The sequence below is a fragment of the Paramisgurnus dabryanus genome, chromosome 16 (genome assembly GCF_030506205.2).
Source record: "Paramisgurnus dabryanus chromosome 16, PD_genome_1.1, whole genome shotgun sequence".
Lineage (NCBI taxonomy): Eukaryota > Metazoa > Chordata > Actinopteri > Cypriniformes > Cobitidae > Paramisgurnus > Paramisgurnus dabryanus.
Window position 1 is genome coordinate 12,860,210 of NC_133352.1, and position 144,179 is coordinate 13,004,388.

General features: G+C 37.4%; 9 protein-coding genes across 10 annotated transcripts; 4 read left to right on the forward strand and 5 right to left on the reverse strand.

Moving 5' to 3' along the window:
• The first annotated feature begins 352 nt into the window (after positions 1-352).
• On the forward strand, positions 353-5,025 carry aldob (aldolase b, fructose-bisphosphate). Its single transcript, XM_065266449.1, has 9 exons — positions 353-489; positions 1,117-1,229; positions 3,199-3,410; positions 3,536-3,590; positions 3,689-3,849; positions 3,959-4,042; positions 4,119-4,293; positions 4,366-4,565; positions 4,658-5,025. The coding sequence occupies exons 2-9, from the start codon at positions 1,118-1,120 to the stop codon at positions 4,751-4,753; spliced, it is 1,095 nt and encodes a 364-aa protein (XP_065122521.1). The 5' UTR covers positions 353-489; position 1,117; the 3' UTR covers positions 4,754-5,025.
• A 3,015-nt stretch (positions 5,026-8,040) lies between these two features.
• maea (macrophage erythroblast attacher, E3 ubiquitin ligase) lies at positions 8,041-16,352 on the reverse strand. Its single transcript, XM_065266496.1, has 9 exons — positions 16,200-16,352; positions 13,641-13,823; positions 13,289-13,492; positions 13,095-13,217; positions 12,565-12,641; positions 10,087-10,195; positions 9,836-9,969; positions 9,454-9,649; positions 8,041-9,373 (listed from the first exon to the last, which is right to left on the reverse strand). Exons 1-9 carry the CDS (start codon positions 16,293-16,295, stop codon positions 9,278-9,280), a joined length of 1,218 nt encoding a protein of 405 aa, XP_065122568.1. The 5' UTR covers positions 16,296-16,352; the 3' UTR covers positions 8,041-9,277.
• Positions 16,353-16,774: 422 nt separating this feature from the next.
• ctbp1 (C-terminal binding protein 1) lies at positions 16,775-43,675 on the forward strand. Of its 2 annotated transcripts, none has more exons than XM_065266495.1 (9): positions 16,775-16,925; positions 31,996-32,150; positions 37,612-37,756; positions 37,995-38,201; positions 38,305-38,519; positions 38,601-38,731; positions 38,893-39,020; positions 42,706-42,820; positions 43,305-43,675. In XM_065266495.1, exons 1-9 carry the CDS (start codon positions 16,919-16,921, stop codon positions 43,489-43,491), a joined length of 1,290 nt encoding a protein of 429 aa, XP_065122567.1. In that variant the 5' UTR covers positions 16,775-16,918; the 3' UTR covers positions 43,492-43,675. The 2 variants fall into 2 exon arrangements, with proteins under 2 accessions (XP_065122567.1, XP_065122566.1); XM_065266494.2 differs by lacking the exon at positions 16,775-16,925 and adding an exon at positions 26,643-26,966.
• Positions 43,676-46,871: 3,196 nt separating this feature from the next.
• On the reverse strand, positions 46,872-59,760 carry ppp2r2cb (protein phosphatase 2, regulatory subunit B, gamma b). The gene is made up of 12 exons (XM_065266567.2): positions 59,627-59,760; positions 59,258-59,372; positions 56,443-57,096; positions 56,020-56,118; positions 53,043-53,140; positions 52,768-52,909; positions 52,560-52,672; positions 52,253-52,430; positions 51,945-52,109; positions 51,368-51,537; positions 49,237-49,328; positions 46,872-49,138 (listed from the first exon to the last, which is right to left on the reverse strand). Exons 4-12 carry the CDS (start codon positions 56,075-56,077, stop codon positions 48,811-48,813), a joined length of 1,344 nt encoding a protein of 447 aa, XP_065122639.1. The 5' UTR covers positions 56,078-56,118; positions 56,443-57,096; positions 59,258-59,372; positions 59,627-59,760; the 3' UTR covers positions 46,872-48,810.
• A 3,494-nt stretch (positions 59,761-63,254) lies between these two features.
• On the forward strand, positions 63,255-68,145 carry LOC135748409 (uncharacterized). Its single transcript, XM_065266625.1, has 8 exons — positions 63,255-63,389; positions 65,622-65,720; positions 66,059-66,142; positions 66,224-66,280; positions 66,504-66,584; positions 66,726-66,824; positions 66,904-67,137; positions 67,864-68,145. The coding sequence occupies exons 2-8, from the start codon at positions 65,643-65,645 to the stop codon at positions 67,897-67,899; spliced, it is 669 nt and encodes a 222-aa protein (XP_065122697.1). The 5' UTR covers positions 63,255-63,389; positions 65,622-65,642; the 3' UTR covers positions 67,900-68,145.
• A 980-nt stretch (positions 68,146-69,125) lies between these two features.
• LOC135748346 (uncharacterized) lies at positions 69,126-74,041 on the reverse strand. Its single transcript, XM_065266548.2, has 5 exons — positions 73,908-74,041; positions 73,429-73,590; positions 73,248-73,347; positions 72,976-73,106; positions 69,126-69,892 (listed from the first exon to the last, which is right to left on the reverse strand). The coding sequence occupies exons 1-5, from the start codon at positions 73,959-73,961 to the stop codon at positions 69,599-69,601; spliced, it is 741 nt and encodes a 246-aa protein (XP_065122620.1). The 5' UTR covers positions 73,962-74,041; the 3' UTR covers positions 69,126-69,598.
• A 4,567-nt stretch (positions 74,042-78,608) lies between these two features.
• LOC135748345 (uncharacterized) lies at positions 78,609-81,790 on the reverse strand. The gene is made up of 5 exons (XM_065266547.2): positions 81,638-81,790; positions 80,893-81,054; positions 80,711-80,810; positions 80,401-80,531; positions 78,609-79,993 (listed from the first exon to the last, which is right to left on the reverse strand). Exons 1-5 carry the CDS (start codon positions 81,689-81,691, stop codon positions 79,700-79,702), a joined length of 741 nt encoding a protein of 246 aa, XP_065122619.1. The 5' UTR covers positions 81,692-81,790; the 3' UTR covers positions 78,609-79,699.
• A 661-nt stretch (positions 81,791-82,451) lies between these two features.
• Positions 82,452-86,112, forward strand: smim19 (small integral membrane protein 19). The gene is made up of 3 exons (XM_065266532.1): positions 82,452-82,702; positions 82,829-82,953; positions 84,541-86,112. The coding sequence occupies exons 1-3, from the start codon at positions 82,572-82,574 to the stop codon at positions 84,597-84,599; spliced, it is 315 nt and encodes a 104-aa protein (XP_065122604.1). The 5' UTR covers positions 82,452-82,571; the 3' UTR covers positions 84,600-86,112.
• Positions 86,113-135,807: 49,695 nt separating this feature from the next.
• Positions 135,808-139,611, reverse strand: egr1 (early growth response 1). The gene is made up of 2 exons (XM_065266683.2): positions 138,940-139,611; positions 135,808-138,276 (listed from the first exon to the last, which is right to left on the reverse strand). Exons 1-2 carry the CDS (start codon positions 139,145-139,147, stop codon positions 136,982-136,984), a joined length of 1,503 nt encoding a protein of 500 aa, XP_065122755.1. The 5' UTR covers positions 139,148-139,611; the 3' UTR covers positions 135,808-136,981.
• Between the last annotated feature and the right edge of the window lie 4,568 nt (positions 139,612-144,179).

Here is a 144,179-nt window from a genome sequence, read left to right on the forward strand (position 1 = left end):
CATTACGAACAGTGTACATGTGTTACTGTTTAAATGTGCACACATATGTTTGAGTAGGACAATGCAGAAACTGAAATAACTTGAAAAGCAAGCTTTTTGTCATCTCATACTTCAGGTTTTAGCTCTAGGGTTGGATATTTATGGACTGCATAACACCCTGTTTGTAAGGTTTCATGAAATCACTTTAAAATCGTGCAATGTCAACTTCTTGCACAAATTTTGCTGCACACAGCTTTCACACTGAAACCTTTGGAGCTGAAAACCTAATCGCAAAGTTCATGTAGGCAGATGTTCTCACACACCCATCGCATATCTCAACCAATGGCGTTAGTGGATGCTGAGCACGCCTGTTCCTCATCATTTTTGTCCAGCCTCCGAAGTCAACTGAAATAAATACTGCGTTGTTCACGTCCTCACATCCACGCATTCGCATAACTGACAAGTTCAGCTCTCCTTCATACACAGCGCTGCATACCTTCATACATTCAAGTAAGAATTTCTGTTTGTTTTCAACTTTTTTATTTTATAAATTTGACAAAATATTAATTGATTGTAGCAACATTATTTGGATGTGGTAGACTTAAAGTAGCCTATATAACTTATTTGTAAACGCAAATGTTGCAGTGGTAATAAATTACAATGCAGAAATTGCAAGGACGCGTGTCACGCGCACATGCATGCATACTATCGCGAGCGCGTTTGCTCTTTTTTTAACGTTGCAGTTTATCGTAACACGATGATTTTCAAGTATTTTAGTTGTGTAATTGTTGAATAGTTTATGGAGACAATGTAAGTTGTCCAACATTGAAATGCATACAGCTGTTTATACACGCAGATGATCTTTTCGTTTACAACGAAACCTTGATTTTTAAACAATATCAAAATTGTGCAGAAACATTGCGAAACTTGTTGCACGTAGATGACAGTAAACACTGAACCTGTTGTTTTCAGAGGGAGGAGCCAGACTATCACTGAATCTCGACCAAAGTTCAGCAGTTACGAGCAAATATTTGCCGATAGGAGTAAACAACTCAAAGAGTTAAATAGCAAACGTTCTGTAAATGACAAATGTTGCAATGTTTTCCAAAAATTCACATTATGCTTCTTTCTTCTCAGCATGACCCACCAGTTTCCATCTCTCTCTCCGGAGCAGAAAAAGGAGCTTGCCACAATTGCCCAGCGCATTGTAGCTCCTGGAAAAGGCATCCTGGCTGCAGATGAATCTACAGGTAATGTTTGGCATAGGATGGTGGGATAAGAATATCACCAGGTCAATGAATTTTTACGAAAACAATCAGGGCTCAACCGACAGCATTTTTTATTCTTGTCGTGATTCAGGTTTTCAATTATCCTGCCAAAATGTTCACTGTCCACACCAAAAAAAATTTTTAGATACACAAATTTAAAATAATAATTCAAAAATCAAATATAATTGTATACATATACATTTTATTCATCATTTGTTAAGACAACTGGCAATTTCCTATTTCTTTTCACGTTTGCAGAGAATGGTTTAACAAAACTAAGTTACTGGCTTGTTCTTTTACACATTTTCTAGGTTGATAGAATTGGGAGTGGCGTGTTTATCATTTTGGGGGCCCTAAGCAAAGTCCAAAAACCGGGGCCCCCCATGCCCCAGCATTGCCCAAGGTTTTTCATTTGAATTGCACAACAATAATATTCAATAATATAGATCCCATTCAGAGCGATCTTTAAAACAGACACGGACATGCAGCCGCTTGCCATAGGGCAATACTTCCGGGTTTAAAAAGTTGCGGATAATAGCTGTATTGCGGAAAGACAGAAAATCTCGTCATTGGCAGGGAAGCGTTTTCTCTTGATTGACGAGATATCTCGTCAATGGCGGCGAAAGAGTCAAAATAACACTAAATTGTTACAGTTTGGTATGACAAAAAATTCTTGGTTGTGACAAAAATTTACACGCCCCTCTCAGATATATCTTTTGCTTGCAAATGTCTTATAGGATGTATTTAAAACAATGTAATTATTCCTGCAACTTCAGTGTCTGACATCTTACTAAAAAAAACTAAATGACGAAAAAGAGGAAGCATTAGATTAGGATTCATACTGATCAAACAAACTGAAGCAAACAACATTGTAAGTTGGTCATTGATTGAATTTATGGATGGGAATCACATAAAACTCTCATGTTCATATTCCAAAAACAAAGTTACTGTGAGATACAACAAGCATATAGACTAGACATACACTAAAGATGAGATTTTAATGACAATGATGAGATACAGAATATGATTTATGTATTTTCGACGTGATTTAAACCCCTGTGTGGTGTCTTTATCATGTTTATACCTGTACGAGTGTGGAACAAAAGATGCCTGTCAATGATCAAACCAAACCACCAATCACAGGTGTGAAGCCCGAAGTCTTTAAAGTGAGTTTGACCATCGAGTGAATGTACGAGAGCACAGAGAGAGAGTCGAGCGAGCGCTCAGTCTAGCACTTGTTTGGCTGCATTTGTGCACGCTGAGCAGAGGTGCGCTTTCCCGTAGAGTTTCACTCATGAAGTTGCCTATATGTGCCCTTGGGAGGATGCGCAAATATTATTCTGCGTGCATACTCGCACATCTCTCGCTCGCGCGTGCTTTATCCGTACCTTAGATTTGGGTCTGAATAAACGCAACATACTTTTGCACACCTTGTGGCCAGCAGGGGGCCCCCCAAGCCCGCGGGACCCCACGCAATTGCGTGGTTTGCGTGATGGGTAAACACGCCACTTAGAATTGGGACCCAATTGTGGGACTTAAATTTGGGAAAAGTCAAATTTTCATGTTATGTTCCCTTCGCAATGCTTAAAATGTGTCTTGATTGGTAACAATGCATACAAACGGCCACAGGCAGAACATATGAAGAGTTTCGTTGCAAAACGAGATAACACTTTTTTTTTCAGAAATCTCGTTTTTTTGGATGTGCATTCCAATTAATATCAATTCAACCGCAGTTGGTTTGTTTTGATTTAAACCTTCATAACTTAAAAAAAAATACAGCTAGCACCATAAAACAAAATAATAACATGATAACATAATAATAAACATGTTTTGACAAAAATGTTAAAAACGGAGTTATCTCGTTTTGCAACGAAACTCTTCATATATTTTAGTGACTGAGCCCGAAGCACTGGCAAATGAAGTCATGTGATGTATGTTTTTTATATTCTAGGAACAATGGCAAAGCGTCTTCAGAAGATCAATGTGGAGAACACTGAAGAGAACCGGCGATTTTACCGTGACATCCTCTTCTCTGTAGATCCCTCAATCTCTGAAAGCGTGGGTGGTGTCATCTTTTTCCACGAAACACTTTACCAGAAATCAGACACGGGAGTTCTTTTTCCACAGCTTATCAAGAATAAGGGCATCGTAGTTGGTATTAAGGTGAGACCGCTGTGGACATTTAAACAGTAACCATATGGGTGCATGCTTTCAGTACAATCACTTTCTCTTACAATCACAAAATCCAGTACAGTTAAGTTTTAACAGGTAAAGTTTTGTGTTTCAAGGTGGATAAAGGCACAGCAGGACTGAATGGAACAGATGGAGAGACGACCACACAGGGTAAAACTTTTATTACATTTATCAACATGCAAGTAATTTAGCCGGCCATGTATGCATTTTCACTTCTTCGATCTTCATCCCTAATCGTTTTCGCTCAGGATTGGATGGTCTGTCTGAACGCTGTGCCCAGTACAAAAAGGACGGTTGTGATTTTGCCAAATGGCGTTGTGTGCTTAAGATCTCCGACAGCTGTCCCTCTTCTCTCGCCATCGCTGAGAACGCTAATGTTCTCGCTAGATATGCCAGCATTTGCCAACAGGTATGTCTAGATGCTGTGTTACTGAAAAACTAAAAAGTATCCATTTTAAATATAATATATTAGAGATTCTTTCTTTTAAAAAAATAAATTTTTCTCGTCCCTATTTTAGAATGGCCTGGTGCCTATCGTAGAGCCTGAGATTCTCCCAGATGGAGATCACGATCTGCTACGGTGCCAGTACGTTACTGAGAAGGTACGTTTTCACCAAAACTAAATCTTAAAAGTAGAAAGTCGTCAATTTAACCAATAAAAAACGAATTTCATCCAAGGTCCTGGCAGCTGTATACAAGGCTCTCTCTGACCATCATGTGTATCTGGAGGGTACTTTACTCAAACCAAACATGGTAACTGCCGGACAGTCCTGCACCAAAAGGTACACCCCACAGGAGGTTGCCATGGCAACAGTTACTGCTCTCAGACGCACTGTGCCAGCTGCTGTACCGGGTAAGAAAATCCCCCCTGGAACTTAGGGTCTCTTCCTGTCTTTTTTTCTAACATCGCGCTTTTGCTCTTCAGGCATCTGCTTCCTCTCGGGAGGCCAAAGTGAGGAGGAGGCATCTCTGAATCTGAATGCCATTAACCAGACCCCCCTTCCCAAACCCTGGAAGCTGACATTCTCTTATGGCCGTGCCCTCCAGGCCTCGGCTCTTGCCGCATGGAAGGGACAAGCAGCGAACAAGAAGGCCTCGCAGGACGCCTTTGTCACGCGTGCCAAGGTGACAAATGAACAACTATTAAATGATATTGTTATATGGTGTGTTAGTATATAGTATATGTCTTTACTAAACGTGTTATTGTTTTGTTTTAGATCAATGGTCTGGCATCAAAAGGTGAATACAAACCCTCAGGCCAGTCTGGACAAGCTTCAACACAGTCTCTCTTTACCGCAAGCTATGTCTACTAAACCGAGCAACATATTACAATCCCAACTTATGGTGGACAATTTCCATGCAAAGGTTGCATGCAAGATCCCAAAAATATTGAAGATGACACGAAACTGCCTTAATGTGTACAATTGCGATGCACATGCATTTTTACTTGAAATTTACCAAAGATGTCAATCAATGTGACTCAACTGGAAAAACTAATCGTGGACTGGTATTAGTTTTTATGTATTTGCACAGGCTGTTGGTTGTAATTTTGGAATAAACGTAATAAAATGGCTTCTTTATTTGAGTAGTTGTTTTTTAATTATGTGAAAACTTGGTTTTATCAAACACCTGCATTTGGGTTGTTGCTCCATTTGACAGTATTTACCATATCATGTTCTGTGCATGGCAGTATATGCATCATAATCACCAGCATTTAAATCCATCAAGTAATATTAAGTGAGGGATTTTAAATAATCTAACAGGTAACGTAAACCAATACATCATAGAAGTACTGGGGACCCAATTATAGCACTTAAACATGGAAAAAGTCAAATTTTCTTCATATGTCCCCTTTAAAAATTCTCTTGTAGCGATAGAAAGTCGTTATTTCCTAAGAATTTGCAGGCGATGAAGGGCCTAAGTAAAGCCAATATTGCTTTGATGTCCTAGGTAATAAATAATAACAGTGTACACTCACCTAAAGGATTATTAGGAACACCTGTTCAATTTCTTATTAATGCAATTATCTAATCAACCAATCACATGGCAGTTGCTTCAATGCATTAAGGGGTGTGGTCTTGGTCAAGACAATCTTATGAACTCCAAAATGAATGTCAGAACGGGAAAGAAAGGTGATTTAAGCAATTTTGAGCGTGGCATGGTTGTTGGTGCCAGATGGGCCGTTCTGAGTATTTCACAATCTGCTCAGTTACTGGGATTTTCACGCACAACCATGATTCAAGCTGATAGAAGAGCAACTTTGACTGAAATAACCACTCGTTACAACCAAGGTATGCAGCAAAGCATTTGTGAAGCCACAACACGCACAACCTTGAGGTGGATGGGCTACAACAGCAGAAGACCCCACCGGGTACAACTCATCTCCACTACAAATAGGTAAAAGAGGCTACAATTTGCACGAGCTCACAAAAATTGGACAGTCCAAGACTGGAAAAATGTTGCCTGGTCTGATAAGTTTTGATTTCTGTTGAGACATTCAGATGGTAGAGTCAGAATTTGGCCTAAACAGAATGAGAACATGGATCGATCATGCCTTGTTACCACTGTGCAGGCTGCTGCTGGTGGTGTAATGGTGTGGGGGATGTTTTTTTGGCACACTTTAGGCCCCTAGTGCCAATTGGGCATCGTTTAAATGCCAAGGTCTACCTGAGCATTGTTTCTGACCATGTCCATCCCTTTATGACCACCATGTACCCATCCAATGATGGCTACTTCCAGGAGGATAATGCACCATGTCACAAAGCTCGAATCATTTAAAACTGGTTTCTTGAACATGACAATGAGTTCAATGTACTAAAATGGCCCCCACAGTCACCAGATCTCAACCCAATAGAGCATCTTTGGGATGTGGTGAAATGGGAGCTTCGTGCCCTGGATGTGCATCCCACAAATCTCCATCAACTGCAAGATGCTATCCTATCAATATGGGCCAACATTTTTAAAGAATGCTTTCAGCACCTTGTTGAATCAATGCCACGTAGAATTAAGGCAGTTCTGAAGGCGAAAGGGGGTCAAACACAGTATTAGTATGGTGTTCCTAATAATCTTTTAGGTGAGTGTATTTAACTATTAATAATCACAAAAATAACTGTATGAAGTTTGATTTTAAAAAAAGAAAAAAATCTGAAGCACTCACTTCATGCATTTTATTTTAAGTCTCGTGTTGCGCTGCCCAAAATCAGTAAGGGGAGGAAAATGGATCTTGTAACATTAGTTCCTGTTTGGTGCTTTCAGCTGTGAAAAATTGTAAAAATATAAATATAGTGTTAAAATAGTTGTCGTTGCTGTTTCAGACAGATATATACTAAAATTTGGTAGTTTGACAGCGATTAATTGATCATAAGAGCCACGAATATGAAGGTAAATTAGCGCCTAAAAGATTTGCATGTGCAGAATAAAATTTGTAAGAATGTACGTGGCATTGCAAGTGTGAAAGCATTGGTACATTCTTCAGTGGCGGCCGGTGATTTCTTTTTTCGAGGGCACATGATGCAAAGTTCGCCACAACATCTATGTAGCCCGTCTCATGTGTGGTTCATAATTTCAAAATATGTGTTTGCGCATCGAGTGAACCTGTGTGCATCACGTGTCTTGTCAAAATAAGTGCGTGCTGCAGACGTGTCTTAAGGGTTTATGATTAAAGAGACGCTCGTGTTTGCCAGATACTCTCATAATCTCATGCGAAATCAGAGTTTAGTGTTAAGGGAGTGTCTTGCGTGTATTTTGTGAACGTGAGCGTCTCTTTTATCATAAACGGTTTTGACGCTTGTGCAGCAGGCACTTATTTTAACAAAACATGTGATGGACACATGGTTCACATGACGCAACAAACACATATTTTGTATTTGCGCCCCCTCGGAAGAGCAGTCACGAGCCGCCACTGCATTACGGCATTTGTAACATAAATAACGTCTCACTTCTGTTTCAGTTTTATAACATTGAACAAAATGTTAATATCAGTTAATATTAGAACAACTAAATCAAAATGTTAAAGAAATGTGAACTACAAACTTAAAAACAACAGGAAGTGCTTCTGGACCATTGTTGTTTACATCTTGCAAAATGGTCTGTATTGACTTGCGCTCCATGTTTTGAAGATGTAGTTATCTCGTTAAAGCAACACTATGTAGTTTTTTTTACCTTTAAATAATGTCTCTAAAATTATTTTAGTGATAGAACAACTTTTAACTGGACAAACTGTACTGTTGCTGCAACCTGAGCAGCCTCCTAGCTGCTACAAGCACACTCTGAAAGTGGCAGTGGAGGGTAGGAAACACACCCCTGTCCCTCCCCCTGCCTGCAGAAGAGTGTCTGATACCAGGCACAGTTGCGCTTTTCAACCACATGGGGGAGCTGTAAGTCATTTTTACATGGAAACTACATAGTGTTGCTTTAACCAGACCTTAACGTAAACTAACGTTTATAATAAACTTGAAATTTACCTCAAAACTGCCGTTTTTGCCTCACGCGACTTTTAGGAACACAGTGTTGCCAACATAGAAATTGTGTTTCTTCTCTTTGACTGTTGTAAAAATCTTTTTCTGGGATGTTCATTTTAAGGACATATCTGGGACGCATGTAACAACAAAACAAATCAATGTTTATTGGAAATTGGACACGAACAACCCATCTATCCTACCAAAATACACATGCATGAGCAGTTTCTAAACAAGTCTTTCCACAGTTACAGTTAAACACATATTTGGGGTGTGATATTCAACAGGAAGGTTGTGTTAGTTTGTATGATAAAACAAAAACATTGGAGGGCATTCATAGTCCCCACTTATTTATTGGTTACCTGCAGTTGATCCTGTGAAACCTGAGACTTTTTGGAGTTCAGGAAAATTAAGATTTTTTTATTGGAACACTAAAATGTTCCCGCTTTGAGAATTTCACACAAAAGAACTGTAAAGAAAATGACTTAAATTGAAATCCAAAAACTTTATTTCAATTTTCTCTTCAACCGTCAGTCACAAAACAGCACTAAATGTGTCAAATCCCTAACAACATGGCATTTAAAAACCCCTCCAAATTCAGATGATATTTGTCAAAATTCAATCTTGCATACTTATCTTGTAATTATTTAATGAATGGATGCTGATGCCCATTATATGGCCACATGGTATGGTACTAGAAAGTGTAAGCCGAAGTAAATCTTTACCAACAGTAAGACACTAAAACACTGTCATGTCTTTCTAGTCTGAACATCTACACAGTTGTGAAAGAGTATTGCTATAAATGCTACTAACATGTTACCTCACATACTGTAAGGATGTCTATGAAATACAAATTAAAAGTACATAAATGCATGTAGTCACAGATTTCACAGGTGCAAAAGCAAGGCATCTGAAGAGCGCATTTTTTTCTACAGCTACCCAATCACAATCTAATAATAATGACCTAAATGGGTGCCCTTGTTTAGAAAAACCAACAATGATTCATTATTTTCTATAACACACTACAAGGCAAAAGCTTTGAAATAAAGTGATATTGGAAACAGGTTCGTTTCACGCTAGTGTAAAGAATCCACTTAAATAAATGTCAAAATATCAATGCTTTTAAAAACGACAACAAAATAATATCCCTTTCCACAACAGTCCATTAAGCCCAGGACAACTCCATTGTGATTCTGCACCATCTGTTTAATGATGATCTCTCAGGCCGGTATCGGGTGGGGGCGTACAGTCAATTAAATTTGTTCGAATGGAACAAGGGTTAAAGGATTGAAGCCCTTGGACAAATCATGTCAACTCGAGATTCACCCAGCCTGCATTGGCGACGCAGCTTAACGTTCCAGAACGTACGTGGCGCTCCCATCACATAATATAAACCTTCTCAGCCTGGGAGAAGTTGAAAACCTCTTTGGTCCTGGGGCATATCACCTTGTCATCTTGACGAATGGACAAGAGAGACTGTAGACCAAAGTGAAAGGAATGTTAATGAGACAGGAAATAAATTAAACATAAAAATAGCTTTAAACGTAGCCACTCACATTGTATCCATACACGTAGCCATTAGGCAACATCATAGGTGGGTTGTTCTCGTTCATGACTTCGCCGGAGATTTTGCATACCAGCCGTGAGTTTGCACAGTGGGCCATGGGAAGAGGTTGAGCCAATTTATTCAGCGATTTGCTGCAGACAGGGCAGTCTGGGTTTTTGGAAGTACCATCTTCTTTATAACACTGCCTGATAACCTGATATTAAGGTCAACAACTGTTTTAACTGTTTAGTGTTTCATTTGAAATATAAATTCCCTGACGTCTGCCGTAAACCAGTAGCGCATCAATGTTAAACTCGTTGTGTAACACATAACTCAACGTCCACACAATGTAAAAACCTAAAGGATGATGAATGTTACTGCGGATAGGATACGGGGTTTTGATGGCAGACAGCCCTGCCTGCAAGGTAATGGTAAACACAGAGTTGTTTCCCAGCTGGTGCAATCTGTAGTTGTCATATCTGAACTGCTGGATCAGCATTTTCCAGCGAGCTGGATCCAAAAGATCCTGGGAGAAAAACAAGAATCGTCATGGACCATTGAACATCTACCTGCCTTGACAGCACATATTTAGAAGTAATTAACTTTAAATATTAAAAACAGTTCCTTTGAATAAAAGATTTACCTTATACGGGGAGATGTGTGTATCAGAAGGAAAAGCCAGCATGCCCATCACCTGCCGTACCTCATCCAACTGCCCTCCTTCTGCTTGACTGAAGTGTTTGCGTGCATGTCTATTAGAGTTAAGAGAGACTTTGTTAATATCTGTGACTCGTATACATAAAAATGCAGACGTACTCTTGTAGTAAAATCAGTTTTTTCTGTGTTTCTGAAAAAATGTATGTACACACAACAATGTTAAATAGATCCGCACGTACATGGATCCACAAAGATGACTAAATATGCTGTATTATGTGTGCCGGTCCAGTAGATGGCGATGTAACTTTGTAAAGAAACACTACACGCATGCGCACATACGCATTCTTCTACAGAGCGGTAAAAACAACAATGTTGACAAATGCATAGAGCAGTTTTGTTTAGACGATGAGGTAGATTTTTTACTACAAGTGACCCTGGACTATAAAAGCGCCAAACATTTTGTAAAATTTGTTGGAGAAGAGTTCATTAACTATTGCCATTATTGTTTTGGTTATACTCGCACATGCCTGTAGATCAGTGGTCTTTACTATTTTTTTTTTTATGAGAGTCACACTGATAGGTCAGAGTCATTAGGAGAGCCGCCTTTACCGCAAAGTATAAAAAGTTACATTCAGTCAAAAATAGCATGTCTGCTTATCAAACTGTTGCAATGCAATAAATACAAGGGCAAATCATTCTTTATCATTTACCTGTCAAATGGTTAACTGAGACAAGATGATTTCCCTTAATGACAAAAACAGGATTTTAATGCTACGCATTCTTATAATATGCGTAGGCAGTGCCCCCTGAACCACTAGGGGTCCACCTTTCTCTTAATGAAGCGCTGCACAGAACATTTGGCAAGTGACATTACTGTGCCGCGAGAGCAATTCGAAAGCATAACAAGCTGTCTGATCTCACAGTACTTTGATGTCATATGACAATTGCTCAGTGCAAGCGCTGCATAAGATTGAACACGTTTATCAACGTGTGCTTAAAATAGATATATTTCAGCAGTAGCAACATAAACAAGCGGCTTTCGTGGTCAACACGTAACTTCCGGTAAACTCCGCTAAGAATAAATAACAACAAAGTACTTTAAACTTTGTTTATTTATATAACAACAAAATAAACAACACGTAGATTACCTAGGAAACAAAAACATTTGATATTTTCGACAAGGTATTTGTTCAAGAGTTCAGTTTAGAAACTAGTCGGACCATTAAAAAAAAACTGAAACCGGAAGTAAAGTTCGGAACAGACGCGTATCGCATCACTGCACGTGCACGTGAAACCGTCTATAATGAGTATGGTTTTCTAACTAAGTTAGGGTCCAGAGCAGAAAGGACAGCAAAAGCGCATGCAGCGCAATGAGTAAAACTGCTATAGATTGAATTAACACAATTCGCATGACATCACTGTTATTATAAATTTGTGTTTACATGGTTTCAAAAACTTGCACTTTGAAACTAATCTTCAAAAATCAGCTTTTTCAGGACCTCAAAATTTTTAATGTAAACATTGGTATGTGTAACCGGCCCCTCAAGCCGAAAGTATACTAGGGATGTCCGCATATGCAAAGCTGAGAACAGTTCAACTTTATGCAAATGACGAGCAACTTTCGGGAGTGACAACCAATGAGATTGAAGCAGTGGAGTTAACTTCATCCATCTTTCTTCATTTACTGATAGGACGGTTATGCTGCATACATACGAAACGCAAAACATCGCATTCCTCGCTCTACATTACTCGCAGGTTTAACTTTATGTCATGCAAATTTTTCGCTTGAGTTGAATAATTTCAACTTGCGCAAAGGCACGTTTGAGGCAAATATCACATGTTTTGTGGAAATCACGCCGCCCAATTCGCGTCATTCACAAAGCCCAGCGCGAGTTTACGGCTGTTTGCGTCTATAGACTGTTTTATCGGACGCACGTGCGCTGACACGATACACGGCTGGATCCAAACTTTACTTCCGGTTTCATTTTTTTAATGGTCTGTTTAAATGCCTCGTCGAAAATAATAAATGTTTTGGTTTCCTAGGTAATCTGTGTGTTGTTTTTTGCTTGTTATATAAGTAAACTAAGTTTAAAGAACTTTGTTGTTATTTATTCTTAGCGGAGTTTACCGGAAGTTACATGCGGACCACGACAGCCGCTTGTTTATGTTGTTACTGCTGAAACCGTCTATACATTGACTTTGAATGTAATATAATTGCGCAAAATGTTAAAAACTCATTGGTTTATAATTGCTACTAGGACAACCAGAATTAGGAGGAACACCTCCTAATGACCACATTGAAAGAGACTAGAAATGTTAAAATGGCAGTCGAATAAAGTACTAAAATCATTATCATCATCAACCATAAATTCATTTTGTTTATGTTTATAATTTTTTCCAATAATTTCAAACATACACACATTGATAAACAATAAAAATCCCTAGTCAATAATAAAGTTCATACCTTACTGCATCCATGCGTTTGTTCTGTCGAATGAGTTCAATAAATTCCTGGATCCTTAAACTGAACTCCAAACAGCTCTGGGAACAGTAACACATTTAAACAACCAAATTTGAACAAATCATTTCCTTTCAAAATCATATAATCTTTTGACTACTTGAAAGCATCTTTGCGAATATTACTGTAAACAAAATGAAACAAGACGAGTAATGTGTGACCCTGTCCGTGAAAACCCAACTAAAGTCTTGATTGTAATTCACAGTTTTCTACATAAAATCATCCTATATAATGTAAAGAACATTCTGAGAAAATATAACCTTGATATCTTTAATTTTCACTGACTGCAAGGCCATGTCAAATATTAAAAATAAAGGGAAATCAATTATTGAAATCAACCTTTGATGCTCCAAATTTAACTGAGACTTTAGCCTGGATTTTACAGGCAAGGTCACATATAACTTTTTATATTGACTCCGTAATGTCAAGTCAAAATATGAATAGAGCAGCTAAATTTGTGAAACTAAAAGTCTGACCTTCATTTTCCGCAGACGAGACTTGTTATCATGGCACCAAGCCAGACAGGTTGCCGTTTCCTGTCGTTCGAGTGATTCTTCAACTTCTTTGGCAGTAAGAAACATTTCTATGTTGACCAAATCCTACAACAATAAAAAGGTCATGTGTAAAGCCTTGCACATACACGCACACAAACGGACAGGTGGGGACGCACCTCAATACCACTTTGTTTAGCTAACTTGACTGCAGTGTTGTAATAGCCACAGCGTAGCAGATGTTCCACCATCATGCGGTCCATGCGTTTCTTCTTCCAAACATTGACACTGGCTGGCTGGTCGCTGCTATGTTCCTTCAGATGCTCTATGCGTCGCTTACAAAGCTTAGCGCTCTCATCCTCTGCTTGGATAGACTCTGCTGCCTATCAGATATGAAACCTTATTTATTGATTTAAACAGTGAAAATGTCGTTACAAGAAAACGAATTCAGTAAAGAATGGAATTGCAAGCGCTACCGCAAAATGCATTTTATCCATTCACAACATTACAAAACTGATCTTCCCAGGATACCTTTCTCTTGAGGGCGCTGAGCTTCTCAACCACTCCATCCAAGAGGGAAACTACAGTATCCACCACTGGAAAGCTACTGAGGGTTTTTTCCAGCTCTGCCACCACCATTGTCACATGACTGGTCTCCCGGTCAATGTTCTTTTGGGCAGCTCGGAAGCGCTTGTTTAAGGTTTCATAAGGAACCTAAAGAAGAATAAAAATTTTGCATTTCATTACTATGGGTAGTGCAATTTTAACCAGTCGTAAGGGCTCTATGTAGTTGTGGGTAGGTGCTACGGTGTATAACACTGTGTATAATGATGATGCTAGACGCTTAAGTCAGTTTGTGGAAGTTAATGATGGTTAACATAAAGAATTAATATGTCACGTTTAATTACTATTTTTACTGGCTTTAATGTCTTACAACAGAAACAGGCATATATGTATATATAAATTACGTCACATTTATGCAAATTAGTACGTTAAGAATCGATTCTGAATCGAATCAGGACCCTAAGAATCGATTCATGAGGGTCCAAGCGATTCCCACCCCTATTGTCTCAGATGACAAAATGTTTGTCCTGTGGCAGCTACCGTAGCTTCTCTATCCATTTTGAAAGGGAGGGCTGAGCAGTGGACTGAGATGTTGGTTGCAATTCACAATCTCACCACCAGATGCTGCTAATATCTACACAGTGCACCTTAAAAAAAATACATCCTAAATCTGACTAAACAACAGTTCAAAATAGATAATGTGCACCGAAAGAGAAGCAACACTTTTAAAAATATACATGCATTTGGATTCTGAAGAACAAAGAAAGACATTGAAGGTTCAGTCGACACGAAAGTGAGTAAATGATGACAACATTTTCTTTGTTTGGGGGGTGAACTGTCCCTTTAAATAAGGGAATCTGAGACTGTGTGTGTTATGGGCAAAACTACTATTCATGCTTTATCTTTTTACATTTATGCAGTGCACTTTATGGCTTTACAATGTAATAGCACAATCACTTTTTACCATAAAAATCTCTACTTATAAATTTTATTGTAATGAAACACTTTCAGTTTTACTAGCCTATTACTGCTCATTTTCCTGCATATAGATCATATGTAGCAAATAAAGAGAGATGGTCAGAGAGTCATGATTATTAGACGAGGAGGTGTGGCAGTAAACCAGTGGTCAATGAGAATTCATAGACCTTCAATATTATCTCTCAAGATCAGCTAAGCCATCTGTCACCTTACAGCCACAGTGGATAACTGTGCTAGTTCTTCACATTTTTAATGCATTAATTTAGCAGATGCTTTTATACAAAGCAACTTACAAATAAATTATACCCTTTAGTGAAACATTTGAAACTAACAATATACCTCTTCCAAAAAGAGACAACATTTTCCAAAGTACAGCTATAACATACAGTACTATCAAATAATTCCAAACCGTATAAAATAAGACTATACATTATCAATATGCTGCATGACATCATTAGCATGTAATCCGTGCATGTTAATGATCACCTGGACCCTACCTGCACAAATTTTCTTTATTAATCCTCCCTACAATATCTTAAATGTTTAGCACAGAAATGATCAAGAGAAGATACTGGAAATCATTCCCAAATGCTGCAAGGCAAGCTCACATGCAACATGCCCTTGACACAGCGCTGAAGACCATATATATTATTGACATTCAATGTGCGTGCACATGAACAGGCGTCATTTTCCAAGGTCCGTGAACTGATCACCTTAGAAAGCACTAAACGCTTCATCACATACCTAAATAACGAGTTAACGTAAGGATTTATCCTAATCGACGCTATCAACGGAGCCTTAAAGGCGAAAAACCTGTGACGCAGAGAACAAAGGTGCAATATTCATACCAATAAATAATAACCACCCGTCGAGAAATTATACCTGACAATACCTCCCACTAACCAACACGGCACGATGCAACGTGATCTGTAATGTAACGATTAAATCGCATGCATACCGAGCTCTGATCATCACTGGCATGTGTGGATTCCTATGACACACATAACCAAGCTTTCAAATCAACCTGACACGATAAAACGTTGCTTTAAAATAGATATCATTAAAATAAGAAATGATCTATCTATATAGTCCTATGCGATTTAAGTCACATACGCTTTGCTAATGATCTCTCAATCTACCTTTAACGGCATTACTCGCCGGTTACACTACTGAACGAGGCTGTAAAGGTTTTAATAAAATAAAACTACCGAACTGTAGTGACATCGATCTGAGCGATACTATTAAGACTTATTTCTCTCTTATTATCTCTTTCACAGATATGTCGATATGTACCGTTACATACGATATCGTTACCAATGCATCACTCGTCAGCTGGCGATCACTTCAGTGGGATCTATTTGTGTGCGGGACTTGTTTTGCTAAGTTATCTAGCCGCAGAGCTAACCAGTTAACTGTCTAAATTCTGTCACATACTTTATTTCATCGATGATTTGAGTAAGACATGCTTTACATTATATAAGTCATGTTGCTTTCAAATAATGCGTTAGGTTACACGTTTAAAGTGTGCAGAGAAAAGGCGTGACAGACCTTTAAAGTTGGATATTCTTGCACCTTTAGGGCCATAGAGAGTTGAGCTGCTGTCTCCTGCACCGCCATCTTGCTTTGGGGAACTGTGTGGAGCATTTCTTCGTCGTCTTCTCGTCATTGGCGTTCACTGCGATGAGGAACCAAGTGTGCACATTACTGCCCCCTAACAGAAGGGAGACATGAATCTGTAAGTGTAGTGTACTATTTTTGAGATAACTACTTGTACAGTAATAGGGTCTATCTGTATGTCTATGGATTGACATTCCGAAATTTGGATTGTACTGCAGAGATTATTGGACAACAATGATCTGGATCACTGTGAGATTCATCAAAAAAGTATAAATCCTGTTTAGTTAGTTGTAAAACAAAACCAGTTCTGTGAAGTTACTTACAGATAATATAAAAAATAAAAAAACTGTTTAAATTTAGTTGACTTTTCCTTCTATTTAACCATCCCCCTCAAACGATCACCTCATCCACCCTTTTTTCACCCCACACATTGCGCTCACTTTCTCTTTCCTGCACGAGCATGCGAGTAAACCCTCCCCCAACCCTCCGTGTCCGCTGGAGCAATGAGCCGTGATATGATTGGCTCCCGTCCAGACACAACCTACTGCGATTGGCTCTCTCACCGGTCACACGACTCTGATTGGTGATTTTTGGTACATGGTTTACCGAATACCGGGCACATTGAGGCACTACAAGCTTTAAAGCGGGTGATGCAAGGTTTGTGATTGTTTTACTTTTCTTTTTAACTGGATGTGTGCTTGATAGTAGTGTCCAAAATGTACCGAGACATACATATTTTATATATTCCTAATTTAATATCTGTAAGGCTGCGGTTCGGGCTGTTTTTGGAGGGGGCGGCTTCCTTAGCTAACACTCGCATAAGGCACTGGATTGTCAACAGAGGAGCAGAAATCGATTTAGTTTTGAAACAAATTGACTCAGTTACAGTAAATTTTGAAATCATATTTATATAAGAGCCTGAAGCTTACGTCATGGTTGATTAAATCCCCGCCATATCTTTTGACGATTCAAGTTTGAAGGGATTAAGTGGTGAGGGTGCATCATTTGCAGAAGTACGTTGATGTATTTAACACGAGACTTTACCATATGGACGCTTGTTTGATCTCTGACATTTAAAGATAGGATCGACACATCTATTTAGATCTGGTAACTTACATCATTAAAGATTATCACTAAAACGATACCAACTTGACAAACTTCGTGCCTTATATGAGCTATAGTCAAGAATTTACTTGATACCTAAACTGCAGCGAGTTCATATTGTACATTTTTGTTCCTCTTTTTACCCCCTTGTTTTATTTAAACCTTTTTGTTCTTCTTATGCATTTATAACCTAAGGACTAGGGCTGGGTATTGATTCAGAGGTTCCAGATCGAATCGATTTCGATTCACAAGCTAGCAGATCGATTCGATTTCGATTCTCGGTCCGATTTCCGATTCTCAGATTGATTTTTACACTCTATTCTCGATTCAACTCAATGAATATAGATTTAATAGAAATACTAAGTTTATAAAAACGAACAGTGAACATACGTTTACAAGTAGTAAGAGCCACAAACCTGTATATTAAACTCTTATATTTTTGGGAATTAAAACAGAACCCATGTCTAATTTTCAAATGCATACAATTATGTTAAATACAATACGTTTTTCATCTTGCATCAAAATTGTATGCTAAAAGTCAGAACAGTCGCATTCCTTGATCAAACAGGATCAGGTTATTTCATAAAAAAAATCAATTTGTGGCCTTTGAGAATCGATTTTGAATCGACCATGTTTTAAAAAAAAGATTAATCGAAAAATCTATTTTTTGCCAAGCCCTACTAAGGACACAGTTCATTTAACTCAAATTAACTAGTTAATAGCCATAATAACACAAGTAAAGTGTAACTTACTGGGGCTAACAAGTAAGTATATTTAAGAAATATTAACATGTATACATTTTTATATTAAATATATCATTTATATTATATATAAATACTTAATATATCAGTATATATTTTCTTTAAATTATGCATGCATGTGTGTGTATTTATATAAACATAATTATTATACACAATAAACACACATATGTAATGTAAACAAAAACTTTTATTCTGCAAACGGTTATGTGCAATGAATTGTTATGCAGCACTAAAGTATACACATAAATATATAGAGGCATTTGTTTATATAAATGTTTATACCACGGGCCTGTTGAATGCTTTGCCCGAAAATAATTGTCTTCGGTCCTTTGAATTATTTGAAAATTACCCCCTTGGGTATGCATTATTTTCAAATAATTAAACAGTCTGTTGTCAATTATTCCTTACGCAAATGATATTGTATAACTTTTCATTCATTGTAAAAAATGAAAATTTTTAAAAAGCACAAATAATTAATATTTTTGTCAATTATCAAGGTCATAAAAACTAAAATAATAAAAAATCTAAAATAAAAGAATAGGGAAAAATTAAACTATATATGGTTTTATGAGGCCTGGTGTGGTTTTGCTGTGTGCTGTTTAACTTTTTTTCTGTTATTTATATTGCATTCTTTCTGCCAAAGAAATCATTGAATATTTTCATCTTGTAGATTTGTGTCTGTTCTTGTGAACATGTGTAAAGAAGACTTAGAGACGCTGAATGATCTTGATCAAACAGCAGCAACAATGCAGATATTTCTTATATAGCAGATACAATCTGTTAATGGAGTTTGATCTAATGAAGGACTGTTAAGTGTCTATTTGAAGGATATGTTGTTTCATGCACCCTGCGCTCCCAGTCGCATTTGGAATCGAGTTTAATTGGATGCATTCAGTCACACTGAATTTATTTAGGGAAATGTTATCCATGCACCCTCTTCCCTTCGAGATAGGCGATGTGAGGGAGTTTTTATCCATTCGCCACGCTGCAGTGTGTGTTCGTGTGTGTGTGTGTTCATGTGTGTGTGTGTTGGCAGTGCAGTCTTTCTCAGGGGGCATCTTTCTTCTCTTCACCGCTTTCCTTTTCAATGTTTCCGCTTTCATTGTATTTTACAATGGACTTTTGAGGGTTTTTTAACAGTGCTGATTGCAACATTTCTCATTCATCATAGATTGTGTCCTGTGACAGGTTTTTTCCCAGATGTCCTCTTAACGTGGCCGAGAACTGATCTGACTATAGTGTGTGTTTGGTTTAATGTAGAGATGGTTTTCACCTTGTTATGTCCTTGATTTTCTTCACATGGAGGATACTGGTTAGAAAGTGTGGGTTTTTTATCCATTTTTATGGACATTAATTGTAGGATAATTTGTATGTGAAATCCAGGTTATAGTCTAATAATAATCTAATGGTGAGATTTGGAGTATCAAAGTTTGATTTCCTTCATTGGTTTCACATTGATTTCAATTGATCTCAGTATTAAGATTTCCAGGGTTATTTTTCACTGAATGTTCTTTACATCATGTATGTAGTAAATCATAAAAAAATACTTTATCTTGTGTGGTTTTTTTTCACAGACAGGGTCACAATTGTTAATGTAGTCCTGTCTCCACAAACTTGTTTATTTCAAGTCTCCGATAATTGTTGTTATTTCAGACTTAAGGGTGTGTTATAACCAGTCAGACAGCTTATGTCACCTGAAATGTGATGTGTAATAATAACACTAGTTAAGGTTTATCCAGCAAATAAGTGAAAACAGTTACAGTTAGAACAAATTATACTTAAATCTTCATCGGATCAAAGTATGTTCAGTTTAATGGCATAGATATGATTAGCCGGTTTATACCACATAGTCGAAGCACTTGGATCACGTACGCGACGTATGCTGTGTGCTTCACTTGCCAAAACCAACGTCCCCTGAGGTCTCGAGCAGTTCTAATGAATTCACAAAGAATGAAGCTCTTCTGCTTGAGTACCAATGAGTTGGGCTTCTCCACTGGAGCAAACACCATACAGTATGTCTGTGTTCCCAGGCTGACTTGTTATTCACAACTTGTCGCAGCAGACTAGCCTATAGCAGATGTTTAGTACAGTAAACATCCTACATCTTTAGCCTTGAGAAATAATGTTCATTAACTGATGAACGTCGTGGCTTATTGTTAATAAACGTTTTATTTCTCGTTTAATATAAGCGTGTTTGTCATTGGAGAACTTTACTGGTTTTACGAAGTTGCTGTAGTAGACAGGTAAAGTCTCGTTCTCCATGCTTGTGGATTCAGTAGACAAATACCCCGGATCGCCGCACCTTTTTTTTTTTTTTTTTTTTAAAGATGCCCATCAGCATTTTTTGTGATTTTCACAAAATGCCTTTCAGGAAAATTTTCATCTATAAACAACAAATAGGGCTGGACGATATGGCTAAAATTTCTGTAGCAGGTATACAGCTAAATTTAGGTGGATACGGTATAAATCTGATAAAACTGTATGAATGGTAAATAAGCCTTGGGATAAACTTCAAAGAGTGCCCACAACAAATGTTTGTACCTACAAACTTCTGAACAAATAAATTTGCCAAGTCTATGAAACCTCCTCCTTTAAACAATATAATATAAAAAATAATGGTATAAATAAATACATTAATGTTCATCTTTATTTTGTATTTAGTCTTCATACAAAATTAAATGTAAACTCGCTGTCAGACTTTATTTGCCTCAGCTTTAATATTAATGATGTGCACCTGAACGTCAGTCAGTGATAAATGCTGTAATGCAGGGGTCTCAAACTAATGTAGGGCTGCCTAACAAAGTTTGCAGAATAAAAGTTTTTATGTACATAATACATGTGCGTGTACTGTGTATAATAATTATATATACATACATAAACATACATGTATAATTATAATTACAAATGATATATAAATAGAAACATGTATATACACATGCAAATGTTTCTTAAATATATACATGCATGTGTGTATTTATACCTAATTATTATACACAGTACTTATTAAGTAAACAAATACTTTTATTCTGCAAACGATTAGTCACGACTAATCATTAGGCAGCCCTAATGGATAATTTTATTATTCATTTGCTATTATAGTAATATGTGGGAAAATATGAATAAATAGTCTAAGTGAAAGTGACCCTAAAACTTTAGAGCGTTAGTAGGCTACTTAATGTAAAAAAAAATCATATCAAAGCAATTTGTAATTGCAAAGCAAGCTACAAAATTATTTATTAGACACTAGCATACTACGTTAAATACATATAATACTCATAGCGAGGCGAGTGTCATAGCTGCATGTATACTTTTATCTTTTGCACGTGTCTTATATTTCCCCTTTTTTAATCCTGGAACCTAATTTTTCTCATCCGTAGTTAATTTTGTGTTGCATTACATCTTCCGTTCTCAATCCCTACTGTATATGGTGTCACCCTTGGAAGCTGTGACTTAACCATAGACTGTAAAAAAAGATGGACGACGCGACGTCGCCTCCCACCATTGTAATGAATTGAAGCAAAAAATGTCCGACCACGGTCGCCGCCATGTTACGTAAAAACGTCAGTTTGGAGCCAAGGCATGCGCAGACGGAATCGTCCGTGGAGCCAGAGGCGGAGCCGCGGTATCAAACTTCCGCCCAAACACCCGCGCAACCAATTCAACCACGGCAATCATAACGTCACGCCCCGTTTCTATTGCATCAAATTACATGGTAAAATGAAACTTACCACAATAATGAAGACTTGAACATATACCAGTGTGATAAAAACTACTTGAAAGGACCAAAACCATCTATCGGAAACTTTAATTGGAAGTGTAAATAATTTTTTATTTAGAGCAGAGTCCCATTCGTTTGAATGGAGAGGGCGGGGTTTATGACTTGTACTGCAGCCAGCCACCAGGGGGCGATCAAAGAGCCAAAAGGCTTCACTTTTCAAGGGTTATGAGGCACACCCGGACTTAACGCAAACTAACCCCCCACCTCCTTCTCGTACTCTGAGTGACAGCTCTTCTTTGGGCAAATACATGCATTTGTAGACGTGAAATGCGAACGGCCATGGAACGCTGTAATGTATATCGGAAAAGTGTTTAGAAACCATATCACTGTTATTGAAAAATAAATAAATACCGCAAAATATATTGATATTGAATTATTGTCCAGCTTTAACAACAAATACATTAAATAAAAAAACAGACTAGTGTTGGGCAATATGCCCCATTTTGAGAACGTGTGCATTAAGTCCAGATGCGTGTGAGAAGGAATCTGTGCAGGTTACAAGCTCTCTCACGCAAAGTGAAGCCCTCAAACCCTCTCATTCGAGAAAAAGCACACAATGCGCATGTTAATGTGAAACTATGATGATGATGATGATGATAAAAAAAACATCGGCAACTATCGTCATGAAAGCTTGCTATTGGCGATATGTCTGCCGATCGTCGATACACAATACTATCATTTATTGGCACAACCCTTCAACAGATCCTCTGCCTACAAACAAACAATCAAAACGGGAAAAAATGTTTTTTATAAATTGGGCAAAAGCGCCACCTCATGGATAATAGTGGAATTATAGATTACCATAAAAATTTGTCAGGGATACGTGATTTGGCAGGAAAATGTTTTCTCTGAATTGACGAGATAACTTGTAAATGGCGGGAAAAGAGTTAAAACCATCACTGTTCACAGGGATCTGCATAACGATTTAAAGTGCTATATTGTGCATGCCAGGTCAGTAGTTGACACATGAGCCGTTTCTCAATATGCGTTCTTGTCTGTTCTTGTGGACTTGTGAAACGTCATCAGTCGCGGACCAAGTACTGTTCCAAATCAAAGTTCGCATCAAGCCCAAGTTCACATAAAATCCCTGGATGTGTTCTTGATCCGCCCATTTTATCGAGGATGCATCAGAGGAGACTTGTGTGGACTTATGACAGCGAAGTTTCCCAGAATGCATTTTGCGTCAGGAGTTCGTTCTTCCGAGTCTGAACTTGCAAGTTCGAACTACGAAGGGCACAAGTCTGAGTTTGGCATACTTGGTATTGAGAAACGGCTATGATGTCTAAATATTGTTATCAGTCAGCGTCCGTCTGAATTAATAATATCAATAGGGCTGGGTATTGATTCAGATGTTCCGGATCAATTCGATTTTGATTCATAAGCTATGAGATTGATTCGATTTCGATTCTTGGTTCGATTCTCGGACACCGATTTTTATACTCGATTCTCGATTTAATTCAGTAAATATAGATTTAAAACAAATACTTTATAAAAAACTAGGGGTGGCACGGTTCACAAAACCCTCGGTTCGGTTCGTATCACGGTTCTATGGTCACGGTTCACGGTTCAGTACGGTTCTTGTTGTTATTTTTTCTTTAAATTTTTAACACTCCAGAAATGTATTATCTTATTAATGTATTAATTATCCATAATTTAGGATACATCATTAAAAAAGTTATATCATGTAATCATGCACAAACTGAATTTGACTTTAAGCACATTGGACCATCTCTGAGGAAAGCCAGATGAGATTTTGATAGAGCAAGAGGGAAGACATTGATGATTTCAACATGCTTTTCATTTAATTGGCAAAAAAGAGAATGTGTATTGCCATCTACATAAACTTTATGTGCATTTTTAGCACACAAAGATAACTTGCATTTATTAAAATGCCAACTTCAGTGTAGCTCTTAGATTTATCACTGAGAGGCTGCTTTAAAAATGCAGAGAGTTTATGTGGACGAGAGAGAAACATAACCTTTGCACCTGTAATATTAAAATCTCTTTAAGTCTCTTTTGTCCACTTTTGACCACTTCTGATTACTTTGAGGGGCAATTTCTGAAATAAGATCGCGCAACTTTCACATGCTAGCAAAATGAAACTACGCGGAAATCAGCCGCTTTAATTTTATCAATGAAAGGCTAAAAATAGCGCTGAATATGAAAAGACGTAAAACATTGTGTTCAGTACCTCAGATAAATGGTCGGAGAGTAGGGCTGGGATAAACGATTATTTTTTTTAACGATTAATCTAGCGATTATTTTTTCGATGCATCGATTAATCTAACAATTCATTTTGTCAGTCCGATTCGACTTCGATTCGATTCGATTCTCGATTATCTCCCCATTAATTAACTAACAGCAAGTTATACATGTTGATTTACATATCTGAATGTAAACATTTCAATATATCTTTATTGCTCTTAAAATTTCGAAATAAAAAAAGACTATACAAGTGCAAAATAATGCATTCTTAGACAGAGGTAGCATTCAATAAAGCATTTGCAGTGCATACTGTGCAGTTAAGTAACCGTATAAAAATCTCAAGTTCAAATTACTTTATTTTACATGCATTTATGAGCAAAACCTCTTCAATGTGCCTTTTGATGGTCTGTGTAATTTTTATAACTAGATTTGTTTAATCCACATTGTTTTCGTGCTGTTCTAGTCCATTTAATGACTAAGATAGACTTAAGAGACTTATTATAGACTTAAGAAGCACATATATTATTAAATCTCTTTCTCTTAAGTTTGTTAAGATAGATGAGGACTCATTTACTGCTGGACAGAGAGTGAATGAAAGCGCAGTCTTCTGGCAACAGTGACATATTTCATTGCTTTCTGTTAAATTGCTCAAATGACTGTTTAAAACACACTTGGCATCACATTCATGATTTTATGGTAAAATGACACTTTTTCGCGTTAATCCACGAGCATTTAAACCATAAACAAAGCACTTTCACTTTAATTGAGCGTGAGCAGCGCAGCAGAACCACGCAGAAATGATTGCAGCACTGTTGCTAAAGAGCCGCCCAAGTATTTGCGGCTGGCTCCGACCTCCGTTTATATCCGTTTCGAGCCGCGAGCTCGCGCTGCTCATGCGGCGGGGTGCATGCTTGTTAACATGGGCGCTGAAAAAACCATGCGCCGCGCGGCCGCAGGCTCTGCTCACCTTTGCTGTGTGAAACTGGCGGACTGAAGCCACTCGCGTTGATACTACTGCGCCGCCTTTTTGGGTCTGACGAATCGACGCGCATATTTTGCGTCGACGTATTTTTTGCGTCGACGTCGTCGATTACGTCGACGCGTTGTCCCAGCCCTATCGGAGAGAAGGCGATCTCCTGTGGCTGTTGGAGCATATTCAACCCATAGACTGCAGTTCAATCTGTTGTTTTATTTCCGCTGTCATCATAAGTAACATGAAATAAAAATATGTTTCCACACACCAAACTTATACGACGCTGGCGCATCCTCCAACTGCGGGCAGACTTCCTTTTCTCTCCCACTTGCCATTTCTACACGTAACATAACATAACCCGCAGTACTTATACTCCAAACCAGTCACCTCTTCTTTCGCGCGAAAGGGAAACACGCTATCTGAGGTCACATACAGGGCATGAGACTACATTGTGCATGCCATGAACCGTTGAACCGTGCGGTACACACGCGCTCCGAACCGAGACAAGCGAACCGAACGGTTCGGATTTTTTTCATGGACCGTGCCACCCCTATAAAAAACACAGTGAACATAAGTTTACAATAGGAATTAAGAGCCACCAACCTGTACATTACACTTTTTTATTTTAGGTACACTTGGCTACATTAAAACAGAACCCATCTGTAATTTTCAAATGCATACAATTATGTTAAATACAACACAATTTTGATGCAAGATGAAAAATGTATGCTGAAAAAAGTCAAAACAGTCGGATTCCTTGATCAAACAGGATCAAGTTATTTCATAAAATAAAATAGATACGTGGCCTTTGAGAATCGATTTTTAATCGACCACGTTTAAAAAAAATGATTAATTGAAAAATATTCATTGTTAAAAGTCTTCTTTCTCTTTTCTGCTACTTTTGATTTAACTTGAACTGTTACCTTCTAAACAAGTATTATTTAAGAGCTACTGAAAAAATTTTTTATATGATATTGTCCATTAGTTGACACGTGCCTAATATAAAAAGTGATTTTTTTTGCATATATATATAAATATATATATATATATATATATATATATATATAACTTAAAAATGTAAATTATTAAACATGACATAACTATTAAAAAACATGACACTTTTTTTAATGACTAATTTCATATTTAAATATATTTGGAGACATCCCTGAGCCGAACACATCAGATCTGTAGGATTTAGTAATTGCATTTCCAGGAGCTAAATAACCCAGAAGCATCAATGTCAGAGCCTTTTAATTAACTTTCACTCAGCAAGACTAATCTGAAAGTTTAAAAATGCCATGGTTATTTAAAACCTTATATAAGAATGCTATTTATTTGTTTTTAAACACTTTAAACTAACATTATTATAAATCAATAAATGAAGCTTTAAAGCCAAAAATTCTCTCTTTTTTTGTTTCTTGTTGCGCCCTTTCAGGAAACAAAAGATAAATTTTGCAAGGGCACAGACTCCACCCCATTCCTCCTCAATCTTTCTTGTAGCCACCTCTCGTGCTCTCTCTCTCTCTCTCTCTCTCTCTCTCTCTCTCTCGCTCTCCCACTCCCATAAATGCAGTGACACTTGCATTCTGTGTGTGCATGTGTGTTTGTGAGAGAGTTGAAATGGAAAGTGAGGGAGCGGGGGGAGAGAGGGAGTAAGTGAGAGAGAGAGAGAGAAAAGGAGGGGGAAGTGTGTGTGTATGTGTGTACGAGCGTGTGTTAAAGCTAGCTACTCACAGAAAAGAAGGAATAAGAAAATTCAAGTAGCCGCCATATGCTGAGGATTTTTGTGAATGCCCTGCTGAGGAGACACGCTAGATTTTCCGGCGGATCCTAAAAGATGGGAAGCTCACATTTGCTGAACAAAGGCTTGCCTTTAGGTAAACATTTACCTTTCATTTCTGCACGGGGCCACACGTGAAAGTGTCGTAGGGATATGTGCGCCAATATTCGAGCGTCGGTTCGTCTGTCGTACAGTATTCTGCCTTCCCCTCCCCCTCTTCCTTTCCTCCTCCCCTCTTCCCTGCTCTCTCTTTTTCCTCTTATTATCTTTCATCTGACCCATTCATCCGCGTACAATTGCATGCTTTCTGTTTCCTATACGAAGGAGATATTCGTACGAGAGTGTGAGGCTACAAACATGGGCTTTCTCTTCATTAACTGCATTCATCTTGCCGAGCTCGAAGGATAAAAAGCACACGGTATCCCCTCTGGAAAACTGGAGGGGTTGGCAAGGACATGACTCTTTCTCGTATGGCCCTCCCGCACATTGTGCAGTGGAAATGTGGCTTCCAGTTCCGGCTTTGACTTGCTTCCTAATTTTGTTCGATTGGAAAATGTTGATTGTAGGACAGAACAAAATAAATACTTAACCATAAAAAAAGGTTTAGTGGGAATGTGCTATGGAATTCATTACGGCTACAACTATGCTTCCTTATAGACTTAAAACATAAAATTAAGCGGATATTATAGTTAGGTACTGTTTGATTTCTAATCCTAGAGAAAACCAAATTCAAGTTTGCACCACAGTTAACTTAGTTGAGGTTAAGGTAAGCTAATAAAATACTTTGTTATTTAATAATTTGTTATACTATTTAAGTCACATCTTTGCATGCATACACATTTCAGTGAAATTTGGGCATTTGTCTTCAATAAATTATCCCAAAAAATAACCAATTCAACTCAACGCACCCTGTGAGAGGCAAAAGCATGTTATCAAAATTCAGATTTTGTGCTTTTTACACGAGAAATCAGAGGATGGGATTTGAAATTGGCTTTCATTTTCACTAGAAGACAACAAAGGGGGGATGTCAGCTTGAATTATTGCCCGTGGGCAATCGAGGTCTTTAGACGCTGTGCGCGACTGACCCTGTTGGTGCTTGTTACTATGAACTAGCTAATTCGAACAGATGCAGCTCACCCTCGGGCCAGGGCAATATGAACAGAGCATCGAGGGATTTGTTTTCAAACATTTCATTTTAGATAGCTACAATAGATGCATGCTAAAACATAATGTATATATAATGCATTTATTGCCGGCAGTTTGTCCTAATCTAAAACAAGCAGAAAACGGTGGAAATGTGTGTGGCAAGATAACCAGAGCCCTACATGTTAAAGAGACAACAGATGGTTTCGTATGGCGAGGGATGAGAGAAATCACTGGATTTCGTAACAGGTGAAGAGCAGTTGTTTGCGAACAAATGTGTATTTAGGAGACATGCTAAGAGCAAAAGTGGGTGGGGCTGATAGCGGTGGGTGGGGCTGTGTCTTACTCGCACGATTACACCATGTCTGCACATGCAGGTTATGTTTGATAATATCTGGGAGAGGTCAAATGTGCAGGTGCACATCTTGTGCTTTTGTTATTGTGACATTAACCTGCATCTGAAGGATATTGTCCTAATCCGAGAGGTGTTAAAATTGAAAGGAATTCAAACTTTTGGGGCAGAAACTGTAAAATGTTAGTCTTTGCGTATTTAAGGTTTGTATATGTGCAGTGCTGACACGGATATCTAGAGAGCAGGGTGGCCAATGGCTAATGTAATGCAGATTTATAATAAAAAGTAATTGATAATGTTATTTTATTTTACAATGATATGCCATGTTACATGATATTTATTTACACTTTTTATTAATAAAGTCATGAAATATATGAGACAATGTTTGTGAAAACTCAGCTAAATTAATGTTTAATGATTTGCTGTTTTCTACATAAAGTCATCCTATATGATGTAAAGAGCATTGTGTAAAAATATAACATTGATATATTTAATATTGAATGAGTAAGGTCATGTCAAAGAATAGAAATCAGTGATATGCTTATGAGACTTTAGCCTGGATTTCACAGACAGGGTCATAAGTCAAAATGGGTCAAAATTATCTACTTTTAATGCCAAAAATCATTAGGATATTAAGTAAAGATCATGTTCCATGAAGATATCTTGTACATTTTACTACCATAAAAAAAAAAAAATATATATATATATATATATATATATATATATATATATTTTTTTTTTTTATTTATATATATATATATATATATATATATATATATATATATATATATATATATATATATATATATATATATATATATATATATATATATATTTTTTTTTTATATATATTGTTATATATATATATATAATTATTAGTAATATGTGTTGCCAAGGACTTCATTTGAACAACTTTAAAGGTGATGTTCTCCATATTTTGACTTTTTTGCACTGTTAGATTCCAGATTTGTAAGTAGTTGTATCTCTGCCAAACATCCTTACAACCCATACATCAGTGGAAAGCTTATTTATTCAGCTTTTAGATTTATGTGTCTGTTTAGCAATTTTATGAGTTTTATGACTGGTTTTGTGGTCCAGGGTCACATATAAGCCTTTGATTTACTAAAATGTCATTGACTAGTTTCTTGACAACACTAAGTATCATAACAGCATCCTATCAATCTCGATGTAATGATCTTTTTGTCTACTTTTAAATCATTTTTTTACAATAAAACACCAACCTAACATTTTTTTTCTTTTTGAATGCAATAGCAGCTAAAAAACAAATCAAAACACTTGATTACATAGTAGGCAGTGAAGGAAAATGTGACCGGTGCTGTCAAAATGAGTCGGAGTGACTAAATGTTCAAAAAATAGTTATTTATATTTTAACATTCTCTATTAAAAAAAAAACATCAAAACAATTCATGATTTGTTGTAATCTGACCAAAAATGACAGAGCTACACCTTCTTTACAGAGTCAGGAAAGTCACTTTTGAGAAAAATTTGTTAAAATAACAAAATGGCAAAATAACAGCATCCATTAATAGGATATGTTCAACTTTTTTTCTTTCTTTTATTGTTTGATTGAAATTGAGACAGACAGCTTTAAGATCTACTGTAATGCAAGGATCTAATATAATGTTACAACCCCCCCAACAGTTAACCAAACATTAATTTAAGACATAACAGATTATATCTGCGTGAATTCTTGTCACAATAGATATTTTACATTAAAACTGTAATTCTGTGTAGATGTCTATATATTGGGGTCGGGCGCTCCTGTGTTGTGCATGCTTCAGATGTATCAGTCAGTGCGATGAAGATCATTTTCATGTCTTATTGCTCTTAAAGGATTAGTCAATTTTCTTTAAAAAAAATCCAGATAATTTACTCACCACCATGTCATCCCAATGTTGAAGTCTTTCTTTGTTCAGTTGAGAAAAATTTATATTTTTTGAGGAAAAGATTCCAGGATTTTTCTCATTTAATGCACTTTAATGGACCCCAACACTTAACAGTTTTAATGCAGTTTAAAATAGCAAAGTTTCAAAGGACTCCAATCGATCCCAAACTATTGGCATTTTTGGCAAGAAAAATAAAAAATATGCACTTTTAAACCACAACTTCTCGTCTTCCTCTGGTCCTGTGACGTGCCAGCGTCCATATTGCATATTTTTTATTTTTCTTGCCAAAAATGACAATCGTTTCGCTAGATAAGACCCTTATGCATTGTTTGAGATGGTTTAGAGTCCTTTGAAACTGCAATTAGAAACTGCATTAAAACTAAGTGTTGGGGTCCATTAAAGTCCATTAAAATGAGAAAAATCCTCGAATGTTTTCCTTAAAGGAATATTCCATTTTCTTAAAAGAAAAATCCAGATAATTTACTCACCACCATGTCATCCAAAATGTTGATGTCTTTCTTTGTTCAGTCGAGAAGAAATTATGTTTTTTGAGGAAAACATTGCAGGATTTTTCTCATTTTAATGGACTTTAATAGACACCAACAATTAACACTTAAATCAACACGTAACAGTTTTTTTCAAAGGAGTTTCAAAGGACTATAAACGATCCCAAACGAGGCAGAAGGGTCTTATCTAGCGAAACGATTGTCATTTTTGACAATAAAAATAACAAATATACACTTTTAAAGCACAACTTCTCGTCTAGGTCCGGTCCAGCGCGACCTAACGTAAATGCGTAGTGACGTAGGGAGGTCACGGGTTACATATATAAAACGCACATTTGCGGACCATTGTAAGAAATAAACTGACACAAAGACATTAATTAGTATTAGTTGACATACAACAACGTAGGAACGATCCTCTTTCAAGACACTTGTAAACACTGGGGCGGAGTTTCGCGTTCGTCCTCTGTGACCTCTTGACGTCATGACGTATTGCGTGGGGTCACGCTGACGCATCACGACCAGATTTAAACGAGAAATTGTGCTTTAAAAGTGTATATTTGTTATTTTTCTGGTCAAAAATGACAATGGTTTTGCTAGATAAGACCCTTATGCCTCGTTTGGGATCATTTAGAGTCCTTTGAAACTCCGTTGAAAAAAAACTGTTACGTGTTGATTTAAGTGTTAATTTTTGGTGTCTAATAAAGTCCATTAAAATGAGAAAAATCCTGCAATGTTTTCCTAAAAAAACATAATTTCTCCTCGACTGAACAAAGAAAGACATCAACATTTTGGATGACATGGTGGTGAGTAAATTATCCGGATTTGTTTTTTAAGAAAATTTATACTTTTATACTTTCTTTTTCCTGCACCTCAAAATAAAACTGTGCACATTCCGACTCATTTTGCCTTAAATCTTACGTTTTTATATCATTATTAAAAACTTGGAGTGAACCTGATAATATTTCCCTTCTGAAAATGCATGACTAGTATGCTAATATGAAATGTTTTTATGAATGTGCCTATTTTAAGAATACTCACTCAATGAATAGCATTGGCATTTTTATCCTTGAGCCAAATGTAGTTTGGGCCTTTTTAAAAAATGTTCACTGAATTTATAGCTTTTATCTGTGCACGCAAAATGAAGTTATGTTAACATCCATTTAACACACTTGGACACAAGACCAAAACATGTAATGTGTGATTTATTGTTCTCCGTAGGCATCAGGCCTCCCATAATGAATGGGCCCATGCACCCTCGTCCTCTGGTGGCACTGCTGGATGGACGGGACTGCACTGTGGAGATGCCCATCCTGAAGGACGTGGCCACCGTGGCCTTCTGTGATGCTCAATCTACCCATGAGATTCATGAGAAGGTATCGGTGTTCCTTTCACTTGCTCCTGTGAAATAATTGCTTTTGTTTGTATGGTGAATCAATAAATGTGAATGGCACGATCATGAAATCAAAATGGAATGATTGGTTCTATAACTGATCATCCTAATATAGTCATTTTCTCCACCTTTGATACAAATGTTTATATAAGGGTTATGTGGGAAGGTAAATATTAAATTAACTTATACTATATACTAGCTTACTTTTCATAATCCACACAGAAAAAAAGTCCTGCCATATTTCTTTTTTCATTTCAGAAAGTAATCACATTGTAAATGCCATTTCATGTGTACAGGGTATTTTTATCACGGCTCTATTCAGATGAATATATATTGTAATATAACATGGTTCTGCAGTGTATCAGCCCACTGGCTCAACATGATGGAGCCTCTTTGGCTTTGTTATATGGAAAATAGTCTTCCTTTCCTGGAGGATAAAAAAGTAGATTGCACAATGAAGTAATATTTATGAGACTGTGAGCGTTTTTTGCCAAATAGGAGTTGAATGATTCATTCGATGAATTCACTGGGTAGTGTGATGAAATCTCATAGTCATCCTACCCGCTATACTCATTTCATTCCCAATTCACACTTGCTGGCAGCTATTGATAAAAAAAATTCTTTTGCACTTAAAATAAATGTTAGGAATTAAAGGTTTCAGATTGCGATGTGAGCTTTTTGTCGTTCATTACGAGATATTTCTTAATAGTAACCCTGCCTGTGAAATTAAGGCCTCGAATTTGGATTTTATCCATTGATTTTATTCTTTGACGTGATTTTACTCTGTCAGTATTAAAGAAATCAGGGTTATATTTTTACAAAATGTTTTTTACCTTATGTATGATGATTTGATAAAGAAAACAATCAATCACAAAAATGACTTTAGCTGGGTTTTCACAGGCAGGGTCACAATAACTTGACTTAAAGGGATAGTTCGGCCAAAAACGATATTAAACCCATGATTTACTCACCCCCAAGCTGTCCGAGTTGCATATGTCCATCGTTTTTCAGACAAACACATTTTCGAGTATTTTAGAAAATGTTTTAGATCTTTCAGTTGATTAAATGTAATGTTACGGGGTCCACGACCTTCAAGTCCAAAAAAAGTGCGTCCATCCTTCACAAATTAAATCCAAACGGCTCCAGGATGATAAACAAAGGTCTTCTGAGGGTAATCCATGCAGTGTTGTTGTAGAAATATCCATATTTAAAACTTTATTAACGAAAATAAATACCTTCCGGTAGCGCCGCCATCTTAGACTCCTCTGTATTCAGGAGAGAGTATAAGCGTAGTGTACGCACTTTTCTTAGTGACGTATGACAAATTCGAAGGGCGGGGGCACAGAGCAGCAGCAGAGTAGCCTCCGTAGGCTGCGTAAGCTTTCATCCTGAATGCGGACGCAACTAAGATGGCGGCAATAACCCAATATAATATTTTAACCAATTCTGATACCCAAGCATTATTTTTATTAACCAAAAACTATGATGAGCAATTTTATAAAGCTTTTTTCTTTATCCAAAGCGTTTTTTCAAAAATTGTGCACCCCGCCTTACTTATATCAGATTGCATGACATAGCTTTTTAATCCTTGTGGGTTGTTCCAATTCACAACCCTTTGTGTTGTTAGCGGCCAAAAATGGCCACTAAATTAAACGGCTGTAAAAATGTATCAGATGTATGCGTTTCAATTATTTTTGCATAAAATCACACACACACAATATGCTGTTATAGTCCATATAACTCTATGTACAAGCCAGAATTTAAGCTCTGGTTTTTTTTGCACAGACCTACTAAAGGGTTAGTGGTGCCACATGGTGATCAACACTAAAAATGACAAATTTTACCTCTTTGCAAGAATCAAAAATGCATGATAATAAGCTGTCATGGCTCTGCAATAAAAAAAATTTTTTATAATGGAAGTCAATGGGGCAAAAATGGCCACAAACAATAAATGAGGGAGAAAAAAATAAAATCTGATGCTGCACAAAAAATAAAAATGCATCAAAGCCAATGTTTTTACTAATCTTTGGCATGCCCAAGACTTTGGCATGCCCAAAAAAGGTGAAAAAAAATACAGTCCACAATCACTTTTTATATTGAAAATCAGTGATTTTGTTTTTTTTTCTCAAATCAATGGCATCACTTATGAGCTTGGCAATTAAAGAGTTAAAATCATGAAATTTTTGGAAATATTTGGTAGTTTTGATCAGTACTGAGGTTGATTAATAGATTTATGCAAAAAAATTGGGAAAAAATTAATCGGATACATTTTTACACCACTTTAATTTAGTGGCCATTTTTGGCCGCTAACAACGCATAAGGGTAGTAAATTTGCCCACGGTATATTGTTAAGTTTTTGAAAAATTTCAAAGCATTTTCTTAAAATATGTGTTAATATAAGATTTGTCACCAAAAATCATTCCATTTGCTGAAACACGGAGAAAGTTGTGGCCAAATTAAGACAAAAAAAATAACAAAAATGGCCCCAACAACACACAAGGGTTAAAGTATACACGTTTATACTGTAATAAAAAATGGATGGCCTATTCACAGATAGGAGGTACAGATGACCCATACAAGTGTTTGTTGATCAAGTACAACTGATAAAAGAGCGAGTGTGTCATGAATTAAACTATAAGCAAGCTCGATTAATTGCTGTCAGTATTATTAAGAGTGACCATTTTCTTTTTTATGCTAAACATTCATCTCAATTAAACCCAATTGCTCGATTCATTCATCTGTTACACACAAAAGATCAGCCATCAGGACGACCATAAATCATTCACTCTTGATGTAAATCACTAAATTCCACCTCATATAAATATTTACACCAACCAAATTCATTTATGCTCATTCAGACATTAAATGTGGGCCCAGCCCACCAGTTTTTCTGCTGATTTGCCGATTGTTTTTGGCATGTTCAGTCTGCTTCTGGGTGGGTGCCAGGTTGATTTTGAAAGAGCGCTCCCCAGGCCTGCTCAGACAGATGGCACTGACTTACTGCCCCCATCCACAAACCTACAAAGAGCCTTCTCATTACACTCATTTACAACTGTACCGCTAGTCTGATAGAAAAACAATTGTGTGTGTGTGGAGGGGAAGTGATTAGCGGATGATGAAGTGACATGAAACTGACTACTGAACGCAATGAAAATGATATTTGGCTGGAGAAAAATGCTTCATTTTGTTGCAGCTCATAAACAACAGCGATTCATTTTGATGAGCATCAAACCAAATGTTTTTCATCGTTATGCATAACCATAATGTGGTGATATGGTTCATGTTGTGTATTAGCTATTTATACACTCCAAAATTTGATCTTTTATTAAATTATGTTAATCTATGAATCATTGCAAACCCTTTGCAGTAAAGTTGAGAGCTCTGTTTTAATAAATGGAAATATGTTGTCATCCTAAAATGTGGGTCATATGATGCATTCAAGTCCTCCTGGGTTGTTCGTGTTTATGAGCCGGCAAGTTGTGTTTATGGCATCAGGAATATTTAGCTTACTTAGTGTGCCATCTTTTAATGTCATTAATTACATGAAAATAGACCAAGGTTTGATAAAAGTGCATTGTGTAACTTTCAAAAGAATCTTTTGACAGAAATGCAATATGATATCGGGGAGTGCAGGGCTCAACCTAACGCTTTTTGGTTTTGGCTCAATCTTTTAAAAAATATTTGAGTTTGATTCATTATATTTTTACACAAGCAACACAAACATCTCTGCAACAAATGAACATTTGAAGTGTGTTTCTATTATTTACCATTCTTGGACAATTACACCAAACGTGACAGAAGTGCAAACGTTACAACTTACACCATAGGTGGGGTTCATTGTAACAGGCAGGGGGTTAGTTGTAACACTTGCTAAAAATTAAGTTTGCAGGCAAATATTTCAATACTATTTTGTCTATATACTTGAAGTGGATGTTGTTTATATATCTGCCTATAATAGACAGGTATCCACACTGTATTCATTCATCCAGCCCTTTTCTAACAATACTTCAATTATAAATGGATACAAATGTCTAAATATGTGAGCACAATTATGACAGAATTTTTTTTTTAAATGTGACCCAGTCTGTAATAACCATACTACAGTTTCAAAATCAAATTCTGAGATAATGAGCATCAAAGTTTGATTTAAGCCATTCATTTTATTATGATTTCAATCTTTGACGTGACCTTATTTAATCAATATTAAAGATATGAACAAAAATAAATTTGAGACACGTTTTTTGATAAGACTGGCACATTTATTTTGTTGGCAGCCAGCAATCATTCTTGCGTAGCCTATTTAAAACAATGGTGAGAATTACGCTGATGTCAGCGGTTTTCATATCGTAAGTGCTGAGGGGTTAGTTTCAATTAACCCCGCTGGGTGAAAATATATTCAAGCCCACCAAAAAGGTGCTAAGAGCTGCAGACATATTTTAAAATGATGCTATGTTTTAGTCAATAAGACACAGATTAATATGACATAACATTGGATTTGGTATCTTACACACCCAAGAAACAAAACAAAAAACATATGATGAAAAAATTTACTTGCATGCCACCAAAACATTTGTTCATCAGTAACTCTCTGGATAAACATTATACATTTCCAATTTGCGGGACATCGTCTTTTGGCAGCGTGAAAAATATACCGGAAAACCAAAACGATCAACCTTGTGCAACAATGTAAACAGTTTGTGTTACAACTAACCCCGCATTAGTTTTTGCCCCGCGCACCCATTCATAACTATATTATCAGTGGTGTATGAAAACCTAACAAAATGAACTGAGCCGTTGATTGCAATTCACAGTCTCAATTATATATATATATATATATATATATATATATATATATATATATATATATATATATATATATATATATATATATATATATATATATATATATATATATATATATATATATATATTATATAATTGTTTTAAGTCTTATACATACATTTAATTTGTATGTAGTTGCTAACTATTTCAGTATTAATAACAAACCTAGTCATGTCAGATATTTATTTTACCCATTTAAATAAGATCTGAATGTTTATTCTGTTGAACTGGGATTTATCCATTTTGTCCAATAATCCATCTGTTGTAATGAATTCAATTAATTTAGGTTAATGGCTCAGCAGGTGCAGTGTGAAACTGGCGCGCGTACGATTGAAGATTTGGAGCAATTGGTTACTTCCCTTTGTGCTGCTCATATTAATACTAATGAAATAATTTGCACTGTGAGCATTCACCACAATAAAGCATTGTCATTGAAAGCAAATTATAACTAATGAGAATTGTATCTTGCTTTGCCAACAAATAATTTCAGTTTGAATGTCAGATCATTGTAATATTCATAGCACTGTTTTGCTGTGAGAAGTGAAAACAGATCTTACTGCAGATATGTTTATTCACCGTCCTCTCTCTGTGCTCTCTCTTAGGTTTTAAATGAAGCAGTGGGAGCTCTTATGTACCACACCATCACCTTGATGAGAGAAGATCTGGAAAAGTTCAAAGCACTTCGTATAATTGTCCGCATAGGCAGCGGTTTTGATAACATCGACATAAAGTCAGCTGGAGACTTGGGTAATATTTATGGTTTTGTTTCGCCTATTCATAGTAATAGGTGTGATTGATCTTTTCATATTAAATATCTTTGGTGCTAGTCACATTTTATAACGTTTATTTGCTTCTGGTTTTATTTTTTCAAAGGAATTGTAAGAGAAATATCTGAGCTCAATACTTGCATAATGATTGAGACCCCTCAAACTGTTTTCAAATTTTGTGTTTGAGAAATCTGACTGTAGTCCATCCACATCTGCAGGGATAGCAGTGTGTAACATGCCAGCAGCTTCAGTAGAAGAGACCGCAGACTCCACCATGTGTCACATCCTCAACCTGTACCGACGCACCACCTGGCTGCACCAGGCTCTCCGTGAGGGCACGCGGGTCCAGAGCGTGGAGCAGATTCGGGAGGTCGCATCAGGGGCGGCCCGCATCCGAGGGGAAACGCTAGGGATCATTGGTTTAGGTGTGTATAAAAGTGACAGCTACACGATGACTAGAGAGCGAGAGTATCACAGGTGGTTTGGTGCTTGGTCCCTTCATTCATGAAGTGCCGTGTCTGCTCTCAGGCCGTGTTGGACAGGCGGTGGCCCTGAGGGCCAAAGCGTTCGGCTTTAACGTGATTTTCTACGATCCGTACCTGTCTGACGGGATGGAGCGAGCCTTGGGGCTACAGAGAGTTAACACTTTACAGGACCTGCTCTTCCACAGCGACTGCGTCACCCTCCACTGCAGTCTAAACGAACACAACCACCATCTCATCAATGACTTTACCATCAAACAGGTGTTGCCTTTTTATTCATATCCAGATGCTTTTGACATATGTTGTATATTGGTGTATGTACTAATCTGTTTGTGTGTGTAGATGCGTCAAGGGGCGTTCCTGGTAAACACTGCTCGTGGAGGACTGGTGGATGAGAAAGCTCTCGCCCAGGCTCTGAAAGAGGGAAGAATACGGGGCGCGGCCCTGGACGTCCATGAGGCAGAGCCCTTCAGGTAAATAAAGTCAAATCTTGGACAGGAGGAACATAAAGAGACAGATATTTGTAGTGAGAAAGTTTATGTAGTGACAAAGGTGACAGCCAATGGGAGTAACGCCAGATCATATGGTATGTATAGGCATTTGTGATCAGATTATAACTGCATCCGTGTGTCAGTTTCAGCCAGGGTCCTCTTAAAGACGCCCCCAACCTGATCTGCACTCCACACGCCGCCTGGTACAGTGAACAGGCATCCATAGAGATGAGGGAGGAGGCGGCACGGGAGATTCGCCGAGCTATTACAGGTACACAGACCCATGACTCTACCAATAGCTCCTTTAACCGGGGTTTCTGCTGGGTCACAACTCTCTTCCCAACATTGACGAGTTATCTCGTTAGTTTATAGAAAACGCTTCCCTGCCCAATGACGAGTTTTTACGGCAGTCCATATTTCTGCTCTTATACACCTTATAAAACACTAAAGCATTCACTCAGTTAAAAACAGTAAAAATTATGTGCATGTTTTGACCATCGCTCTGAATCTGATCTCTAACAAAAGTCCTTTAAAAAAATGCAATTATTTTAGCTTTTTGCTGAAAATTTGTTATTTTTGAAGAAACCTCCCCATATATGAGATGTAATAGAGCAGTAGTTCTTAACGTTATTCCTCGAGGCCCACTGCCCTGCACATTTTGTATGTCTCCCTTATTTAACCCACCTGATTCAAATCATCAGCTCATTAGAAGAGATCTCAATGAACTGAACTGAGTCTGCCAGATAAAAGAGACATACAAAACATGCAGGGCAGTGGGCCTCCAGGAATAACGTTAAGAACCACTGTAATAGAGAACAGCTGAAGATAGGCTGAAATTGAATTTTTTTTCAAACATAGGGTCTGTTCTTTCATTTGATATATTGTTTGATTATACATGTAAAGCAACACCAAAGAGTTTTTTTTACCTTAAAATAACGTTTCCAAAAAAGTTTCTGTGGTTCATCCACTCAAAACAGGGTGAATGGCACTTTCACATTCGCTTTGCAGCCCTCTATCAGCCAAAACCGCACTAAAGAAGTTTCCAACCGTCGGGTAGTGGTCCTGTAGTTCGAGTGAAAACTACAAAAACTTGCTTTACAGCAGACCTACAATCCAATCTATGCTGCAGTATTTACGACAGTGGAAATGAACAATTACGCTTCTAACCTGTAGGGGGAGCAAAGAGCAATAACTCTTTAGTGTTGCTTTAAAGAAGAAACATTTCTGGAAGGCATTAACCCTCATAAGCCCCAATTTTCCTGTATACGCTAGAGTTCAGTGGAGGTAAAAATGACCCCAGAAATTAAAAGCGTGATTACAAAAAATGGGTACATTTTTAATGATACAAATAATATATCATAATTTTTTTTGTTTACTTTACCATCTATCTATTAATGCTTTGTTTTGGGAGATATGAAGTACTTTCGTACCTGTTTATTACTCAACTCAACTACACCATTAACTAGCCTGTAAAATATCAAATTTTTATGATTTTTTTTTATTTTTTTTATTTGACCTTTATTTAATCAGGAAAATCTCTCTGAGATTCAAAATCTCTTTCACAGGAGAGTCCTGACCTAGCAAGGACAGCAGTTACAGCCACAAAAAAAAATGTGTACAAACAAATTTAAAAACAATTACAAATCAGAGAGTCTTCTTCAATTGACCTAATAGTAGATTTAAAATAATCCATAGTCACTAAAGTTTGTAGTTTCAGTTGTGTTTGAAGTTGATTCCATTCAAATGGTGCTGCATACATAAATGCCCTTTTCCCCATTTCAGTTCTTACAGATAGAATAGAAAGAGTAAAACAATTTTCAGACTGAAGGGAATATCTCACAGCACTTTTTCTTTGAGTAAGACAACCTAAATACAAAGGCAACAACCCCAGAATAGATTTATAAATAATTAAGTAAAAATGAATTTTCCTTCTGATAGACAAAGATGTAAAAAGTTCACATAAATTATTATCTAAATTTGATTTAAATTGTTTTTAGATATTGTTCTAGATGTTACGTGTTAAATTTGGTCATCTGGTGTTCAGAAAAAAATACAGTTTAGGAAATAAATAATTTCGACCAGCAGATGCCCATAGAGACCCATTCATTTTACTGGATGTGGTCAACTGCTCACATCACTACTTTAGTGCTACATTTTGTGAATTTATGTATATATAAACATTAGAAAAGACATTAAAAAATTTATTTTGACAAATAAAAAGAACAAATGTTTTTGTATTTCCCATTCATTTTCAATTGGGGTCATTTTTACCCCCAAAGGGCCTCTTTTGGTAATTTTTTACACATCTTTAGAACGATCGAATCAAGCCCAGGTTTTTTTATATGAATATTGACATATAGTCTAGAAAGTCACAAAATCTTATTCCACTGAGATGAAGGGAACCATGTTTTTTAACTATAGAAAAGTGGCTTGGGGGTAAGATTGACCCCCAAGGGTTAAATCATCATTAGAAAAGAGTTAAAAGAGCCTTACATTTTAAAATCAAAATTTAAGGCTTAAAAAAGTCTGAATTAAATTAAATTAAATTTAAGGTCTAACTTTTACTATGTCCATGTAACACTACCTCTTATGTTGATTGAAATGCTCCCGCAGCGCGTAAATGTTTTTTTTTTATAATTTCTGGCGCTCTTCCCCCCATATGCGCTAGTTGCGATAGTTGAGACACCATTCACGTAACTATGGTTTTAAACTTACTGCCGCCAGCTAATAGATGACAAATAAGAGTTGCCAGTGCGCGCTCCCTCAAGAGCGGGAGAAAAATTGTATTTTGGAAGGTATGTTTCTAAGAAACTCCTTAAAGGGGACATATTATGAAAATCTGACTTTTTCCATGTTTAAGTGCTATAATTGTGTCCCCAGTGCTTCTATCAACCTAGAAAATTTTAATAAGATCAAACCAATAACTTAGTTTTGGTAAACCATTTTCTGCAAGCATGTGAAAAATAGGTCATTGTAATTTGGCCCTTATTGTGATGTCAGAATAAGGTAATACCGCCCCCTTTATCTGCACTATCCAACCACAGCACAACCATTTAGTATGGAGAGAAAGAGAGAGATAAAATATTTCACAGCACAATTGAGTTTCAATTGCAACAAACCACCATCATTGTGATCAGTGGTTGCACTTCATCCGCTCATTTGCATTTTAAATGACACACCCAAAACGGCACACTTTTGCTCAGACCTATTTTAGACTTAGTTTACATCTTAAAAAAAATCTCATAATATGTCCCCTTTAAATGTCCTAATATAAATAAGACCAAGTCCTGGATTAATCTGAACCCTGTCCAGGGAACCACCCATATATATATTTTGACATTTTTGTTTTATAGAACCATGTGTTTATTTGGTCTTTATTTGAACCTATTATTATTGTCTCATCATTATTGTCATTTTAAATGCTCTTGCCCACCATTTTTATTACAAAAAATCTGATTACTTGATCATCATCATCAATTACCAAATGAATTGTTAGTGAAAACCCTAGATTGGTTGAAACATTTTCAAAATGATGTGATTTCAGTTAAATAATAGGTGGCTATTTTCAATATATATATTTCATCATTTGAGGATTTCTTTAAACTTCATCCTGATGCAACGTGTAAAAATCTCACCTTACTTTCATGAATCCAATCTTGTGTCACGTTTTGTCTTGTGGGGGAAAATGTCTTGTCAAACCCCTAGAAACACATCATGCACACTGGACTATGAAATTAGACTTCATTGTCGTAATATAGGTCTTAAATTTCATCCATAATGGTCTTAAAAAGGTCTTAAATTTGACTTATTGAAACCTGCAGAAACCCTGTTTTAACAGCAGTGGGTGTCTGATGTTGTCCAAACATCACCATTTAATCACAGCCTCCGCAAGCTTTTATATGTTGTGATCAATGACTCTGGGTTTTCCTGTAATGAAGCCGTCTCTCCGCCCCCAGGTCGCATTCCAGACAGCCTAAAAAACTGCGTGAACAAAGAGTTCCTCACACAGACCACGCACTGGGCCGGCATGGACCCTGGTGTGGTTCATTCAGAGCTCAATGGATCCTACAGGTACAATCTGTAAAACATTTAACCCTTCTTATAAAAACAATGGATAATTAAAGGGGCACTCCATTTTTTTTTTGAAAATATGCTCATTTTCCAGCTCCCCTAGAGTGAAACATTTGATTTTTACCATTTTTGAATCCATTCAGCTGATCTCCGGGTCTGGCGGTACACCTTTAGCATAGCTTAGCACAATCCATTGAATCTGATTAGACCATTAGCATCACGCTCAAAAATAACAAAAGAGTTTTGATATTTTTCCTATTTAAAACTTGATTCTTCTGTAGCTACATTGTGTACTTAGACCGACGGAAAATTAAAAGTTGTGATTTTCGAGTTGAAAGAGAGAAAAAACATAAAACTGGCATATTTGAATATATTTAAGTGGGGTAGGATTTGACATGGATGAATTTGGTAATTATTATAACTTGACTTTAAGGAGAAATGTTATGTTGAATGTGTTGTTAACAGCTATACGTTTGTGTTATAGGTACCCTCCAGGTGTAGTGAGCCTCGCATCAGGGGGTCTACCTCCATCCGTGGAGGGCATCATGCCAAGTACTGTGCCCATGACCCACAGCCTTCCCGGCGTAGCCCACCCTCCACACGCCCCATCACCCGGCCAAAGCGGCAAAGCCGAACCAGATAGAGAGCAACATCACAACGAACAGTTATAGCCCCGCTGTTCAAAGGCTTTCCTTACCACTATAGACATCTCCTGGTCCTTCATTACCCCAAAGAAGAGGAGCAGAAAGAGGCTCCCGGCCACCAAAAAAACACAACGACTCTAAAGTAGCCAACACTTTGACTGAAGGTGGCGGACCGAGCCCTTTGAAGTATCTTTTGTGGCAAAAAAAAGAGGATTTAAAACAAAGTAAACTTCTCCCCGAGGCAAAATCCAGCTGTTTTAGATTGTAGTCTGTCCAAGTGCAGTGGGCGATCTTTTATCTGTTATTTTGTCTGCCTAATGGGTTTCATTGTTAGCTATTACATGAATGTAACCTGTTTGTGTACAGTTTTTAGATGGTTTGTAGAAAAGAAAAAAAAACTGAACAAGGCATTGAGAGAGACATCTTACCATCTGACTATACAATGAAGAGTCTATTAGTTTCACTTGTTTGATTTTTTTTAAGCCCCGAAAGAGGCGGGATTTGCACACCCTCTCAGGAAAATTGATTTCCTCCCTTCCTTCCTTCCTTTTAAATTAAACCACACAGCGCATTGTTTTTTTTTTAACCATTTGTCTTTTTGTAGTCAAAAAATACAGTACTTAAACAAACTACACACAGTATGTTTTTTAATTTTAGTTACGGAGCATGTATTACCTTACGTGTTAAAAAAAGAAAACGGAAAAAAAGGTCAGTTTTCAAAGTAAAAAAAAACTTGTCTTGTGCAAAGCTGGCGTAATGCTTGCCTGTTTGTGTGTGACTTGATCGTACCGTGTTTTTCGAGGACGCCGGGATAGTTGCAGCTCTTCATCGCCTACATAGTTTCCTTCCTGGTAAAGTGGTAGGCTAGCAATATACATACTATATATACGATGAGATATTAATATTTTTTGTTAAACAGAATCCAAAAAAGAAATGTTTGTGACTGTATGCATTTGTATGAATTATTTTAAATGAAATAAAAGTTCAAGTTAAACGACACCGAGACATTTCTGTGCGGAAAATGTCAGTAGCATTTCCATGATGTCATGCTGGCAAGAGGGCGCCAGAAACATTGAGGGTTTCATTTTGGTTTGAATTTGGCTCTCAGAGATCATGCACCCTGCCTTTAAAGCCACAATATGTAGATTTTCACAGTAACCAAAAATCTTGTAACACCGGAAGCTATCCCGTGAGTGGGCGTGGTTTCAGAGCCGACACGCCCCCAGTGTATGAGAGCAAAGAATTGTCTCAGTTTTTCCAAGATTTGTATAACTTATTTTTTGTGGTGTCACAATGTGGGGATTATCTTAAATCAGGACTAGGCCTTAGTTTAACAAGGAATATAACACATTTTAACAAACATGCCTTACTAAAAACGTTAGTTAGGGTTAGGGTTAGGCAAAACAAAGGGCAAGTTGTTTTCAGTTTGGACAGCTCCTACATTTATTTTTAGTCTAGGACTAGTCTAATCCATGTCCGGGAAAGTCTCTAAAAGGGCAACAATTACAAGGGAGGAGCCATTATTTGAAACAGGATTTTAAAAATTTCTCTGGATTTATAAATCCTTGGAAACATTTTACAAATGTGACAAACCCTTGGGAAGTTTTGGGATAATGAAAGTACACAATTGCATTAAATTAATCACACCCTGAAAGTGGTTTTTAGATATTTTATTAAAAAAATCTTACATACTTAATTCTGTAATATAAATAACTCAGACCAAATGTACCAACAGGCATCATGCTGAAAATATTTGATACAGGGTCACTGATTTTAGCTCAAAGCTCACCTTGGAGAGCCCAAATTAAATGTATAGTTCATCCAAATAAGGTTATTCCTCACCAATTACGCTTCCTCATGTCATTTCAAATCTGTGCGTTTAACATCAGTCTCAAATCATTTTTGGTTCCTTAAAAAAACCTTCAGAGGTTCTTTACAGTTCTTTTCAGTCTTCTATTCACTACAAAAAAACTTTTTTGAAACAGAAAAGTTCTTCAGATGTTAAAGGTTCTTTACACCCAAAAATGATTCCTCTATGGCAGTGCTTCCCAATCCTGGTCCTCAAGGACCTCCTTCCAAAAAGTTTTAGATGTATAACACAACTGATTTAACTCGGTTAACATTTTGGAAGAGGCTGATTAGTTGAATCTGGTGTTTTAAACAAGGCAACATCTAAAACTTTTTGAAAGGGGGTCCTTGAGGACCAGGATTGGGAACCACTGCTCTGTGGCATCGTGAAGCACATTTAAGTGTGCAGACCATAGGTTCAAACAAAACAATAAAGCAATGTGAGCAACCTCGGTGAACGTGATTTTACCAAGTAGGAGGTGATCCTGGATCAACATCATTGTTGGTCCTGGATCAACATTTTCATTAACCAATCAGATTGCAGGATTAGGATTAGTGTGTATGATAGATTTAGGTTTAGGATTGGGTTAGGGGCTTTTAAGAAATACTCATCAAACTATTATTTCACACTCATTTGAGGGTTTAAAAATGGTTAGGGTTTGAGTTAAGGATAGGTTGGGGTGTCTTTGATTAAAACGTTGATCCAGGATTAACAAAACATGTTGATCCAGGATCACATCTTACTTGGTGACCTATCACGGCGACCTATCGTTAAGTGTGTTGGAGAAAATGATTATTATTTTAAACTTTGTGAAACTGAAACCAAAACAAACGCATAGTAGAGCTAAATTCATACATGGTGACATCGATAACTTGAAATCTCACGAAAATATCATACAAACAAGTCAGTCACAAGATGCACAATTTTAATTTGGTTCAACATGTTGAGTCACATACAGCAATAAAAAAATGAATATGTATTTTAAAGATAAACAAATTCAGTGTTTAGTTTAACATAGAATGAAGTTTATTTAGGTTCGGTGCGAAGAGGTCTCATCCCTCAACTCCCTCCCGTGTCAGTTTTTTTGCAGTGTGCCATCGCCTCACTCTATCCCAGTTAAAGAGAAGGGGGTACACTGGGTCCAGGCTAATATTTCAAGCTCAGAACCTTTCCCTTGGACCACGCCAAATTGACTTTATCTCATTCCCCTATTATAACTTGTGAAAAGGCATATACATCCGGGACAGCTTGAGTAAACTAGGAATTGTCACTCATGGGGGAACTATTACTTTTAATTTGCTGTGTCCAAAATGCTTTGGGTTAGTTTGATATCAGTGAAGCGCTCGAAATGGGCACTGATTGGTCAATAGTCGCACTGGGTTGGTATCCTTTCAAATAGAGTTCATACTAGTACCTCAAAGTATACACTGCAAAAAATGATTTTTTCAAGAAAAATAATTCTTAGTATTTTGGTCTGGTTTTCAGTAAAAACATCTAAAAATTCTTAAATAAAGTTGCTTTTTCTTAATGAGCAAAACGACCCAAGAAAATAAGTCTAGTTTTTAGACCAAAAATATTACATTTAAGGGATTTTGTGCATAAAACAAGCAAAAAAAATCTTCCAATGGGTTAAGCAAAAAAATGTTTTGTTTTGCTTGTTTTATGCACACAATCAGTTAAATTTTAAATTTTTGGTCTCGAAACTAGACTTATTTTCTTGGGTCGTTTTGCTCATCAAGAAAAAGCATCTTAATTTAAGAATTTTTAGATGTTTTTACTGAAAACCAGATAAAAATACTAAGAATTATTTTTCTTGAAAATCATTTTTTGCAGTGTATGTTTATATACAGTATAGGTACCCAGTGACACTATTGTACATCCGCCTTTCCACTGTACACGACAAACAACGGCAGATAAACAGGAAGTCATTCATTCCCTATGGAGAGCCGCAAAGGTGATAACCATATGCAGATGCGTAATTTTCGGATCCGTTTAAACGTTGGATCCTTTTAAAACTTATGCAACACGTTATACGTTGACCGGAAGTAATGTATTTCACTGTATTCTAATCGAAAACTGTGTGGGAGGTGAAATTTATGAATTCTTTTTTGTTTAACTTTATCAATAAAACTTGAATCTTTTAAACACGATTTATTACTTATTAAAACAATTTAAATTATTAATGTAATATTTACACGTTATTCATTTTAATATTGAATCTCCAAAAATATTGCCGGTCTTTGTCATACATGCATAGCTGTTTATTGTTTTATTAATTTGTATTCATTTATTTATTTCACTATAGTGAATATTCGTAGATTGAAAGCTCTAGCGCTGGAATGAGCTTCTCTCTCATGTTGGCACAGATTTACGATTAAATTGAAATTTTATAATGGCTGCCAATAGGGGGCGAACTCTGACAACCGTGTCCGAATGTCGTGTACAGTGAAAAGGCGGCTTTAGGCCGAAAATATAGCACACATTTTATAGACGGTTTCATCGGATCGTCTGCATCCAAACTATACTTCCGGTTTCATTTTTTTTTTATGGTCTGACTAGTTCCTAAAATGATCTCTTGAACAAATGCCTCGTCGAAAATAACAAATGTTTTGGCTTCCTTGATAATATATGTGTTGTTTTTTTTGCTTGTTATATAAGAACTTTGTTGTTATTTATATTTAGCAGAGTTTACCGGAAGTTACGTGCAGACCACGACAGCCGCTTTTTTATGTTGTTACTGCTGAAACCGTCTATAGACAAATTTTGTTGTGTTTTATCGTTATTTTTGAAGAATGACAATTCCTGGTCATTTCTGTATTCATTTTATGGAAAAGAGCACTTCCAACATTCATCAAAATATGTCCTGGAAGAAATTGGGCTCCATTTTGGGCTATATTTTGTTTAATATGCTAGATAGACGTGAACGAAAGCACTGAAATACGAATGTTCCTTGTTTTTGAGGATTGATGACTCAGCATTAAATCTGATCCCTGCACACGCTGTTTTCCTTTCAGCAGCCTCCCATAGCCCGCCATCCGGTTCACTGCTTGTTCTGGATTTCCTATTGTGAGTTTAGCCATTAAACATAAGTAAGTGTCCCTGAGCGATCTGTCAAACCAATGAAAATTCAAGCCTGAGAAGAACGGACACATCAATTCTATACAAGCAATACAGAGCATTATAAAGCATCGTATTCATTCACAATGGTCATCATATAGTTAAACGAGCCCTGATTATGAGCAAACAGCTTTGTAAACATGCATGTGCGATCTGAACCCTACCAGAATGTTCATACTGCATGCCATGCTATAGTGGTACGTTCTCATTCGGGACCATATCATGAAACGGTTAAATATGTTTGTTATAGTTTATGTGATTGTTCTGAGGCTGGCATCGGTGAATCCAGATGGAAAATGTGATGTTAAAGGGCAAAAATGATCATTTTGGCACATTGTGCCAATAGGAAGATGTTACTGTATGGAAGGCCAGTGTGTCTGTCATTCAGGTGGTGCACTTTGTATCTGTTGTGCATTGTGATGTCCGTGGGGCGTCAGTCTGTCCTGAAAAATATAGAGGTTGTTGCTGGCGGCGATGGCGATGATGTTGTCTTTGGGATGCCAGGCGGTGTGAAGGATCTTCTTCCGGAAATCCATACTGTCCACGCTGACGTCCGTCTCTTTCCTCTTCTTGCCCACGCACACCCGACGCGGCTGCAGGACCGCCCTGCGCTTGCACATCTCTCGACTGGCCTCCAGAGTCACGTCACGCCGGCTCGCCCGGTCAAACATTCGGAAGTAGTTGTTGTAAGCCCCTGTCATTATGACGCTGGGAAGGAAGAGAGGGATTGTTGGAAAAACCATTGCACAGCAGCGTAACCCTATGAGTTTAATTCAAATATCAAATTATGAGGACGGTGGGCTCACCTGTCTGTTCCGTTCCAGGCACATTCAAACTTGTCAAAAATGCAGTCGCTTTCATATAAAGAGCACAGTTTAGTTCGTAAGTAGTCGTGGACCTAAAGAAACAAATTCGGAACAGAAAGGGCAATTAGGGGAATTTATACAAGAAAACGTGTCAGATGCATTTTGGATCTGAAAAAAAGGAAGTCATATACTATTCTTGGAATTTGTAGGAATGAGTATATCATTGGAGAATTTTCCTTTGGCTTACTATTCCTTTAAGGTAAATCCTGTTTCATATATAAAACAATAACATAGGAAAATAAAATAAAACTTTTTTATAAAGCCATACACTGTCAGAAAAAGGGTACAAAAGTATTTGTATTTTTGAGGTACCAGTATCTAACTTTGAGATACTGACATGCACTCTTTAGGTACAAAGCCATACTTTTTGAAAAACTACCGCCCCAGTGACAGCTTTTGTACTTTTTACTGATAGTGTATGATAACTGAAATATTAGTAAATTTCAGTGTTGTAGTCGAGTCCAACTCAAGAAAGATCAGAGAACGAGTGTCGAGTCCAAGTTCACATTCAGCTTAATCTGGACTTTACTCAGGCTCGACACTCGATCTCTGGACTTGGTCTTCCCGTACGGTAAAAAAATGTATTTCTCTGGCCAAAAATATGTTTTAAATATGCTAAATACATTTTGTAGAAAGTAATGCTAAATTTAATATACTTTTGAAAATATATTTAGTTTTAACCTTCACATATTAACATATATTTCAAAATGTATTTCAAGGGCAACACACTTCTAATTTTATAACCCAAACGGCAAAAAAATATATTTTTCCTTGCCAAAATATAAAAGTTTTTATAAAATGTATAAAGTATAACTATAAAATTAATAGGTATGTATAAAATAAAATATTTTATATATATATAATAAAGTATATTTTTGTAGTTTAAATATATTTAATTTTAAACTTTTTAAACCTGTTATGTTTACAGGTTTGTAACAAATTGTATAAATGCTTTAAAATATATTTATTTTTAAAATATATTTCAAAATAGCTAGCAAATATATTGGTGCAAAAATACATTTTCAAAATATATTTCAGCACATATATTTTTTGGTCATTTTTTGTGTATATTTTGATTCACCAGTGTATTGCCCGCTGATATGTATCTGCCGATTTTTGATGAATTTGAAACTATCTGCATATCAGCAATAGCATGAGAAAGGCCAATGACGAATGTTTATTTATTAACTGCGTATAAGCAATAGGTTGCATGTCTCTTGCATAATCCAGCATTTAAAAAAAAACATTCAAAATAATTAAATACTTCCCAAAATAAAATCTATACAAATTATAATTGTCAGACATGCGAGGGGGAAAAATAGTTAACCACGTAGTTAATCATGTGAGAGACTCATTCATGTGAGCCATGCGGTCAGAGAAAGAGTATTTCGAGAAAATGTCTGTGGTCTGGGCTTTTATCAAAATCTCAGAAAAAGACCAAAAACTGCCAAAATTATATCTTTCTTTGTGCCTCTCTTATTATGTTGGTCTATTGAATGTTAAATAGATCCAATCTATGTTCAGTAAAAAATATTTGATGCAGAAATAAACTAGATAATAGGCCAACTGTATAGTATTGTATACAGGTGTTAAATATCGGCATCGGCCAACAGTTGTCTGTTGTATATATATATATATATATATATATATATATATATTTGCTTTATGGGTTGCCTCTGACTCAAGTTGGACTCAACTACAACAAAGCTAAATATATGTCAAAAAAATATTTCGTTTTTTTTTGTTTTGGCTCCTGTTCAGTGCATATATTAAAAGATTTTACTATACAGATGAAAGTTCAACCACATGTCAATTTGTCCAGCCAAGCCACACGTCAAGACGTTAGTAAAAGAGAAATATATTCTGTGACCAACCGTCTCCACCCTTTTCTGATGATTGATGTAGATATATTTTCAATGAGCTGGCCAAGGTAAAGCAACAAAGTACTGCAGTAGTCACTCGATCCGTGATATGAGTATTTTTTGGTACAATTTTTTGCTATTAAGGCTTTGCTTAAAAATGTAAACAGATCATTGTGTGAGTGTTGGTTTGTGTGTAGTAGTTGAGAGACCTGGTATGTTTCCACTGGTTTATTTTCCATGTTAAGGTCCCAGACTTTAACAGTGAGGTAATCTCGCGTGAGCAGGTAGCGACCGCTGTGACTAAACTTGACATCAGACACTGAAGAAACAATCTCGGAGAAGAACGATCGCCGTGCTGGATCAACTTCCTCTTCAAACACTAATGCAAATACAAAAACACAGTGTTACATTATAAACAGAGCACATTTCATATAAAGTTAGGAAACCTACTGAAAATAAACAGATAAATCCACCCTGGTTGGCTGGTTTTAGCCGGTCTCCCAGTCCCAACTTGGTTTTAGGTGGTTTAGCTAAAGTGCCCTCTACCAGGCTGGGAGACCAGCTAAAACCAGCTTAAGATGGCTTTAGCTGGTCTTTTCAGTAGGGAAATAATATTTAGTAACCCTCTAATTTATAGGAGGTTAATGGTTAGGAATGAGGATAATGTTGTGTTTGTAAGACAAGAATGTCGTTTTTATGACCAACAAAATGTGTTGATTCAGAAACACACCCTGGTGTTTTGCAAAATTACAGTCATCTTGTGTTGTATGCATATGTGTGGCTTACATTTGGCATGTTGGTCACAGAGGGCACGGGCTCTCATGTCACAGAGCCGTGTGGTTCCTGTGCTGCTGCTGAAGGCCAACAGGTGGCAGTGGTGAGGATGAAACTCTGCCACAGTGATCACCTCACTCAGATCCTCCATGTTTTCTGGCTTCAGATCTACTATATCTGAGATGAACTCGCTGAGGAAATCCAACGTTATGAAACACAGTAAGGTTTCATACAATCACAAAATGATTTACTGTAATTTATTTACACCAGTAAGTGGCGTTTCCATTTTGTTGTCTTTGTCTATGCTGCTCAGAGGATACTGAAGCTGCGGTCAGTGATGCTGAGATGCCACAGGTTGATCCTCAGGTCATCAGCGGACAGGTAAGTCTCACAGTCACTGTTGACGCTGATGGAGTTGATGTGATAAGCGTGTGCATTAGCAAAAACCCGCCGAGGTGATGCCTCAACCAACAGATCCATTGGACGCAGGACAGGGACCTATGTTACCATATATACATGCAAAAACATGCACATGTATAAACACAGTTCTTGAATAATACGTTGAGGTGTGGTAACTATTAATTGTTGTTGTGGAAAATGGCTCCGTAAACAACATGGTGACCAAACCTGTAGAGTGGTGATGGTTGAAAGATCCTTCTGTCTTCCCTCTTCATCTCGGAGATTATAACCTTCTGCTCGCTTGTCTCTCTCACTCACCTTCCACAGCTTTATGGTCTTATCTAACCAAGAAATAAACACAATATCAAATTAAAAGTATTGAGGGATATACTGTAAGGTTTCTGTGCTATGACATCACAATAAACAAGTTGTTTACCATTGGTGGCGAGAAGGAAGTGGGCGGGGTTATGTGGAGGCAGCCAGCGAATCTTATTTATTTTCTCTTCGATCTCCAAACTTTTCAAGTAATCAAACTCAGGTTCATGACTCTGAAATGTACTATAAACATTATATTCGCCCTGAAAGAGAGAGCGACAGCGAAAAGCAGTGATATTACAATTAATCATTTCTAAAATAAAAATAGTATTTATTTTCCATGCCAAAATTATTATTTATGGGAAAATTGTGAAATCTGTAAAGATGATCTGTTACCTGTGGCTCTCTCTGAAAGATGACGACCCTCCCACCCCTATCTCCTGTGGCCAAAAACTCTCCTGTCTGGTTGAACTCAACCGTTGAGATGACATCAGCTGAATTAAACAATACCAACATTAAACAACTAAACAGCATTTTAAAACATACAATGTATTTAAGAAGAATATTCACCTATTGCCTTTCAAAAAAGTGAAATCCTAATTTAAATCATTAAATTATTGTTATTAATGTGCTACAAACAAAAAGTGGTGATGTCCATAAAGAGATCAAATCCTGTCAGTAGTGCTGAGGTTTAAAATGCAATGTTTATATTGGAATAGGCATAAAAGAACCGATTGAAAGTAATTCTGTGCATATTCTTAATGTTTGGAGTCCCCACCCTTACAAAAATGCTGATTATTTCGTATTAACCATGTAAAAAATGGTGCCTATAGCTGTCACTGGGGCAGTCCCCTTTGAAAAGGTGCAAATATGTAGCATTTAGGTACAGATACTCTACATTTGGTGCCAGTATGTAGCTTTGATGCAGTGTTTAGATTATGTCAAAGATTATGGGGTCCCCTAGCTAAGCCACACCCCCCTCGCCAAGCCTCGCCGTCATTATAGTGACGTCGTGATTTCACAAAGTAAGATGTGATCCTGGATCAACATTTTTTGTTGGTCTTGAATCAACGTTTTAATTAAAGAAACCCCAAATTACCCTTAACTCAAACCCTAACCATTTTTAACCCTTTAGTGTGAAATATAGTTTTTGAACCCCTAACCGTAAAGATTACTAAAGATAATAACTAATTATAACAGATCAACAAGGTCAAAATAATCCACACGCAGAGACATTGACTCGTCTGTCAATTCTCCAGAAAACAGCATGAGACGCAGAGTTTATATTTATTTCAGACAGAAATGTTTAGGATTGGTTTATTGCAAAAGTGGGACAAATAATCGAAAGGATCGCTTTGTGGCAGCGCAGCTCGAGAATTTTAATTCTGTGTAGTATTTAAATTTATAAAAAACAGGGGGACCCCAATAATTAATATTTTTGTGATTTATAGGGGGTCCCTCAATGCTTATAAGAGGTCTAGGACCACCCCAGCCCCCCCTCAATTCGAACACTGCTCTAAGGTACTAATCTGAAGTGTTTAGGTACAAAGAAGATGCACTCTTAGAAAGGATGTGTTCATTTTTTACACATCTTTGTACCTTAAGCTTTTAACACATTATGTGTCATTTTGTGTTGATCTTGTGTTAAAATAAAACACAAGTTGTGTTAAAAATAACACAACAATGTGTTGTTTCAAAAATAACACAAAGCTGGGTGGATTCTGGGACAACGCATTTAGTGTGTTGTCCCAGAATCAATACCAATGTGTAGTTTTTAACACATCCGTTCTAAAAGTGTGTACTTTTTTAAAGGGAACTGCCCCAGTGACAGCTAGGGACCATTTTTCCTGACAGTGTATGGCAGGGGTGGGCATTCCTATTCCTGAAGGGCCACAGTCCTGCAGAATTTAGCTCCAACCCTAATCGACACACCTTTCATCATTTCAAACATCATTTGCAAGTAATACTAAAGACTTTGGCTGCGTCTGAAATCGCACACTGTGACAGTATGTACTGAAATAGATGAATTATCTACTTATTGAACATTAAAACAGTAGGTACTATATATAGTTTGAATAAGGATGATATGAATACATTTGGTTGTGCTATATCCACTATGCAGGGTTCCCACACCTTAGTTAGCTTCAAATTCAAGGACCTTTCAAGGACTTTCCAGGTCCAATACCCTCAAATTCAAGGACTAAATGTGGGGCACATTTCAAGTGAGAGCAAGATTACATTGTGATACCTTTTAAGATAGATTTTTAATGTTCCCTTTTGAGGGAACTCGCTTTGCGTCACTGCGGTGACACTTTGGGGACGCCTCCAGTGGTAAGTGCGTCTGAAAGTGTATATCAAATTCATCCAATGGTGAGGCTTAACAACAAAGACTGGGTGACGCAGGAGACAGGAAGTATATCGCTATCTAAAATCTTGCCAAAGACGGCGTTACAGCGACGCAGGAAGTATGGCAAGGGAGAAGCAGCGTCTGGTTCCCTTCTCAGGAAACAACAGCTACATACGTAGCCCAAGACATTTTTATGTGTCAAACACAACTATTCAAAAAAGCATTTTGGTATGAATCAACATTCGCATACAGAAGATATAAACATTTAAAGCGAACAGTTTAGCACGTGTGCTTAAAAAGTCTAGAATTTTTATGATTTTATCCTACACTACACAGGGAATAATATGGATTTTTTTCCAGAAAACTTCTTGCATAAAATAGATTCAAGCACTTTCAATGACCTGAATGTATGTAAGTGTATTTTCAAAAACTTCCCAGGGAAGAATTTTCCCCCCAGATTCACAAACTTTCAAGGATTTCAAGGATGTATTTGCCTTTAAACGAGCCGAGTTACCGCTTTAAGTCATTTTTGAATAAAACAACGCCCCACTGTCGTTTTCTTCCTTGGAAAACTCCTCTCCCAGGGGATCATGGGATAGCAAGTGTCCATCGAATGAACACTTTTAGATCCTACTGGAAGTAGTACGTCATCCAGGTACTGTTTATTCGAATACTATGAATTCGGACATGCTACTCACCTCGCCTACTATACAGTATGGAAGTAGGTGGTTTGGGACGCAGCCTTTGATTCGAGGTGTGTTTGATTTGGATTGGAGCTAAACTCGAATGCCCAAACGCATCAAGACTGGGGTGTGGAAATGATGTAGTCACCCTTAAAGCTCTTCACACAGTTGACATTATCTCATCCATTTTTATGAGGTGCATGATGGGATGTTTTAAAAAAATATATATAAAAAAACACCCATGTATTCTGGGCACCTGTTGGCTGTTATTACTTTACTATCCCCATACATTCAGTCAAATGTGTCAAAGCATTTAAGTTTGTAGTGTGGGTGTGAATTTTACCCTCTGTGAAGTCCGGCTCTAGGACTGCAAGGTCTGAACACAGAACTGGGCTCAGCATTCTGGGACAGAACCAAGGGCGGGGCTGCAGCTCTACCAATCCTGCAAAGAGGCGGAGTTTTATAATGATGACCATAAAATGAAAGTGAAATGTGTTACCGGTGTTTTAATATCTGTCTGACAGAAGCACATATAGGCCATTTTTAAACATACAGTTCATGTGATCTTAAGAGTACTACAGGCCTTGATTTATCAAATCAAACCTACCAGATTATGGGCCTCAGATTTGAAATGCATATGCATTTTATGCATAGGATTTTAGGCCTCAGATGAGATATAGTCTTGAGTTTTAAAAAAGGATTGTGAACACTTACAAAAGGAAGATTCAGTGAAATACATACATAAAACATCTCTCACATATCTTACCTTCTGTCACATCGCTGTGCTAGCAGTTGTATTCAGACGTTTATACATTCAATCAGATCCACAGCTGAGAAAAGGTGTCTGTGAAAAGGCATGCATGTGTAATGAATGAGCGGCACACCGTCCATTTTTCATCCATCAGCATCCAGTTCCACTGCAAAGCGTCATGGGGTGTATGAGGGGTAACTCCACGCAAAGAGGCTAATGGCACACACACATAAACTCCACAAAACGCTAGACGGCCAGGCAGACTTGTCTTGTCTTGGTTCAGCCGAGAGGCATCTACAATCAGAGGAGTCTATGGTTCGATTCATTCCTGGTGGGTTTTCCAGATAACAGAGGTAAACAGACGACAGCTGGACTTGTGCGTAGACATACTGATGTTTGTGCAGAAGAATGAAGGAGGGGTACAATCCTATGTCTTCTGCTGCATAGACTCCTCCCCCAAAACACATCACATTGAGCGAGACAGAAAGCTCTCGAGTGACATACACCCATCCAATCGATTTACTTGTCAGGATGTTGCGGCCAATAGGAGTGCAGCTCAGCATCGTTGTGAACTGCAAACCCCCACTCCAGCCTCATACTGATACAGCTACAGGAGCGGTTGCCTGGTAACCGCATCTGTCTCCGAGAGCAACACAAGAGTCTGGGAGGCTAAAATGAGACATTGCAACGGTTAAATAAAGACGGAAATCTCTAGAATATGTTCTGTGGACAGATGGTACACATTAAAATAACAGTATTTCGGCTTTATTTGTTTAAATGCAAATGAGCAATGGGTACACATTTTACTGAATAGTGGTATGCAATTTTTGCACAAATGGCAATTAAAAGCTAGGGTTGATTAAAAGCCTAAAGATATGATTCAAAATAATAAAATGTATTAAAGAAATCATCAAAATTTGATATAATAAAATATGTTTTATAGGAATATACAGGAATGGTGCAGTCTTTATTTCTGACACTGATCACTTAGATGCAGGATTTAATTCTTAGATGGACCTCAGTGAAGATGTGAAGCAAGAGACCGTGATGATGACTCTTTGTAAATCAAGACCACTTTACATTTGTCATGGTATGTGATCGGAGGAAGACGTGGGGAAATACAACGATGAATAAACTTTAATAATAATAATAAAACAATAAACAGGATGACGGATAAATATCACATAACATTAACAATAACAGACCACCAACAGGAAAACAGAGTATAAATAGACATGATCGCGGTAAATGATGACAGGTTGGGATAATTACAAACACAGTTTAGGTGAAGGAGTGAGGAGGATTATGGGAAATGTAGTCCGGAATGGGGATGACAGAATTGAGAACAGACTAGGAACCTAATAACTATGTAAACACATTATTTATGATATTTACATATATTTCTGCTCCCTCGTGTAGATCCAAACCTTCATGATTGATTTTTGATTTATGTTTAGTCAAATAAATAAATTAAGAGTGTTCTCTTAGCTTCTAAAAAGCATAATTAGCATGTGTCAAAGCTAGCATAACACATTTATCATGGATATTTATCAATGTGGTGTTGCAACTGTCTCAACATGATTTGATCCGTTTTGTGTTTCTGTGTCTGAATTTAATGAAGAATTTCAGTACATTTTGATTTGATATAAAAATATTTTCCAGTTCAATGGTCTACTCAAAACTTTTATTGTTTTACTTGATTTGATTTTAATTGTTGATATGTTTAATTATTGTTTCAAATGTAAACATACATAAAAGCCAAGCTAATATAAAAAATATTTAATAAATAATGATAAAAATTTAGGCTATTAATAAAAGGTGCTTTGGCAGGCAACTCAGAGACTCAGTTAGCATTGCATTGTGACCGAATCTTTCAAACATGGTAAGAAGCGTCACATTTCCAGCTGACGTCAGAGGTATTCAGGCCAATCACAATGTATTTTACTAGATACAAAAAAAAAAATTTTTTCGCAATGAAATAGGTGCACTTTAATACTAGGGGGGTCGGGGCTCTTTGTTTCACGGGTTGGTTGTCACATTGCTTATTCCAGACACACTACATGGCGCTGTGGTACAATTTTGATATCAATTTGTTAGCTTACTCATTTGCACTTATAATTTTGCTAAGCAGACACAAAACATTGAGGTTTAGGAGACTTTTTTCATGGGTCAGAGTAAATTTTCATGTTGGTGTTGTTTTTGTGTTAAGAACTTGTAGGATATTAGTCATTCAAAAACAAAACACTCATTAAAAAGCCAAAAGTAGTAGCTTTATTTTGAGTCATCTTTTAGCTATCAAGTTAAAGCCATGTGGCAGCTAGCTTAGCATGTTTGTCAAGAAGTCAGTTGGGGATGGTTGTCTCATAGCTTGCGGGGTTGGTTGTCACATGTAACAGAGTAAGTATTGGTTGTCACATTGTGTCAGAGTGTCTTTGATGGTAATTACTTCCTGTTGCAATACATTCTAAAAGTAAAAAGTATACACGTTTAAAGCCAAGACCCCAAGTTTTCATTTCATGTAGGAATTACTGCTGAAGGATTTTTTGAAGATGAGCAAATTATGCATGAGTAAAAATTGTGACAACCAACCCCGGTCTCCCCTACTGCATTTTGGACAATACTTATATTGCAAAGTATTTTAATTTTGAGAACACTAGAATATGTTCACTTTATTCTTCTTCATTCTTTTTTTTAACTCTCTGTCTCCTCTTTCAGTCTCTCTCTTACTTTGGTTTCATAAATTAATTAAAAACTGATGTTTTTATAAATGGATGAAAAAATGTATGCAGTAGTTGCTATCTGAGCGCACCTGGCATTGTAAGCAACTTACCAGCTTGTAAACCAGTAACCCCGGAAGATTTGAGGAGGTGTCTGACTTCATGCGGCTCCGCAAGAAAAATGATTCACTATTTTGAAGCACTCGAAACACCGCGTGCTGGCGACACCTGCTGGTGAAAACAACCAACAGCTCTTAGGGCAAACATAAGTTCTTGTTTGGTCAAGAAAAGGTTTTTTTATTTTAAATGTAATGTGTTTAAATTAAATTATAAACTACTGATACCTTAAAGGACAAGTTCGGAATTTTACACTTAAAGCCCTGTTTTTAGATTGTTTATGATGAAATAAAACGGTTTTGACTGAAATTTCGACATATGCGGCTGCCCCGAGAATGTTTGGGTGTTTGTGTTTCAGCTCCTACCTTTACAATGGGTTTAATGGTGCACTGGAACAATCCTTCCTAAAATGGTCAGGGGTGTTCACTGGTATGCTCACACAAAAATCGCTGCAAATTACGCATTCCAACAGGTTTTATCGTAGTTTTTGCCAACTCCATTGACTTGTATTAGTTGTGCTGTGAGGTACGGTATTACTCCGCGCCGGGAACTTTGTTTCTATTCTTGCAAGTGGCAATGGCGGATTAGCGCCACCACCTGGGCTGGAGTGTCTATTATTCAAGCTCTTAACGGAAGAATGTACGGGTGTGAGGCGTTTGGAAAAATAGGTCCACAAGTTAACAACGAATGCTAAAACAGCTGTTGGAAAGCATATTTTGCAGCGATTTTTGTGTGAGCATATCAGTGAACACCCCTGACCACAGGGTGAGTTTAATGTCTTTGTAAACAAAAGTTTAATGCATTTTAGAAAGGATTGTTCCAGTGCACCATTAAACCCATTGTAGAGGTGTGAGATGAAACACAAACACGCGAAAATTCTCAGGGCAGCCGCATGTGTCGAAATTTCAGTCAAAACCGTTCTATTTCACCAAAAACAATCTTAAAACAGGGCTTTAAGTGTAAAATACCGAACTTGTCCTTTAAAATATAAATGTTTGTATCAAACGATTTGAGTTTATTTCAGGCTAATCAATATTTGAAACTTTGAAAAGAATTAAACAAGACAAGTGTCATAAACCTTTTATTGAGGAGGTAAACTCTCCTAGTGTTTTTGCATTTAAATGATTTTTTATTTGGTAGGGGAGAGTGGGGTAAAGTGAGACATCGGGTAAAGTGAGACACCCCCTGTATCTAGGCAACGGAACATATTTGTGGTCCTATGACTATTATGTTTTTAAGCCCCTCAAATTTCCCCGTGGCCATGAAGGACAGGACCTCATGCTGCTGTGGTTAGCATGTTTTTTTCACAAAAATATATTTTTTGCTTGTAAAAGTAAATTTTCTTGCTGTCAACTTAATCAACTGTTGTGCCAAAGCAAATTGATTCAGGTAGAAAAACTTATATCACACATTATTATGAACTACCAACATATAAAACCTTGTGTTGATGCTAGCTGAAGATTAGCCTGAATTTCCAAGAGAGAGAGTTTTTTTCCAAAATGTGGCGGTGGGGTAAAGTGAGACAAATGCTGTGGGGTAAAGTGAGACATGAGGCACAAGTTCAGTTTAGTCTAAAACATATTTTAATGTAATATTACATTACATATGTTTATTTTTAATGTTATAAACATTGCAGAAAAACCATTATGCCTAGTCAACACACCAGGAAGACAGCCTGGGGAAAAACACCCCTTGAGGAGATGGAGAGTGCAGCTGCTTAGGTCAAGGAAGGAAAGAATTCTCTAATGCTACGTACACACCAAACGCGAGCCATCATGGTACTGTGGATTCACACCAGTCACAAGTTCAACAATTTGCGCAAGTAGATTACATACAAAGTCAATGCAAAGACACGATCAGACACGTCATCGCGTGTGGCAATGCGAATGACGTGATATGGGTGGCGCGTTTGCCACGAAAACACGCGCTATTCGCCGCAAACACGTCTTCGCCCAATTTGAAAATATTCAACTCGAGCGAAAAATTTGCATTACACAATGTTAAATCCTGCGAGTAATCTAGATCATTGGTTTTCAATCTTGTCCTAGGGGACCCACAGCTCTGCATATTTTGTATGTCTCCCTCAACTGACACACCCAGTTCTGTTCATGGATCTCTTCCTTAATGAGCTGATGATCTGAATCAGGTGTGTTAGATAAGGGAGACATGCAAAATCTGCAGGGCAGTGGGTCCCCTAGGACAAGATTGAAAACCACTGATCTAGATCAAGTAACGCGATGCCCTGCATTTGGTGTGTACATAGCATTACTCACTCTAGATTACTCACGGGATTTAACATTGTGTCATGCACATTTTTCGCTTGAGATAAATATTTTCAACTTGGGCGAAGACATGTTTGAGGTGAATAGTGCGTGTTTTCGCGGCAAATGCTCCGCTCATATGGCGTCATTCGCATCGCCCCAGGCGAGGATGCGTCTGATCGTGTCTTTGCATTAACTTTGAATGTAATCTACTTGCACAAATCGTTGAACTCGCATCTGGTGTGAACCCACAGTAAGAGCAGCTGCAAGGGATAGAAATATTAATAGATGGTTCTGATTGACTTTTGCGCTGGCTCTAAGGGTCCTTTGTTCTGGCCCCAGACAGCGTTCTAATCTAACTGGTTCTATATGTCATTTGAATGTTAAAAAATTTGAATTGTCTGAACCAATGGTCTACAGTGGGCAGCGCTCCGACATGTGGTGCTTTCACACTTTCTGGGACCCGAGTTCGATTCCCGGCTCGTGGTCATTTGCCGATCCAATACCCTTCTCTCCTTCCTGTCCTTTCCTGTCCTCTCCAAAACTCACTGTTAAATAAAGGCAAAAACTGGCCAAAAAATATAACTTTTGAATTATGTTATGTTGTATTTGATTTTGGTTCAGAGTTATTGTACTTTCAAGTGTTTAGAAAAATAATGGTCTTAATTGACCAATCCCCTTGATTCTTTTACTAGTCCAACATTAGTTCTGGAATGTGTGGTTGTCAAGCTAGCCGTCAGGATTTTATCTGTTACAATATGTGCTGTTATTGTAGTTTCAGAGTGGAAAAAGTAAGTGGATCAGTTTACCCCGAGCTGGTTCACTTTACCCCCTTGATTTTTCTGGTCTGTCTCAGTTTACCCCTAAGCTGGGGTAAAGTGAGACACAAGAACACTTTTTTTAAAACAATCATATTTTCATTGCTCTTCGTCCTGAATACATTCTGCTAATTTCCATAGCTAGGAAACATCCTGAATTAATGGGAAATGTGTAAATTTGACTGATATATCATTTTAACTCGCTTAGAGGGGAGCAAATGTAAAAAATGTCTCACTTTACCCCACTCTCCCCTACTTAAAAAGATTAAAAAAGAGAAAACATCTAGTGAGCAGCACTTGTGTGGATAAAAATGTTTTGTTGATGTCATAGGAGAATGGGCAGACTGGTTTGAGATGATAGGTAGGCCACAATAACTCAAATAACCACTCATTAATTGATCAGTGCTGAATTTTTTGTACCGTGACAGTGAGCTGTTTATATTTCACACAATAGAAAAGAATTTGTATTACCACTAGACAAAATTTTTACATCCCTATAGCCTTTCCAGTAATGAACAGTTCACCTTCGTTGTTTCTCCTTATGTAAATGCATTTATTGGCGTTTTAGTTGCATCTATTTCACCCGCAATAAAATACGCAATTGCAATCTTTTGACTCTACTGACATTTGTGGTTAATTGGACTGCGAGATTGGTAAAGTGTCCGACTTACAAGCTATTTTTTCACTACTTCACTCACTGCAGCCGTCTGCTATTGTCTAGAGACTCTAAATTTAGGGCAAGCCGAGACACATCTCAAACAAGCCTATTAAAAAAACGGTTTTTTTTTAGTAGGGGAATTTTGAACATGCTATAATAAATTATCTGTGGGGTGTTTTAAGCTGAAACGTCACAGAAACATTTTAGGCACAACTCAGACAAATATAACATCTTATTAAAAGGCCATAATAGGTACCCTTTAGGAAATGATCTCGACTGTACGCACGCGCGTCTCTCGGAAGGTGGAGTCTGTGAAAACGAAAGTTCAAAACCAAAGACAAGATAAGGAAAACAAGCACATGAAAACAATTAGACAACCGGTAAAATCAAGGTAAACTATTCAATATAATCAACAATTTCCTCCGGTCTCGTCACTAACACACTGCTGATCATAATGTTTTTTTTTTTTTAGCTAAATGGACAAATGTAAGATTATATCTCGGCTAGATAAAGGGTGGTGGGACTGCCTGTGGTTACTATGATAATATTACAAGTAAAGTTCCCATCGTTTAACTATGGTTACTTTATTAAAGCTATGGTTAACGTTATGATTCCTCTGCTCGATCACTCAGACACACGCGACGGAAAAACCCCAGGCTGAAACTACATTCGCCGCGCTGCCCGTGCGTCATCATATACAAGATTAAAATACCAAACATGTTTTTTATATTTATGTTTTGCTTTAATATATATATATATATATATATATATATATATATATATATATATATATATACACAATAGTTTGTGTCTGTGCCCATCAGTACACTTGTCTACAGTCCCATATGAATGCTCTGCTATATTTGAGTATTTACTATAAACAACATTGTTTAGGCCTATACTGTTTATACTTTATACATTACTACACTGTTAATGTGTAACACCTTCTATAGTCTTCTGTAGTATTGGCAAAAGTGATTTGATAAACTGTATGCTGTAGTATACTTAAAATATTACTTTGGTAAGCTTAAAAACATAGTACAGTATCTAGGAATTTTACTATAATTTACTATAGCAAATGGTAAATAAAATTAAGAGTTTGGTTCCAAAACGCAATAAATCCATTTTGACTAATTTGGTGAAAAATGTGTTTTCTATACCAAGAAAGTGACAAGATGAAAACCACTATTTTCTGGTACAAACTTTTACATAGCATCTTTAGGTTATAATAACAATAAAAATTCAAATCCATATTTTTTTTTTTTTTAAGATTTATTTAAAAAAACTGATCATTTTTATAAATCCATGACAAGTTTTTTTTAAAACTATTGAATCAATATATAAATGTGCATTCATCTTTGCCATGTTATATTAATTTAGTTGACTAGTGGTATACACAGATGAAATAAACATAAATGGCATTAATCAAAACCCTTACTTTGTCATATTAATAACACTGTCATTGCTGCTGTCATCCTTAGGAAGTCGTCGCTGAACTTTTTCAACACTGATCAGCTGTAAAATGTTTTGGTCCTGCTCAATTTTCATTGACTTCGAGTAAAATAATGGAAAGTTCTTCATAAGATCCCCTGGGGTCAATGTGTTAGCATGACAGAAGCTTGATGCTGTAATGTGAGAACAAGCAACGGCCGGCATTTTTCCTTCACCCGAGTGCCTCTCGTGTATAGATTTTCATGGGTTGTTTTTTCCCCACCACAGAAAACCACCACAAATTATCAATGCCATCAAAGTATTATTTTGTTTTTGTTTGTTTGTTGATCATGAAGTACAAAGTAGATGAGGAAAACTAGGATTCTGTGTGTATTCAAGGCGCCGCCATTGTTGTTTACAATGCATGGAATGGTGCACTGTGAGTGGTTGTGCGGATTTATTGGCATTTATCGCGTTTTGGGAAAAAAGGGAGAAAAGATGACAGCATAACATGGCGGATATTGGATTTTTTATAAAATTAAGAATTTACTTTTTAATACTGACCAGATACAATACTGATTTTGGTGGTAACACATTTTTATTTAAAAAGCTCTTCAAATATACTATAATATTCCTTAACTTAGGGGGGTTCAGCAGCAACAAAATAAACACACGGCTTTCGTGGTCATCACGTAACTTCCGGTAAACTCTGTGAAGAATAAATAACAACAAAGTCCTTTTAAAGTAGTTTTTTATATAACCAGCAAAAAAACAACAACATGTAGATTACATAGGAACCCAAAACATTTGTTATTTTCGAAGAGGTATTTGTTTAAGAGTTCAGTTTCAGCAACTAGTCAGACCATTAAACAAACAGAAACCGGAAGTAAAGTTCGCAGCAGACGCTTATCGCGTCACCGCACATGCGCCCGATGAAACTATAGGGTGTGAATGTCTTTAGACAAGGTTTTTCCAAACGAGGAACTTACTAAACCAACCAACTGATATTAGCCATGCATCTCGCACTTCTCTAATATTTCCTATAAAATATTTGTTTTGTTTTATTTTCTGTGTTATATTTTCATCTTTAAGAATGAAAGTAAAAAGAGACGCGGTGTCCTTGCACTTACTAATATTCATCTGACAGTAAAGAATAGAAAATAATCTCATGTTACTCTCTGTTTACTTGAAGATATTATAACTCACTGGCATCATGATAGCTTATCCAGTTTACCAGCAGCAGCCATATCAAGTCACTGAATTCCTGAAGAACAAGCCACAGATTTTTGGGGTAAGCCTTCCAAAATAACCACGCTGTTACTATAGTAAAATTGCTGTAAGCGGCTTGATTGTCATTTCTGCCAAATAATTTTGTGAAGCATAAATTCCCACATAAATATATTGTAGTAGCCTATTTTTTACATTTACATTTAATACTTTCTATTGTCAACTATAGTCAACTGTTGTACACTGTAGTATATGAAATAAATACCTATACTTTGTTAATGTATTCTATAGTATCTGTAGTATACATTATGTAGTAAATACCTTACGTCATTATTTTTATGTGGATATTAATGGTTTGAGGGAATATTAAAGAAAGATAACGTTTTATGTTTTGCCTTACAGGCTTTGGAACTGTTGGTGGCATTGGTGATGATTGCTTTTATAATCTGGGATAGATATTTGCCGTTTCTTGTGTCACCAGCTTTTGTAAGTTGTTTGTTTATACATTGTTAATTAATGTATGGGCAGCAATCAAATGCTGATTTAAATAACTTTTAATTTCTTCAGTTCACTTTATCAGGCATCTTAATATTCGTGGCTACATGCACAGAAAAACTGTGTCTGGTGAGTATGAGTTTAACGTTTGCTTTTTCTATATTCAAATCAGATTTATTTGTTAAAATAGTCCATTCCACATACAGTCTTTATTGGTAAATTGCAGTGAACAGATCATGTGTAAAGAAAACCTTTCTGGTAAATCAGTGCTGCCAATTTACCGGTAATTTAGTGGTAAGCCTTATGTATGATCTTCCGATCTCTCTAATGATGTTGAAATTCTTTATTGTAGGTCAAAACTGCACAGGCATTCAACTATATGAATATGGTGGTAGTTGCTATCTCCTTTCGCTTTCACTTGGTTTTTACTGTGGTAAGTGACCTGCTTTAAATGGGTAATGTAAAACTCAAACCTCAAATTGAATTGGGGTGGTGGTGATAAATTGTCTTTTATACATTTTTGATCTGCCAACTAGTTTATTCTGATTTTTCATGTTTTGTTTTGCTCATTTAGAGAGTAACTTTGATTGTCCTTTTGGTCTGTGATGCTCTGGTCTTGATTCTCTCAATTGCTATTGTCGCAATGTCTTGCAGATGTTGCTGCAAGTCAAAGGTACGAACTCACAGAGTTCAATATTATTATTATTATTTAATATAATTTTTATGAGATCCTAATGGCGTCTCTCTTTCAGTCCAGAGAAATTGCAGTCAGTTACGTGACGTCTGGTATGCCAGTCAACAATGCTGTGCAGTTGAACCAGTTAGACCCCTCTGCCGCACCACAAAATGTTACCTCAGTCGTCTATGTGCTGCCGGCAGGATGCGAAATCCCATCTGTACCTCCACTACACTACGGCACAGTTGCCTCTGCACCTCCAGGCTATTACAGTTTAGTCCCAACTGCACCGCCGCCAGCTTATGAGCAGGTAATTATGAGCAATTTCAAGTCATTTTATGAAAAATCCAAACGTCTTTGATTCTTCAAAAATCTAAAAAACTACCTTGGTCAACAGGCTTCACCAATATAATGATGCTAGTTGACCAGCTTCTCCAGTTTAATTGTATTGCTATTACTATGAATAGGGTAAAATCTAATGCACAATATGGCCGCCATGGCGACCATGGCGAAATGAAAGTTACGGTACACTTGATGTCAGGTTAACTTTTTGGTCAGAAATATGTTGTTTAATTGTGATTTTAGACTAGAGATAAAAGATCTGTCTTTCCCCATTCAAGTAGATCTTGAATGGGGAAAGATTGCAAACACGGCATCAAGTGGAACAACTTCCCTATAGAGATATTAATATAACATAGAGCAGAAGTAAAACAGCACTAACCAACATAAAACAGGCTGAAGCAGCATACACATTTATGAATAACTAAAGCTGGTCCTTTTTAGCAGAGACATTGGAAACTCTTTATACATTAAAGGGCACACATTATGTCAATTTTTACAAGATATATATGCTTTATAAAGAGGCTATTATCGAGATACCAAACAGCAAATATGTGACGTGTAGATATGCATTTCTATTCATCTCATGTGTGTTTACATGAACGTTCTGAAGTGCCAGGGAGAAGATACAAAACGGCTATTTTAAATTGTTTATTTTTGCATAAAACAAGCATTACAAATGAACATGTATTTACAGGTCGCTGCGTTTCCCCCTCCTGAACTGCGGACATGAACATGACAGATCATGAAGATGATCAAATCTATCAACATGTGAAATTAAGAGAAATGCTTTCATTCACAGCTTTCTACCAGTGGCCACAGTGGAACGAGGAGGCGAAGATCGTTTTTGTAAAAAAAAAAGATTTTCGATGTTTACACGGTTATATGTTACAGACAAACTTCACCAATCAGTCTCAAATTTTGTATTTTGTTTATAAACAATTTTGATACCATTTATTACATAAAGTTATATATTTTTAGCTATGTTAAATTTGTACATTTTGTAAACACTTGCTAGAAAAATCTACATGTTGTAAATATGTTTTTTTGTATAATTTTCACTGGGTCTAAAATGCTTTTTCTTTATTCCAACTCTTTCTATTAGTCAATAAATCCTATGTTACCCTGTGGCTGCATTTATTATTATTTTGCGTGCAAAGTAATCTTTTGAACTGAATGATTGGACATTGTTTAAATGTCTTAAAGAGTCCCCTGAGAGGAGAAGAGTCCCCCCTCATTGATCTTAAGAAAGTGAAGTTGGCAAGGTCCTACATTTCAGTGGCAATTATCTTGCCAGATGAATCGGGAAACTATTGTTTAAGTAAGTAATAATTGATGACGGGCCATTAAATTTTTTGACAATAAGCACACCAAAGGAGGTAATGCGGCAAGATGCAAAGCACAGTGTGCATTATTTTCGAATTCAATGGCCGGTCTGGCACTTTAGGACGGTCCTGATGCATACGTCATCTAGTGATTGCAACGATCAAAGAGCCAGCAGCTTCACGTTTCAAAATGTATGAAGCACATTTTTGAACGAGGGCAAATCAGTTTAAAGGGGACATTTTACAAGACTTTTTAAATATGTCAAATAAATCTTTGGTGTCCCCAGAGTACATATGTGAAGTTCTAGCTCAAAATACCATATAGATCATTTAAGTGGTTGGATAGTGCAGATTAAGGGGCGGCATTATCCCCTTTCGACATCACAAGGGGAGCCAAATTTCAATGACCTATTTTTTCATATGCTTGCAGAGAATGGTTTACCAAAACTAAGTTACTGGGTTGAGCTTTTTTAAGTTTCTAGGTTGATAGAAGCACTGGGGACCCAATTATAGTACTTAAACATAAAGTCAGATTTTTACACTATGACCCCTTTAAAGAAAATAAGGAAGCACACAGATAAGTAATTTATAAAAAACAATACATTATTCCATAAGAAAGTTTTTTATTTTAACTTCATGAGGACATTTATGAGGTTTATAAATGATATATACAATTGATTTTAACATTTTGATTTTTTTATCATGTGTTTGACAAAGATATGCAACTGAGTTAATGAGTGAATAAAATCAGACTGCACAAGAGCCGTTCATGAAAACATCCAAATGAATTAAAAACTTTTTATCAAAGGATGTTTTAATCAGAACTGTATTTCTGCAACTGGATATTCAGATATTCTCCTTCTAATAAATGAGCAAATCCAAGACATTGTGAGAAATAACAAAAAATAACATAACTAATAGAATTCAAAGACTGACAAGTGATACTTAAAAAAGCCATTAATTATGTGTGTAACTGTATTTTAGTATTAATCACAATACCACAAAACCAAAAGGTGCATACAGTAGTGCAAGTGTCAGAAAGGGTGACATTTGAAAGGCATATTTTTGTATTTATCTACTGCTGTGAAAAATTAACCTGATATTATCCTAATCCCCTTTCGCTTGCCCGTCAGACTTTTTTGCTTTATCTTTTGGCACTCGGCCCATACTGTAGAACTCCTTATTAGGTCTCATATCAGTCAGGTGGACCAAGCGGTTGGCCATGGCAAAGAAAGCAGCAATGGCAGCAATGTCCCAAATATCTTCACGGTCAAATCCGTGAGTCTCCAGAGTGCTGAAATGCTCTTCAGTTGTTGTTTCGCTCCTGCATACTGTCAAAGCAAAGTCAAGCATTGCTCGCTCACGGGCCGTTAGGTCGGCAACTTTGTAATTCACTGTCACCTATGAAGTATGATAGAGCAAAGTCAATTATAAAATATAGCTGCAAGCAGCAATTGCCGGGGTCAAGCCAAACAGGGCACAGAAGAAAGTAAAGTTCGGATGAGCAGTTTGAAGAACCTAGGAAAATCTCTTGATTTCATACTAAATAATATAACAGTTATCAGCAAAAAAGCTGTGTTCTCGTTCAATGAAATCTCTCCCTCTCTTCTCGAGGAGCATTGACAACTAGAACACTAAAGGAAATGTGAGTGGTGCTTGCAGCGGCAATACTCAGCTCACAAAATGTTACTGTGGTGTTAATGAGTCAAAAGAGCCCATACCCATCTTTCCACGATGTTCTGATGCAGAGATATAGCTCTTGCAAAAACGGTTGATAAGGTATTCTCATTGGTTGCCAGGGAGTGAATTGGCAACCACCAATGATTATTCTCCAATCCATGAAAGGAATAATCCATGATGACTCAAGGTTTTAGATGTACTGTTTCAGTAGTTTTAGGCAAAATACGATATTTCTATCTCAAAACCACTAGGTGGCGCAATGACAAAATTGTGCATGCAACCTCAGGTCATAACTGTGTTACATCTAGCTAGTTTCATGACTATACACATTAGTTTAGTGAAGAAACAGTTGTATGACCATAGGGCTGGATTGATATTAAAGGTTTTGTTCAATTATAAGGCCAACTAGTGGTGCAAGCATACATTTTTTTTTGTGTAGGCTCAGACTGTGGTCTTACATCAGCGTATCAAATCTGGTGAAAAAATCTCTTTTCGTTGCGAAGTAATAACCATTTATGTGTAAAAAAACACAAAATTGAAAGGTAATTTTTGGTTTTTTGCAATTTTCGGCCATTTCTGTTGAAAATTTTAATATAACGCCAATAGAGTTTTTTGTTCAGAAGGTAATGTAATGTTCTTCCTATGGTGTTTTCGAGTCGATCAGAATAACGCTTGTGGAGATATTCGTGCGTGTTTGTTAAGTACTTTTTTTGCTGCGCAGGGTTAACCATAAGGTGAATTCTGGCATTTTAGTATTGTTAGACTCTGCAACTATTCAGGCCTCCAAAAAATAAAGTCCTGTGAAAATACATTGATCGCAGCCAAAGTTATAAGCATGTACAACATTTGTCTGACCACTAGGTGGCGCTGTGACGAAACTCTGCATGCACCCTCAGATCCTGACTGGCATCACAACTACCAAGTGTCGGGTCAATAGACATAAGATTGGCGAAGATACACACTAAAACCTGGTTTTTTGCACTCTACGTACAATTTGTTGACTCGCTATACAAAAACGGATTGGTTTATCAAAATTCTTTTAATAACTTTTTGCCGTAAGTGTCTCTAGATGCTACATACCGTTTTTCATGGCAATCAAGCAAAAGTAGGACAAGTTCACAAAAGTAGGTTTTAAGAATGGCAGAAAAAAGGTCATGATGGAAAATGATGTCATAGGGTACAGTCAAATCATCTTGAGCCAAGGAATCAGCAGAAATAAGAATTTCGTGTTTAGGACTTTCGGGTCAGAAGTTATAAGCAAAGCAAAAGTGCAACTTTGCACTGTTGGTGACGCTCGTGGGTTTGATTTAGAGACTCCAAATTAGCCGTGGAAACTTTTTGGACTGACCTATATCAGTGTGAAAAATTTCATAACTTTCCTATGTAAGCTGCTATGGGCTGCCATAGACGCAATGGCGGAAGAAAAAGAAATATAGCTGCAAGCAGCAATTGCAGGGGTCAAGCCAAAAAGGGCACAGGGGAAAGTAAAGTTGAGTTCAGATGAGCAGTATAAAGAACCTAGGAAAATCTCTTGATTTCAGACAAAATATTATAACAGTTATCAGCAAAAAAGCTGTGTTCTCATTCAGTGAAATCTCTCACTCTCTTCTTTAACAGCACTGACAACTAGAAGACTGAAGAAAATTCATATGGAATTTTTGAGTCGATCGGAATAACGCTCACGGAGATATTCACGCATGTTTTTAACCGCTATTTTGCTGCGCAGGGCTAAGCGTAAGGCAAAACCTGGCATGTTTAGTATCATTGGACTTGGCAACAGTTCAGGACTACAAGGTAACAAGTCCCACTCAAATATGTTGACCGCAGCCAAAGTTATAGGCATGTAAACATTTGTCCGACCACTAGGTGGCGTTGTGACGAAACTGTGCATGCACCCTCAGGTCCTGACTGCCATCACAAGTACCAAGTCTCGTGTCAATAGGCTTAAGTTTGGTGAAGATACAGCCTCAAATCCGTTTTTTAGTGGATTTTTTAGCGTTTTTTATGTACATTTTGTTGACACGGTTTACGGAAACGGATTGACGAATCGACATGAAATCCATAATTATTTGCATTGAGAGTCTATAGATGCTACATATCGATTTTCTTGACAATCGGGCAAAAGCTCTAGGACGAGTTCGCAAAAGTAGGTTTTACGAATAATTCAAAATGGCGGAAAAATGTTCATGACGGAAAATGACGTCGTAGGATCCATTCGAATCGTCTTGAGCCAATGAATCAGAGGAAACAATAATTTTGTTTCTAGGCCTTACGGATCAGAAGTAATAAGCAAAAACGTAAGTGCAACTTTGGATTGTTGGTGGCGCTAGCTGGTTTGATATAGAGGCTCCAAATTTGCTGTGGAGACTTTTTGAACAGTCCTTTATAAGCGTGCCAAATTTCATAACTTTCCTATGTACGCTGATATGGGCTGCCATAGACCGCAATGGCGGAAGAACAAGCCGGAAGAATAATAAGAAAACTAACGGATACAATAGGGGTCTTCGCCCATTCTGGGCTTGACCCCTTATTAACTCACTTTTCTCTATAACCACTGGATTTTATATATTGTAAAAAATAAAGGCAGAGTAAAGGTCCTATCTCAAGACCCATGTTTTGTCTTCACACATTTCTACAGCTGGGTTACTCCTTAAAATTTTGATGTATGTACTATTTTTGATGCTTTCTCATACTTTGCTTGCATACTGTTTGTTTAATGTGGTTTCTCTGTAACTTGTATTTCTTAATATTTGTATGTTGCATCACTTGTTGCATACATAAGGTTTTGTCAAAATGTCACTCACCTGGTCAGACAGTATAGGATTTTTGGAATAGATGCGGTGCAATGCACTGTGGAATACGACACAATACAGGCAGTCATTGTGAGCACTGGTTGCGACAGCAATCAGTTCCCGATCCGCTTTTGACAGACCACCTGTTACAAACAACACATGTGATACATAAGGTGGTCCAAGATTCCGGAAATTGGAAGGATGCATCCGATTTGAAAATGATTGATTGATACCCATTAAGTACAAAATGAGACCCCGCGTAATGCATAAAGAAAATATCTTACCAGTTTCCTTGTTCATGATGGCATTGTAAAGAGAAAAGAAAGGACGAAACTCAGCAGGACGATGAGACAGAACCTTAAACACGTTGTGGAGAAATCCATCCTGTGTGTGAACATACAAAATTACACATCATGTTTCACAACGCATGCATACACGCATACACAAAGTATGTGGATGCCACACCTTCTCTTCAACTTCATCCATCAGCTTAACAATATCAAAAGGCAAATTCTTCTTGTTGGGTACAGGATAGCGGCTGATGCCCTCTGTGCTGCTGCTACTATAGTGTGTGTGAGAAGCTGATGATGATTTCACACAAATTCTGCTTAAAGGGACACGTGAGTGCTGTAAAAACACAGGATTGGTTATTATTGTTATACAGTATGCATTATAAATGTTAACACTGAAAAACAAATGTTGTAAAACAGTGCCTACATAAACACTTAGATGAGTTAATACTGACTGTTAGAAATAACTTTCCCAAAATTCTTATCTCTATAAATCCCATCTTTATAAAACCCAAACTGACTCGGCAAGTATAACGTGTTGTCACTATTAAAGTACAACATGTATAACTTTAAATCATGAGGGAATTTATAACCTCTTGCAGTCTAATATGAATAAGGAACAGATCTGAAAGAATATTAACTGTAAAATCTTACCAATGTCCCGAAATTAGAGCGGTGAATAATCTTGAAAATGCCTCGTGACAACATTGTTCAACTTTCTGTTACAGTCTCTCTGATTGTTTGTGTGTATGTTGATGCTGCGTCAAATTATCCCCACCTAATCATTGCACATTATTCTTACACACCTCCTGTCCGCTCGACCAATGAGAGCAGTCAGTGACGGTATTTTACTTTACAATTGTGAGGTGGTGCCAAACCCGGTAAAAACTCCCTCTCTCCTCGCTCTTGAATGAAGCCAAGAGGTGAAGTATGGTTTTTCAATGTTATTGATACTTACCTACATGTCGAGCTGAAGCTATACCCACCTTGTGAAGTTCGTAAGCCCTGAGTACAGAGCCTATGAATGTAGGTGATACTTACCTACACGTCGAGCTAAAGCTATACCCACCTTGTGAAACTCGTAAGCCCCAAGTACAGAGCCTGTGAATGTAGACGATACTTACCTACACGTCGAGCTAAAGCTATACCCACCCTATGAAACTCGTAAGCCCCGAGTACAGAGCTTGTGGAAGTTGTTGATACTTACCTACACGTTGAACTAAAGCTATACCCACCCTGTGAACCTCGTAAGCCCAGAGCCAGAGCCTGTGACTGTATTGATACCTCCCTACACGTCGAGCCCAGGTTATACTTACCTTGTGCGCCTTGTAAATCTGGGGTGAAAAGTCCGTAAGGCCATTTACGATCCACCTACTAAGCTAAGTCCCAGTTAACTTACCTCTGTCACTCACTTGCACTCGCAGGAGCCATTGGAGTAGAGGAGCCGGCCCCGAGAATATATGTCGCAGCCAGGCCCAGGTAGTTGCTCTCTGCCTTCCCTCATATTGATTGTGTGTTTTGATCGGCCTTCAGGAGAAGAGAAGGGCGCCACGGGAACAGCAGCACCGCAGTAGGTGTGCGCAGTGACGAAGGAGCTCCGTCCTGTCTTTCCCTGCAGGCCCTTACCCTTGTTGGCTGGATTTCCCCCCTTACATTCTCCGAGCCCCCGTCTTCTCCTGGAGGAGAAATAATTATTTTAGACTCCCTTTCCCTATTCCCTAACTCATTTAAAATAATTTAATAAAGTTGCTTCATATTTTACTTCTCTCTCTCTCGTGTGTCTGGTCATTTCTGGTGCCTTTGGGAGCTCCTTGAGGTGGAACCTAGGATGGGGCGTGACTCACAAAGTCTGTGGTCCGCTCCGACCTGTGACAAAAAGATATTTGTAAAACTGGCACCAAATCGTCCCCTTGAAATTATAAGGTTCTATCTGACATTTTTGTCAAAATTAAGTTATTCACATATTCTTTTTCCGTGACAACTTATTTACATTATGTGACGTTTTTTTAAGTTGTGTACATTTTGGGAATTTTTATTGAACTCTAACTTGGCTCTAAGTTTTTATCTGCACAAGCGCTTCTAATGCACAGAAGATGACCAATCAGTATCAACTTTATATGTGGAAACTTAGCTTACTACGCAAAGCTACTGTGTTTTGTGAACAGTAATGTAGTAATGTCGATCAAGTAATGTCAGGTAGGGGAGGAAATTATGTTGCAAGTGTACTAATAAAAATATTAGAACGCGTTGTACGTGATCATCCACATGTCACTGAGAACAGAAATTCAGAGTTGCCTCAGAACAGAAATTCCATAATAGCCTTTACTATGGCAGATTTCCTAACATTTAGGAATTAATTAAAAAGATCACAATGAAATACTCTACTGCAGGCAACTCCAGGCAGGAGGTAGACAATACGCACAGTCATATTGAAGGGGCAATGTCTGAAATCTTTTCACCGCTGTCATTCCACACGTTTTACTGAAGGTGAACAGGAACAACCCATATGAAACCGAAGAGTATAGATTTCTACGACTTGTTCCAAGCTGTTTCAGTACAAACAGGTTCCATTTTCTGAAGTGTCACAGCTTGTGTTTGATTAGTGTCCATATACTCTTCATTACACAAAATCACATGCAGAGCCAAGAGTTAAAGTAGACATAAGAGGACCAAGCAAACACACGAGAAGCCTGGCACCTACATCCATCTTACCCAAACCAAAGGTACTCTCCAAACTGAGCATCATCTCAGAGGCAAAGATGAGTGACATTAAGTCCATGTTTAAATTCATGCCACTAACACAGAGAGTATTATAAGTCTGTGTTTTAAAAAATGAGTCACAGAGAGTATTATAGTTCTGTAATTTAAAAAAATGAGTCTGACATTTTTTTGTGATTATATATAGTCAGTAAATAATTTTCAATGATTATTTAACTTTATGAATTAATGCTTACAATTAACAATTGCTGAAGCATATCTGTTTGCTTGCAGTTTTTAAAGTCTTAAAATGTCTTCGTTTTTACAATATTAAAGGCGCTCTAAGTGAATCTGTGTGACGTCACTTCTTGTTGACGTTCGAAGTGTTGTTAAACAAAACAGAGCGTAGCTAACTCCTCCCCTCCCCCTCCCTGCCATGCTTTCTGAACGAGTCATGAAAATATTAGAACGCGTTGTACGTGATCATCCACATGTCACTGAGATGATAACATGGGGTGATAGTTGTGTGCCTCAGAACAGAAATTCCATAATAGCCTTTCCTATGGCAGATTTCCTAACAAGGCATCCTTAAATTAAACCGATTTGTAAGTCAGTTGTCCATTATAGAGCCCAACCCCACCTCCCAAATCCTTCTTGTCATTTATAGGCTGAAACACTTTGTTGTTTCGTGGTGGTAGGTTTGACAACTTTGTTTTTATTGCAGTTTGTGAAGCCTGGGCTGTCTACAGAGACCACGTTTTTTTTACAGTTTGTTCAGGGGACAGGCAGCTAGCAAATAGTGAGGAGATGTTTACTGTATCAAACAAAAAATGTTTTATGGTCTAAAACGCGTGAATTAGCTTGGAGCAACTTTAAAGGTCAAATAGTCAGCAATTTAATTGATAGGGTCTTAATTACAACAATAAACAGTCCCACACCTTAGTTAATTTCAAAATCAAGGACCTTTCAAGGACTTTCCAGGACCAATACCCTCAAATTCAAGGACTAAATGTGGGGACACGTTTCAAGTGAGAGCAAGGTTACATTATGTTACCTTTTAAGATACATTGTTACAGTTCCCTTTTGAGGGAACTCGCACTGCGTCACTGCACTGACACTTTGAGACCGTCCCCAGGGGTAAGTGCTTTGTCCACACGAAGCCGGTGCATTCCTTATCCGATAATTTTTTTCCTCGTTCTAAAAAAATAATCCGTAAACACGGCATTGTCTCAAGAAATATATGCGCACACACGAAACCACTGAAACCGACTAAAAGCGGTGTAGTATATATGCCAGACCAGTATGGGGCACTGTAATTCTGCCACAGATATACACTATACACGGAGAAGAAGACTTTGAGCATGCGCATAACCTAGCGCGCTGTATACAAACCAAGAGAAGAAGAAGTGATGGTGAATGCAACAACTTCAAGAGCAAGAGCAGAGTCTTTCTCCTGGTTGTCTTCCGTGGTGGATCTAAGAGCATGTTGCGTATGGTGTTGTCCATTATCGCTTGTTGATCACCACAATTGCATAGAAGCAATAGATTTTGCTGTAATAAAGCTATAAGCTTAGTAGCTTCTGTAGCACGAACACAATCATGTAGTCCGCCATTATTGTTGTTGCTGTTACATGTGACGCTTCCGACACGTGATGTGATGACGTTTTCGCTTCACAAAATATACGGATTGGCTGTACACACGAAACCGCAAGGGTGTCGGTTTTAGATTTATCCACTTTAGGACCCGGTTTCAAAAAATAGCGGTTTCAGTCTCCCAAAACGCCGGATCCGTGTGGATGAAACGCCAATACGATAAAAAATGTATATGTATACAGTGATACGCGTCTCCGTGTGGACAGCCCACATTTGTATATCAAATTCAACCAATGGTGAGGCTTAACAACAAAGACAGGTTGAGGCAGCAGCCAGGAAGTATATTGCTATCTGAAATATTGCCAAAGATGGCGTTACAGGGACGCAGGAAGTATGGCAAGGGAACAACAGTTAAATACGTAACCCAAGACATTTTAATGTGTCAAACACAACTATGCAAAAAAGCATTTTGGTATGAATCAACATTCGCATACAGAAGATATAAGCATTTAAAGCAAACAGTTTAGCATGTGTGCTTAAAAAGTCTAGTTCGTGATCAGATGTTATCTGTCAGGAATTTCTTAAACCATATGTGAGCTTTGTAGATTTCACTTAAAAGGATTTAAATCTCCTGATTTGAAGAAATAAGCCAAGTTTGCAAATGAATTCTATCCTGGTATATTACAAATCAATTGGTCAGTTACTGGACTGGCTGGGGTGCACATTTGCTTTAAAAAAAGGACATCATCCTTACTGTGTGTAAATATTGGTAGGCATCAGTACTTTAATAATTTTCAATGCTGCTCCGTCAACTGTCTGACAGGAATAGGTATAAATATGTCCCATAGGTTACTTGCCGCGGCCACTTTATATTGTCTACCCATGTGAACTGCGTTTTCCCCTACTGAACTGACGACATGAACATGACAGATCATGAAGATGATCAAATCTATCAACATGTGAAATTAGAGAAATGTGTACTTGTAAATTGCGCTAATTCATAGCTTTCTACCAGTAGTCAGTGGAATGAGGAGGCGAAGATCATCTCTAAGATTTTTAATGTTTACATGGTTATATGTTACAGATAAACTGCACCAAAACTAACACAACAGCTATTTTAAGTTTGTAAGCTAACCGGGCCATAGTAAAACTGTAAACAGTAGTGCAACATGCTTTAACCACTTATTAACATGAATCACTGACAGTATATTAAAAGTTTAAACACTGACATCACTACACATCATTCATCTTTAGTCCAACTTATAAAAACGACACTAACATTTTTACACTCATTTAAGCAAGTATGTAAGCTAACCGGGCCATAGCAAAACCGTAAACAGTAGTTTAACTGCAACATGCGTTGCTATTGCAGCTTACTGGTAAGACATTACACTCTAAAAACGGCTGGGTTATTTTTAACTAAATGGCAGTGCTGTGGTTGGAGGGTGCAGATTAAGGGGTGTTATTATCCCCTTTCTGACATCACAAGGGGAGCCAAATTTCAATGATTTATTTTTTCCACATGCTTGCAGAGAATGATTTACCAAAACTAAGTTACTGGGTTGATCTTATTCACATTTTCTAGGTTAATAGAAGCACTGGGGACCCAATTATAGCACTTAAACATGGAAAAAGTCAGAGTTTCACACTATGACCCCTTTAAAGAAAATAAGGAAGCACAGCACACAGATAAATAACTTATAAAAAACAATACTTTATATTTATGATGTTTATATATGATATATAAAATTGATTTTAACATTTTGATATTTTTTATCATGTGTTTAACAAAGATATCCAACTGGTAATCTTAAGTGAATAAAATCAGACTGCACAGAGCCGTAAATGAAAAGATCCAAATGAATTACAAACTTTTTATCAAAGGATGTTTTATTCAGGACTGTATTTCTGCAACTAGATTCAAGATATTCTCCTTTTAATAAATGAGCAAAAAAAAAAAGACTAATAGAATTCAAAGACTGACAAATGATACTTAAAAAATCTATTAATTATGTGTGTAACTGTATTTTAGTATCAATTACAATACCACAAAACCAAAAGGTGCATACAGTAGTGCAAGTGTCATAAAAGGGTGACATTTGAAAGGCATATTTTTGTATTTATCTACTGTTGTGAAAAATTAACCTGATATTATCCTAATCCCCTTTTGCTTGCCCGTCAGACTTTTTTGCTTTATCTTTTGGCACTCGGCCCATACTGTAGAACTCCTTATTAGGTCTCATATCAGTCAGGTGGGCCAAGCGGTTGGACATGGCAAAAAAAGCAGCAATGGCAGCAATGTCCCAAATATCTTCACGGTCAAATCCATGAGTCTCCAGAGTGCTGAAATGTTCTTCAGTTGTTGTTTCGCTCCTGCATACTGTCAAAGCAAAGTCAAGCATTGCTCGCTCACGGGCTGTTAGCTCGGCAACTTTGTAATTCACTGTTACCTATAAAGTATGAAAGAGCAAAGTCAATTATACATTTACTCACTTTTCTCTATATCCACTGGATTTTATATATTCAAGACCTCTGTCTGTCTTCACAGGTGTCTGCTACTCCTTCACTCCTTTAAATTTTGACTTATGTAATATTTTATTCTTTTTCATACTTTGCTTGCATACTGTTTATTTAATGTGGTTTCCCTGTAACTTTCCCTGTAATTGTCAATATTTGTATGTTGCATCACTTGAATCAAAGGTCCATCTTTGCTAAGGTCGTTGTGTGTGCAGTTTCTTAGTTAATGAACTTTCACAAATAATTTTAAACAGAAATTTGATTTAAATGTGTGTTAACTCATGTAAAATGTGCTATTTTAACATTTGCATACGTAATGTTTGGTCAAAATGTTACTCACCTGGTCAGCCAGCATAGGTTTTTTGGAATAGATGCGGTGCAATGCACTGTGGGCTACTACACAATACAGGCAGTTATTGTGAGCACTGGTTGCGACAACAATCAGCTCCCGATCCGCTTTTGACAGACCACCTGTTACAAACAACACATGTGATACGTCAGGTGGCCTGAGATGCTGGAAATCGGATGGACCCCATTTGGAAATATTTGATTGATACCCATCAAAAGCCAACAAAAATCTAACCTATTGGTATATGTACATTTAAGTACAAAAAGAGACCCTGCCGTAATGCATAAAGAAAATATCTTACCAGTTTCCTTGTTCATGAGGGCATTATAATAAGAAAAGAAAGCACGAAACTCAGCAGGACGATGAGACAGAACCCTAAACACGTTGGGGAGAAATCCACCCTGTGTGTGAACATACACATCATGTTTCATAACGCATGCAGAGCACGCAAACACAAAATTTGTGGATTTGTGGATGCCACACCTTCTCTTCAACTTCCTCCATCAGTTCAACAATATCAAAAGGCAGATTCTTCTTGTTGGGTACAGGATAGCGGCTGATGCCCTCTGTGCTGCTGCTACTATAGTGTGTGTGAGAAGCTGAGGATGATTTCACACAAATTCTGTTTAAAGGGACACGTGAGTGCTGTAAAAAACACAGGATTTGGTTATTATTATTATATGCATTATAAATGTTCACACTGAAAAACAAATGCTGTAAAACACTGCCTACATAAACACTAGATCAGGGGTCTCCAACGTGGTGCCCGGGGGCCCGTACAGAGTCTGTGAGGCGCCCACCAAAGCACATTCTTTTAATAGTCTCAATTGTAATATTTATTTATTACATATATTTAATATTAGCTTGGCTTGATTTACGTATGTTAACATTTTAAACAATACTAAAACATATTAACAAGAAATATAAGAAAAATCACTAAAATCAACAGTAGCCCTCCCGATTTTGTGATAGCCCTTGCTCACAAAAAGGTTGGAGACCCCTGCACTAGATTATTTAATACTGACTGTTGGAAATAACTTTCCCAAATTCTTATCTCTATAAATCCCATCTTTATAAAACCAAAACTGACTCGGCAAGTATAACGTGTTGACACTACCCTATTAAAGTACAACATGGATAACTTTGGATCATGAGGGCATTTATAACCTCTTGCAGTGTAATATGAATAAGGAACAGATCTGAAAGACTTTTAACTGTAAAATCTTACCAATGTCCTTAAATTAGAGCGGTGAATAATCTTAAAAATGCCTCGTAACGACATTGTTCAACTTTCTCTTGCTGTCTCTCTGATTGTCCGTGTTTATGTTGATGCTGCGTTGAATTATCTCCCGCCAATCATCGCGCATTATTCTTACACACCTCCTGTCCGCTCGACCAATAAGAGCAGTCAGTGACGGTATTTTACTTCCTGTTTACTATGACGGCGGAAATTTAACAGACATAAAAGTCCAATGTCAAAATATAAGCGTGTGTCTGCGTGTGTAAGAGGGAGATGGGGAATTTACAATAATTACACAAAATGAAATATAATGATATATAATTAATATAAAATGAATATTTTAATAACGTTTTTCGTGATTATTTCTTAATTTGTTTCTTCATTTTCTTCATAAAACATTATTTTACACAAACATAAAAATAACAATATAAACTATAACACATAATATGTTACACAAAATATTTATTTTTTTCATTTTATTTCATATTTATTGAAGCAAGTGTGTCTGTTCCACAATTTTCTCTCATTCCACTAATTTTCTTTAAACGTCACTAACAATTCAAATATTAAATTTTATGATAGCCAAAATAATGTTTAAAGACAGACTTTCCATTTTAAATACAGAAATAGATGCATCAGAAAATTTGAGTGCAAAATGCGATATGTTTCCATGGCCAAATATAGCTATACAATTCTCAAGTGAACTATAATTTAATATAGTAAATACAACCCTTCTGTATATTCCAGACATTTTTCCTGTGGGTAGAGACTTTTATGTTGAAGTTCATGGCATGCAGTTGCTTATTCCCGGAACTGCAATATATTTGTTAGAGTCGCTGCTGGTGCTTTCTGAGAAGACAAAATTATTACTGGGATTTAAGTTTGTGTAAATTGGCATTTAAAGCAGTAAAACAGTCTTGTTATGGGTGGTTACGGTGTAATGGCAAACGAGGAATCATTGGATTATTCAGTGCATGAAGCGTGGAATGAAGCTACCAATGTTTACCTGCTAGTTATTCTGGTCAGCTTCGCCCTGCTGATGTACGCCAGAAAGTAAGTATTCGAGTACCAAAGCAACCAAGTCATAATGACATTAAATATTTTACTGTTAGTAATCTGTGCAATTATGAATTTGGATAACTGTAATTATCTGAGTAATATTGCTCTTATTTTATTTAGAAATAAGAGGAAGATTATGCGTATATTTACACTGCCACCAACAGTCGGAACCACAGCAGAACCCAACTTCTACGACAGCCTGCAAAAAGTCCGGCTAAGACAACAACTGGAAATGTATTCAATTGGTGGGTTTGAGTCATTTAAGAAACTAAATCAAATAATGTAGTAAAAAAAACAATATTATCATGTTGTGTTCTACATAAATGTCTGTAAGAACAAAATATTACCAGATTTTTGAAAAAGGCTCAAAAGCAAAAAGTTAACTCGCTTGAAAATTGACGTTTTATTTACTAAAGTAATCTGTATTGTAACATTCCTAGATAATACTATGGTGTTTAAACCTTTCCATTGAACCCTTTATCCTAATCTTACCAAATGTTAAAGGCAGGGTGCATGATCTCTGAAAGCCAATGTTGATATTTGAAATCACCTAAACAAACACGCCCCTACCCCAATAGAATCTGGACTTTCTTTTGATGGACCCGCCCCACACATACGCAACCCAGGAAACTATGTCGGTAGTGTTGTTTTTGTTGGCATGTTTTAATTTTAGTTTAAGTCTAGTCTTTGTGTCAAGGTGTCATTTTAGTTTTTATTAGTTTTAGTGACATGCATATTCTTTTCAGTGTAGTCAAGTTTTAGTCGACTAAATGTCTGGGCATTTTAGTCTTATTTTAGTCAGAATTATCAATGACTATTTTTGTCTACTAGTTTTAATCGACGAAAACGGATGACAACTAACCTCTGAGGAAGTGACTTGACTGTTTGTAAAATAAATAATCTACATAAAAGCCTACTTAATTTAAACAGAAGTTGCCTAAGCAGAAACACACACTTAGTCTCGTTTTTTCCATCAACAATATTACATTATACATTTAATTATAGTCATCGTCACATGACCAGCTTTAACGTTGCGTCTTGTTTTGGTCACTTGATAAAGGTTCGTTGACTACTATATTTAGTCATACTTTTCGTAGACGAAAGCAACACTAGATGTCGGTTAGTAGACAAGTCCCTTAATGCGTATTGGCTACAAGTGTGTTTTGTTACTCGGCCCAACTCCCTTTTCCAAAGTGTTTTTCAAAAATCATGCACCCCTTTAAGCTTTTAGCTGATCAGATTGGAAGACCAGCTGACCCACCATCTTAAACCAGCTTGACCAGGCTGGAAGCTGGTTGGCTGGTCTTAGCCGGTTTAAGATGGCCCTCCCAGCATAGCAAAGATGGTTAAGCTGATGGGTCAGCTGGTTTTAGCTGGTGGGTCTCCCAGCTAAGAAAATGGCCATAACCCCTCTAAAACCAGCCTGCTACAACGGCTTAACCGGCAAAAACCAGCTGGTCTTTTTAGTAGGGTATACATTAGCAAAGTGTAGTAATTACTATAATATACTGCAGTAAACAACAATTTACAGTTTACTATATATACTTATGTGTGCTAAAGCATTTTTTCATTGTTCTTTGTAAGTTTTCATAATATCTTGTTCATTACCGTACTCCATTTTGCCTTTTCTACAGAGCATAGCTGCATTTCTTCTTAAAAAAACCTTGAATGATAATTATGTTTATATATTAATACTTTAGGCAATTCGAAATAAATAACTGAAATAATGTAATTGATCCAATGCTGCAACTCCATCATGATGCAGAGTTGCCAAATGATCTGTTTACTGTAAAACAAGTTTATACATTTTTTTTGTATTATTATTTTTACAGCTAGAAAATACGATCAGCAGCACCAGCAGCCGGACAGTGTGCAGCTGTCAATGGAGTGATCTCGCTGTAGAGGGCGCTCTTTACACACCAATGGTACAAATGTGAAGGACGGCGGCGTGGGCCAAATTTGAACAGATGTGCCACAACTCTACGGAGACTGAGAAGTGGACCGTGTTGTTTTAAGTACAAGGGGTTATTAGTATTTACGTTTTATTTGGAAAAACTGGTTTATTCACATTCATTTATTCAAAAATTTGGGGATATAGGTGGCACTCTTCTGTTAAAGCAACTTTTGTGATGTGTTATTTGCATCAGTGGACTATGAAACCGATCACCCATCTGGTCTTGGCATACGTTCATTATTTTGTTTAGTGCACTAAATCTAGATGTCATCTATGTATTGTGCCACATAGATTTACATCCAAACATTAAGATAACAGTCACATGTGAATTTAAACAGTACTACTAAATGCTAAATAATCTGGTCAGCATAAAGTTGCTGAAAAAAAAACAGCACATGTGATAAATTCACCGCTGACTCCATGCACACTTGGTGTATACCTCTCCAGGGCTGTAGAAAATATCTTATATTGCCCTCTAGTGTTAGCTTGTATACATGTCAGTAGTTCACCGTGACCTGACAGTCTGTTTAATCAGTCTGCCGAAATATTGAAAACTTTACTTTATATAAACATTAGACCGTGATAAGCCTGGATTCGGCATTATGTTTTTGAATGTCCAGTTTTTTGTGACAGTAGGTCAGTTTGCCTCTTTAATAGAAAAATGACCTGTTTATTTTCAGTATACAGTGCTTTTTTGCAATGTTGAATTGACCACAGAAAACTGAGAAATTATTAAATATATAGCATAATGGAATACAAAGTATTATTGCAAACTTTTTTGTCCTCATAACTAGATTATAATCTATTGTAGATGTTTGTATGTACTTTTTCTTCTAATCTAGATTAGTAATGATAAAAACAGATGTCATATTACACTAGACATGCCTTTCCATCTAACACAGAAATGGCCCTTAAAAGAAGAAAAAATATATAAAAGTAGGAGTTTGACATGACATAAAGAATTTGCAATAATACATTGAAAAAAGCATAGAGAAATTATAGCGACATTAGTAAATGCACCCCACACCATATTTCTGTTCATTTTTTTTGTACAGTATATCAAAATTCCTCTAGTGCTTCTCTTTAGTGAGATTTCTTTTTATTTTAATAAAAAAATTGCATTAAAGAAAAGACCAGAGATTCATAGAAAAAGTTTTTTTTAAGAAGCATAAGCAACTGCATAGAACTGAACTAAAATCAGTCAGAAGACCTTAGCGGCCACTTAAAACATAGTGGCAGGTGTCCACAACCCGCTTGCATAGTGTTGGTGACTTTTTGTGTGTGTGTGCCTGAAGTTTTCAGATATTGTAAAATTGTCTTTATTCTTGTTTCGTATTATTAAAAAGTGTGATAAATGAGTCCAAGTGTTACGGACGTGTGAAATCAGAAAGATGGATCGAGAAATAAAAAGTGAAAAGGTGTGAGAGAGAGATTCACTCTTTTGTTATCACTTCTTTGTTTGAATGGTTTATTTCTCTTTCATGCCACTCTTCCAACATTCTCTGGCTTCTGATCCACTGTGGTATAATTTCCCTAGATGAATCACAGAAAGCTAAAGAAATGATTCCTCGCCTCGCTTTAGTCATCTGCCTTCCCCTCTCTATCTGCTTCCTCTTGTGCTTTCCCTCAGGTCTCTATGGAAATAAGATGAACAAACTCTTTTCTTCATCATTTTTCAACTTCCAATAATTGCAATTTTATTCTGCATCTACTTTTGCCTTTAATCCTTACTTATCCCAGAGTTTGTGTCAGATATTCCTCATTCAACTTAGAGAAATCGTTCACCCAAAAATTAAAAATTACTGTCTTTATTTACGTACCCTTGTACTGTTTCTCATAACTTTCTTCTGTGGGCGATACACATTTAATGGTGCCAAAGAATGCATTAAAATAATATGTGAAATAATTCTCTGATATCTACATATAAGGTATGTGGCTTTATTAAGTGCAAATATTATCCAGAGACTCGTGAAAGTGTTCCCTAAACTTTTTAATCTTAGTTGTAAAAACTCAAAAAATATTTACTGTTAACTTAAATCTATGATAGATGTTGAATGAACTCAAAAATAATAGTTGGCTAAACTTTTGGCACATTTTAGGTACTTTCCATTATAAGTTAGTTTGGCCTGAATATGTCAGCCGGAAATGTGATGCTCCTTACCATGTTTGAAAGATTAGCTCACAACTATTATTATTCAACCTATTACAGATTTGCATTCTACGGCACCTTTAAAATTGATAGGGACCAGTGGCTTGACATGGCCAAAAAGGCAAAAAGCATCATTAAACTAATCTTTAGATTCCAAATCGTCTAAAGCCATGAGTTTTGTGTTAAGTAGGAACCAAAATTTAAACCTCTCTTATCACTAAAAATCTATCTGTGGTCATCATTGACTGACAATTAAAGGAAAAGAGCAGCTCAGGCATTCGGATATAATTAACTCACTTTTGTTAAGTAAATGATGACACACTTTTTATTTTTGGGGGAACTGTTCCCTTAATACACAACACATTTCCTTTCCTTTTTTGCATTTCATCTCCACCATAACCAAAGAAATAATCAATAAACCATAGGGAAATAAACGAAAGGGGTGAAGAGCAATGTTCATGGTCGCTAGATTTCAACATGTACATCAGCGTATGGTTTGTGTTTACAGTCTGGGTGTCGTCCCCTGCCCTGCCATGATCCACTGTGCTGTTCTGAGACCTGTGGCTGCTTGAAGCCCAGACAGATGCAAACATGGCTTGACCGCACACACTGGACTTAGTCCAGCAGCTGGCATAAACAGCTTGAAATGTCTATGCCATGGCCCATGCGCTCTCTCTCTCTCTCTCTCTCTCCTGGCTCACTGCCGCAAGACCCACAGACTGGTCAGTGTTAAACAGAACCACTTTATTTCGGGGCATGACACAAGCGGGTTATAATTGCTCATAAAATATGCCTTTGAGTACTAGATATGTTTATAAATGTTATGAGTCAGCAAACCTCGGTTGAATAGTTCATGAACTCAAAGGAAATGGAAATGCATTATGAAGCTTTTATTTTACAGTATACTGTTTGCAGTTGATTGGACGATTCCTCTCCTAAAACCCCTCCAGATCCCACATTTCCCTTTTTTTGGGACATGAAGGTTAAAGAGCCATTCACTTTACCGTTGTTTATTTCCGTAAACATAAAGATAACTATATTAGCCTCCACACTAACAGATGATAATGATGACATTATGTTGATTCTAAGCCTGCGTGCTGCAGTGTTACAGTCAAAAAGATCGATGTATAGACGATTATGTTTTGCTATGATACAAAAAGGAAAAACATACACTTTTGGGTATATTCATCAAAGACAAGAGGAAAAGGTGTTACATTGTTAAAGGAGTTGTCGACTTCACTACCGTATGAGTCGGTATCAGTTTCAGAGCATCATGGACATGAAAGAGTACATCAGCAAAAGCCTAACATGTATTTATCATTCATCATGCAAAACAATCCCAAATTCATTCAGTTTTGAATGATTTTTATAGCTTCATCTTATTGTTATCAACCTTAACAATAGCCCATTAAAGGTCATGTTCACTCTTGAGAGCATTTTGATATATATATATATATTTCTTTATCAAATCTATCATTGTTTATACTGTTACTTTAACCTTTACTATGTAAATGTTAAATGACACTAAATTATGCAGTTTTATCTATATCTGTATTAAAGGTACGTGTTGATTTTTGCGGCATCTATTGGTGAGATTGTGAATTGCAACCAACGGCTAAAGCCGAAAGTATACTAGGGATGTCCGCGTATGCGCGCCGTCCGCATGACGTCCATTTCGTACAGTGCCCGTACAGTGCGCGTACAACAGCGCATGCGCGTGAAAATATTTAGACAGGACACTCCACTATAAACAATTATACAAAGGAAATAGACAGCATTTGCACACACACTATCGTTTTTCTTCTTTAACTTTTACTTCATCCAAGAACAGAAAGCTGTGGAGCACGTTTATTTGATTCCTGTTCTTTGTTGTCTCGTTGTTTGTTCTAAACTGTGTTTGCAATGGTGGATCAGTTACTTTTCTTCACCGAATGTTTTAATGGACTGTAAATGTCGCCAAATCAGTGCTGCCCTGACGGCCTGTTAGACTAATAATTTGAATAAGAAATCATTTGTATTGCGTATAGTGTCGAAGCGGCCTTCCGCGTGTAGCCGCGGGGACTATACTCGGAAAGCTGCGCAGACGCGTGCGCATGCGAGCTGGACGCGGAAAAAGTATACCCCAGCCTTAAGTCCACAGCTCACCCCTCCCGTTCGAAACGCATAGATGAAAAACGATTGTAGCCGCCACAGGACAAAGATGTCATCGTCTGAAACAACAGAGTGATGAAACGCGTTCTATGGGTGCATCCCAATTCCCCAAAAGGCCGCATTTGAAGGCCAGTAAGGTCACCGAAGGCTGTCCCAATTTGAGGGCTCCTTCACGTGCAGCCTCTAAATACGGCCATCATTTCCCCTGAAACCAAGGATCCATAGACGGATACTTCACAGCTTTGGCTATCCCAAGATTCAATTTTGAATTCAAGTCTGTAATGTCTCTTCTGTGGTGTCCTGCTGACAGGATGCAGAGGGTTGGGAACAGCAAATGACACAACTCCCTTCGTAGGCTAGGCCGCCTCATTTCAGTTCGCTTTGTCGACTTCAGAGGCTGCAGCCTTCAAAAACCAAGTCTCGCCTTTAAAGTCTGCATCCTTAAGCCTGATTTATTGTCGTGCGTAAGCTCTACGCCATAGCTACTCCATAGGTTATTCGTAGCCTGTGCGTAGCTCTGTGTAGCCTGACGTGCACCTCTGCAAACAGCGCGTCAGTTCTGCCCGGACCGCAAGCACTGTGATTGGTCCACCAGAACCCCTCCCTTCAGGTAAAAAAACTGCGTCATAGGTATTTCCGTTTGCGATGGTGAAAACAAAGATGAGCCAAGTTGAGGAGTGATTTAACTCAAACTGCAACAAAAGTCGCTGTTTATTTACTTCCATCATTGCTGGTCTTCTCAAATCATACACAACAAGTTGCTGTTTCTTCTTTTTTTGTGGGTTAACTTGCCAAGCTGCTTCTTCTTTGACGGTCGCACTGCTACTGTGGTTACACTTGTGGATACTGCCTACCAGCGGTCTGCGCGTGTGTTTGCATGTCGACGCAGACGACGACGACGACGACGCAAAAGTGTAAATAAAAACCAACGCGGAACCTACGCTGTAGTGGCTACGCCGTAGGACCCACGCACAACTAAAACGAGCCCTTTAGAAGGATACAGCCCCTGAATTGGGATGAACCCTATAGAGCAGTTTGTCGATTTAGGGCTACTGTAGAAATATGGCAGCGACTCCCATGTATATGGATATTATATTGCATTTCTGTAAAAGAGATTCTCCTAAAAGTTACACAATGCAATGCAATGCACAATGCAGTCAAGATTTTGCATTAGCTACAATAGCTGCCTAAAACAATAGATAGTTAGCTATTTCTTAACTTTAACCCATACCCTGTGTCGCTTAGATGATGTTCAATTCAATAAGAAGTAAATAATGAAATAAAACATTTTATCTTTGGAATAATGAATAGTGCAGGGGTGAGTGTTGAAAAAAATAAACAGTGCCAATTTAGATTTCATGTTCACTTTAAAGGTGTTCAGATGTTTCTTGTGCCTTTGCAGTAATGAGAGACTCATTAGGACACCTCTGTGTTTGAATTATACACTGGGACAAATATGGGTCACAATGTAATACCTAATACCGCAACGAAACCTGCGCTTCTCCCTCCCATTTCATTCCTCCACAGCGCTTTCTTCTTTCAAAGGCAAGCGCGTCGCACAGAAGCGCAAGTCTGTGTGTGTTTCCATGCTGCGCGTCTCCGGATCCAAAGCACAGATGAGACATGACAAGCTCCTTCATCCTCCCCTCCGCTCTAGCGTTGTGGGGCCGAGCGCTTTGGCTTTCTCATCTTCATTCCATCATTCTCTTCTGCTCACACTTTTTCTGTATGTCACAGGTGGGAACAAGACACGACTGGGAATGAAAGGAAACAGGCGCTAATTAGGGAAGGAGGACTGGGACAAAGAGACTGGAATAATAAGACGTTTAAAACAGTGAGCTCTAATCTGGTAGGACTGGAAGCAAGGCAGAGTGGTGGCGCTTTCTGTTCTTCCCTGTAGATCAGACGGATCAAAAGACTAACGTGGACCTTGCTTCCTTGTTTTTCTTTCTTCAGACGCCGAGACCCTTTAAACCGACAGACAGAATGGCCACAATCTCACACGTGCCCTTAACTGTGGTGTCCCCTGTAGATTTGGCAGGTAATGAGAGCGTACTGGGCCGATGCTTTCTCGGCTCTCCCTTCTGTACAGTCGGTCTGCTACTTGTGAAAAGGAGTTATTGAGAAAGTGTCTAAGGCTCTTGCCATCTCCCCGAGGTCAACTGCTCTTCACACCAAAGTTCTACAAAGTCTCCTAAAGCCCAGAGCTATTAGTCATGTACGTGGTTTCAGACCGGCCCTAAGACGTGCCCCTGTGGGGCTCCTGTGCCAGGGCAGACGGCTTTGATCACTGGCAGAGAACATCTCAGGTAACGCACAGGTTTACCTGCCAACATCCGTGGAGCAAAAATCTGAACAACAAACAGAGGAGACTCAGGCTAACCCTCATCTCTGGCCAGCAGTCAAACTGTATATACAGGGCCCATAGTTGCATGTATAGATGTCCGTATGGATGCGGGCCACAGCCCGGCTCACCTCACACCTTCTTTAAACGACAGAAGTAGAATTGAAAACCCACATTTACTTATGACATGTCGCGCCAGCTCCACAGTCAATATTTGCCTCAGTTGTGACTGGTGAAACAGACACTAGTAGGATGCCATCATAGAGTTGATGCTTTGAAATCTGTAATCTGTCAGTGTAGTTTCTCTTTCAGTCCAATTTCTTTACTATTTGGGTTATTTGGGTTATTTGGTTACGGTAAAAGTATGGTAAAATCCCATTAATAAATTATTTAAAGTCCCACTGTGGGGAAAATCAACTCGTCCAGATTTTTTAAAATGTAAATATGATGCCAATTTTTACCTCTAATTTTACATTTTATAAATTTTTACTTTCACCTATTATACATATTATTATTATTATTATTATTATTAAATATGTTATAACTTATGTTGTTTTTGTTACTTTTTTGTTATAGGTCATATATCAAAAAACGATGCAGATATCTTCTTTGCAGTACTTTGCGTTTTAATAACTGAAAAGTCCTATTTTCTTTTTTAATATTTTAAAAACAATTGCAGTTTAACATTGAAAGAGCCAAATGGAAATAGTTAAACATTGCTCAAAAAAGTGCAAGTGTAAATAATCAACACATGTATTGTAAAGCACTACCGTAATGTAAAGCTCTTAAATTTATTTTTGTTTAAAGCAACACTATGTAGTTTTTTTACTTTTAAATAATGTCTCTTAAATTATTTCAGTGATAGAACAACTTTTAACTGGACAAATTGTACTGTTGCTGCAACCTGAGCAGCCTCCTAGCTGCTACAAGCACACTCTGAAAGTGGCGCTGGAAGGTAGGAAACACAGCCCCGCCCCTCCCCCTGCCTGCAGAAGAGTGTCTGATACCAGGCACTGTTGCGCTTTTCAACCACATGGGGGAGCTGTAAGTCATTTTTACATGGAAACTACATAGCGTTGCTTTAAAACTGTTTAACTTTCATAAATCTTTACATTTCAAGAATTCACAATATATAGCCAGTCTTCTACTAATCCCTAAATTTGCACTTTGTTTTCTTTTTTAATGTTTTAAAGATATATAGGCTAAACTGCCTTTCCATTGTACACTACATCTGGACACGACTGTCGTAGTTCGCCCCCTAGAGGCAGTCGTAATGAAATTTCAGTTTAATTGTAAATCCGTGCCAAGATGGGAGCTCATTCCAGTGCAAGAGCCTTTAATCTAAAATATATTTATAATTCACTTATCAGTAATCAATAGTTTTTAAAGGATTCAAGTGTTACAGATAAAGTTAAACAAAAAAAGGATTCATAATTTTCACCTCGCACACAGTGTTTTGATTGGAACACAGTGAAATGCATCATTTCCGGTTGTCGTGTCACATGTGATGTAGTCGGACAAGTTTTTTTTTAATGCATCCGAAGCTCAAATTGGATATTTGAAAATTACATAGCCACAAATGGTTGGCACCTCATGCAGCCCCTTTCCAAATCTCCTTTCGGTTTATCGGCCGTCATTTAATCAGTGGAAAGTCGGTTTTAAAGTAATTATGCTAATTTTAAATCAGACAAAAATGACTTGCCCTGGTATATAGTGTTTTTAATGTTTTAATACAAGCCATGTGCAAATTCATCATTTAGTACCATTGCTGAGTATTTTCTGTTTTTCAGTATTTTGGTCTCATTCCCTATTTGAGAATTTTGGTCTCATTCATGTGGATTAAACGTCACAAACATGTAACAAATCATATCAACATAGTTGCATTTGTAAATCTGAGCTGGACTAATTTGCATATGCATAGATTTGTGTATACTAAATGAGGTAAGGGTGTTGACTTACATTCAAGCTGTTTTAAAGGATGAAGAAATTACTGTGACAGATAAAACGTACATATGCTATTAAGATGCTCAAAGATGGCAGTTTTTAAATAATATTTTTCCTGTAACCACCCCATTCAACATTTTTCTGTAAATTGGACCACCAGTCCATCTCGGAGCTACGTCCTCTGTACTTTTTACATTCTTGGCATCTAACCACAGTTCTCATGGTATGAACTCTTTATCCTGTATTTTCAGAAGTGTGGCGTGCACCTTATTGACACAGACAGACTGCCTCTTGTCTATTTGTTGTTAGTGGTCCCTTTGCTTACACTTCAGACCTCAAGTATTTCTTTGGACAGTGCTACAAACCTTATTCAGCTGAAGTCGTATCAAGAGGAGTGGGTGATTTTTCTCTTATTCGTGAGCTCCGGTGCAGTTGATGAGAGATGGGTTATCATGTGGTCTTATGGTCGTCAGTCCACAAAATCAGCCTACAGGGAGTTCCAGAGGTGTACCAGACCAGGGAAACTACAGCTAGGTTGATATTTTCGAGCTTGTCACTGGAAGTTTCCCATCAAATAGGTTTTTGCTAAATGGTTTTGTGGTTCTAATGATGGCTAAACTGCTCCACTTTAACCATATATGCTACAGTTTATGACTACACACAGGTGCAGTTGTGGCCAAACTCATAGCAATACATCAAAGTGTGCCACCTATTAAAGTCTGAAAGCTTTCATATGAATCTGCTTTATTACTACTATCCAGATATCCAAAACATCAAAGTTCAAAATCTCTGTATAAGTTTATATTTACATTTATTTATTTGGCAAATGCTTCAATCTAAATCGACTTACAAGTGAGGGACCAACACATGAAAAAGGTTTTGTCTTCAGTCAGTTTTAAAGCTTTTGTGAATGTATTATAGCATTAATTTCAAACACTGAGCTATACAGTTGCTAAATGGCATTTACAGCCACCAGATCAAAACTTTGATAGATTTACTGGGTTGATACGAGCACAATGCCTACAAGGGACCCATATGTGGCACCATATGGGATCACAAAATGGCTGCCTTTAGTTAGTAGCATATGTCATTCGCTCAATGAAGGACCACATCTAAGCAGACCCCCTTCATCACGACCCCAAAACGAACAAACCCGGATATCCCGTCATTACATTTTACACTTTGCTCATTTGTGCCACACATGTTGGATTCTGCAACATTCAGGTTCTTTCAATTAAGCGGCACTTAAAAGCTCCAACGGTTCAATAAAAAGCAAATGTTGGCCCGCTTCCTTTACCGCCCCACCTGCGCTTTAGAAACGGCGGATGAGAAAAATAAAAACTTTGAGAGGTTTTCACCTCGCTGAATATGTCGAGGGCAGGTTCAGGATGGGGTCAACTTGACAGACACGGGCCGATCTTGGCACTTTTTGGGTTCGGGCTTGATTTAGAGCCGCTCTGACGGTCATGTTATGTTTCTTTGATGAGACCTGTCTGTGTGTGTTAGCTCCAGTCAGCTCTTCTTGACAATTGATCCTGTCCTCAGGGCACATCTCTGATCCTTGACTTGCTTCGAGTCACAGCCGCTTACTCTCTGAACTCTCTTGGTCACTTGGTCTGGGAATGGGAACCACAGTCCTGTTAGAGGTGCTGAGCCTGAGATGAAAAAAAATGCTTTTTAAGTTGGTGAAGGTCAGGGCAAGCATTGACTAATTTAGACTTCATATTTTATATAAATTTGTCTTTCCCAGTAAGTAGTGACTCCAGACCCGTCTCGAGACCGATTTCTGCTTTCTCGGACTCGTCTCGGACTCATTCCTTCAAAGACTCGGTCTTGACTCAGTCTCGGACCACTGTGAGAGGAGGGTCCTCGAGACCAACGCATTTTTTATGTTCATATAAAAAAACACATAACAATAATAATAAAATGGAATGTTGACGGAATTTTTTTTGAAAATGACATCCCATGGTGCAATGCAAAGATACTGCCATCAGAGCCGTTTATTTATCTCTAGAATAATAGGCAGAAGATGATGCATGTGGTAGGGATTTTTTTAATGATAGTAAAAGCATAGTCCATATAAAGACGTTTAGACTGCTCCTCTACACAATTCCCAATCTAGCTTAGTCTGTAGGCCTAACTGTTGATTATTAACTGGGGTGATATTAAATCATGAATATGAAAGCTGACATGTTTTTATGGTCTTGGTCTTGACTCCTAAAGGACTTAGTCTCGACTCAGACTTGGTTCCTCAAAGACTCGGTCTTGACTCGGACTCAACTGTATTTAAAAACCAACGGACTCGGCCTCGACTCGGTCTCGACCCTTCAAAGACTCTGTCTTGACTCGGACTCGGCATAGGCGGTCTCGTCCCCATCACTACCAGTAAGCATGTGTATGTTGCCAAGCCATGTAAAAGTGTGCATGGTTAAAAAGCATTGTGTTTTAAATCAAACATGCAAGGTTCATGGCATAAAGTTTTTAAAAGATGTCCAAGAGTTTTGCCATTAATGCAAATATTTTAAAGTGTTTGCCATTGTTGTTATGATATTCAGAAACGTTCGTGAATGAATGGTTTATAGGTTGCACACCCATCTATTGTGAAAACATTTCCTCACCTTTAAACATGATGCGAAGCAAAGAGCGACAACGTGATTGGTTGCTTTTCGTGTCAGTCATATGGCCTCTCGGTCCTTGGCCATTCAAAGCAACCATGATTCCCATTCTGGCTGTGTGAAACAAATTTGAAGCACTATTATCTTAACTTTTTGAGATTGAAACCAGCGTAAACAGAGCCAGAAAGAATAGACTCCCCTGTCAAAAACATCAGATTAATGTCATTCAAACATCCAAAAGGGAATATTTTAGTGACATATTGCTGATGCTCTAAAATGTCATTTTTACCCATGAAACCACAAAATAAAGTCGTCTCACCAAAGCACAAACCTTTCATACACAAAGCGCGGATATTCCCCCTTTCAAATGTATTTTTTTATAACTATGCCCTTGTGTCCTTTAAACAGAGCACTGGAATCTAAAACACAGCTACTGAAATAACTTTTGTTTCACTTTGGGTGCAAAACTAAAGGAATTTGGTGAAAATTCCCCTTGTGGAGAAAAACAGGGCCGTGTTGATGGTGCTCTATAAATATGAGTGTGAAGGGTGAGTGTGGTTTACCATAATTACCATCCTCTTAAACTCTGGCTCAGCCGAACTGTCTGACTGCCGCCCCGAACACACACCATCAAGGAGGTTTTTCACTTAATTTTCACAACACTTGTCTGGAACAATAAAAGATTTGGTAGAGCGTGTTACACAATGCCGTCTCTCATTTAAAAACAACTTGTTTTTCGGTTGCACAAGTTTACGGACAATATCCTATTTTTTAGCCTTGATGTGCATGTGCATAGCCAAGAATTCCACATTCAGAAATGCTATATGAATTTAGACTTTTACACTACTTATATCCTCTTTCCCTTTAAACATTTGCCCTCATTAGCCTATGAATTTGTGTTTGTGTAGAAAGAGAAAGCAATGAATACAAATAAACACACGACCAGTAACACTCACTGGAATATCATGTAGTCATAATACTGGCGATGCAGGTTTCATCTGTCTGAAAACATACGCTTTATTTTTTCATGGAATACTGGGACGTCTGCACACAAACAATACGTCTGCTTATATTGTATTCTTTATTTGGAATTTTGTTTCTGTGAAATTTCTGCTTCATATATTTTATTTACATTATATTTCATTGGTCACATCTCTTTTAAAATTTGCAGACAAATATTAATTACACCTTTAAATAAGGATGTATTTGATAAATGCATTATATTTTAAAGATGAATAAATGCTGTAGATGTGTTGTTCACTGTTAGTTCATGTTAGCTAACGCATTAACTTCTCTTAAAGTGAATAAAAGCAAACTTTAAATAATATATCTCTATACTGTACAGTATATTCCAAAGCTGTGATGCAGACTTCAAAAAGCCTGTTGTTATTTTAAACATGCTGCCTGACAGCTCCCGGGAGTCCTCTGGTTTAGGCTGGGCTTAGTCTGTGGTCAGATAGACCGGGGCCAGACGTCTCTGTCGGTCTGTTTCTCTACACACTCCATTTCTGATCTTCACAGAAGGCTGCCGCTGCTGTGACTGGCTGCTTCACCGCTTATATAACAAACTCACATTGACAGGTTTATAATAGCACACAACACACTCATCCCGTGACGCTTTTGGGCACCATTACTGACTGTAATTTCATTTTTAAAATGGCCATTTTTGATGATGGAGCAATCATAGCATTTATCATCACCCTTATTGATTTGTGAGGTGCAGCGTGCCAATATGAAAGGAACCAATGAGATCTTTTCAATATCTTAATTGTTTCTCTTGGACAGTAATGAGATTACAGTACATTACTATTATGAAACCTGATATAAGGAAATACATACAAGCTATATGTTCATGTACAGATTTCATGTGTGATACAGTTGTGATATATCTGCCCTGCCATAAAATCATAAAATCAGTCTACATATACATTTTAATTAATACTGACTGATTAATCTTTTCTATGACAAGCTGAGCTAAAACAATAACTAAATTGAAGTATTTGTAAACTAAAATATATTTAATAGCTCCATTAAGTCTCTTGAACTATGAAAAAACAAACAACATCTCTGTGTACTTTGTACCCTGTGTGCGTGCATGTACTGTACCTTCTGCATTGGGAGAGATTATAGCAGCACTTCCCAAAGTCCATTTCTTCAACTGTTCACTAAAGTTATTTTAGGATCAAAGTTCAGAGCCGTCGACTGCTCTGTTTCTCTTCTCCTCGTCTGCTCTTCAGCACTGAATCTCTTTAACAACTCCATTCATCACCTAACATCTAGTGGTTTATGACAAATGATTCACTCTCATCATATATCAAGTCAGGTTTCTGGCAGGATAAGTTATGTTTGAAGTGTGTCTTCAAAATTTCATTGGGATGCCTGAGATATTATTTGAGTACAGGAGATGTTGAGAGCATAGTCAGTCAAATTTAGCATTGCTCATACTGTACGCTTGTCTGCCATTTTTTTTAAGAGTGACATGTTGTGTAATGCAAATATCATTTCACGTTTAATTCCACTTTTTCTCTTTTAGTGCATATTATTAGTAAACTAAATCTTTACATTATTTTAAACTGAGTAGTGTATGCTCAACCTGATCTCACAAAATCCGTGAAAAAGTCACGCAATTTTTTGCGTGTCATTGTCACGTATTTCCACCATTTTGCCGCAGCTTTCTTTTTCGTGTCAGTTTCACGAATTGGTTACTCAACTGTTTTTCCTGTCCCAAATGGCGCACTTCATGTGGACTTTCGGTCTTGTGGCCTTAAAATGCGCATGCTTGCTTAGTCTACGAGTTTGTAGGGTGTTCCATCTCTAATTTTTACGCTCCGAAGTGTGCTCATCAGCGCCCCCTTTGCACCTTCGGCATAGCCTGCACTGCTGCAAGCTTTACGGACCTTACAACACAGAAATTCTTGCGAAAGAGCAATCAGACAATGGATGGAAGGAGTTCACACTGATGGGCAACTTATCTTCCTATTTCCGGCATGATGCTCAAGTCTGTCCCATAATATGACTCCGGTGTGCCCTCAGGGACTCATATCAAGGGTCCCTAAGCTCTGCACTACATGATGTCATCAAAGTGTGGACTCTGAGGAAGTCCACAAGTCCGGAAGTGTGCCATTTGGGAAAGGGCCATAGTTTGTAGCCCAGGAGAGCTTTTTGTCGCATTTTGTCACAATGCGCATGTGTCGAACATCTGTGTGTACATGTGTGAGTCAAATAAACTATACTTTGCAAGGCTGTGCTTTTGACTGTGCGTGCACATTCGCATACACATAAGAAACAGACTATATTCCAGGCTTTCCAATCTTAAAACATACTGGGTATTTTCAACCCATGGTTGGATAAAATTAAATAGTTGTTAGCACATTGCTATGTGTGTTAACATGTTGCTGTGTGGTTGCTGGTGAGTTGCTACAGTGAGGAAAATAAGTATTTGAACACCCTGCTATTTAGAAATCATGGAGGGGTCTGAAATTGTCATCGTAGCTGCATGCCCACTGTGAGAGACATAATCAAAAAATCCAGAAATCACAATGTATGATTTTTTAACTATTTATTTGTATGATACAGCTGCGAAGAAGTATTTGAACACCTGACAGAGTCAATGTTAATATTTGGTACAGTAGCCTTTGTTTGCAATTACAGAGGTCAAATGTTTCCTGTAGTTTTTCACCAGGTTTGCACCCACTCCTCCACACAGATCTTCTCTAGATCAGTCAGGTTTCTGGCCTGTCGCTGAGAAACACAAAGTTTGAGCTCCCTCCAAAGATTCTCTATTGGGTTTAGGTCTGGAGACTGTCTAGGCCACGCCAGAACCTTGATATGCTTCTTACAGAGCCACTCATTTGGTTATCCTGGCTGTGTGCTTCGGGTCATTGTCATGTAGGAAGACCCAGCCTCGATCCATCTTCAATGCTCTAACTGAGGGAAGGAGGTTGTTCCCCAAAATCTCGCAATACATGGCCCTGGTCATCCTCTCCTTAATACAGTGAAGTCGCCCTGTCCCATGTGCAGAAAAACGCCCACAAAGCATGATGCTACCACCCCCATGCTTCACAGTAGGGATGGTGTTCTTGGGATGGTACTCATCATTCTTCTTCCTCCAAACACGTTTAGTGGAATCATGACCAAAAAGTTTTATTTTGGTCTCATCTGACCACATGAGTTTCTCCCATGACTCCTCTGGATCATCCAAATGGTCTTTGGCAAACCTAAGATGGGCCTGGATATGTGCTGGTTTAAGCAGGGGAACCTTCCGTTCCATGCATGATTTCAAACCATGACGTCTTCGTGTATTACCAAATGTAACCTTGGAAACAGTGGTCCTAGCTCTTTTCAGATCATTGACCAGCTCCTCCTGTGTAGTTCTAGGCTGATTTCTCACCTTTCTTAGGATCATTGAGACCCCACGAGGTGAGATCTCGCATGGAGCCCCAGTCCGGGGGAGATTGACAGTCATGTTTAGCTTCTTCCATTTTCTAATGATTGCTCCAACAGTGGACCTTTTTTTCACCAAGCTGCTTGGCAATTTCCCTGTAGCCCTTTCCAGCCTTGTGGAGGTGTACAATTTTGTCTGTAGTGTCTTTGGACATTTCTTTGGTCTTGGCCATGTTAGTACGGTAGTTGGATTCTTACTGATTGTATTGGGTGGACAGGTGTCTTTATGCAGCTTACTACCTCAAACAGGTGCATCTAATTTAGTATAATAAATGGAGTGGAGGTGGACATTTTAAAGGCAGACTAACAGGTCTTTGAGGGTCAGAATTCTAGCTGATAGCCACACTGTAAAAAAATTTCGTAGAAATTGCTGCTGGGTTGCCGGTAATTTACCGTAGATTTAAATTTATGTTTTTTACTGGCAACATTTTGTTCAAAGTTAAATGAACATTAAACGTTTAAAAGTCTTTGTCTTTACAGAGTAAAACCCAAAAAAACAGCATCAAGCAAAACATTCTGGGAAACAAAATCTGAAGCAAAAAACAGAAAAAGGTTGATGATGATTTCTGGTTCCCAGAATGCTTTGCATGAGGCTGTTGTTGTATAGTTTTATTCTGTAAAGATAAAGACTTGTTAATATTTATAATTTATTTATCTTTGAACAAACTCTTGCCAGTAAATAACACAAATGTTAATCTACGGTAAATTACCGGCAACCCAGCTGCAATACCATTGTAATTTCTACGGAATTTTTTTACAGTGCAGGTGTTCAAATACTTATTTGCAGCTATATCATACAAATAAATAGTTAAAAAATCATACATTGTGATGAAAAGCAACTGTTACATTTCAAGGTAAGAATGAAACTATCGAAATGTGAGAACCTCGATGACGTATGAGGTCGATCAATGCGACTTGCGGAAAACGCACCCGAAATCCTGGCCAGGAAGTGTGTAAGCATGGTGCTATGTGGGTGCTAGAATGCTCTCGGTGGTTGTTAGTTAATACTAGAGTGTTTCAAACAATGGTAGTGAAAAAAATTGACAAAGCTAACTGTTGGACTTAATTAACCCTATACTGAGTTATTTCAATCCATGATTGAGGTAAATATGGACAGTTGTGCTGTGTTTGTTTATATTTTACCCAACCATGGGTTGAAACAACCCAGCATTTAAGAGTGCAGTGGCTGTTTATTGGTTTACTGTACTCTATAATAATCTGGCCCCCAATAAGGTCATACCGGTCCCTCCAATATATGTAATTTCTTACAAATGATCTCAGACAAACATTCAGTAAATTTTATAATTTGATAATGTCCCATCTGTCTTTAACATGAAAAGCATATAAATCTACCCAGACCGCTCAGTGATATATAGCAATTCAATGCTACAGTTTTGTCAGCCTCTCTCTGAGTGAAGAATTCAAGTTTCACCTCGACATTTACTGTAGGTGTCAGTAAAGCTGTGTGTCTGAATAGTGCCGTGACGCTGTCATGACAGCCGGGTCATTTTCTGGTGCCATCACCAGCATCAGCTGTCAGTCATTTGGGCATCTGTGTAGATGTACCGTACATGTTTGTTCGGTGTAGAATATCAGGACAGAGATGATGTGTTGTGTCACGCAGAATAGACAACTGTACACAGTTCAACATCTTTCTCTCGCTGAAAGATTCATATATGTTGCTGTGGAGGCTTTTGTACCTGTCTGTGATGATTCATTGTGTTTGTAGCAATACACAAACACCGCTCGACAAATACACACAGAGCATAATCTTTGTTTAACCTTCAGCGCTGACATTTTGAACCTGTGCGAGTGGGATGAAGGTGAAAAGGCTTTCTTCAATGTTTCTGCTTTTATAAAGACACTTGAAGTACTTTCGAAAATGTTTTGCTTCTAGTGTTGTTCTGGTCCTTCAGTAAACAGTGATCTGATAGGAATGAAGACAGCAGGTGAAATACATTGCTAAATGCAAATAGCAAAGTTTTTTATCATTTGCTTATGCTACTAAATTCATGTTTGTTTATCCATAAGCCTTGCATTTTTATATGTTATTGAGACTATGCAGTTAAAGGAATAGTCTTCCCCAAAATAAAAAATTAATTATAGTAATATTAAATAATATCTTGGCTCCTTTTAGCTTTATAATGGCATTGAATAGTGCCCCAATTTTAAAGCCCCCCAAAAGTGCATCCATCCATCCAAAGCTAATCCATACAGCTATTAAATGTCTTCTGAAGTAAAGGCATGGGTTTTTGTAACGTTGGGTCAGACGTCAGCCTTTCACCTTTCACCTGACCTAAACTCTCTTGTGAACATGTGCACAGCCGTAGTTTATAAAGTTGACATATAAATGTTTACTCACAAAAAACCCTCGCTTAACCTCAGTAGACATTTAATAACTGTATGGATTAGTTTTTGATGGATGGATGCACTCTTTTGGGGCTTTAAAATTGGGGCACTCCAATGCCATAATAAAGCTAAAAAGGTTTATTTAATATAACTCTGTGTTTGGCTGAAAGAAGAAAGTCATATAGACCTATGATGGCTTGACAGTGAGTAAAATATAAGATACTTTCAATTTTGTGGTGAACTATTTCTGTAATTGTAAAAGAATTTAGAAAGAATTTGTTCTCCAATGAAATAAATTGGATGATTTTTTTATTTCCGCTTTATCTTTACCACACACACACACACTTTGAATTTTTTCTTTAACCATGAGTTTTATAGAGAATGCCAGTATATACACATATTTTGAAGCACTGTTGTCTTTCCTTATATAAAAATTTTTGCTGAATTGTAATGCATTGTCACTAAGTACTGAGGCTTTCAAGCTTAAACACACATCCAGCAGCACCATACTCTGAAAAAAAAAAAACTGCAGCCTGAAGTTTAAGCAATTTGGTTATGCATGACAATTCAACCTACTATTTTAATGTCACCATAAAATGAAAGTAGCGATTGTCTTATCTTCCCGGTTGTAACGTATATCCGAGTGAAACGGCTTCTGAAATGAAAAAAGATATGGACTTGAATTTGTCCATTGAGAATCGACTGGATAATTTGAAGTTGGGTCATGTTGCTATTTACCAATCGGTGCGACCTTTTCCTGGACCCCGCCCACCTGCCATACCACATGACCAGAAGTAAAGCGAGATCGTTTGAGGAGGGGAGATGGTCAGTGGTGGCTCGTGACTGCTTATGCGAGGGGCACAAATACAAAATAAGTGTTCGGAGTGTTGTGTGTTGCTTGCGTTTTCAAAATATTTGTTTGTTGCATCATGTGAACCATGTGCATCACGTGTTTTGTCAAAATAAGTGCCTGCTGCACACCCGCCAAAATCGTTTATGATAAAAGAGACGCTAACGTTCACAAAATACACGCAAGACACTCACTTAACAGTAAACTTTGAATACGCATGAGATTATGCGAGTATCTGGCAAATGCGAGCGTCTCTTTTATCATAAACCCTTTAGACGCGTCTGCAGCAGGCACTTATTTTGACAAGACACCTGATGCACATAGGTTCACTCGACATGCAGAACACATATTTTGAAATTACGAACCACACACATGACGGGCTACATACATGTTGTGACAAACTTTGCATCAAGCACCCTCGAAAAAAGTGGAGATGATTGCCACTGGAGATGATTGGCATTTTTGATTAAAGATTATGAGGGCACATACATTTAAAAAAAATAATAATGAAGCTCACAGATAAAAAATAGCTTAAAAAAATTACAGTTTGTCATTTCAATTTCTTTGTAACTTTAAGTTTTAACTTGTGATAAGGTGACATAACTTTTAAAACAAGTTTAAATTGTTTAACTTCATTTGTTAAGTTAAAGTAACTTAAAAATATATATTAATATAGTATATTTTTACAGTGGAAAAGCAACACAATAAATGTTATAAAAATAGTTCATACACTGCAAAATACATACACAGCATGATTTTGTCAAATATTTTTCTTAAGGCTGGGAAAAGATTAATAGTGATTAATCGCATACAAAATAAAAGTTATTTTATATAATATATAAAAAATATAGATGATATATGAGTGTGTGCTGTGTGTAATTATAAATACACACACATTCATGTATGTATTAAAGAAACATTTACATGTGTATATATATGTAAGGAATAATTAACGACGAGTCATTGAATTATAAGAAAATAATGCACACCCAAGATGCAATGCGGCATGACGCGAAGCAGAGTGCTGTTACACCGCAGGTGTGCATTATTTTCAAATAATTCAAAGGACCGGAGTCAATTATTCCTCTTATACCACGGTTACCACAAACATTGCTCGGGTGCCTTTTTTAAGACATTTGACAAGTTAGGTGTGCAGTTATCAGAAATTAATGCCTACCCACGGAACATTTTTCAGCCAATCAGAATACAGCATTCAACAGACCCGTGGTTTAATTATTTATATTTTTAAATATATATGTATATATATATATAAACAAAAAACTCTGACATGAATATATGTATGTGTGTGTGGGTAATATATACACAATAATTTCACACAGTATATATTATGCAAAAAATAACTTTTATTTTGTATGCGATTAATCGCGATTAATCTTTTCCCAGCCCTAATTTTTATGTTACTTTACTTTAACTTAAACTGAACCTGATTTTATAAGTTATGTTAACTTTTCACACGCCAAAACTTAAAATATCACAAGGTCATTTTTATTTTGTGTGCTCTATTCCTTTAAGGACATTTTATTTTCTTGTGTACGATGAACAGTTTTGGTAATGTTTCAGGTCGCCTCTTGACCCACTGTAAAGCCTGGATCCTGAAGCGAAATCAATGGCTTCAAAACATCTCATCTGTTACATGAATACGTTCGCCCTCTGCAAACACACAAACCAGCGTTCACACAGGAGAAAGTTCAGATGGTTTCAGCAGTTTGTGACCACAGTACGTTTATCTCCAGCAGCGCAGGAGCACAGGTGTCCCCCTGCAGATCATGAGCGTGCATTGAGAGGAAAGACGCAGAACAATGGCATCTTCTCTGGGGCTCGCGCTCTGCTCTCTAATTGCGGCTGTGGATGTGTTCGCATCTCTTTGAAGTGTATCTGAAGAGGATGCATGAAAGACCGGCAATTACCACACATCATGTAATTGCTGTGAGACAGGCAGGCGTATGAGCGAACTGTGAGGGAAAGAGGATTTGTCTATACTTTCCTGAATTAATGGAGTAATACTTCACAAAATCTGTGTAAGAAAACATCAAATCAAAGACATGTGAAGAAGTACAGCGGAGTAGCGTTTGAAAAAGACTCATTTGCCTATAATTAATTCTATTTACATCCTAAATGTGATGGTATTGATCTGTATTAACTGCTGTACACTGTGATTTAAACAGATTCACGCTACAGAGTCCACGGTCGGTATATCATTTATATCGGCTGCATCTGCTCTTCTGTGTGTTTGTGTTTTAGAGTGAAGGGGTGAGACTGTAAAAAAGAGAGCGAGAGAGATGGAGAGCGCTGTGGGTGAATGCCAGATTTCTATGGAAGTGCTGGCACGACGCTTGTTGTGTTTACCTGAAGGTCACGCTGAATATCAGCAGTGACCCCAAACGCATCTCACCACCACTGCCAACAGATACTAAAAAACATAAAGTCTCAGCAAGAGAGCTTAACCACCACATTACGTGTTTTAAACAAGGCCTATATAATACAAAAAATTCTGTTTAAAAAATATGCCAGCTGTTTGCTGTAGATTTAAATTAATGTTATTTACTAGCGACTGTTTAAATGAACATTAAACATTAACAAATCTTTGTTTTTACAGAATAAAACTATAAAATAACAGCCTCATGCAAAGCATTCTGGGAACCAAAACAAGGGTTGATAAGGCTTTTTTGGTTCCCAGAATGCTCGAGGCTGTTATTTTATAGTTTTATTCCGTAAAGACAAAAGACTTGTTAATGTTTAATTTTCATTTAAGTTTGAACAAACTGTTGCCAGTAAATAACATAAATTTAAATCTACAGTAAGTTATTGGCGAACAGCTATATAACTACAGAAATTTTACAGTAAATCCACAATAGTTACAGTAAATAGTAGTTACATTTATGCCATTATTTTATCATCCACATGTTGTTGCATGTAAAAATGTATATGTACAATCTCCAAGGCTCCAAAAGCCATCATAAAAATAGACTATATATGACTGTTGCATGTATATTCTGGGTCCTCTTTAAAATGTAACATTTTTGGATGAATTATACTTTTTAAATCCACCTGTTCACTATATTTAGTGTTGTATATCCTCAACTCTAGGGGAAGCTTGTTCACAGACATTTAACAGGTTAGTTGGTATACTTTTTAAGGTTTAGTCCCCAAATTGCAGACTTGATGTGCACTTTTGGTCTTTGGATTTGCATTGTCTGCTCTTGATGCATAATCAATCGGCAGCCTCAATGCATCCTTTTTGCCGGATCGGATCTGGCACTATGTGTGGCATTACAACACCAAAACATTAATTTTGTGAAGGTTTAAGGTGACACATAATAATACATTGACAATGACAGACTCAATTATAAATGACTTCCATTAAATTAAATGAATAACAGTGTACACATCCTTTTTCTTGTGATTTAAGGTGATTTTTTATTTAAGAATTTTATGAAGAGTAAAGTCTGAAATTTGTCTTTAACGTAATTGTTTTAAAAATGATTGCAGGTATTCACTATATCGTTGGTGGCCTCTTTGTGTTTTTAAGCCACTGTGCAGATAATGTTTCGATACGAGTTGAATAAACAAAAAACAACCTTGAGGCTAACTGTAGATGTGCAGTTATGTCAGGTATGCAGCCGTACTGCGTCTGTCACATGTTCAGGACAGCCGAGGACTTCAGTGGAAGACGCGAGGCATCATAAAACCACTAATGACGCAAACAATAAAAAAATGCTGCAGGGCTGGATGCAAATTTAATCAAGTTGGTTATTAAGTTATTTTAAGACTAGTATTTAGTTGACATAACTTATATACAAGTCAAAATTATTTAACATAATTTGTTAAGGCAACCTCCTCTCTGTCGTCAAGCCAACATGAAAGTGACTTTACTCTTTCCCCACCATTGACGAGTTATCTCGTCAATTAAGAGAAAACATTACTGCCAATGACTCTTTCCTGACGAGTTGTTACGGTAATCCTGCTATTATCTACCAGATGGCGCTTTTACCCAAAACGAATTTTACATTAGTTGAAACTCTGTGTATGTTTTGATAATCGTTTTGAATCTGATCTCTAACAAAATTACTTTACAAAAATGCAATAATTTCAGCTGGTTGCTAAAAAATTTTTATTTTTGAAGAAACCCATGTTTAAGAGGTTATAAAAAGAGACCAAATGAAGATAGGATGAAACTTTTGTTCTTGTTTTGTTTGTTTGTTTATTTATTTGACATATTTGTATGTTTATATGTTTATAAAAGAAAATTTTCCTGGAAGGCATTTTGTGAAACTTTTGTAAAAATCACAAAAAATGCTGGCGGGCAACTTAAAAAAAGGCCGGCGGGGAATGAGTTAAACTGCAATTCAACGACTGGCCACTAGAGACCGGCTCCAATACCATAGACCAGGGGTTTTCAAACTTTTTGTGTGTGGGGACCACTATTTGTATTCAAGAATTTTCGCGGACCACCTCATAATACTCATAATAAAATATGTCTACAATTTATGAATTTATCTGCACTTCTAAATAGGCTTACTAGCACTTAAAACTATAACTAGTCAACACATCAGTAAAATAGATTCTTAAAAAATATTCTTAAAAAAATATTTTTTTCTTAATAAAATATATTCTTTTATATTTTATTTTGCCTTTACACGGACCACCTGCAGTACCCTCATGGACCACTAGTGGTCCGCGGACCACAGTTTGGGAATGGCCGCCATAGACCAACCATTTAAAATAGCAACTTTACAGCAGAAATAAATATGTTTCCAGCCTGGGAAAAGTGTTTTTGGTCTATATTTTGCCCTTCATGACAACTGAGGGGGTTTAATTTTTTTGTAACTCATCTTTTAAATTATATTTAACCTCAACGTTTTGCATAATTAAGAACTTTTTGTCGATTTTCAGTTATCTGCGAATGACGCAAAGCAACGTGCTGCCATGCTTACTTTTAGGCTTCAAAAAATCTCTTCACAAACCTACAGGTAACATCACGGACACTACCTCCATATTTTTTTTTTCTGTTAAAGAAACTTTGAGCTTCATAATTTTACAGGTATTATTTATGCCCTAACAGCAACATTAACACACTGGGTTTAAAAAATGGGATTAGGAGAAACGTGACCTTTAAAGTATAACAAAAACGTATGTTTATTTGAGTTTTTTACAGTGTACTATATCATAGTGTTAATGAAAATATATACAAAGCATATTCAAAGCATAAGATTATTTTTCTTTACAGAATTTTTCTTCTGACAAAAGGCCCAAAAATCTTACATGTATACAGTATATTAATAATACCAAAAACTGTTTTGAATTTTGCCAGATAGGCCTACTTTAGTATAAGATTTCAATATAAACAGACTGTAGCTGTATGGTATCCATTACTCTTAAAGTTCTATACTCTTACTGTATGTGTAAGTCTTTTATTTATTGTCTGTTATTTATTTTATTTATTGATTATATATAAGCAATACAAATTTCTTCTGAAAATCTATTCATACTGAAGCCACAATCATATTGATTTTATATCGATCTGCATAATAATCCATTTTAGATAACAATATTAAACAGATAAATAATCATTTATACACTGATGCACAGTTACAAAGCTAAAGGAATCTGACCCATCCTGTTTATGATGCCATGCCAAATCTCAGATTGTCATTGGTCCTGAGCTAAGCAAGCAATGATGTCACAGCTCAGATAAAGGTTGTGATAGAAATGGATTAGTAAGGGGCCCGGTACAGGAACAAGCATGTTAGGACATACAGTATGATGCAATATGCCATCTAGGGCTTCATGAGGAAAGTCCTGTTGAATTCACTGACAGATATTCCTCGAGAACTGAGATGCACAGATGACTATACACTACTGTAAATAGAAAGCATTGTATATAATAATGTTTTATTGTTAGTTAAAACTAGTTACTTATTAATATGATTTTTGTGTTTATAACACATTTACTATCATATCAACTAGTGCTGGGCAAAGATTAATTGCATACAAAATAAAAGTGATTTTTTGCATAATATATGAGTGTGTGCTGTGTATATTTATTCATGTATGTATTTAAGAAACATTTACATTTACATATGTGTATATATAATTATTTATATTTTTATACATTCTATATGATAGATAAATTTTAAAAAATGATATATAACTAAAAAATTGAAATGAAGATATGTATGTGGGTGTAGTTAAATATACATAATAATTAAACACAGCACACACACATATATTATGCAAAAAAATCACTTTTATTTTCTATGTGATTAATCACGATTAATCTTTGCCTGGCACTAATATCAACACAATCATGCATGTGTGCACAACAAAGAAAAAGCAAAAATGCTAAATTTTGAAATACAACAATGATCATTTTTAGAGAATATAAGTGACCCTGTCTGTGAAATCCCAGCCAAAGTAAATTTTGTGATTTTCAGTTTTCTACATAAAATCGATGAGTAAAATGAGTAAGATCATGTCAAAGATTGTAATCAATATGAAACCAATATTTGAAATCCAATCCTGATGTATAATGTCAACAAATTAGATTCTAAGACTTTAACCTGGATTTCACAGACGGGATCATGTTTTTATTTGTTTATTTTTCTTACCATTTTATTTTCCTAAAATGTTTTACTTTCTCAAGCTTCACTTGGTTGTATTTCCCTTAAACATTTCTTAGTGTTTTCCTAGAAATATCAAGGTCATGGTTTTAAAAAACACACAAAACATATACCTTGAAAATGCACACTAAGTTGTTTTGGATAAAAACATCTGCAGATTAAATACACGTAAAAGGAAAGTTAAAACATGAAATACAATATTATTTAAGTTGGCATGTCCTGCACGAGACTTGCTATTTTTTTATAATTATTTTATAATCATTACTGTGTTTTTCATCATATTAATTGTGACACTGCATGGAATTTGTCACACTCGAGGACTATTTAAATAAAAAAACTTAAAGATGTTTAGTAACCATTTGTATAAATAAGTTCCCTTATTTATTCACATAACTCTTAACACAAACGTCATGCATCATCTAGTCAAATGTGGGATTGCTGTGGGCCCAGGTCTCAGCATTAAGTGTAATTGCAACCATCCCATGTCCACCTCACACACAGGCCTCCACACCCTCATCTCACATGGTGTTAAGATAACAGTGAATGTATATACATTCACACGCACACATATACACGTGCGCACACACACACACACACACACACACACACACACACACACACACACACACACACACACACACACACACGCACGGCTGCCATTCCTTCACACAGCAGCAATCAGTAATCAGAAACCTCTGGCCTGCTTTCCGCACACACAGAAAAAGGCAACTGCCAGAGAGAGAAAAAAAGGATTTCACCCAGCCAGTTTACCAGGGCAGACAGCCAATACTGAAAAAGAGAAAAACGAGTGAATGGGAGGGAGTGAAAGGGCAGGAAACTCCATACATAGCCCACAGGAAGGCGAGAGTTGGGGAAGGAAGCGCCTTGTATGGTCACAAAGGTTTCCTGGCTGGCCGAAAGGGACTACATTTCTTTAGCTGGTTGGCTCCCTAAACTGGGATCACATGACACGCAGCGGGAGAGATTTCATGGCCCGGGCCACAGTTTGTGTTCATGTGTGTGTGTGTGTGTTGGTGTCTAAAGCCACTCCCTGCTATTCAGTCGTAGCGCTCTGTAAATCTGCTCGTGGTGACTGTGCTAAGCTAAGCTTATCCTTACAGCTCAGACTGTGGTCGTGTATGCATTTTTTTAAAATATTACAAAAACAAGCAAACCCTTGAACAAACACGCAGGCTCACGGAGACACCAAGCCACACATTCCTCATCTCGTCCTCCTTATGTCATAACAGAAGCAAAGTAAAACAGTTCAAACTTGTTTTATAAAACAAGAAACGTTGAAGGAAATCAAGACCAAATCTTACAAAAGTTAGTTCATTGTAATTTTTGTGACAAAGGAAAAGGAGGGAGTGCGGGGCTAGTAGTCACACATGAATGTTGTCTCAGTGTGTTATACAGTCATATACAGTGAGCTGGTATGTCTCAATATTTATAAGTTGTTATTACCCAACTAAGGGTTGTAACAACCCAGCATTTTTGTTGAAATAACCCAACTGTTGGGTTTGTCCATATTTTATACAACCCAACATGAGTGTATAAAATATCAAAGCACACCACGACTAAGCATATATGAAAGTGAAAGTGATGTAATGATCAATGTATGGTAACCCATACTTGGAACATGACCTCTTTATTTAACTCTTGGGTTACAAGCCCGACTCTAACCGTTAGGCCATGACTGCCCATGACCGATATATGAGTGTCATTATTTGAAATGTATTAATTATTCTTAGTCATTGCATGCAAAACGTATGAGTTTTAAAATATACTAAATATGCACAATTTTTTGCATCATGTTTTTTAAGTAAACTCAACTTGAGGAGATTTTAAAGGGACACTCCACTTTTTTGAAAATATGCTCATTTTCCAGCTGCCCTAGAGTTAAACAATTGAATTTTTCCCGTTTTGGAATCCATTCAGCCGATCTCCGGGTCTGGCGGTATCACCTTTAGCATAGCTTAGCACAATCCATTGAATCTGATTAGACCATTAGCATCGCACTCAAAAATAAGAGTTTCAATATTTTTCCTTTTTAAAACTTGACTCTTCTGTAGTTACATTGTGTACTAAGACCAACGGAAAATGTAAAGTTGCGATTTTTTTTAGGCCGCTACACACCTATTGAAAGTTACCAAGGGGACTAGTTTTAGGCACTGCGTAATATCATTGTGCCTCCTGCAGCCATGTTACGGCAGCGAAGTCCTTGATTATTACGCCAGAATGAGAGTATAGTTCCTAGACACTTCTGCCTAGAAAATCAAAACTTTTAATTTTCCGTTGGTCTTAGCACATGAGAAGAGTCAAGTTTTAAATGGGAAAAATATCGAAACTTGTTGGTTATTTTTTAGCGCAATGCTAATGGTCTAATCAGATTCAATGGATTGTGCTAAGCTATGCTAAAAGTGGTACCGCCAGACCCAGAGATCGGCTGAATGGATTCCAAAACAGTTAGGGCCCTATCTTGCACCCGGCACAATTGACTTTGTCAGTGACGCATGTATCATTCGTATTTTGCACCGGCGCACAGCGGGCTTTTCCCTCCACAGACGCACGTCGGCAAACTAGGAAATGAACTTGCGCTCCCTGGGCAGTTCAGCGCAAAAAAGGAGGCGTGTTCCGGCGCAAACCATCCCTGATGCTATTTTCCAGTTTTAAAAAACAATTGCGCCACTGACCAAAAAAAACTAGTCTTAAGTCAGTGGCGCGTTGTGTGTGGTTCATTATGCTATTTTAAGGGCGCATGCTTGACCATAATGTATAGCGTGCACAACGCGCACACACTTTGCTTATCTAATCTACACAGATGCAACAGTTATTTTTGCAAATCATAAATTGTTACAATAAAAAATATTAACACACGAGATAAGGGGAATCATAGTGGTGAGCATTGTGGTGATAGTTTTTATTTATTGTGTGGCTGCGTTAAAAAATTCTCATGCAAATAACGATTAAAATATTTTCATAAGTTTGATGTGTGGCTGTATTACGTTTATTTTATGTAAATAATAATTAAAATGTTTTCATAAGAAACCTTAATGTATATGAACTTGATTTGTGAGAGTACTTTGGGGTTGGACCTTGCTTGCGTTTCTTGGGTCCGATTTCAAAGCCCCCAAACCCTTTCAGCGGTGAGGGTGGACACAGCGATGTCCTCTGCTGGCGTCAGGTCCTGAGGCAGATCCACCTCCCGTTACACGGTGTGCCCGATTTATGCTGGCAAGCTTGGGATTCCCCCGTCTCCTGACATCATTGTAGCGCTTGGTGCAACGATGGGGATGCCAGCTGATGAGACAATTGTGGCTATTTCCTCCCACGCCTGTTTGATCGATGCTGATTTGGGCGGGTTTCTCCTATCCCCATACAAAACAACTTCTCTGTCTTTGACTGCTCTTACAAGAACGTCGGTCTCCTCGGCTGTGAACCGCTCCTGGCGTGCGCCTGGTAAATCCGTCATAATAATAGCAACCCGCCATGGAACTTGCGCCCTTGCGTTTAAAGGGAATGTTGGATAGCGTTCTGATTGGTTTATTTGACGTTACGCCCAAACCACACCTATGAATAATGAACCTACTTCAGACCAACCCCTTATTGATTTGCGCCTGGCGCAAGAGTTATTTCTCCCGCCGGGAAAATAGCAACAGAGCCCAAGATCCGTCCACAAACTCACTTGCGCTTTGCGCTTCGCACTTGCGTTTCAGATCGTTAAAATAGGGCCCTAAAAATAAAATATTTAACTCTAGGGGAGCTGGAAAATTGGCATATTTTCAAAAAAAGTGGAGGGTCCTTTTAGGTCAAACTAACAAGAAAAAAAACACATATTTAAACAAATATTTTAGTTTACTTAACCTTCTTTACTTAAAAATATGTAACACCAGTTAACTGAACTTATAATGCTCATGTAGACTGTACTCAAATTGTTACATTCATACCAATACCAATGCATATTATAAGAAAGAGTATATAATGTATATAATATAAAAATGCCTTAAAATTTTAAGTTTAATCAACTTACTATTATTTATCTTGACAAGAGATTTTAACCCAGCAGTGTGTTCTGTCCAATATTTACCCATTATGGTTTAAAAATAACTTAGCCATTCTTAAAGTGTACTTATCATAATATGCCATAGTTGTTGACACAACAAATCACTTTTTGCAGTGTAATTTTCAACCCAGCGTTGGGTCAAAAAGGGACAAACCCAGCCATTGGGTTGAAGCTACCCAGAACATTTTTATATTTAACACAACAATAGGTTAAAACAACCCAGAATTTTGGGTTAAAACAACCCAGCAAGTTTGAAAATAACCCAGCATTGTTTTTTTTTTTTTTTGGGGGGGGGGGGGGTAACATCTGATGTACAGCCTCTTTTGGCTTTTTTGCTTTATAAAGTTACTGAAATCGTGTTAGTAAAAAAATTCATACAGCTACTAAAAGCCAGCCAAGCCCAGTGACAGCTCTGTACAGGCTTTTGGTCCTAATACAGTTTTTCTATAAGCAAGGCTGTATTACCTTATTATCTCTTTATGTGCATTTGACCTTCAACACTGCACTGAAAACAGAAGAGATGATTTGCTGGTTTTTGTTTCCACTCGACAGAGGAAGAACCTGAACGTTATCACAGATTTGCTTATATTCTATAGCCACATGACAGCGATTTGTTTGAAATTATTGACAGCACCTGCATGAATAGAGATCAATAAAGACGTTTATAAACACAATTATCATCGACCGAAGGATTAAATAGAAATGAGACATTGGTATTATTAGCAGAGATGTTCATGTTTGTGCTAGAAAGTAAATACACAGTACAGCCTCTGTGTAATTTTAAAGAAACTTTAGAAGCTTCATAATTCAGGGGAAGATTTACATAAAAGTACATAGATAAATAAAGCAGGTGCATGTTTGTGCAATAATAAAATATATTGGTTTTAGAGGTACAGATGCAAACTGGAATATTTTTAATACAGTAAATGAGAAATAATGTTTGTTTGTGTATGTGTGTGATAATAAATGTACTCTGTATGTGACATATAAGTCCATACACCTGCTCTAGTTGCATAAAGCAAAAAGGAAAATGATGGATGGGTGTGTTTGCACACAAAGCAAGGATGGGCTGGAGACATGAGGGTAGTCACAGACATTGGGGTGAAGCAGACACATTCTGTGTATACGCCGTATGCACGTTTTTAGTCAAATATACACACATTTACACCCATGCAGGTGGTGAATGATATAGTGTAAACACCTTAAAATATATTAATGTCATTGACCTAAAAAGCAGTCGGGCTGCCTTTCACCTACAGTCCCTCCAGGAATGCCGCTGTACCTGAAGAGGGTGTCGCTGGGTTCAGCACCTGTCTTTAAGGAAATAATGTGTCCGATGCCATAAAGGCTTCTTCAGTCCAATTTTATATGGTTTCTTGTTTAGGTCTGATGACTGCAGATGCCACATGGGTTTAAAACTGGATGAGACATCCAGATTTAGACTGACACAGACATTGAATTTTGATGGGAGCATTATTACTTAAATCTTACATCAACTCGTTTATTATTTATTTATGAAAAGATTTTTGTTGTAAACAACACATGATTCAGAAACATGTCCAACTTGGGCACCATATGAAATAGGGTGAAATAAATCTCATGAGACCATATTCATTTTCCCATTGCTCTTGGGACTCACGGTTATGCACCTTTGTACACTGACATTGAACACAAGCTGTTTCTGAAATACAACCTACCCTTAAATTTTGGACAAATTTTGGGGTGAGACTGGGTCTCAGGCGTTCTGATACAATTCTGTTGCAATGTTTGAATCCATACTTTAGCAGTTATCTTGTGAATTATTCAGGTTTGACATATACCGTCATTATTGTGAGACTAACTGTAACTTTTCAACGACTTGAAATTCTTACCTTCATAGCCAAAACGCAGTGTGTTGCAAAATTTGGATTAGATTTGATGTGCAATATCTCGTTGTGTAGGGTGTGACTCTTGACCAATCAGATTTCACTGTGGGTTGAGCTAACCAGTAACATGCGACTGACAAATTATCTTGTTGCTTGCAGGAAAGGACAAAAGTGCACAGTAACAAAAAGACTGTGTATTTTTTTGCCTGAATGGAACATAGATGTAAAAATGTTGGCCTTTAGGCAATTTACACAAGTAAAATATTAGCGTAATTCCAGGTAAAACTGGATTTTTCCACATCTTTACCTCCGGCCCAAATGATCAAAGGCATTTCTGATCCTGCACTGGTTCTGTGTAACTAAAATGCAGCTTCAATGCGGTCTAAACTTTGTTTTCATAATCATTTACTTTATGATTTACTTATATTTACTCTGTAAAAATATTCTTTGCTGCCTTTTTTGTTTAATCAAATTTCAAGTCAACTTAATATAATTTATCTTGACTAGAGATGAGTTGTTATAAATTATAAAATATAGTTGAAATAAGTCAACTTAATTGTATAAGTTGTAGCAACTCATCTCTTGTCAAGATAAATTATAGTCAGTTAAAATGTGAGTTGAATAAACAAAACCATTTAAGGCAGCAAATAATTTTTCATTAATTTCAGGTGTTCAGTGTTTAAGTAATGATTTAAGATATTGTATGTTCAGCATTTGAGAACCAATACACCGTAAATAAAGTTCAACTTAAGAAAAAAAGTTACCTGCGTTGCACTGTAAAAAATACTTTGCTTCAACTCAGATTTACAAGTCATATCAAGAGAGATGAGTTGTCACAACTTATAAAATATAGTTGAGAAAAGTCAACTTAATTTTATAAGTAATAACAACTCACCTGTAGTTATAACAACTCATTTCTAGTCAAGATAAATAAAAGTAAGTTGAAATGACTTGTAAATCCGGGTTGATTAAACAAAACAATTTAAGACAGTAAAGTATTTTTACAGTGCAAAATGCAGCATTTTTGTCAAATCAACATAATTTGTTAAGTTAAAGGAATAGTCTACCCATTTGCCATATTAAACTATGTTATTACCTCAACCTAGACAAATTAATACATACCTATCTTTTTTCAATGCGTGCACTGTACAGCGCGTTGTGAATGTGTTAGCATTTAGCCTAGCCCCATTCATTCCTATGGTACCAAAAAAAAGTTTATTTTGTGGCACCATACATACTGGTATTACTCCTCATGTAACAGTCTTTAAATAGGGAAAACATGAAAGTGTTTGGTGGCTTCCCTGTTTGGTACCATAGGAATGAATGGGGCTAGGCTAAATGCTAACACATTCACGACGTGCTGTACAGTGCACGCATTGAAAAAAGATAGATATGTATTAATTCGTCTAAGTTGAGGTAATAACATAGTTTAATATGGCAAAAGGGTAGACTATTCCTTTAAAGTAACATACAAATCGCCGCTGTCCGATGAAAACCACGTATGTCCATTTTCCGATTTTGAGATTTTTCGAAGGATTGAATGTCCACGTTCATTTCCGTATACAGTATGCTTCACATATCTAAATGGCCAATGAAAAGTTGTGAAATCATGTCATCTGTCATCTTAGTGACAAAATTACGGTAGGACTGTGCAAACAAAGTATCTTTCTAGCATTACCATGTCAGTGTATTGATTCATTGTCCCTTCATAGTTTGCAAGAGACATTTAATACATTTATAATTAATATTAAATAAACTAAGCATATTTAATAAACTTAGACGTAGGCTATTTAATAAACTGAGCGTATTCATCTGTCAATATGAAACGCGACTTGGCCATTCTAATTAATGATCGGAAGAACGCGTATCGACCACCGTTACTGTAAAATATGCACGTATGTCCATTTAAACTCAATTTTGGTCAAATGTGGATTATATCATTACACTGCCAAGAATATGGTTACATGTAAAGATGCCGTACCAAGTATGACAACACTTCATTCAACTGCTTTCGAAATACAGTGTTTTTGAACATACGTGAGTTTCATCGGGCAGCGACGAAATATAAGTTAAACCATTTCAACTTGTTTTTATAAGTTATGTCAACTGATCACAGGTCAAAACTTAAAAAAATAGATTTAATTGACTTGCAAAACCAATTTGTTTCAACTCCATGCTGCATTTTTTACAATGTGGTTGACTTAAAATTTTGAGTTCATTTAACTTTAAAATATATATGTTGACACAACAATTTTACAAAACGAGTCAACTAATATTTTTAAGTTGAATGACCTCTACATTTTTAGGCAACCAGGTAACTTACTTTTTTAAGTCGGACTACCAAATCTTTTTATACAATGTAGGCCTAATAATACAACATACGCTCTTAAAAAAGGAACAAAGCCTGTCACTAATGGGGGTGCCCTTTCAAAAGTACACCATTGTACATAAAAGGTGTTAAAATGATACATAAAAGGGTCCCAGTGACAGCTTTTGTACCTTTATTTCGGACAGTGTATACGTATTATCAGACTTTACGTATTATCAGATGGCTGAAATAGTGAAAATAGTGGAATTAAATTTCTATAAATGACATTGCATTTAAAAATGGTATTTGTGAAGATGAGCCATAGTAAGCTGGTTTACAATTCAATTCAATTATGTGAATTGCAAACCAGCTTACTATGGCTCATCTTCACAAATACCATTTTTAAATGCAATGTCATTTATAGAAATTTAACTCCACTATTTTCACTATTTCAGCCATCCCCAAGTGTGAACTCGGTTTTTGGTGTTTGAACAATACAATGACCAACACGTATACACATACAGGGCTCGTCTCAGTGTCATTAATGTCCATCCCTGAGGAAGTTACTTTGTCTGCATGTTCATGAGACACATGTTGGGTTTTGCCAGCATTCCTCTGTGTGGAGGAATGTGTATTCCCTGCAATCATTCTGTTATAAAGTTTTCCCAGTGGAAGTGCAAAGGCATTTCAGCAGCATGACAGTAGTTTACGGCCTGGCAGATGTCGGGGAATTAAAAAAATAATCGAAACCATTCAATACAGTCACTGTTAAACCAGATATTACCTTTACTTAAACATCAAGGTAAACCTTCACTTAATATTTTGTGGATTCTATGAGAGAAAGCACCTTTATTTTTAGGAGTGTAGTGATGGATCTATAATTAAACACATTCGGATAACTTAAGGGACAATTCTAAAAACTGTGGTGTTTAACATAACAATATTGACTCATCCAGCAGCATTAGTTTGGGGTGGGGATGTTTGTTTATCCATCCATTGAAAGACATTTAAAACATTTCTTTTTGCAATTCAGCTTAGTCTCCCTAATGGCACAGAAATTACACATTGCACCTAAAAAGTGTGTCTAAGAATGCATTTATCACTTACCTCTTCAACCTCAACATATGCTGATAATTGCTTTCTGACATCCATTAATGTCACTAAGCTTTTGATGAGAGCTTGAAAGGCAAGTTCCACTCCATTAAAGTAAACCGTCATTGAATTTCTTTTTCCATGTGCATACGCCTGATCATAGAAAACTACCTCATGACCATATGAATTCATACTTCACATCTAACGTTTTTAAAGTAGTGTGTACCAAAATACAACATCTCACACGCTTGTATAGCTTCCTTTTTAGGGGCCATGTAAACATCTCTATAGACGCTGACCTTCTGAGAGCCATAAGCCAGTCGAAGAGTGACATTGTGATGCGCGCTGACATATTCACCGAGACTCTTTTGAAATCATTGCTTTAGATTCCTGGAGACATTGCGAACGACCGATAAGTTACATCTACTTCAAAGGCCAATATACGCCTGGGAAAAATGCTGGGCAAACCAGAACCGACAGGTAAAAGCATAGAGCTCATTTCCATTCTCATGCGAGCTTTTACCCTGTTGAACCAGATGGAATAACAGCGAGGATCGGAGGGTCATTACTCACAATGGAGTTATATTAGGCCGCAACGGGGTCCGCGGCTGAGCCGTAGCCGGCTGGTGTGAATAACACTTAACAGGGCCCGTATTTCCAGCGGGTAGAGAAGGGAAAAACACCTGCGAGGTGCTCTTTTGTAATCCGACGCAATTATCCGAGGCTTCACGTACATTAGAGGCAGAGAATGGTGCGGGTGAGAAGTGGGGGAGGTTAGAGGGGGTTATTGTGTATTTATAGCGCCGCTGCTACTTGACAGACCGGGTCCGCAATCCAATCACGGCTTAACGGCGTAATGAGGACGGTTGTCGGAGCGTTAGGGTTTTTAGGCTTTTTCCCTCGTGTTTAACCTTAAATAGCTGCAGGTTAGGGATGTGAGTACACACGAGTGTGGCGGTAATGGACAGCAACATGTTAAAAGCACATGAGATGTTTTACATTAGCACTTTATGTGATTTAGTTGGCATGTGGACTGCCCTCAGTATGAACGACAGCGCATGGACACATAGGGTCTATATGTCCAACGTGATTTATGAGAATACGTGTATATTTTTACGTAAAGTGTGGTTGTACCACACATACATTTACTTTAATACACACTGAAATGTATAATATTGATATTTTGACAGGACTAATATGTTAATTATGTACGTATTAACAACTTTACAGACATACAAATTTGCGCATATTCTTATTAATAAATATTAAAATCGCAGGCATTGGTGTTGTCGTATTTTCTGACATATTTATTTAAGACAGTTTACTTTTTGTTCACAACTTTCAAAGAATTACACAATATTAAACATGACACTTTAAACCTTAAAATTAATAACATTTCTGTAATCATTTAACCATTTAGTAAATTTGCTTGTTTTTCATGACAAACAAAAGGTGTTTTCTCCTGTATGCAATTATAATTACAACAATATTAATAATAGTAATTTTGTTAATTTGATTAATTTGCTATAATTCATATCTTTTAAATTCATACGATTGTGAGGAACAGATCCAAATTCAGCTCTTTATCCAGTTATCTTGATCCCAGTTCTCATCATTGACAGTAAACGTCAAGTCTCGCGTTCGTTATGAATTTACATTTAAATATTGCGCCTCAACAAGCTTTACGACACTTTGCTTTACGGCAGTAATATCAAATGCTCATTGGCTTTTGGGTGCTACGTCACAGATTTGTGACATTAATTGCCATCTTTCAGTTGATGTACTTTTGAATTATGAAATAGAAATGGGATTAACGTTTTTGTGGATAAAACTTTAATACTTTTGTACTTCATATACACTAGAGAGGACCACGACTGCAGCACATCATTTAAACTACTTTGGGTACTGCTTTTAAATTTCTCATAAAGCTTTTTATTTTTAACAGTACATGATTTTAATAAACTGTTTTAACGGCTTAAAATATCTTTTAGGTTTGGGAAAAGTTTTGGAAATTATACAGCAATCTTTATGGTATAAAAGATTTGTAAATGTTTTACATTTTGTAGCTGTAAAAATGTAATAATGCTACAATTAAATGTTGCAAATACATCTACATTGTATGCTTTAGCATCTATTTAAACCTACAAAAAAGTAAGTTTTGTATTTTTGAAAGTTACCTAATGATAGTCAGACCAGGCTGATATGTCTATATATAGTCTATAACCATTGGACAACTAAGAGTAGCCATAGAGAGTTAATTTGTGTGAATAATCTTCTGGTAAGTGTGAAACAACAGCTCTGTATTGAACTTCGCAGAGCATTTTAAGCACACTAAAGTCCATTCCAAATGGTGTAGGGAGCAAAATAATGTTTTCCTATACCTTCATTTGACAGGTAGCACCATGCCCTCTTTAAACAATGCTGCAGTGTAAAAATACATGTAAAAATATGCAGCGTTTTTGTCAAATCAACATATATTTTTATGTTACCTTTAAAGGCACCTCATAGCCGGTGCCAGACCATAACTAACAGGGGGGCACTTGGCTTCCAACGGGGGGGGGGGGGGGGGGGCACGCAATAGCAACAATAACTTGCAAAAACAAGACATTAAAACAACAAATACAGTGCAAGCACACACTGGTACAGACTGTCAGCTCATTTCCCGTATAAAGTGCAAAGACCACAAACTATGCGCAAAACTATTGAACTTCGACTGCGGCGCAAGCTGAGCTCCGCTGCGCTTTGCTTGACGCAACAACAAACCGCCCTCGCGCGGCGCAAGCCATTGAAATGAATGGGTTTCATAGCGCAGCACACACCGCGTCCTAGCTTTAAAAAAGCAGCTTTACCATTATCACGTCTTAATGCTGTTAATGGTATATAGCCACACTTCACATTTAAGCTTACATAATTTAAAACAATGCTAACTTACCTTTAAAATAGCTGAAGACGGCATGTACGAACATTAAACTTCCTTAAAACAGTGTCCTGTAGATTTGTAAATTCCACCTCAACCTCTAATATCTGAGTTTGAGCCAGTCTGTGTTTGCATGAAGTCAGATGAAGCAGGCGGTGCTGGTTCGTTCTAAATGTTCTAATATCCATATTTTACAAAATCCATAAAATGCCGTGAAAAAACACGTTGCTAGTATCAAGTCACAAATATGCTAAAGACTTAAGACGGGTGAGATGCGGCAATACATCCAATCAGAGAAACTGGTCTATTTTAATTTAAAAAACATATATTAACTATATTTTCCTCATTTGATTACATTACAAGTCATGAAACATTCAATGTTTAATTTATTTTAATTATTCTTGATATATATTAAATTAATAAAAACTTTGTAGGGCGGCCCTGGGGCACCTATTGTCAGATTCATAATTTTTCATTTCCTTCGGATGTGTAGGTGTAAGTGTGCATTAGTACATGTTAACGATATGCAAAAGGTACAAACCCCAAAGTAAAAGATGACATGAGTAATCGTTTCCAACGTAAATCTCTTTTCTTGGAATACAACAACCACACGGATTGTAGGCACAGTTTACTTCCTGGGATTGGTGATGTAGACAAGACCGACATTATCATAATTCCTCTATCTTCGGACTCACAGCCTGTAAATGAACTCCTGTTAGCAACCGAATCTTTTAAACATGGTAAGGAGCGTCACATTTCCTGCTGACATCAGAGGTATTCAGGCCAATCACAACGTACAGATTAGCTGGCCAATCAGAGACACTGCGCTTTTCAAATCCATGCCTTTCAAGAAGAGAGTAAAATCTGGAGCTACAAAAATGTACGTTATGTGGAAAATAATGTGTTTTTAACCATAAACCACACAAACACATTGTATTAAACCAAATACAAAAATACCATTGTTTTTAGCAATGAAATAGGTGCTCTTTAACTTGAAAAAAAAATTACAATATCAACTTGATTTTATAAATTATGTCAAGTTTTCACAAGCTAAAACTTTAAATAGTAGGTTGAATTGACTTGCAAAACCAGGTTGCTTTAACTTCACACTGTATTTTTTACAGTGTGGGTTGTTTTTAAACCATGGTTGGTAAAAACAATACAGCATTGGTTCATTTTTAACCAAATGGTGTGTTATGGCCAATATTTACCCAGCCTTGTGTAAAAAAAAAACTATTTTGTGGGATTATAGTGCAGATTAAAAAATCCCAGAATGCATTGCAACAATACTAAAATGCATTGACAAAATAATTTCAACCAATATATTGCATGTTTGTTTTATATTTTTGAGCTTATGGGACTACAGCGTAAGCACATCAAGATGTGTTAAGGGTAAACTTTATCGAACATATATTCGCTGGTCAATCTGCCTTTCTTGCAGTCTATTAGATGCGGGTTCTGCACAACTTGTATTAGTGTGTAATTTATATCGCTCTAATTTCTGTGTGGTAAGAGACTACACATTTTCACAGCAGGTAGCCCAGCATCCCTGCCACATGCCCACGCACCCTGGTGACATCAGCCTCAATAGAGAAGAGAGATTGGTTCCACCTCATCACAAGGATCCTAAAAATACCACGGCTTCTTTCACTGTTTCAAAGACAAGCACGCAGGGAACGCAGAAAGTGAAGGGTGCCAAGCAGTTTGACTCGTCGTGCAAACACACACATGTATTTAAATGGATCAAATACTTTATAGTACAACGCTGCCTTGGGTTTGCGAACTTTGTTTTGTGTGGATCCATGACCTTGCAGCTATGTAAACGCTACGGTATTTACTTCATTTTCTGCTTCGCTCCTAGCCGCGTATATTATAAAGACTGTCACTAAGTATTCCCAATTTCAAATCCCTGCGAGGAAGCCTGTGGCAATGGTGGCAAAGAAAACAACTATACTGAACGACACAACAACAACAACAGCCGTAAACTATAATCCCTAGATATGCATAAAGATACATCGTATTACTAAACCTTTTGCAGAATCCTAACACTTCTGCTTTCTGTGTTTAGTCGTTTATACCACAATGTGTGCATTTTTACTGAAACAAATTTTATATTTACACCACCCATTTTATGTTTGTTGCTTAAAACACCAACATGAAATATATGCGGTACGATACAAAGCCTATACAATAGCCTTTGCAAAACGTATGATGTTGCCTTTGAGACAGCACATATATATCTCATTACGTAGCAAAGTATTATTCATTTTTACATTAGCTTTCCTCGTCTGACATCCATTGATGACGCTGTCATCATCATTACAGGCATGTGCCACTTTAGCATGCAGAAAGCCATTGTTTAGCCATTGTCACTTATTGCATTATTTATCACGTCTAAAGTCCACACGTGATGGCATTACCATAACAAATGGCATGATGGGTTTGTGATGTGTGCCTCTGCGGTGGTTAAGCGTGGTCATTCCAGGCGATTTGTTGTATGTTTTGTATAATAGTCACATAGAGCACAACAAAATTACATCAGCATTGATTTAATGGGCTTATATGCTTCATCTAGTAAGAACTGGAGATTATTATTTAACAGTGAATGCAGATGGATAGTGGGTTGTGCGGTGTGTATTTGTGTGCATCAGGGCAGGTGCCAGCACAATTGTGAGAAGCTGCTCACGCTGTAATTGACAGGTGGTGCGTGTTACGCTTGAAGTGAAGTGACATCACTGGCATGAACACGCAGCAGGTGTAAAATGTCACAGGATATGCGGAAAAGCATCGGGACATTCTGTCCAGAGCGTCGTCTTTTCCTAGACAGGCAGGGTAAAGTGCATTTGAGGATTTTACACAAGTTTAAATGAGCTTATGCAGTGTTTCATGTTTTAAAGTAGTGTAATTCTAATAAGGAGTCAGTAGATTGCAAATGCTCCTTTCACCCGCTGATCTCTCCATGTGTTTCTAGCAGATGTGTAATGCTCCTCATGTGCAGCAGATTGCATGATGTCACCGCTGGCTACTGCTGTTTCCCAGAGCATGAATGATCACAGATGGGATTTCACATCTGTAGCGCTCATCTCAGTCGGTAATTTGACAGTTACTGACCTCAAGAGTGGATCACGTTCCCTCCAATAAGGGTTACTATGCGTAAAAATGTAAAAGAAATTACGTTTAAGCTCTAGGCAGACGCTTTCCTATCAAAGCTATTTACACTGAAGTCAAGTCAATCGTGGCAATGATACACGATGAAAACATTATACTAGTTGTTTAATGGTGAGTCACATGACAATGCTGAAATGTAAATTTAAAACGCAACTAATACAATAATGATGACTTTTTAAAGAAAGTTATAGTTGCATATTTTTGCAAGAAAGATGAGTCAACTCTGTGGTATTTGTTTGTTTGTTTATTCTCAACGCCATTCTAGCATCTAAAGCTATATTCATGGCGAGAACTGGTTAATCCATACACACAATTGTGGAGGGGCAAGTTGGCATCTCCAATTTAAAGAGCAACTATGGTCCGATTCCAGAGATGCTCACAAGTCTCTAAGCTCGAGTCCAAGTCAAGTCTCAATTCTTTGAGCTCGAGTCCAAGTCAAGTCTCAAGTCTCGTTGTAACAAATAAAACTCTAATAACAAATAAAGAACTTACAAACATTTATAAAAGGGAACAAAGTTGCACATTAAGTAGGGTCTAAAATTAGCATAAGGTACAGAAATTAAATTAAATGGATAATAACACTGTCTTTATTGTACAAATTAAATATTATTATATTTAGAGCAATAGAAGTGATTTTCTGTTTGTCTGGGGTTGTTTGATTAACATAAATGACAGAGACTTAAGTAGGTTAATTGAGGTTACTGTCTCTTTAAGAACAAATGAAGAGTTTGGTTCCAAAACGCAATAAATCCATTTTGACAAATTTCGGTAAAAACGTGTTTTCTATACCAAGAAAGTGACAAGATGAAAACCACTATTTTCTGTTACAAACTTTCACATAGCATCTTTAGGTTATAAAAACATAAGAAATTCAAATCCATAACTTGATTTTCAAAGATTTATTATAAAAACTAATTATTTTTTCCACAAAATGCAATAAATCCATGACAGTTTTTTTATTTCAAAATGCTATAAATCTATTAAATCAATGTATAAATGTGCATTCATCTTTACCATTTTATATTTATTTAGTTGACTAGTGGTATACAATGATTAAAAAATAAACATTAATGGCATTAACCAAAACACTTACTTTGTTATATTAAGAACACATTGCTGCGGTTATATTTGACGTCGTCTCTTTACATTTTCACAGCGATCAGCTGTAAAATGTTTTGGTCCCGCTCGATTTTCGTTGACTTTGAGTAAAATAATGTTAAGTTTTCATAAGATCCTCTGGGGTCAATGTTTTAGCATGAGAAGCTTTATGCTGTCTGGAGAACAAGCAGCCGAGTGCCTCTCGCGGAAATTATTAGATGTTGATGGCTTACGTTTCTTTCCCGTCACAGAAAACCATCACAGGTTTAGCAATGCTATTAAAGTATTATTTTGTTTTGTTTGTTGATCACGAAGTACAAAGTAGATGAGGAAAATTAGGATTCCGTGTACTCAGCGCGCCGCCATGTTTGTTTACATTGCGTGAATGGTCCGCTGTAATATCAGGAATGGATTTATTGCGTTCTGTAAAAAAGGAGGAGTGGCGTTTGTCGCATTTTGGGAACAAAGGGAGAAAAGATGACAGAATATCACGGCGGGTATTGGATTTTGCGTAAAATTAATTATTTACTTTTAACTACTGACCTGATATAATACTGATTTTGGCAGTAACTCATTTTTTTCAAAAATGGCGTTTATTGCGTTTTGGAACCAAACTCTTCAAATAAGCCCAGACTGGTTTCTGACTGGTTTCTTAAGACATAAACAAATGTTTTTATTAGAAAAAGAATACTGTGAGATCATTTTGTGTGTATGTGCCCTGTCAAGAAAAGAAAGATTTTATGTTGGCTTAACTTTTGAAACACTTCTCTCTGTATGTGCACTACTGAGGGCACTTAAACGTGTGCTCACAAACAGGCGGAGGGCGTTGTTTTTCATTGCTCTATTCAGCAAATGTATGTTAATGGAATACAGTATGACACAAAGTAGCGCAACTCTGGACCTGACTGGAGCTGGACCGGACACATTTAACCGCATGTGCGTACAGAAATCTGCTCACTTGAGCGCCTTTTTGCGGTTAAATTGTTTAACCATTTAAACAATTGCAAGCCTTAGGAAACGTTAATGATAAACTTACCCTATTTAAATTGCATATTAATCCGCGAATCGCATGCGGGCCGAACCGCGGATCCGTCACAGCACTACTAAAGCTTCAGATGAATGGCACAGCAGCGGCCGGTGCAGTCGACATGTTTGTTCGCGGCCGCGCGCGCGGCGCAGATACGTCACGTGTTACGTCGTGGGCAGGTTGTAGGTAATGGAGGGAGGGGTATGACAGCGAGCTCATCAGACTTTTTCTAAAAATAAACATTGTTTACGAGTCCCGCTGCTCGAGTCCAAGTCGAGTCTGAAGTCTTTGAGGGCCGAGTCTCAAGTCGAGTCTGAAGTCACTGTGTGTGCGACTTAAGTCGCACTCGAGTCCGAGTCTCAAACTCGAGTCCCCATCTCTGTCCGATTCACAATTTTACATTTTCTTTGGTGTATAAGTGTGTATTAGTACATGTTAATGATATGCAAAAAGTACAAAACTCAAAGTAAACGATGATGCGAGTTATTGTCTCCAACGTAAATCTCTTTTCTTAGACTACAACAAACACATGAATTGTAGGCAAAAGTTAACTTCCTGGTATTGGTGATGAAGTAAAGACTGCATTATCATAATTCCTCCCATTTCAGACAGTCTGTAATTTAACTCCTGTTAGCATTGCATTGTGAGTGAATCTTTCGAACATGGTAAAGAGCATCACATTTCCGGCTGACGTCAGATTCAGACCAATCACAACAGACAGAGCTGACCAATCATTTGTACGAAATCCGTGTGTTTCAGGAAGACATGGAGCTACAAAAATGTACAGTATGTGGATAATAATGTGCTTTTTGAACCATAAACCATGTGAACATATTGTATTGTACCAAATACACAAAATAACGTTGCTTTTTAGCAATGAAATAGATGCACTTTAACAACAATGTTTTGGGCCTGTGGGAAGAAACTGGTGTACCTGAAGTGCAACAGAGCCACTGGTATTTGGAGGAAAATTCGCCTATTACCATAAGAAATACAACAGAAATAAAGAGGTACCGACATAAAAGGTGTCAATTTCACCCTTATAAAAACAAACCATGGATTTGTTACAGAAAAAAACAAGAATACATGGTTACTGTTGTAAAACCATCATTTTGCCAATGGTAATAAATATGTAACATGCTCTCCACTACGATAAAATGATTACTATACTAAATGAAACATGGTTAATGTAGGTAAACCATGGGTTTGCCACTGGTTATAAATACTGTATGTTAAATTCTCTCAAACTTGAAAAACAAATATTTACACATTAACGCAAGAGTAAATACAGTAAGGGTAAATACAAATCAGAACATAATAATAACAAATTGTGAATGGCTTACTGTGGTAAATGATTGGCTTTGAAAAGCATGAAATCACAGAAATTGAAGATGCACAAATACTAAACCAGTTAATACATTTCAATGTTTGATTCCAAGGACATTTATGTGTTTTGTATAATAAACTATTCTGGTTCCTTTTTAAAGGGTTGCCATGTCCACGCTCGACCTGATTTTGCTAAAGGTGAGGGATATCTTTGCAGGGTAAAATTTTTGTAAATAAAACCTAAACCCACCCCAAACCTTAACCCTAACCATAAGCGAACACACACACATATGTATGATATATATTATTATATTATATTATATTATATATATTGTTATAAATGCTACTATAAACATCATGTAAAATTATCATGTTGCTTCTGAACAAATACATTGCCAAATGTAAAAAAGGCTTGGGCACATGATATTTGTGCAAATGTGTTGGAGATTTGAGATCTTGAATAGGTTTGTCTTAAAGTGCAACCTTTTGAGTCTTGCATGAATGGCGGTTGAGAGTTTATCTGGTGAAAACCAATGAGGATCAGAGCCGAGAAGATGCAAATAAGTTATTGAATCAACTCATACAAGACTAATAACCTTGGTCTTTAGTTTAAATTTATAGAGAGACTGCATACAAAACATGAAGAACTACTTTAAGCTTTATAACAATTTATGTGCAGCAAGTCGAAAATACATTATTGATGAGACACTGATACTTCTGAGTCTGATGTTTTGGTGGTTTTAATGCAAGCAGTAATACTGTATGTGTGATGATTATTATCTAGCAAGGATTCGTACATCAAGGCAAATTTGTGGGAGATATTTGTAAGGGGAGTCAACCATGCAGTGAATAATATGAACAAAACGCAATACTGGTTAGTGTTAGAGATTTTAAAAACCCTAAGAGTTAAACATTGGCCTGTGCACCAGATCTTAATGATACCTTTAAACACGTGGCACGTAACCAAATAGCAGATTTGCTATTTTTACCTCGGAAATGATAAAACAGATAAAGGTTCACATAGTCTTGAATTAAATAAGGGTTGCATATTGAGACTAGACAGATCCTCATCTTCACACCAAAACAACCACCCCAGACTTTCAGAAAAAAAAAAAAGGTACTAAAGCTGTCACTGAGGCAAAACTTTTTCAAAAAGTACACTTTTTACATAAAGGTACCACAAAAGTACAAGAGAATGCTACAAATTAATACCTTTTAAAAGGTACCACCTTGGTGACGGCTTATGAACCTTTTTCATACCATATTTTAAATTACTGATTCTTAACCAAACCACATTGTCTAGGAATAATTTAGCCAAACATCTCCATATTTTTTAATAGTACAGGTGAGAGAGGTCTGATTTAAAGTGCGTCCTTCAGTTTGTCATCATTGAAGAGACGGAATTGAAGTGAAAAGCTCTCGCTCTCTTTCTCTCTCCATCACTCTCTCCCTGTCGCCTCCACATTAAAGTCAAGCCCTAATCACTGTAGGGACTTAGCCAATGATGTGCTTATCAAACGGCATATTTCAAAAAGAGATCTTAAAAGGCCTGAGGGCAAAGATGCAATAAGAAAGGATTTGTAGCTGGATGAAAGGGAGAAAACGACAGAGAGAAATAGAGAGAGAGATGCATACGGACCTTGCATCAGAAATGGAGGGAACTTATTAGCATATGCCGTTTAACTGGGCACAAGGATGGAGAGCTAGACAACGAGAAGCACAGAGTACTAGCGCACATTTTTTCGCGTTGTGCCTTTCCATAAAAAGGTCCAAAAAGAATAGGAGAACAAACACTTATTTTAACAGGCAGCGCGCCTTGAAGTGGAAGCTCATGTGAGAATTGGTGAGGTGGCTTTATTGTGAGTCGACGAGTTGGGAGATAAGCCATGCGTCCTGGTGCCTTTCTCCATCGCTCGCTTTATCCAAAAACTGAACGAGCCCTGAGTGTCAGACAGTCAACTTTGATACAAGCAAAAGCAACTAAGTTGCTACAAAAGCCAGCAAAGGGAAAACATTATCAACACATCCAGCGCACTTGAAAGAGCTCCTTTATGCTCCCGAGTCGGGCGTATGGGGGACGTTGTCACCGAGCTGGCTTTTAACTTGCCGTGCGACAGCGTTTTCAATTTCACTTTCCTGCGGAGTCTTCGGATGACGCTAGGGCTCGGCAAGTGTAGCGCCGTGTGATGCCTGTTAAATATGAAACTCTGTTGTGAAATGACCACAGTTCTGGGGATTGTGGTTTGTTATCACAGATGCTATTGAGAAGAATGCTGAGCATTGAATTAGCCTGTATTATAGACTATAGAAATGATACAATAACATATTTTTCGTTTGGAGAGTTTTTTTGCTCCAATTTGCAAAGATGCTTTGCATCTCTGTGCTTTGTGATTGATCTTTTTTGTTTTATATCCTCTTTGGAACAAACAGTAGAATAGCCTTCAGTAAATGGTCATCAGCATATGTTTAAAAAGATGGTATAACTGGCTTAAAGTATAATAATAGTCGACTCAAACTTAAAATTTGTGTACTGTAATTATTAACTTACCCAAATGTTGTAAACTCACAAGACTTAATTTTGGTATAACAGAGTTGGGGCATTTTTGAAGAATTGCTGCAGTAACAACATAATGGCTTTTGTTGAACTTAAATTGTCACTTAATAAAAAAAATGCTCTCGTATTGCAGGTTCATGCAAAGCATGCTGGGAACTGGAAATCCATGTCAACCAATCATGTTGATTTAACGTTAAACTAAAGTAAATTTAAGCTGCAGACTCTTTATTGGCTTATCTGGCAGATTGAATGCCATAAACCTCATCACAACCAAAAGTTTGTACTTATTTTGAGTGTTTGTTAAAATGAGGCTGTTGTATTGTAATGACACTTTTTGAAGTAATAAATATAATTTTTTTAGTTAGCTAAATTCCTTATTTAAGTTTGTGGAACTCAAAGTGGTGAAATTGTTGAACACACATAAAATGTTCAAGTTGAATAAACTTTTTTACTGGTTTGAGTACAGTTCACTCATTTTAAATGAGAACATTGAACTGTTTGGGTTTACAGTGATTCCTTTTAAAGTAGTTTATTTCTGATAACAAGCTAAAGAAACAATAAGTAGTTCAAATCTTATCAAATACTACGCTGAGGTAACGTTACTGTGTAAAATGTGTAGTCTATAATGTATACAATCTTCACTGTAAAAAATTTCTGTAGCAATTACAGTATTACTGGGTATTACTAGCAACTAGTAGATTACTGTAGATTTTACATTTATGTTATTTACTGTCAACAGTTTGTTCAAAGTTAAATGAACATGAAACATTTAAATCTTTTTCCTCTACAGTAAGTTACTGGCAACTTCACATAGCGTTGATCCATGATCGATATCTCTCCTCGTCTTTAGGAAACCAAAACATTTGTTATTTTCGACAAGGTATTCGACGAGATACTGTAAGTTCCGTCCAGACGCATAACCGCGACAATGCATGTGTGTCTGATATACACATGCGAGAGTGATGTTGTGCTATCAGTTATTCTGACACCTTTTTAATCTGGTTGTGTATAAGCTACAGTGGAGATGAAAATTGGCATTAATTAACAATTACAACTGAAGTCTGTTTCTCACGCAATACATCATATAGCTTCACAAGACATACTGTAGCCTAACATACAAAAATTTACACTTGTATCTGTAACTTACAGTGCATTATATAGATGCACATTTCATCCGCATGTGTCCTTTTGTGGTCAAAAAATCAAAAAAATCTTCATTCAGGATACATTTACTTGAGAACCAAAATGATCTAGGATATTAAGTTTTGTTTTCTGTAAAAGTGATTAAAATCAAGTGAGATTTGCCAGTGGGGCAAGAAAAATAGATCTGTATTAAGATGAAACTTGAAATAGTTTTTTTTACTACACTGGCAAAGATTATTGAGCATAAACTTACAATTTATTCAGAAAACAAGACTCAACATCTTAAACAAAACAGCATGTACAGAAAGAGATTAATGCCAATAAATAATTTTTTTTTTTTTTTAATATATAAATATTGCTATTTATACCACGGGTATTAATTATTTTTCTCTAAAATGCACACCTGCCCTGTCAAATGTCTAAAAATAACCACCAGAGCAATGTTTGTGATATCTGTGGTATAAGCAGAATAATTGTATTCGTTCCTTTGAATAATGTGAAAATAATGTGCCGCTGCGCCGGCCCGCATTACCACCTTGGGTGCATTATTTTTTAATAATTCAACGGCCCGTCGTCAATTATTATTTTCATACAGAAGTGTCTCGTGACTGTTCATCCAAGGGGCACAATTTCAAATGAAGTGTTCAGATTGTCATGTGTGTTGCTTGCGTTTTCAAAATATGTGTTTTTGTTGCGTCATGTGAACCATGTGCATCACGTGTTTTGTCAAAATAAGTGCCTGCTGCACACGCGTCAAAATCGTTTATGATAAAAGAGATGCTCACGTTCACAAAATACCTGCAAGACACTCCCTTAGCACTAAACTCTGATTATGCACGAGATTATGCGAGTATCTGGCAAACGCGAGCGTCTCTTTATCATAAATCCTTAGACACGTCTGCAGCAGTCACTTATTTTGACAAGACACATAAGGCATAGGATCACTTGACGCGCAGAATACATATTTTGAAATAAAGAACCACACACATGACGACTACATACATGTTACGAACTTCGCATCGAGCGCCCTCAAAAAAATAAGTCACCGGCCGTCACTGCTTTGATATACTATATCTCTAAACACCAAAATTCCAGCTGGTTAAACAACATTTCACCAAGAATAGCACTAAAATCCACTAAAAGCCTGAAACATCAAAAAACATTTGTGCTGATCTCTTCACCATTGAAGGGTGAGGGGTTTCACAGGAGGATTGTATAGCACTAAAGGTCATGGGTTCGAACCCAGGGAACATAAAAGTTATGAAAAAAAGCATAAAAGCATCTACTAAATGAATAAATGTCATCTAAGAAATGAGAACAAAAGTGTGATTGTGTCAAAAATGAGGTGTATATGAACATTCATTTAGTCTGATTCAGACAATGACTCTGCCTAAAGACATTTGCAAGGAGTCAATTTGGGATTATGAGACCAATTAGCCTAATTACTTTCCTTTGTGTTGTTCTTTCCCTTTCAACTCATTCTGTCTGCGTTCTTCCGTTAGCTATGTTTGGATCTGATGCTGTTTTGTGGCTTCGTCTTTTATGCTGATATTGCCTCATAGTTTGGGAAAGTACCCCTTCACAAACACAAGCCAATTTTTCCATCCCAAGACTGCTGACACACCCTTTATGTCTGAGATTTAATATATTGAGCTGTGCTCCAGTCAGACTGATTATCAGTATTAGCTTAATAAAAATCATTTCATTCCCAGCTGTTGCACATATGTTATGTTTGATTATCAACCTGCTTTTCGGCATATCGAGGAAATTAATCTATACACATTACAATTGCGTATACACCCACAATTATAACTTGGATCTTGTCTGACAGGAGAGGGTAACACTTTATTTCGATAGTCCACTTTAGACATTTTACTGATTATAAGAAACTTTGCAACTACTTATCAACTACTTATCAACTACCAATCTTTAGATAATTAGTAAACTGTCTGCTTAATATCTACTAACACTTGATTGCGATGATATCTCAACAGACATTCAACTGTCTAGAAGTATCTTTGCATGTGCATGTCAACTTATTCCACTAACCCAAACCTCTTCCCTAACCCCAACCCTTACAGTCTACTAATACTCTAATGACAGTTAGTTGACGTATAGTTGCAAATTATTGAAAGTTAGTTGACATGTAGTTGCAAAGTTATTTATAGTTAGTAGAATGTCTAAAGTGGACTATCAAAATAAAGTGTAACCCAGGAGAGTTTAACCGAGTATAACAAAGCACATAGACGGATGCCAAGAAGAGAGCGAGCGCGAGAAAAGAGAGCGCTATTTGATCTTTTTGGTGGCAGAGAAATTAGTATGAGCAGATTATTATTTCTCTTTTACAAAGGCACTCATGTAGGAAGGTAAAGCACACAATAGCATAAAAGCTGCCTTACTCTTAAAAGCAACTTCGGTATTGAGACTTGTTTCCCCTGACAAACTCGATAGACACGGAAGCCCATTACAAGGGCGTCTTATTAGTGTCGACCGATTTTACACGATTGCTATCTATGTATAATTAAGCCCCAAGCGCATCCAGTCGCATTGGTACATGTTATCTTTTGATAACATATTCTCATGAGACCCAGGAGCTCTTTTGATAAGTAATAAAGAGAGACAATCTGATCTGGGGTATCAACTGCGTGATTGGCTTTTTAGCAAACTTCTGAACAAAAGAATGCATCCGTACATATACAGTATTATTTTTTTTAAAGTGTCAAGTTGATTTTATTTATTAATTTTGCTCTAGGTTATATTGAAGTTTCATTCAAGGTCTTTTTTACGATTTGACTTGTTTGATTAAATGCTAAAAAGCAACTTCCTAGCTGTAAACTTTCTACTAAACTTTTAATTATTAGTCAACTTAAAAACAACTCACAGTTATTCTATAGAGTCCTATTTGATTTGTACTTTGTATGTGGAAATGTTTTGATAATTAATGTTTTATACTCAAAGGTAATAGCTTTAGAGAAAATGATAGTAAATTGTTTTCGATATGCAAGGATATTGTGTGTGCATAGCTGTATTGAAAGAGATGTGTGAAATTTCACAAACCTGTTGCTAAGCAATGAAAAGCACGACAGAGCTTCAACGTGTATATTTATATATTTATGTTTTATTTATATTTCTGTTCTCGAAGGATATCTTGTACACCAAATATCCTATTGGCAGTAAGCGCATTCAATGTGTTTAGAAGCCATAAACAGTCACTTTTTCGAACAAACACAAGTACAAAATAAAAATAACAACAAAATAATGGACCGCATGTAAATAACATACAAAAATCCCATGCCTACTCAGTAGGTAACTACAGCATTCCAACTCCTCAAGATGTATGTACATTTCATTACAAAAATATAGTTGTCTTTTTTGCTTACATCCCAAAGAAATGCAGTGCCCTATAACATCCATTCCCTTCCATCCTTGAAATGACTTTCTGAATATAGAAAAAAGAAGAAGAAGAAGAACAAAACAAAAACAAATCCCTTCCACCTTAAGGCTAGATGCAAAGCATCCACACGCTGATACCTGTCAAAAAACATCTGCAAGGCTTCACAAAAGGCACCAAAGAAATTGAAGATCTGTGGTTGAATCTTTTCTGATGTTTCCCCCTCCGTTTAGCAGATATTTGTTGTCACATTTGAGAAATATAGTACCAGTGGATGATATTTACAAAAAATAACAGAAAACTAACATCACGCTTCCACATGCGTCAGAGTACTTAAGTGCTTCTAGTCAAACAAGGTCAAGAACTTATCACAGCATTTTTACTACATAATACAGAATGTTACTTATGAAATATGGCCCTGCTCAATTTCGAATAATACAATGCAAATATTCAAATCAATTTTCACAACAATGGTACTAAAAAGTAAAAACATGGAAAGGAAACATGGCACATGTACAATATACTGTAGCTTATGTATATTATTCAAATGTCTTTTTGTAACTGTACACCTGTCGAGTCAAGCTTCTCAGCCTGGAGCCCACAGGCTTCGATTGCACCATGTCATTTTGCGTTGCACGTATGTCTGTGCATGCACAGTCTTTAAGAACGTGCCGAAGCCTGTTGCTTTTGTTTGTCATTCGAAAGTCTCGTACGCCTCTTTTGAAAGGACAGGATTTGGACATAAAAATCCCTTTTGTTTTCAAATGTCTTTACCGAGTCTTTGACTGCTTTGTAACTGGACCATGTTGGGAGCATGGACAGAAAAGTGCTTCCTGCAGAGAGGGGAGATAAAAAGTCACTGAAGCAGGTTGGTGGAAGTCTCAGCAGATGTCTGCTGTCCGTGGGGACAGAGAAGACTGCATGTCGGGCAGTGGGGTGGTGACGGGAGAGCTGTAGATGTTGCTGACCACCGAGGAAGGGAAGGAGGTGGCCATCTGTGTCTGGAAGGTGCTGGTTGCCGAGGGGTAGGTGGTTGCGATGGAAGGGGAGGGGTAGGAGGTGTGGACGGGTGAGGAGTAGCAAGAATTCACAGGAGATGGGAAGGAGGACACCGGGGAGGGGTAGGATGTGATTGGAGAGGGATAACTGGACACGGGAGAGGAAGCTGAAAGGGCAACGTTGGAGTTTTGGACAGCCACGACGCCTTTCTCCGCCTTTTTGTCTTTTTGCCGCAGGTGGATCTTAGTGTGGCGCTTGCGCTCGTCGCTGCGGGCGAACTTGCGTCCGCAGATCTCGCAGGCGAAAGGCTTCTCGCCGGTGTGCGTGCGGATGTGGGTTGTCAGGTGGTCGCTGCGGCTGAAGTTGCGCATGCAGATGCGGCACTGGAAGGGCTTCTGACCCGTGTGGATGCGGATGTGACGCGTCAGCTCATCCGAACGTGAGAAGCGACGATCACAGGTCTCCACAGGACACGCGTACGGGCGCTCGTGTGGCGGGGTTTTGCTGGGTCGGTTGGGGTACTTGCGCATGCGACTGGGCTTGATGAGTTGAGACTGGTAGACGCTTTTCAGGTCTGGGGAACCGGTCTGTGTAGCAAAGGCCTTGATGGTGGACAACGGTGTCAGAGATGGCTGTTGACCTGCTTGCGTCTGGAAGGGCTTCTGGTCGGGGGCCACCAAGCTGATCTCACTTTGCTGCTGGGGAAACAGATAGTCTGGGATCATCGGCACGGGGAAGCTGGCTTTGCTGTTCGAGTAGTTTGAATGAGAGTACTGTAGCGATGTGCCCACCGCTGTGGAAAAGTTTGCACTGGACTCAGGGAAGATGTCTGGGCTGGCGCTGGAGTAGGTGGGTGCAGCTGAGTAGATGGGGTTGGGTTCGCTCTGATGGACAGAGCAGCTCAGGCTGGCACTGGACGTGGATGAGGAGGTGGCGACGGAAGACGAAGAAGAGGAAGATGTTGTTGCCTGAGAGGCCGATGAAGATGGAATGGAGGATGTGTTGATGCCCACCAACCCATTCACCAGGTTAAACAGAGGCTCAGCCCACAGACTGTTGCTGCAGTTGATGGCAGGTTCGAGGGTGAAACGGCCGGTGTAAGAGATGGGGGGCAGCCTTTGTGTCGGGTAGCCTTGATCTGTCAGAGGTTTATCGATGGAAATTTCTGCAAGCGTATCTGCAGGGGCAATAACAAAACAAAAAGAGAGTTAGACATCATAGTACAGCACAGTAACCATTTCATTGCACATAAATGATCCCTAAGGGGTTTCATTTGGGGGGGTCCTGCTGGCTGCTAAGACTGTGTTTTCCCACAATCTCAGGCAGAGCAGCAGGTGTTGATGGAGCGCAGGGTTGCCCCCTCCCCAAACGCACACACACACATTCACCAATCTCCCTCGGAGACAAGAGTCAGCGCAAGCTTAAACCATCTGCATGTGCATTTCTCTCTGCTCGCTTACTTTCACATTCCTGTCATCCTGTCTTCCCCTCTCTCACAGCTTAAATTTATTCAATGTGCACTTTACATTATTCAAATACTGTGTTTGTATACTGTCAGATTTTAAAGTAATGCATTAATAAAGTCTAAATGGTAACTTAACCTTCTTTTTTTGTGTTTATTTGTAATCTTTAATGTTATATATATATTACTAGTTTAATATTTTTAATCATTACTGTATCGCAACAACAATATCACTGATATATTACATTTAACATTATGTTCCTGACACTGAAGTCAAACACATTTATTAACTCTTCAAACTATTGCATTTTCTTCAGCAAGATATCAGCATGCAGCTTTCTCCCCATGCAATTGAATCAAAAAGGCTTTAGTGCTTACCTCCGGTAAGGTGATCAAACTGCTCCCCTGGGTCTCCAGAGCCAAAGCCTGTTCCTTCAGGCGCTGTAGCATTGAGAAAGGGAGTCCCTGCAGAGTTGAGCATGATCATCTCTTCCAGCTTGGGGTAGTTATCCATGGGGGAGTGAGGGAAGCTCAGGGGGTCTGAGATCTGCAGAGGCAGAAGCATCTCTGTCTTGGCTGCAGCCATCTCTCTGGAGTGTGCTCGGAGAGGAGAGAGAAGTATGCAGGAGAGATCAGCAGCAAGCCCCTTTGGGACGACAAGCGTGAAGATGCTGCGTTGTCTGACTCTCCTCTTTGGTCGATCTCCTCACTGTTTTTGAATCCTTGTTCTTCTTGTTTCCCCTCTTCTTCTTTTAGTTTGTCCAAAGAGGCAGAAAGAATCCACGGGGTCTCAAATGAAAATGAATGAGATTCAGATTGTTCCTTTCAGTTCATTCCCTAACAGAAAATTCAAATTGTGAATTTTCACTTTTTCATCCAACCAGATCTCGAAGATTGTTGTTTTGTTTCTGATGTTGTTGTTTTGAATTCACTTGTCACATTTATTTAATGTGTCAAAACGTATTTGGATATATAGCGCAGCAACGTGTTGTCTATCAGCTGTCTGCACTAGCGTTTGAATCGCTTGGGCTCTCTAAGCTCTTTCTCAGCTCAGAGGATCCCTACTCCTTTATATATCCTCTTGCCGTGACGTAGATGTCCATATTTGGACTGGAGGAAGCCCATATTTAGACACTGCAGTGGAGGACACATTACGTTTGGCTAGAGAAGTACAGCAGATTGGGGAGCTTAAACATTAAGCTGTGCATTAAATGGAGGAGAGATCCCCGTTCCTCCTCCACGGCAAATCAGTGCGTGGTAAGCGCAGTGTTTCTCCTGGAGAAGTAGAGGCGAAAATGTGTCTTTTCTCCTTAAAAACGTTCGGGTTTCCCGTTTGCGCTGTAGCAGAGCATTGGCCGGAAGATCCCGCTCCGCCCTGCCATATAAGGTCGTGACTACATAAGGTGTTTGATTCCGGTGGGTTTCCACTTCCATGCCCTTATTTGGAGCTTCCTTATGTAGCGCTGAACAGCGCTTGGCGGTGAAAGGGAGGCTTGGGTGCAATTGAAGTCCAGAGCTCCGCACAATAACTAATGTCAGCAGTATGCTGCCTCGCCCGTACCGAGATTTATGAGAGACAACTTTTTTTCTTTTTCTCAATACTTAAATGCACAGCTGCAGAGTAATATGAGGAAACAGAGAACTATTTAAAATTAGGCTAAAATAATGGCACGTAAAACGTGTTTCTTTAGCCGTGCTAATTATAATGTATTAAACAAATTATTTATAATAACTACGTGAAAGAAGCGCATTCATTTGACAAAATGACCACCGCGTGAATAAAGTATAAATTAACTCCACGTGCAAAGTTAATGCAGCTTTTGTATAGGCTATGTGGGGAAAAAAATGGTTATTTTTCACTTTCTATATAAAGTCATGATTTTGGTGATTTAGACGCTTTTGCAGACGTATTACTTCCCACAAACTCGCTTTTATATGACTTTATTTTGCTGCAGGCTGCATAAATATGCAACACAATCTATATATTAAATATGTTAAATATATGACGAGTACACCCTGAGGATCTTGTTTTATAAATATATTTAATTTTTTTGTGCATAGACATTTTTCCATATTTTATCCTCAATTGTTTGGAAAAATATAAATTATATAATATAATACATATGTATTTTATCTTCAGTAAACTCGACTGTTTGTTTGGATGAAGAAATTACATTTGGTCATTCAGTGCACGGTCGGGCGCGTGGCACTGATGGATGGATGGTGGCTGCTGACAGAGGACAGAAGAGGTCTGTTTAATTGGGGATGTCCCGGACTCGATACACTTGGATCCTCTCTGTCACTCATCTCCCGACACCCATGCAAATAAGCGCTGCAGCGTGCTGTGTACTGATGCTGTGTAAATTGAGGAGAGAGGAGCAGGGAGCGCGTGGCCGTGGCTTTGCCAGTGAGATCGATGTAACTCTGCTGACTCAATAGACTTTAGTGAGACCAATCGCTATATTTCATTTTACGCGAAATACACGAATGCTAATTTTGTATGCCTGAATCTGAACCTCCATTTCTGATTAAAAACTTACTTTTCTAGTAAAGTCTTAGTGAAATCAAACAAACACTCTAGATTTTGTATAATTCAGTATTCTTTATTACTCCAAAATACATTACAATACTGAAGTAAAGTTGGTCACAACTTCCGATTCACACAGATCTTAAGTTCAAGTTCTAGGCCACAATAGATGCATCAAAAAAAAATTGTTGTTCTGGATTTAATAAAGCTTGATGTTTATCTGTGCAAACAAGGTTCCTATAGTATGACTGAAAAAAATAGTTTACAGATAGTTTTGTTCTGTTAAGGTGTCTGGTGATATGAACTTGGCTGGCTGATCAAGGTCAAGGATTTTAGAAATGTGCACAAACAGGCGAAATATTATCAAACAAACACCTTAGCAGAACAAAATTGTCAGTGGATTTTGTCATTGTTGTATGTAAACTAAAAGAAGCCTGTTTTCCCAGTAGCTTTAAACACTAAAACCAAGGCCTTGTTTCTATCCACTTTTTATTGGGTAAAGTGGAGCCAGACTGCTGAAGGGGAGAGGTTAACAGTAAGGTTGATTTATAAGAGCAACATAAAAAGAGGTTTAAGCAACAGTTTGGTTAAAGATTTTTTTATATTGACTAACTGTACAATAAAACCAGAAACATGCATTAAGACATTTCATGAGTTTGCATAAAGAGATAGTTCACCCAAAAATGAAAATGTACTCACATTGTAACAAACCCTTATAAATGTCTTTGTTTAGATGAAAGGAAGATATTTTGAGGAATGTTTGTAACCAAATTGTTCACAAGCCCCATTCACTTCCATAGTATTCTTTTTTCCTACTATGGAAGTGAATGGGGCTCATAATTGGTTACAAAAATTTCTCAAAATATCTTTTTTCGTGTTTATCAGAAAAAAAAAATTTATACAGGTTTGTAACAACATGAGAGTAAATGATGAGAGAATTTAGATTTTGGGTGAACTATCCCTTTAACATAATAAAGCATATTTTGCGGTGTGCTGTCCGAGTGGAGGGCTCAGAGTTCTGCATTTTTGCCCGAATCCAATGTAGGCGATTGGGTGCAGGAGCTCAGGGATGCTGCAAAAATGTAAAGCTCTGCTAATGCATAGTTGCATTGTACATGCAAAGAACTAAACCAAAATGTTCACATTAAATCTTGTTAAAATGGCTCTCCATAAACAACTTCAGCAGTGGCACACATAGATTTTGTTGTTCGCACATCCAAAGAAGGATGTAGGCGAATGTAACGCTTACAACTTTATATAACTAGACCTTCTAATGAGTACATGAGGTGGCAGTTTGTGACTCAGATATAAGTTTAAAGAGAGTAGTGGGAGGGTGTTCCCTTAATACCAGGGAATGGGGGCGGAAGATGGGACATCCAGGACAGCCTGGGTAGCTTGTCTAACCTGCTGTTTTATTGCCTTGTGCGCGTGTATATATCTGCTCATGTGGAGGGGGTTTCTCCTTTTCCTTGTTATGAAAGGCCGGTTCTCCCCGCACCTACGCTGAAACCCACGCCTGTGTCTGTCCTCGGTCTATCGCCCGCTGGTTAATTTTTCATTAAGATCTGCCAGCCAGCTTGGGTACAGCAAAAGAGAGAGAGAGAGAGAGAGAGAGAGCGAAAACGCTTCACACCCCCACGTTCTGAGGCAAATACCAGGCATCTGCTGGAATTAATCACTATAGCTCTGGCTGGCAGACTGATGGAGATGCTCTGTCTCTCTCTGTCTGTCTCTTCTTCACCCACCTCTGCCAATCCCCCACCTGTGCCATCTTCATCATCTGTGTAAAGGTGAGCCCGCCGGGGGTGGCCGAAGAGCAGATAACTGGCTGATATATGAGTATTTGACAGTCTATTACATGATTTAGGGAGGGGTGGGAGTGTTTATTTAGCCTCGGGGGAAAGATTGTGCATCTGACAGTTTGAGGTTTACACACGGTGCAAATCATGGACGGCAAAGGGGATTAAGATGATGCTCAAAATGTGGATAAAGAGAAACAATGGTTTTTCAATTTATAGATGATGTGATACAATTAAGTAATGACTTGGTCTTGTTGCATCGGATGCTGATCAAGGAGTTTTTCAAGATGCTTATCATTCTTAGTCTTACTCAGACTTTTATTTTCTGATAATGACATCGTGCTTCATGCACTTTGAAGCAAAGGCACTAACACTTTTGCAGGAAGGAGATAATGTATTGATATGTCTGGCTGAAGACTCAATAACCTTTTACAAGCGATTTACGCTATCTAGTTTCTGCCTGGTTAGGCCTTTCAACACAGTGGTGTAAATCTTTAATGCTGCAAGTCAATTGACATGGCTTTAGTTAAAGAGCAGATAATGAAACATGGTTTAAAACAAAGAAAAACCAAACATCAGTAAATCAAAATATTTTTTTTAAATTGATGGTTAATAAAAAACAACAACGAAACCAAACCCCTTACCCTGCCCCTAACCCCGCACCTAACCCCAATGTCACAGGGGTCAAGGCAAATCGTACCAAAACTCATTGGTGGTCATATGAATGAATGTGGGATAGCGTTGTTATAACTGAATCCAAAAGAAATTGGTTATTAAAGGATAACTGAGCACATTTAATACCCCAATATGTGTTCTGGGTCTTATATTGAAGACCTTTTATCAGGACATAAAAAGATTTAAAGGTGCATTGTGTAACTTTTAAAAGGATGTTTTGACAGAAATGCAATTTAAAATGCATAACCATATGTCAGTGTATAAAGACCTTACATAATGAACTGTATTGTTTTTATTTTCTTTAGAATGAGCCGTTTTTATCTACATACACTGCGGGACGCCTTACATTAAAGTCGCCATCATATTTCTACAATAGCCCTAAAGGGACAAACTGCTCTACAGAGAGTGTTTCGTCCCAACGTTGTCTCAGACGACGACATGGTTGTCCTGTGGCAGCTACCGTATGCGTTTTAAAAATGAGGGGTTGCAATTCCCAATCTGACCACTAGATGCCGCTAAAATGTACACGCACCACCTTTATTTTTTTTATTTTACCTCAAAATGTTTTAACCTGATTTGCCCTTTAAAATAAACCAAACAGCAGACAACTCTGGGCC

Excerpts from the sequence above, each read along its gene's own strand:
- LOC135748409 (XM_065266625.1), top strand. The coding sequence starts at position 65,643 with ATGATAGCTTATCCAGTTTACCAGCAGCAGCCATATCAAGTCACTGAA. Across the intron at positions 66,281-66,503 it reads GCACAGAAAAACTGTGTCTG|GTCAAAACTGCACAGGCATT; the intron begins GTGAGTATGAGT and ends TCTTTATTGTAG. Across the intron at positions 66,825-66,903 it reads GATGTTGCTGCAAGTCAAAG|TCCAGAGAAATTGCAGTCAG; the intron begins GTACGAACTCAC and ends TCTCTCTTTCAG.
- ppp2r2cb (XM_065266567.2), bottom strand. The coding sequence starts at position 56,077 with ATGCTGAGCCCAGTTCTGTGTTCAGACCTTGCAGTCCTAGAGCCGGAC. Across the intron at positions 52,431-52,559 it reads CAACCATCACCACTCTACAG|GTCCCTGTCCTGCGTCCAAT; the intron begins GTTTGGTCACCA and ends ATGGTAACATAG. Across the intron at positions 51,538-51,944 it reads CTGTGACCAACATGCCAAAT|TGTTTGAAGAGGAAGTTGAT; the intron begins GTAAGCCACACA and ends TATTTGCATTAG.
- aldob (XM_065266449.1), top strand. The coding sequence starts at position 1,118 with ATGACCCACCAGTTTCCATCTCTCTCTCCGGAGCAGAAAAAGGAGCTT. Across the intron at positions 1,230-3,198 it reads GGCTGCAGATGAATCTACAG|GAACAATGGCAAAGCGTCTT; the intron begins GTAATGTTTGGC and ends TTTATATTCTAG. Across the intron at positions 4,566-4,657 it reads CCTTTGTCACGCGTGCCAAG|ATCAATGGTCTGGCATCAAA; the intron begins GTGACAAATGAA and ends GTTTTGTTTTAG.
- smim19 (XM_065266532.1), top strand. The coding sequence starts at position 82,572 with ATGGGTGGTTACGGTGTAATGGCAAACGAGGAATCATTGGATTATTCA. Across the intron at positions 82,703-82,828 it reads CTGCTGATGTACGCCAGAAA|AAATAAGAGGAAGATTATGC; the intron begins GTAAGTATTCGA and ends TATTTTATTTAG. Across the intron at positions 82,954-84,540 it reads ACTGGAAATGTATTCAATTG|CTAGAAAATACGATCAGCAG; the intron begins GTGGGTTTGAGT and ends TTATTTTTACAG.
- egr1 (XM_065266683.2), bottom strand. The coding sequence starts at position 139,147 with ATGGCTGCAGCCAAGACAGAGATGCTTCTGCCTCTGCAGATCTCAGAC. Across the intron at positions 138,277-138,939 it reads GTTTGATCACCTTACCGGAG|ATACGCTTGCAGAAATTTCC; the intron begins GTAAGCACTAAA and ends TTGCCCCTGCAG.
- ctbp1 (XM_065266494.2), top strand. The coding sequence starts at position 26,927 with ATGGGAAGCTCACATTTGCTGAACAAAGGCTTGCCTTTAG. Across the intron at positions 38,520-38,600 it reads ATGACTTTACCATCAAACAG|ATGCGTCAAGGGGCGTTCCT; the intron begins GTGTTGCCTTTT and ends TTGTGTGTGTAG. Across the intron at positions 39,021-42,705 it reads GATTCGCCGAGCTATTACAG|GTCGCATTCCAGACAGCCTA; the intron begins GTACACAGACCC and ends CTCCGCCCCCAG.
- LOC135748346 (XM_065266548.2), bottom strand. The coding sequence starts at position 73,961 with ATGTTGTCACGAGGCATTTTCAAGATTATTCACCGCTCTAATTTCGGG. Across the intron at positions 73,591-73,907 it reads GCTCTAATTTCGGGACATTG|CACTCACGTGTCCCTTTAAG; the intron begins GTAAGATTTTAC and ends GTGTTTTTACAG. Across the intron at positions 73,107-73,247 it reads CATCATGAACAAGGAAACTG|GTGGTCTGTCAAAAGCGGAT; the intron begins GTAAGATATTTT and ends TGTTTGTAACAG.
- maea (XM_065266496.1), bottom strand. The coding sequence starts at position 16,295 with ATGCTCCACACAGTTCCCCAAAGCAAGATGGCGGTGCAGGAGACAGCA. Across the intron at positions 13,218-13,288 it reads CTAAACAAAGTGGTATTGAG|GATTTGGTCAACATAGAAAT; the intron begins GTGCGTCCCCAC and ends TTATTGTTGTAG. Across the intron at positions 10,196-12,564 it reads AAACGCATGGATGCAGTAAG|ACATGCACGCAAACACTTCA; the intron begins GTATGAACTTTA and ends TAACTCTAATAG.
- LOC135748345 (XM_065266547.2), bottom strand. The coding sequence starts at position 81,691 with ATGTCGTTACGAGGCATTTTTAAGATTATTCACCGCTCTAATTTAAGG. Across the intron at positions 80,532-80,710 it reads CCTCATGAACAAGGAAACTG|GTGGTCTGTCAAAAGCGGAT; the intron begins GTAAGATATTTT and ends TGTTTGTAACAG. Across the intron at positions 79,994-80,400 it reads AACCTATGCTGGCTGACCAG|GTAACAGTGAATTACAAAGT; the intron begins GTGAGTAACATT and ends CATACTTTATAG.